At 34.4% G+C, this 144,179-nt stretch overlaps 3 protein-coding genes across 5 annotated transcripts; all 3 read left to right on the forward strand.

The window, feature by feature from the left end:
- The first annotated feature begins 9,651 nt into the window (after positions 1-9,651).
- LOC116340931 (HEAT repeat-containing protein 1 homolog) lies at positions 9,652-16,727 on the forward strand. The gene is made up of 5 exons (XM_031767690.1): positions 9,652-10,940; positions 11,009-13,742; positions 13,808-14,729; positions 14,802-16,137; positions 16,229-16,727. Exons 1-5 carry the CDS (start codon positions 9,772-9,774, stop codon positions 16,419-16,421), a joined length of 6,354 nt encoding a protein of 2,117 aa, XP_031623550.1. The 5' UTR covers positions 9,652-9,771; the 3' UTR covers positions 16,422-16,727.
- Positions 16,728-18,675: 1,948 nt separating this feature from the next.
- On the forward strand, positions 18,676-27,307 carry LOC116341330 (zinc transporter 2). 3 transcript variants are annotated; one of them, XM_031768318.1, is made up of 7 exons: positions 18,676-18,880; positions 24,135-24,262; positions 24,346-24,577; positions 24,697-24,876; positions 25,698-25,974; positions 26,636-26,783; positions 26,920-27,307. In XM_031768318.1, exons 1-7 carry the CDS (start codon positions 18,855-18,857, stop codon positions 27,063-27,065), a joined length of 1,137 nt encoding a protein of 378 aa, XP_031624178.1. In that variant the 5' UTR covers positions 18,676-18,854; the 3' UTR covers positions 27,066-27,307. The 3 variants fall into 3 exon arrangements, with proteins under 3 accessions (XP_031624178.1, XP_031624177.1, XP_031624179.1); XM_031768317.1 differs by lacking the exon at positions 18,676-18,880 and adding an exon at positions 20,053-20,438; XM_031768319.1 differs by lacking the exon at positions 18,676-18,880 and adding an exon at positions 20,493-20,527.
- An 18,666-nt stretch (positions 27,308-45,973) lies between these two features.
- Positions 45,974-113,568, forward strand: LOC116340972 (chaoptin). The gene is made up of 6 exons (XM_031767756.1): positions 45,974-46,137; positions 92,358-92,631; positions 101,256-101,400; positions 107,820-107,930; positions 108,926-112,163; positions 112,324-113,568. The coding sequence occupies exons 2-6, from the start codon at positions 92,391-92,393 to the stop codon at positions 112,522-112,524; spliced, it is 3,936 nt and encodes a 1,311-aa protein (XP_031623616.1). The 5' UTR covers positions 45,974-46,137; positions 92,358-92,390; the 3' UTR covers positions 112,525-113,568.
- Positions 113,569-144,179: the final 30,611 nt, after the last annotated feature.

Raw genomic sequence — 144,179 nt, forward strand, 5'->3', positions numbered from 1 at the left:
ACAAAATATTTATGACAAAATGGTTTGAGGTTGTGCTCGCGCAACGAGAGCTCGTTCTATTGCGAATGCAGTGTGAATGATAACAAATCTAATCTAAATCAGCAGCCAATACAAATTTCGATCGATTGCAATTTGGATTGTGGTCGTATTGCTCGGATGTTTAATGCATATTGAAAGAGTGTACGTATCCGATATTGTTTAGCGTCTGCTAAGCGACTGAATGTGTAAACATCTTTAAAATTCAGTGTATTACTTTATTTATCCCTAATTTGAACTCAATACACGTTCGTTGTTTTCTTGTCGTCGTCGTCATCGTTGACGTCGCGTTCCTTCATGGACCTTCCCATTTCATTCGATTTGCTTGTTTTTTCCGACCATTTTTGTTCATTGTCTTTTATTTGGATTTCGTTTGTCATTCGTTAAGCATACGTAAGCGTAAAAAACAAGCGAAGTTATTTTCAAATGTTAGCCGACACTTTTTTTTTGTTCTCCATTGGTTGTCAACGGTTCATAAATAAATTTTAAATCAATTGCGAATGGCATGATTCTTATTTCGTTATATTTTCCTTTTACCCGAGATGCGACACTTTCTTCTGCATTTGAAACGATCTAGCCTGAATATTGTAAAGAAACATACACTGTCTTTTTACTTCCACCATTCACTCAACCTATTGTGCTTTCGAATATAATGGAGCGGAACGAACAGCGGAAAACTCGAACAAGAAAATAAATATTTCTTTCTCCCTACACAGTGTGACACAGAGTCTATCTTGCTCTGACTCTATCTTATTTACATGACGTTCCAATCGTTGTGAATGTTCGCGTGTGCTCAACCAACTTCCATTTTATTTTTACGATTCAGTGCATGGTTCTACTTTAACATACTCGCATTTTCAACTGTATTTTTTTTTTACTTTCTCCCCCACTACCTCCTTCTCTCTCTTTCAATCGCTTTCTTTTGCCGTAAATAAAAATAGCAAGTATTGTGTTTCGATTGAGTTAAATTTCAATCAATATAATATGGCCCGTATCGTCTCCATTTGAATGTGCATTGTACACCCCCTACAATCATATTGCTTTTGTTCGTTGGTTTGCGATGGCATTGCAGCCGCATTGAAGAGCTCGACTTTCCACAAACACAGCGACACTTAAGATTACCGTTCCATCTTCAGCACCGATTCGAAGCATTATTGGTTGGTTTTCTACTCGAGAATTTTGACATTTCTTCGCTCAAACATACACACACGCAGAGTTGACAACCAACAATAACTACAATGGAGGAAAAAAAAAAGTGAAAAGATGTTGAATCTTCAATGGGAATATTGAAAACGATGCCAAAACAAAGTGTGATTGACAAACGGAAGATGAACAAAATACATTTACGTTAAAGAACGGGAGACAGAGAGAGAGAGAGAGAGAGAGTTTGGAAAATGTAAAATCCAACGAGGAGAGTGAAAAAAAAAACCAGTCGAACGAATTGAAATGAAATTACGTGAACAAGATTCAATTTGTCAACGAAACCAACACACGAATGGAATACTAAATAAGATGATGCGCGCCTCGCCTCCATCAATTCAAGAATATTTTTCGAAGTGGCAGCGTGTACCACGAGACTACCGATGTGCCCAATCGGTGACAATAGATTTCGCTCTTGCTATTGCTTCTTCGTAGTTTTTTTTCTGTTGCTCTCGCTCAACTAACCAAACCAAATCCGTAAAAGCGATTAAAAATGGAAAGAGTCACGTTGTTATTTGAACTCTTCTCGTTTTCAATTAGATTAAAGGTATGTAAATCGTTTCGAGAGAACAAATTATATTACCAGCAACCGAGTGATATATATTTTTCCATTCGAGGGGAATGTCAATTGTGACAAAAGCAACAACAAAATAAAAACACGAACAAAATCTCTTAAAAATGTGTCTTGCGTTTTTCTTTTTGTCGTGTTCAATTTTGAAATTTAATATATTTGAAAGAAGATCGAACAAAAAAAAGTTTGAAATTTCATTTTTACTTCGTGATGAAATGAAGCGAAAAGCTTTGTATGTGTATATATTTCCTGGATACCAATTGATTTATTAACCATATGATATGCGATTCCATTTTCATTTTCTCATATATGCGATGCCCGATGAATTTTTTATGCATTTTTCACTTGACAAAAATGCATTTGGCAATGCGAATAACCAAGTTGAAAGTTCATCGAACAGTACACGGCCTAAAGTGAAGCATAAATTATGGCATTTGATGTAAAGAATTCAATTGTTATCGTGCTTGGATTTCGGAAAATGGACCAGACTCAAAGCGAACACAAACAAAGAAATCGGTGAATTCAGTTCGCTAGGAGTTGATTCGATTGAATTTATGGCTTGAGAGCATGCAACTTCAAAGATGCACGAAATCCAAAAGAATCGGTGATTGGGGAAAAGATTGGCTCGTGTTAAGAGCACATTTACCACTTTTTGGAGCAAATGTAATCGAATTAAAAACAACCTTTTTCTTTTGACTTAATGGTGGTTTGACAAAGGTGGTGATCGGCGATTACATCCTATAATTGAAACATGCGAAATTTACACATTTTTTATTTATTTCCGATTTTCAAATGTGATTTTGTACAAACGGATTTTTCTTTTTTTGACTGATTGATTAGTTGAGTCGGTTGCATGACTGCATGACATTGCGCGGTAAAATACAATTTGATTCATTTGTATAAAATGGCAAACCGTGAAATGAACAACACACTCAGCCAATGATAACAAATGATACAATAATAATCATCATAATCGTTATGCTGAAAGCGCCGGAACAAACGCGATGATTCAATGACAAAGTTAAAGCAGTGTGAATGCAAAATAAAAATAACCCCATTGAAAATTATCACCGCATATAAATTTTCAGCAAAATCCCATTTCCATTTTGGTCTATTTTCAATAACATAATTGTTTTTGTTCGCATTTTCATCGGTTCGGTTCGCGCGCGCGAAATAACACCCCAACACAACATCAAACCAATCTGTGTACGGTTGCTCTTTTGCACCATTGTGTTCTTCGGCAGAGCAATAGCAGCTGAAAAAAGGAGAACGCGCGCGCGTGTGTATGAATGAGCGAATGAGTTTGTAATGTGAATGAGTGATAGGCCTACTTGATTCGATTGTGTGTTGACATACCGAGGCATGAAAATACATTGTTATGTTCTCTGTGGTATTGTACCGTTTTTATTCGACATATCACAGTCAGCGAGCGGAAATTTCAATCGTGTGGAACTACTGTTTGCCTTTGTACGCGCAAGAGAGACAGGGAAATATGAAATAACGACAGTTACATAGAGGGGTCGTACTCTCGTGCACCCAAAATTTGTTTTCGAGATTAGCAAGTGTATTAAATTGGCATATGTTTGTGTACATGAGCTTATCTAGGATGATGATTTTTGGTTTATTTAATTCGAATCGCAAAAACAAATGCAGCAAATCAACATTTAAGCCGTCAACATACAAACACATACAGCAACACAACTGTAAATATTCACGTAGCAAAAATATCAGAAACAAACGAAATGTAAACATTACCAAAAGCGAAAATCGCGTTAATATTTTTGACACAACAATAATTGCAAATTGTTTTCGGGAATATTTCTTTGGGGCAATGCTGTTTTTTTATGCTCAAATCCAGATTTAAATCATTCATGAGGCGCAAATTGGGAGATTGAAATGTTTTTTTTTTCGCAGTTTTTTATTTTATTCTGTTGAAAAATTATTTGGAATTGAAAAAATGCCAGAGAACAGTATGAATGATGTTCGCCCAAAAAAAAATTCTTTAACGTTTTTATGCCGAGAGAAAATTTCGTCGAGATGATACGCACATTTTTGATTTGTTATTTCGTTGAATGATTTGCGAAATGTGTTCCGTTGACACCGTTGCCGTTCATCTGTGTTGATTTGTTTCTGTCATTCAGCATCTATTCGGGAGGAAAGAAGCCCCGCTTTTGTTAATGCGATCCAAAGATGAAAATGTCTGTCAAAATGAAAAAACAAAATTTCTTCATCTATATGGAAAGATCTCAACTAATAACAAGAAGCCCAGAAATCCGTTTTGCTAACTCTATAAAATCCATGGCTAAAAGTTTCTCTCATCTCTCTATATGTTTTGCACTGCACAATGGTCAGGATACGCTATCCGATGGTTATAAATCAAATGTTTCGATTTTGACAGTACGAGTCTATTTTATGCAATGAATTTGGGGGGAAAGACAAATTCACTTGTTTCCGTATGCCTTTTTTTCATCGTTCTCTTTTGCTTATTTCCAATCTCATTTTTTTCCAGTTGTCATCGCCTTTCATTTTGTACATATAAACACTTCGTGTGCGTCAGACTGAAGCACAAAGCGTAAATTGTATGTTAAGAATAGCACCGATTTGCTTTGCTCTGTATTTTTCCGGTGTTGTATACATGTATAACGACAAAACAGTGTGAAAATGGACATCTGTTTTTGCGATACTGTAATCTGTACGACCTCTTATTTATTTGTAAACGTATATTATTCGCAACCATTTATTGTTGCGTTGTATATTTTTTTATGTACAATGGTGTAATTTCTCATTTTCATGTAGATCACACTCACAAACAAAACGCTTTATGGCCAATGGCGTTTTTTCACATCTTTTTGCCAAATCATGAAAGCTAAAAATATACTAATCACTATTCTTTTTTCTCTCTTGTTTCCGAAGAAGTCAATTTTTGGAAGGGTCACATTTTTAGGTCAAACCTATCACATATAGATGGCACGAAAACTTTGAGTTTATTCGAAAATGGGCTGAAATAAGACTTGTGTACATATTTTTATTTGAGACAGTTTTTATTTTTGAAGTTTTGAATCGGAAAAGGGTGTGAAACGACAAAAAATGCTTGCCAAAAATAAAATGGAAGAAAAGAAAAATGCAATCCTTCGGAAGCTTACATTGAAGTTCAATTGAACCAATTTAAAAAGTAACATTTGATTGAAATATTTTTGAAAATCACCAAACGAAAAATTCGGTCAAAATGTATTTGATTAAAAACATTTCTCGTTTACAAAATTAGGATCGTCGATTCAAATCGGTCATAAAAGTTTTGGATGTAAAATCGAAAATGGTAATGTGCACTTATTTTGTCATAAATGCATTGCAATTTGATCATAAATGTAAATGTGGAAGAGCCATCAGAGTTTCACTCTTGACAATCATACCCATATACATGGTACAGTGTAATATTCAATTGCGATACTAAATTTGATGCAATCGAAGAGCAGCCCACAGAAGAAGAGAAAAAAAAAATTATGTCAAAAAATAACATAAAATTGTTTTATTTGCAACTCTAGTTGTGGCTCTGTGCATATAGTCCCAAACTGAAATGGGAATATGCGTACCACACACAACATGACTTATTTATTTATAAAATAATCGAAAATTCGACAATATTTTATTCATCTGAATTCTCAGTTCGGTTGCGGTCGACATGTTCGAGCTGATTGGCTACTGTTGTGCTCAGTGGGTTTTGTAAACGATTATCAGTATTTTCTGTTGATGATGTTTTATGTGCAGTCGCTGTTTTTTTTTTTTGCCAATGTTGTTACAGCTTCTGTTGTTGCCACACTATTTTTATAAACCATTTCCCAATGCCGTCACAAGCCATTTTGACATCGCGTATGTGCTCTGCTCGCCAAATATGAATATTCAAACCGAAAACACTCGATGGCGAACAGAGAAAGAGAGAGAGAGAGGGAGGGATTGAGAGCAAACATAAGAGAAGAGAAAAAGAGTAAAATGCGAGCATATTTTAGCATATCACATATCCCGAACCGAAAAGTGCACATAAATTTTAAATGAGATAAACGGACATTCGTCAATTTCATCAGCAATAAAATATAAATAAAATAGAAATTTCACTTGGTGTCATATCACTCGCAAGCAACAGCAACGGGAATATTACTGTGTTTGCTTTATATTCCATATTTTTTTTTCTGTTTTTGAATAATGTTAAAGTGGCATGCAGATGACGATTAGATAGAAGGTATTTTGATAGCAAAATGTTCAATTCGATTCCCAATGAATCACTAAAAAACACATCACACGTTTCCATTTTGCCATGGCCAAGTAAGTTATTTTTCTTTCATTTTTGATGGCAAGAGCAAAATGAAAGAATTGACGTGTGCGATACTTTTGTCGTCTTTATGCCAAATTGAAATTTATTGTACATTTTCAAAAGCATTTATGATTTGAAGCCGAGCACCAGAGAGGAAGAAAAAAGAAGTCAGCAACCGAAATGCATATGACATGTGCGCATTTATGTTTGTCAGTCGCATTAAGGATGGAGCATCACATAAAATATAGATGGCCGGAGTGAGGGATTGAAAGGGTTGCCCCCCCATACCACGTAATAATACTAGCGAGTGAATTTAGATAATATTTCAATATTTGAAGAATTGACAAAATGGACGATTTTGATATATATAAGATTCACATTCATATTTTTTGCCCCGAATTATCATTTTAATAGGCCATTCCCTATGAGAAATTTCTTTCAATTTGTTGTTAATCTGATATCCACTTTTAAGTGATGAAAATTCAACTTGCCATCTTGAATGAAATATTTGATTGAATACAAAGTTATATGTTCGTAGCAATTAATTAAATTTTGGCGCACAACAATAAATTTATTTGTGAATTCAAATGCTTTATTTGCGTACGCCAATTCCAGAACAGCCATAAATTTTCCATGAAACTTCCATTTCAAAACCAGTTTGAATGAACTACAAAAGTCTGGAACACAAAACGACACCAAAAATGCTAACATTTTTGCTGTTTCTCTCTCTCTCTCTCTCTTTCGCACTTTGTGTGCGTAATTATTTAATAATTTTTGCTAAGCAAATTGAAGGAAAAGTTTTGTTCAACTTGTACAACAGAAGGAAGCCGTATTTAATGGGATAGCTGATATCATGCAGCATAAGCATACATATATACGATTGTAGACACATTTCAAACGCATTTCACACTCAACACAAAACCCAAATACAATTGGGTATCATTTAAAAAGTTTTTAGCGTATTTTATATAGATTTTCCCATGTTTCTTCGCCATGCCTGTTCATTTTCCGTACATTTTACGTTATTGTTGCCACGCTTTCATCTCACTGAATCTAGTGTTTTATGTGTCGAACAATTAGTAACAAAATGAGAATACGACACGAAACCACGCACATTTTCCCGCTCGAAACTTTCAAAAACACCAACAAAACTTGAAAACATTCGTAATATTTTCCAAACAAAATTATTCGCTGTAATTGCGTTGTTATTGTACCAAAGTGCACTCATCAGTGAGCGACGAGTGCTCGTTCGACAAATGCGAATGATAAAGATGTTATGCACAATTTGTAAGCAATGAAAAGCGCATAAATGACAAAACTTCACACAGCTCACCAAAATGGAAACAACAACAAACGGACGAGCGAAAAAGAAATGTTTCCTTTTTTTCTCGTTACTTTCATAAAAGCAAGACAAAAACAGTCGTAAACATTTTTGTTGCTGCTTCTTGAACCAAAACTTCACTCTGTTTCTTTCACCAATTGTACAAAGAAAATTTACATCTTAATCCACATTATGTTGACTTAAGAGGCAAACGATTTTTCATCATTGTTTTGTACGATTGCCGTATTGCCGTTTGTACATGGAGTAATGTGCAAAGTTTTTCCCCCGCTTTGAAATTCCACTTAAATAGGCTAATAAGTGTTAAGTTGATTTTGACTTGAAACAGACAACATAACTTTTGCCACTTTAATTCGCTACAAAAGTTACAAATTCATTACCGAAAGGGACATAAAAAAACCAACGGGAGTTTTAAAAATTGTGTCATTTTTTTGTGAGATGATTTTGTTCCTCAAAATCTCCGCACATCAGATTCACACTGTATCCTTGACTCACATTATGACGATGAAATCAAACTCTTGCCTTTAGTCACCAATAGCAATGCAATAGAACTTCAAGGCAAATGTATTCCGTCAAATTCAATAAAAATCGAAATGATGCTCGCGTTTTTTATGCTTTTAGTTCAGCATTCCTGTTTTGGTTTATGTACTGAATCTCTATAGCATTAAGCGCGGATTTTTTTTTGTTTATCAAATTGCACAGATGTGCTTGTTTCACTGGATTTGATTCCAATCGATACGATACTTGCCGTTGTGCAAGCTGATACGTATACCAAATCTCCTTTAACAATTGTTTTCGAACTTTGCTTTTCCACTAAAAGCATTCACACCATGAGGATTGGCATCTTACCGGATTTTCGCACAAATGCGAATCGGTTATGTTTAGAAATCAAAATTTAGGTTATGCTTATATGAAACACAAAGCTATAGCATTTTATTCTCTATAGAGAATTGAATTCGAAAATATAAGCATCACAATCACTTTAAATCTGATATGGAAATTCACCCATATCCCCATCGATACGAAACGAGCAGAAGAATAGGTGAGAGAAAATGGAAACGCAAAGATCTGGCACAAAATAAAGAATTCACATATTTTCGATGAGGGCAATGATCAAAAGCAATGAACCACGTCAGAAAACCAGAGCAGTTATAGGCATCACGGAGGGTTGGACACTTTTCTTGTAAGTGCTACTCTTTCTGGTATTCAGGTGCGGAACTTGAAAACTGATATGGAATAAGTGCTGGCACTCATTAGTGGTCGCACTACTCCGGTGTCAATAACAGCTCTGCAGAAAAAAATATTAAGAAAAGAGTCGACTAATTAAAATGACGATGCTTGAAGAATATCATATGTTTGGCCCGCAAATACTGGCTACTTACAAGTCCCAGGCACGTCCAGTCCAAATTTTGCACTTTGCAAATCTTCCGAAAAACTCCGTGACTTTTCCCAACGTTGAAGCACACTTTCACGTCAAAAGAATGATAACAACAAACAATTTTAAATGGCATACTATTTTTCTCAAATTTAAGTTATTGCTCGAAGCATCAAACTTTGACTACTCGTCCATATTTTGAAACGAACTGTATTAGAAAAAGCCGGTACCTTTGAAATCGAGTCCAATCGAAAGATTTCTTGACGTCTCTTCTCAAAATATGTGTAAAGGTTTGTTTTCCTAAATCAGATATCAGCGATTTAAAAATTATGAATTTTGAATAAAATCTTTAAAAATAGTTCTTTTTAATGTGTTCCACTATTGCTTTGTTTGCTTTAAAAAAATTGTTTTGGCTTTTGATTCGTTGATATTTAGCTTTTCAATGGAGGACGGTTAATATTCTATAATAAGCTTTCTCTCAATACATAAAATAGCCTACATTCCATACATCTTTATGATATGTTTATTTATTTATCGGCCAAAAACTATCTTTTAAATATTTTCAAGCTTTTCTTTATTCAAATAATTATTCTAAAAATTAAATTAAAATCGATAGTTTTATTATATTTCTTGGTTAAAGAAAAGAAACATTATGAATAAAAACAGATCGGAAGCTTCATTGACCCTAACGCCATCTACCGGAAGTAAAAAAAGCATGCTCAACGTAAACTCTATCGATGTACTAAAACTAGAACAGAGTTTTGATGTGTTGAAATGTCATTCAGTTCTGTCAAGCATTTCTTTCAATACAAAAACACGTGTAATCAATTCAGATGTGTGTTTATTCCGCATGTTGTTTTGCGACAAGAGTTTAAGTTTCTTTAAAAAAAAATTTATTTAGAAAAATTAGTGAAAGTAAAAAGTAAACAAAAATAGTGTGAAATATGTCGACATCTTTAGCGGAACAATTGCGTCGTTTGAAAACGCCTCAAACGACTTTGTTGGTTGATAGCAAAAAACGTGCATCGATTTTGTTCAATCCAAAGGAAGCGGCTGAAAAGGATCGTGAAACTATTTTCGATATTGGTTACAGTGGTTTTGAAGAGTTAATCAAATTGAATCCGGCCTTTTTGCAATTTGAATCGTCACTTTTCGATAAAAATGCACGTGAATTTCAACGAGCCGTAGAAAACAAGGACATAAACCGTCAATTGAAAGAAGTGATTAAGAAATTTCTCATTCATTTATCGCCTTATTTGCTGTTGCAACCTTCACATAAATGCTTGGAATGGTTAATTCGTCGTTTCAACATCAATTTATATGAAAAGAGTGAATTTATGATGTTGATTTTACCATATCATGAAACGACAATTTTTGTGAAATGTCTTCAAACAATGAATGTAAGCGATGTAAATGATTTATGGCATTGGTTGGAGCCGGTGAAGAAAAACGGAGTTCCGTTATCAAAACAAGCACTGTTGAATCGAGTGGGCAGCGATAATTTTCTTATGTCGTTCATTTGCGAATCGATTGTTTATGCGGTGAATGAGCTTGACACACGGTCACACACGCTACAAGTATACTATGCATTCTTCTGCACATCGATCATTGGCGCATTGGATGCTGTTAAAATCAATGAATCACACATTACAAACATTTATGGAGCCATCCGAAAGGGTATCAAATCAACGTCGATCGACTTTTGTGCTGCTTCTCTCATGATTATCGGACAATTGGTGAATAAAGTGAAGCTAAAACGCGAAATATTGGAATCATTCGTTAATATGCTGCTTGAACGAGTATCGCACGCTAAATTGCAACAGGATGTCATCATTTTGCTGGTGCTTATTTATCGCAATCAGAGCGAAACTATTGGAGATATTTCCCAAGAATGTCTCACCAAATTACTAGTGAATACCAAGTGGTTACCACCAGTTTTGGCGAAGATTTACACCGAGAACGTCAATATTTTACCATTTTACTTGCCACTTCTGTCGGCTTGTCTCAAGCACGTTCAGTTAAAATCAGGCAGTTGGAAGAAATGTCGTAAATTCTGCGATGCACTGCTTTCGGAGATTTTCTTTAAACCAGAACATGCTGAAAGTGTCATTCGGTAAAATAAAATGATTTCTTCATTTTTTTTCAAAATTTTTAATTATTTTATTCCTTATTTTTCTCTAGCTGCACGTTGGACTCGTTTATTTTAACTGAAAAAGTTGACGACACCATCATTGAAATCGAATCGGGCAACGAAGATGAGGATATGGAAGGGACTGATAAAGGTATCACCACCTGGTATACCAACACATTAAAGGCACTTGAACGTCGCTATCCAACCACATTCGATGCGATTGTAAAAGAGATCGTTCGATCAGACAACAAATCGATGAGTGAACTGAAAAAGCGTTCACTAAAGAAGGTATTGAGCTTCTTGTTCACCATCGTTTGTGCCGATGACAATGTGAATCTATTCGAAAAGTTATACCATTACAATGCTCAGCAACGTGTTGAAGCCATAAAATACTTGGTGAAAAACTTGAGCAAAATGAGTTTTTCAGACGATAGTAAGAGTTTGCTGAAGGGCAGCATTGCGGAACGTCTTAGCGATGATTCTCCATTGGTTGTAAAAGAAGCGCTTAAATTCAACAATTCGGCTTTGCTTCGGTTCATGAATAAAGCTGAACTCATTAAGAAATACGTAAGCATTTTGGAGCAAACACTAAAAAAGCCAAAAGTATGGGAAGATACCGCATTGGAGGCAGTCAAGCACTTGGGTGACCTATGCTCAAAAAATTTCCCCATTGAGATTTTGGTGGCAATTTTACCGTTGTTATTACAACCATCGGAACTTAGTGTTGGATTTTTGCGTAAGATTTTCATTTCTGATTTGGCAAATCATGTAGAATTGATTAAAGCATGCAAAGATGCAACGGCGGGCACTGGCGATAATAAGGAAGCTATGACATCGGCCATCTTGAGAGTATTTGAGTCGAAAAAAGGTCTACCGCAAATTGGACACATTTTGAATTTCATTAAATCAACCAGTGACGAGGATCTATCGCTGAACAAAGCATTCTATGCTATGCTATTGCTCTTCCATTCATTTAACGTCGAGAAACCGAATCCATTGCATTTGCCGGAAATTTTGAATGTAATCGAACGATTTGAAAAGCAATTTAAAATGGGAAACTCAGACAGTGCCAAATGGCCAAGTTCGGTGGCTAAAGGACGGTATCCTGTAAATATTCATATTGCGTTCATCAAAAAAATCATTGACACACAAGCGAAAATTGTACAAGACCAATTCAAAGGTAAATTTATTGAATTCAGCAAACCAATGACCAATTTATCTTTGTTGCGTCAAATTTTTGAATATTTTATTGCGCAAATGAGTCGCCGTCAGTCGAAATACGCATTGTTTGAGGATGGTTTGAAACATTTTATCGCAAAATTATTTGACGATCCGCAAAAATGCATTGAATATCTGTCAAATTACTATACAATCGATGTATTATATCCGGAACCAAACAATTTGGCACCCAGCACCATTTCGATTGAACATCAAGTGTTCATCATCAACTATGTGAATTCACTCATTCAAACCGAAGATGGCGTTCTTCATGGTGTTCAAGTTCAATTGCAACCATTTGTTCGTATCATAAATGCACTTCGATCACCGAATAGTGAGGTTAGAGAGGCAGCCTACGACACATTTGTCATTCTCAAATCAACCGATCAGCCGAAATTCAAGACTTTGATTTCAAAACTTGTTCGACGTCAAAGTGAAATTTTAATGGATGACAATCAATTGCCGCTGATTTTATTCAAGATTTTCGATAAGAAACCATCAACCGACCTTACCAATAATCTAATGGAATTTATGGAATACATTGCAACGTCTAATGACAATGAATTTTTGGTGGCTCATCTCTTGGAGGCACTTACCCATGTCAATAGCGAAGAAATTCTCAAATCCATTGTCAATATTGCCATGGATATTTTGACAGCTGCCAATGAAGAGATGGAGAAAACGGCAAAGAAAGTTCTCTGCTTGGATCACTTCAAATCGACCATTATTCGAAATATTCTATCACGTTACACTCAACAAACGATTAAACTCATCAAAAAATTGTCATGTCCATGGCAAGTTTTGCTTAAGGCGGCCGAATCGTATGGTGTATTGTTAAAGGGAAAATCAAAAGAGACACCAGTCACACACGTTATTGTAGACGTATTCAATGATGATCTGTTCAACGAATTGTCTGAGGCAAATCAACGTCAATTCATTGCTGCATTAGTTAACAGCGCTACATATGCTGAAAACGCTGGATTGTACACAAATATTAGCAAATTTTTCAAGCAAATTCAATTGAATGGCCGCATTTGTGTGGAAATTCTTGACGAAATGGCCAAAACAGATCAATTTGAACGAATGGAAGTGGATGAAGTGCCGGCAACGACACGACAACGTCGTAGTTCACAGTGTGCCAGTGATGGTGGTGCTTCGGCCGAACTATTGAAAATGAAATCATGGAAAAGAGGCGTTACATGGCTAGAATTTTTACAAAATAAAAAGAATATTAATGATCCACACCGTATGATTCCATCGTTGTTTGCCGTACTACAAAAGTGTCTTCAATTTGAAGATCAATCGAATGTGGAATATGTGAAACAACTATCATTGGCCTGCCTCTATCATCTGTGCGTCATCATTGCTCCAGAGGGTAAAGTTCAAAGCAATTTGATTTCGGAGAAAAACTTCAAAATCGAACCGGTCGTTCAGTGCATTCGAGGCACACAAAATCCACAAACACATCACCATGCACTGCAATTGCTGTCGCATTCAGCAAAAATGTTGCCGGAACAAGTTCTGCATAATATGATGGACATTTTCACCTTCATGGGTTCGTCTGTGGTGAGTTTTATTTTTTTTTTTAAATTGTTATATCTTTTGACTAATTTGATCTTCTCCAATGACAGGTTCGTCATGACGATGTCTACAGTTTCCAAATAATCACGAATATCATTTCATCGATTATTCCAACATTAACACGAGTGAATGAAAATAAATCCGAGGCTGAACGCAATGAGCTTGTAATTCCAGTGTTGAAGGTATTTTCCGATATCATTCTCGACGTGCCCGAGCATCGTCGCCTGCCACTATACAATAAACTCTTGGACACTCTGAATGCTGACAATTATCTCTGGATGTTCTTAACAATTCTGATCGAGAACTACATAACGCATCATCAACCAGAAGTTGAGAAAACAATTCGTCAGCCATCTACATTGGCCGTTGAATTGCCACAACGAATTGAAATTGCATTGGCTTTGGCCAAAGAGTTCGATGCAAGAACCATCATAGTGACAGCAACAAAAATGATTGGCTTCCTACAGAAGATGCCAGTCAATAAGCCAACGAATGAATCGGAAAAAATACCCGCCGAAATATCAGCACTGTTCAATATAAATGCATGGTCAAAGAGACAATTCCGTCATTTCAAATACGAAACGCTTAAAGTCATAAACACACTAACATCGTCCGTTGATTTTGTAAATAAAGTGGCTGTACTGAGTGACGATGAAGCTGCAAGCATAAAGGAACACTATCAAAATGCAATAATCAACGTTTTAACATACATTCCAATCATATCGAAAGCAACCGAAGCTGAAAATTCACATGCAGACTATTGGAAGGCACTGCTTCATAATTGCTTTGACATTTTGGAAAATGTTATCTCGTTGCTATCATCAAATGTGCTATTGGTGGTTGTTCACGGATTGCTGTCGCATAAATTGTCCAGCGTACGACGTCGAGTCATTGAACTATTGATAAACAAGTTACAACACAATCCAGAGATATTCAGCAAGGAAAATGCAAAAGATTTGGTTTCATTGTTGGGTACGTGTTTCGTTACGAAATCTATTTTTATTTAAAAAAAAAAAAGCTAATAAATTCTGTTCTATTTTGCAGAACCACTCACGAAAATCATTGAGTCAATCATCGATGAGAAAAAACTTATGCAAAATGCATCATCCATTGAAAATACGGCCATTCAACAAATGGCACTGATGGCTGTAAAACTACTTAGCAAACAATTGGCTGAAAAGCATCCAAAAGATTTCAAGTATATTGTTGAGACTCTCATCGATATTTTGCGCAAAAGTGAAAAAGTGCCACGTATCTTATTGGCCACCGTTTTGTTGTGTCTATGTGAGATTTGTGCCAATCTTCGTGTGCATTCGATTGCATATTTACCAAGTTTTATGAAAATTTTCTTGGAAATATTGAAGGGATACACGAAACCGGAAAATGTTTGCAATGACGGTAGTGTATTGATTTATTTCGTGACTGGTTTATTAAAAATTGTCGGAACATTGGCCCTATACATGAGCCCATATCTTGTCGAAATGATAGTTCGACTATCACAAATTTGGTGGAATATCGAAACCGAGGCAACCAAAGATCCGAAACGTTCATTTGTTATCGATCGATTGAATGGCATTTGGGAGAAATTGTCAACAACATTGGAATTGCGTATTTTAATTCCAAGCATTGACCAGAGTTACAAGCGTTTGGTGAACGATGAGCAAAGTATTGCGATTGGACCGTTGATGTTGCTTCTAACACAAACATTTGAACAACAAGCAGCTGGAAATATTTCACGTTTCATGCCGGACATAACGTCATTCTTCATTACAGCACTTCAATTCCGTTCCGATCATGCCGACATCGAATTGGCCACTTTGAATAAACTTGAAGATAAAATTGTCAAATCCTTCGGTGCATTGACATTGAAATTGTCTGAAGGAAGCTTCCGACCGTTGTATTATCGCATCTACGATTGGGCCATAAAACAAAATAACAAAGATCTTGACCATACCATCACATACTTCCGATTGTCCATCGAAATTGCTAATTCGCTGAAATCTTTGTTTGTGCTCTTTGCAAATGATTTCATCGACGACATTCCTGAACTGCTGAACAAATCATTGGCTTCGGAATTCACAAAACCAAGCGATGTTCTCGTTGCCAAAACAAGCCTTTTGATCGAAGGTGTTATAGAGACACTTTATCAAGTATTTTTGCATGATAGTCGTGGTTTTATAAATGGAGCTCGTTTTGAAGCAATACTTCAACCGCTGGTCGATCAAATCGAGAACCAATTTGTTCTGGATTCACCGAAATTGATGAACTTGGTTTCATTAGCATTGGCACAACTTGGACAGGCTGTCAACGATGATATTCAATGGAAACAATTGAACTATCAAATCTTGATGAAGACGAGAAATAACGAATCACGCATACGGTACAAAATATTCATACAACTTATTTGTTTTTCATCAAAAGTACTTCAAACTAAGTTGTGTTATTATTCTTTTTTTTTTGTGTTTCTGCAGACTCTTCGCCTTGAAAGTTGGTGTGGCTTTGGCAGCCAAACTTGGAGAAGACTATATGCCACTGCTACCGGAAACCGTGCCATTCATATCTGAGCTATTGGAAGATGAAAATCCGGAGGTGGAAAAACAATGTCAATTGAGTGTACAAGAACTCGAAAAAATTCTTGGCGAACCACTACAAAAATACTTTTAAATCTGATCTTCGTTTTCGAACGAGTTGTTTTTTTATTTCAATTTAATTACATTTTTTATTGTATTTCGTTACATACAATAAAAAAAATCAAATAGTTAGTAAAAAATAAATTTCGTTTAATTTTCACTGTCATTAATCGTTATCGGTCACAAAATGAATAACGAAAAAAAAAAACCAAATGAATCAAAGTAGAATATTCTGAATGATATGAATTGAATTCAACGTCAGTTCATATGTCCACCGGAGACACTCTCTTATCACGAAATCGTGCAGGTAATCACCTTTGTTTGAGAAATATACGACCATAAACTTTCCTAATCAAATACAAACGAGATATATGTATAATGAAATCATAGAGTTGCGTGTATAACGATATCACATAAAATATAGCTCTATCAATGGAACGGAGTTCGTTTCGTTTGTATACGTCATTTTTCAAGTGATTAATGAAAAATCTTTTATTTACATTGCGTTGAGATAACAATTGGTTTTTGCTTCAGTTTCGTCTCAGTTTAATACAGATAAACACAATCAGATTCCGTCGGGTTTTGATAACGTGTTTCCCATCAAGCCATTTAGAAGCAGATGATATATTCCACATGATTCGTCTTTACTATCTTTGATTCTTATTCTTGGAATTATTTTTTTTTTTTTGAATGAAGAACCTTAATAAATCATATTAAAATTGAATTTCTTTGGAAGTACTATAGTTATAACGATGACAAATAGACAAAAAATGTACTCTAATATATATATTAATAATAACTCTGAATTTAATGAAAATATCTGCATAAAATCGTATATAATAACTTCATTGGCAAATCTAAATGAATAAATAAAACTTGAACACATTTTTTTTCTGAAAGAAATCGTTGTCGATGAAGCCATTTTTGAAATTATTCCTAGAAGTTTCGACGTTTTAATATTTATGACGGGAATTTCACAGAATATCATAAAAATTAAAAACAAAAACATTCTCGCTGATATTATCTCATCGAACAAAGTGCAGGTACATGAGGTGGAAATTGATGAAAAAAGTTCACGTGATTGACATTTATATCTTGAATGGATTTCAAGTGAACAGTACTTCAAGATTGGAAAAGTTGTATTTGCTTTGTTAATTGACCCCTGATTCTTGGGGTCAAAATTGTTTTTACAATTGATTATCGAACCACACTGGTTGGATGGAAATCTCAATCGTTGTCATCAAAAAATGTCCATATGTTGGTCGCAATATATTTCGATTGCCTATAGGCATGTAATCATTTTAATTGAATGCATACAGTAATCTCTAATAATTACGTCTGTCGAATGTTTGTGTCATTGTATTCTCACAAATAAAAAGAATATTTTTATGCCTGAAAAAATGATGGTATTTATTCATTCATAATTTTCTGCTAAAAATAAAAATGAGTACAATTTAATCACAACTCAAAAAAACTCATAATTAAATTTATCAAAGTAAAATAAAATTCGAGCAACCGACGAAATGTATATATTTCGAAATATCCAAATAAATCGAGTTCCATTCAACCGATGTTATGTTAATTTAAAATTTATAATGTGAATGTGAAAATGATTTTATGTGATTGAAATAAACAGCGTCATGGGTCTTTAAACTCATTTCGTTTAGTACAATGTTAATAAGTAAAATGGAAATAATTCAGTCGAAATATTAAAGCAGTGATTTGATTAGATGTCATGCACGTGCGACATGAGAGCAAAATTGTAAATTGTGTATCGAAAATAAAATTAGTTCCGTATTATTTTGGGGCGATTGCATGTGTGATGCAACTCAATTCCTGGATTAATTTAAATCCATCACATAGACAACCATTGAATTTGTATTCGGATCAGCGTTACATATACGCAACATTTAAATCAAATCGGAGGATGAGCAATTAAGTTACATTCAAATGACAGATAATAATTATTGTCATATCGTTGCCATATAATTCAATTAACTTTGGATGAAGAGTTACTGTGTGAGCAGCCAGCCACCTACCTCTATATTCATGCACGCAAACATCAACCATTTGAACACAGAACTATTCATATCTATGTATATTTGATGCGTACTATTACAAACAACTCAATTACATTTTATCGTTCATGGCCCATACCATTTAATATCGTTTGTCGTGTTTCTCGCTCTCTCTCACTTGCCGTTTGATCGCAATTGTCAACCTGCCGCTCGTTTGTATTGTATTGTTAAGACTGTATAGAGAAAAATATGCTATTTGTTGGGATGCGTCAATAGCTCCAAACAGAAAAAAAAATCATCTAAAATATGTGTTTACTTCTTTGAATTATCGCATTAGCTATATAGCTGTTGGCCAGTAAACACTGAACCACCAAAGTTTTTTATATCAAATTTTCAAAGTATTCTATGATTAAAGTTGAGTTGAGACACATTGAAAAAAAAATCACAGTATGGGAGTAAACGGGCTCAATGACGGGTTAGTTCCGATTTTAAAATTCAAAATCAATTTTTGAACCAGTGATTTGCAGGGAAAAATATATTGTGATTCAGAATATAGTTTTAAGAATTTATCATAATGCAATCAAGTTAGTTTTACCTGAAAAAAATGGTTCGTATTGAGAATAAAACACATTGAACAAAAAAATGTTATAGATTTGATGAACGCAATCATATGGTGGCTGTTTTGCAAGAGAAACAATACAAACAAAATCGATATAAACTTTGCACTACATTTACATTTTAATGTAGTTTAAGTTCTAATGTTTAAACAGCAGACGTATGAAACCAAATATTCATAACAGAGACGTAACAGGCCGAAAAAAATGTGAACGTGTATTGTTTTTCTCATTCAACTCACAGTTCACTGTTGTGCACCACACTTTGCATGCACGTGTTATATCAAAATAATACGAAAATTGGTGTCAAATAATTAAATTGTCGATAAATAACCATTTTCTTTTCTGCAAAACGGATATTCCATCAAAATATAGCATTATTATATAACAGAAGATTCTGGAACATCTATATCTTAAATCCGGTTGCTATCAAATATCGTGGTGTGTGTATGTGTTTATATTAACAGTTCATCTCAACTAAACCGAACATCAGTGTCAATTTTTTTTTAATTATCCAAAACAGTGTTTTGTTCCTGTTCGTTTTTCAGTGAATTCATGACGAGAAATAAGTAAACAATATTCAAATTTGAACTCATTGCATTCATTTTCGGCGATCAACAACATTTCTTACAGTCAACTTAAGAGGGAAAATATCAACTATTCACTATCAGTTTCTCAAAATATCATTCAAAAATATTACCTATATCAATCTGAGATCACAGGCACCTCACGGTTTTGTTTCGTTTTTCCCAAGTATTTTTCAAATCTCAATCATAAAAATGATGGTTTGCTTGCTACTGGAGAACAATTAAAAACAACATTACTGTTGCAGCACATTAAACGTCATATCACAAAGTCAATGAAAACACAAGCAAACAGAACAATCTGGCTCATTGTATTTGTGATATTTTTCATGAAGACAGTGACACAAAATATATTTTCATTATTATCAGTGTTGAAATGAAGATAAATTTGTCAAAAAAAAAAAATAAACATGTAATGTGTGTCTAATGACAAAGTAAGAAGACATTCATCAATCAGTTTTCTTTGGAAGCATTCGACAAACGTTCTCACTGTAGCGAAAATAATTATGCGATTTAAACATTTTGCATTCGAAAAATTATATATAAAGGATTTGAGTTTATGAACGTTGGTCCAATATTTTTTGTACATATATAGAATTTTTTAACGTGTTTTTGTCATTTTTTTCGTTTTTGTTAAATGGTATCATCGAATTTAAATTAAGTGTCAATCAAGAAAAATTGTCGAAAAAATCGCAGACGGCAAAACTAACGACAGTATTCGATTAATAATTAAAAAGTGTCAATTCGGACTAAAATTTCAGTTTAAGGTTGAAAAAAACATTAAATAAATAAAATCGAGGAAAATGGCATCCGAAAATGTTTCGGCGCCATTGAGGTAAACGATGAGTAGATTTTGTGAAGAAATTATCGCAAGTACAGTTAACTCTTTACTTGCGTTGAATATATGTGGGTCTATCTGTTTATGTGAGTGCTGATACGTCACGCTACGGTTATGATGAAAAATATCACATTTTATCGTTAATATAAGTTTTTTTTATTTCACACGCGGTCTACAGTTACAATTCGGCTGCGAAAGAAAACGTTTAAGAAACATGCTTTTATCTACAGAAAAAAACTGTTTTTTTATTGAAAATCAACCTTTTTGCTTATAAAAATGCAATTGCTACCATTCAATAGTATTTTTTTCCTATTAGAAATAATTTCATGCCATGCGGGCCCATTTGAACGCAGCAAATTCAATTTAAATTGAGTTATCGGCAGATTCTTTACATTGTTGAAAATATTTATGTATGTGAGAGAGAAAAAAGTGTCATGTGAAGTGACCACTTCATCATCGGCCTCGTAATTTAACCGAGCTTCGCTACGTCAAAGTATCCACAAAAAGTGTATTCCATTGAAGTGCTTGCAATAATGTATATCTCCCTCTCTTATTTATTTATTTATTGACATTCATGTGCAATTCTGAATTTTCCCCAATTTTTTTTTCACGTAAAAACAGTAAAATAATGACGATTCAGAGATAAACTGAGATAGCAATTTTATTTTTTGTTGCATGAATTATTATAAAATGCAATTAAATCCATTTGAAACGCAAAATAAACTATCACATTTTTTGTGTGTGGGGCCAAATGAAAAACTACACTTTGTACTTCATATTCAATTTTATCTCTCTTTCAAATTAGCACTCAATAAATTTTTCTTGGAAACTGAAATAATAATAGTTTGTCACTGATAACCGTGTATATTATCACATTGGCGTTGATTTATTTTTGTGCAGATAAATGTGTCGCTAACATTTCTTCTCTGTCGTTGTCAATTTCATTTTTATCAATCGCATCTGCTGTTTGCATTCTTTTTTTTTTTTTTCCCAATATATATTAAATTTAACAAATTTTAATTTAAATGGCAACATTTATTGGGTCATTTCAAGCAACAATTCACAATTGATGTTTGATTGTAGCCCATTTTGTGAAGAGTATTCTCTGGCTGCACAAAAAAAATGTGTATCGGTCAATTGGTTCTGGTTACTAAGTGTGCTGTTGTGCGTGCGTATGTGCAGTTGATGGACATGAAATGGAAATTCAATGTTTACATGTATATTAATTGATTGTATACAAACTGCAGGCATATCGAAACAATATATTTCTTCCGTTTTCAACTGGACACCGATTTTATTTTTATTTTTTCGCTTTGCAACACTTGAATTTCGTAACAACAAAAAATGCCATCAATTTTTTGTGGTGAATGGTAATATTAATTCCCGAACATTTTTTTTTATTTTTTAAAAATTTACACCAAACTTGAGAATGTTTTTATTTTATTACGAATTGAACCGGTATTTTATTTGGATGGTAATTGATTTAAGTGGTTTGCCACAGAAAAAGTAAAACCTCGAATAAAATTTCATTAGTTCAAAAATGAGGCACACCATCATTTCCTAGTAATCATTCAATGACACGCAAGACTCGCTTTCCTATCTCCATCTCTCTCTTTCTCCCTTTCTTGCTCTATACGTAAACCAGAAATAGCATTGTGAACGATGTGTTCCGCATTGCAAGCGAGATATCCAAAGTTTTACAAGATGGTCAGATGGAGTTAAGGCCGATGTTTATCGTATAAACTTGATAATTATTTATTTTAGTAGCGAATTACTTGCTAACTTCCATCAAAGTAAAATCATCTAAAGTTTGTGTGTGTGTGTGAAAATAAAGCAATTATAGTCGGTTTGATAAACGTTGTTTCCATAAAGTCTATTGTTTTCAGTGGATCACAAAATGGTTACGATGGTTTATTGAATATAAACCAATAATTTAATCGGTTCGTCTGATTTAATAGCCTTGCTTCGTTTATAAACCCACTCGAAATTGATTAAATTGCATTTTATTGGATGATGCTGCATCTTTTACACCCCCAAACAGCATAATTGATGTTGCATACATGCAACATTGTAAATAGACGAAATATATTGTATATATAAGGGAATTTAAAGTTTACGGCTGTTGCTTGTTTGACCGAAATTCGACATCGTCTAAGTATGTTGACGTTCATACGATATCGATATATGCAATTTTTGGTTAACTTTTCATTTAAGTTGCCCAACCGGAAATTGGAAAATCCTTCAGTTTTGGTTTCTTTAATTTCCAAATCAACATGCATAATTGCATACACACTTCCATTTGGATCATTGAGTCAGGAAATTAAATTGATTATGTGTGGGTGGAGGGCAACATTAAGATAAGCGATTTACTACCTTAAATTGTTTGCGATTGGCTTACTTTTTTTGATCGTAATATCGTACACAGAAAATGAAGACGTTTCATTCCATTGTTGATATAACTGAAAAGTTTGCAATAAATTGATTCTCAAGTGGATTCACTGAGAAGGAGATTAATTGCAAGTATTGGTACTTTTTGGTTTTATGAAGCCGTACAAATTATTTTACTTGAAGAAAATTACTTTCGGTCGATGGCAAACAATAAAGTCAAATTAACCTTCCTCTTCGTAAAAATGAAATCAATGAAACCAGAACAACACCATTCTGACATTATGACGAATGTTGATGTATTCAAATGTTGAATACCGTATTAGTTCAAATTATCCGGATGAAATGAGTATTCAAGTTGACTCAATGAATCAAACAAATGAAATTGGATTTGCCAAGAAGCTCGATGGATTGAAAACAATTGACTGATTTTCAAGTGGTGTAAACAAACTAAATTTATAAGCGATTTTCATTTGAAATCGACGTATAAAGCTAGCATTTTAGTATAATGGGAGAGAACAATGAGAGAGAGAGAGAGAGAGAGAGAAAGATAAGAGAGAGGAGAAAGAGGATGGAGAGAATTATATAGAGAGAAGAGATCCCTTTATGTGTACTAAGTATGAATGTATGAATTGATTTTTGTCGAAAAACAATCAACTTCCTATTTAATAAATTTCCACTTAAATAATGAATCACACAGTTCTACGCTGCAACATTCGAAACCTTCACATTGTTTTACGAAATACAAAAAAATGTAATGAAAATTCGAGAAAAAAAATGCTTTGCCATGGTTTGTTTCGCCATGACTTTGATGCGCATTTAATATTATTGATACAAAGTATGAGAATGAGAAGGTATTAGTTCTGAAGTGTGCAATTTTGTGTGTTTTATATTTCTCACTTGACCGCAATATATTGGCGTTTGGCTGTGGGCAAAAAAAGAAGCGTACACTCAATGTTGCTATCAAATGGGTTAATGGTGTTTTATTGAATGCTGTACACTTGAACATTTTCATTGTGGTTGGCACGCGCGAAAATGGTTTTTTTTCCCGCCGCCAGTTACACTGTTGTTGCGATGAAATCAATTAAAAATGAGCGATCAACCAGAACGAATCGAAACTGCAATCAAACGAACTTTGATAAATTGCTTTCTATTTTTCTTTGTCTCGATTTTTCCTCCGAGTTAAGAATCGAGAGAAGATTTGCCCATTCCGAAGAAAAATTTTTGTTTCTCAAGTTTTTTTTGTAATCAAACACTTCTCAATTTCTCGCCAATTATTTGCACGTTTTTTCTGTTTTTTATTTACAGATCATATGACAATAAATCGTATGGTACAACAGCATCAAATGATGCACCAACGATTGTGTACTGTTTACACGGTCGTTTATCGAAAAGTTGCTGCAACGAGCAAGTGGTGGAGCTTACCCAGATCGAAAGTAAGTATGCGATTGCGGTGATTTCGTTATGTCATCAAAAATGAAATGGATTTTTAAATTAAAATGACTTACTTGCATTTCAGAGCACTGTCACACCGACAATGGACGCACCGAAGGAATTGATGTGCATGCCCGTCGAAAACTCTTCATCGCCAGTATTTTGTGTGTTTTATTCATGATTTTAGAAATTATTGGTGGCATTTATTCGAATTCACTGGCCATTGCAACGGATGCTGCCCATTTGCTGACCGATTTTGCCAGCTTTATGATATCGTTGTTTGCGCTCTGGTTTGCCGGCAGGCCATCAACACGCAAGTAAAATGAAACTCAAGCATTTATGACGTGCACATATGTGAATTACACGCTTTTTTGCTGCCGCTGTTGTTGTGAGCATGTCCCAATATGCGTATTTTATTTCTCTTCATCGTTTGCAGGATGTCATTTGGCTGGTATCGTGCTGAGGTGCTTGGTGCGATTGTGTCAGTTTTAATGATTTGGGTCATAACAGCCATTCTAGTTTATTGGGCAATTGTGCGTTGTATCACGCGTGAATTTGAAGTTAACGCACCGATTATGTTGATAACGTCAGCGATTGCGATTATAGTGAATATTATGTAAGTTGAGATCTTTAGCTGCAAAACAGCAGCAATAACAGTCAGCTAAAACTGTCGGTGTTATGCATTGAAATATCATCCAAACATGTACATGTGTCAGAATGATGACGTGGGAAGCGAAAACAAATGAATGAAGTTTTCGGGGTGAGAGAAACAAAAAAAGGGTTTATCAGTCGAGTAGCACTTTGTAGTATGTGAAATGGTGGAACGAAGATGTTCAAAAATAGTGGATACTTTGACATTTGCAATTAATTTTAGGCGCAAAAACTTTTGCTCATGTTTTACATTCGATTTATTATACTTACGGAATGTAAGAAACAGTTCTCGAAAAGGGTGAAGAAAAAAAAATGATTGCAATAAGAAAGACAGAGTGAGGAAGAAATGAGAAATCTCAACCGTAATTTTAAAACCAACTACAAGTGACTTATCGCCAACATACACCCACACACCCACACAACCATAGTCGTAAGTCAATGCAGTCCCTTTCTTGTCGGGATAAAATATACAGATTATTAGGCGCAATTTATTAGAACTTCACAAACTACGCAGACACTGTCAAAGATAAACTCACATAAATCGTGAGGTGTTTGTTTCGACTTCGGTCATGATTTCATCGTCGTTTTCTCATGTACGTCCGTTTTTCATTCTTGTGTGTGTATGTGCGATGCATGGAACGAAACCGAAAATGAGCATGTTTCGTCATCTTGGTGAACAAAACTTTGTTGGCCATACTATTTTCCCATTTCCGTATCGAATGAAGTAAAAAAAATTTCAGTGATATTTTCTTCGATTTTCTTCCATTTTCATATATTATCATTTAGCATGGGATGGCAACTACATGGAACCCATGGACATTCGCACGGAGGCATGAGTAGCAGCGACGGCCATTCCAATGGTCATGGTCATTCGGAAAATATAAATGTGCGTGCTGCTTTTATACATGTGCTGGGCGATGTACTACAGAGTATTGGCGTTTTTTGTGCAGCCATTGTCATTTATTTTCAACCTACATGGCAACTCGCCGATCCCATTTGCACATTTATCTTCTCAATAATTGTACTGTGGACCACGATAACCATATTGAAGGACGCGATACTTGTAAGTAGTAGTGAAGTGTTAGCTATCTGACTACGAAAGTGTTTTTCCGCATTTTTGCATTTAATTTCTGTAATTCCATCTTTCTTTTCTGTCTATTTTGTTTTACCGCAAAACAGTGCAATTGCATACACATTCCGCAATGGTAACGTTGGCAGCAAAGGGGCTCGAATTACCTCATTCAGTATAACAATTAGAATTCAGAGTTAATGACTGAATGACCTTATCTCTTCATTTTCTTTGCTGTCGTTTTCTTCCTTTTAGCTTCGCTTTCTGTCTCTTTCTCGTACATTGCCTGTCTTCCCGTTATATACTTATGCGATCCCCATAACACAGAGCACTATTCTTGGTATTTCGCAACAAAAGTTCACAACGGGAAGGAGAGAAAAAGAAAACCAGAATACACAGCAAGAGGATATTAAGAGAAAATAACCAGCAAATTAATTGTTATTACACCTGTTGTTGCTGTTGCCGCTGCTATCGTTGCTGTTGTATTATTGTCCGCCTGTGTTTAATGTTGTGTAGATTTTCTTGTTGTTAGCCTTTGCGACCCGCGCTGCTTCTCATTTTCATTCTTCCCACATACATATACAATCACATTGAACCACTCTGAATGAACGTTTTTCTTCTATTCTATTCATTACGCTTATTTACACATATACAGGTACTGATGGAGGCAACGCCAACATTTTTAGATTACACCGATATTATGGAAATATTTATGCAAGTCGACGGAGTAGTTCGTGTACATAATTTACGATTATGGAGTTTGAGCATCAACAAAAATGCACTATCAGCTCATTTAGCAATCGGTAATTAGATTTTCACCGCATTTTGAGAATTTCAACATCAACGTTGCTTTTTTTTCATTTCGATTAATTTTTTTTTCTTCATTACATGTTCCTAACTTAAAATATTTTCTTATTGCGTTCCATTTACTTAAACAAGATCAAAATGCAGAGCCTGAGGATGTGTTAAAGAGAGCCAATAGTGCAATTCAAAAGAAATACGAATTCTTCGAGACAACGTTACAAATAGAACGATTTCAATCGGAAATGGATGATTGTCAGCAATGTGTCGGACCGTTGAAATAATGTACACACCAGAAGTCGTTTGCTCGTTATTCATATGCCAGGAATGCCATTCATAGACTAAGTCGCACCGTTTTTTTATGAATAATAATACAATATCATGGCTATTTATTCACATAAGAACATTGGTAATTGTTTGCATAGAAAGAAAGAGATTTCCAGCAGTAACCTGTGTTTTTAAGCAAATACAAGCAAAAAATTTATTAAACATTTTGTCCAACATTTTGGACTGTTTTCAAACCGAATCCATTCGTATTTTATTTTCACAACCGTTTCATTCGTGCAAAAAAAATGCAGAGCATGAACAAGTGAATGAGATGGAGTAGATGAAAGGGGAAAAAGGAGAGGACAACAATAATACTCAAGTAAAACCACTTTTCATTTGTTTGCCATTCATTAAAAGTTCATTAATTTTGCATAATTATTTCATACAATGAGTCCGATTAAGATTAAAGGATGAGATAACCGGCAGCACTAGCACAGGCGAGTGCTAACAAAAAGGAGAAGACGCCAAAATGAAGCGTACGAGCAAGAATTAGCAAGCGAGAGAGAGACTTGAAATTGAACATGGACTACAATTTCATGAGCTATTCCTTTGTGTTTTATTTATTATATTCGTTGTAATACATCATTCAACGAACAAATATTATTCATATTCTTTAGGAAATATGAATGGACAAAGTTTTCCAACCAGAGAAACTCAACACCGAATCCGATTACATTCACTTTGCTTTCTTTTGTTTTCCAACGAAAGAAAAAACCATACGCACACACATAAAATATATGTGCGGCAACTAATCCTCAACCATATAGAATTAAGGCCATCAGCCAACAGCCATGTTCACATGTGCGCTTAGTATTAAAACCATTTGGAGTGTTACTCGGTGATATCTGCTTTTCCATGTATTTTCAGTTGGTTTTTTATTTATCTACGAATTTTATTCGTACTTTCAAGATCATCATTTACGATTTCTATTCATTTGTATTCCAGTTATATATAATCTCTAATAGTCAATTAGTCTGAGTAACTCAAAACGCTCATTCGTTCTGTCCACAAAAAGTTTTGGTTATGCACATACATTGAGTCTATTAAAAATTTTCAGTTTTATGAATCGATTATATTCGATGGCGCCAATAAAACTGGGCTGACAGTAATTGGTCACAAATGTAAAGGGTTGAAAATACGCTCATATTTTATTGTGCAGTATCATTGGAGCAATCGATTATAAATCAGCTTTCGATTTACGCAATTTTCGCTTAATCAATGAAGTACGGGTAATCTTTTTGACAAAGTAACTTTGGTTTTTTAATTTAGTTGGAAGAAATGTGGCATAATAGACAGAACTCTTTAGCATTTAAAATACTTTTGATAAAGTGAATTGCTAATTACCAATGACCATCTTCACTTCGATGTGACTTAAATTAAAAGTAAAACTTTCGATCTTAACCTCAGATCTTTCGCATTCAGTGTAATTTATTTATTTCCACATTTTAATTCGTATAAAATGTGAATTATATTTGTTGAATAAAAGAAAATCCGGTGATTCTCTTGGGCCAAAATGGTATTAAAAATGGCGACATCTGCAAAAACTCGTTATTGACTTGAACCTTGATGGTGAATGTATTCAACTGTTGTTCGTACTCGTTAAGAATCTGTAGAAGTGAAAATTGCGGTAAAAAGTCATTATCGAACAAAAGAAGTTTTTGATTCGTGCTCGTGATTGCTTAAAAGTAGTTGGGAATAATACTGTAAACTTGCATCAGATGAAGTAAAATCCATAAGTATATAATTTGAGGCTGTCCGAATGACATAGAGAATCAACATGATAAAAAACGCGCACACACACACGTAAGTGTATGGGAAAAATGTCGAATGAAATGTAGAGAAACGTTAATAATTCTTATCAGACAGACTTTCTTCCCTTTTGGTGGCTTTTAAATTTAGTTCATTTAACTTTTTCTCTTTGCCATTCTCTCGATAAAAGCAAAACGAATCGAAGGCGATACGTGAAAATGTGTAGCAAACTATGAAGGCGAAGCCAAGTCAAGAAAGTAAATGATAACAAAACGAGAGTGTCGCACGAAAATGGCAACACAAGAAGAAAAAACCATCGAAAGAGCGACAAGTTTACACATGTACAGTACAAGAGTGGAGAAACATTACAATTGTACCATTGAGCTAGATAAAAAGTGCTGTTTTCCTGCAACTTTTCCATTTGTACCTGACATGCAGAAGAAGTGAAAAAAAAAAGCCCGAAACTAAACGAACCAAAATGAAAACACACACATATACATACAAAAGCCAGTAACAAGTAGAAAAACAAACCCGAAATAACATTCTGGCATTTTGCATTGAACTGCATCGTATTTACAAATATTTGACTTTTTCTTATAGTTTCCTTTCTTGTTAACGCGTCAGTCGTTCGCATTTATGCCTTTTCTATTATTCAGACGCTATTCGTTTTGCTAAACTTTTTATGGCATTCATAGCTATAAAATGAAAGCATTCACAATATGGAAAATGGTTTTCTTTTCGCAAATGTACATGTATGAATTGTGCGCTCAACCACTCACACTCGCATGCACACATGTCTCTGGCTGATGATGTTTGTGGATGTGCTTGAAAATGCATTCACAATATTATTGATAGGTCCTGATTTTGACTGAAGGAAGTGTTGATAACGGTTTTTGAACGAAGAGTAGCTTGTGAATGTTAAATGCGATGTTCTTGTGTGAACTCTATCGATATACACGATTAATGTCATGTATACATTTAAGCGCTTTAGGGCACCGTCAATTGATTTGCTTTTAGCGGATTGAAAAATGATTTGTGTGTATGCGTGTTTTTTTTTCTATTTTTATGCAAAAGAAAATCGATGGCCATTGTCATTTGGCATTCGATGCAACTAATTTTCAACTGTTTTGATTAAAGTTATGTTCCATTGTTGATGTCACATTGCACGAATAAAAAAGATATCCTGTTTTTCCATTTCGTGTGGCTGCTAACAACAAAAACATGTTTTGTGTGACTCGCTGTCAAACCGAATTAAAAATGCATTTGGTACATTGAATGGAGTCCAGTCGAATTCCACGATTTGCAATTCAATTGGTTTTTCTCTTTAAATCGTCCATAAACGTTTCATTGTTTCCAAGTCTCGCCACAATATTGTCGGTGTATGTGATCCATTCAAATGCATGCACTGATAACACTTCACATGCTTTTTATCGAATTAAAATGTGAAACAAGCTAAAATGTGAAATCAACTATTACTTCGTGCATGCAGTTCTTTCTCTTGTTTTTCACATGCAGACATTGACATTTTTTTGAAAATATCAACGGCAATATATTCATAATATGAGTTTGAATATATTGCAAGCGAGGAAAAATGACAAGTTGGAAAATGTGAATAACAAAGTTATGCGTGAGTGAGAGTTCGTCTCATAGAAGTTTGAGTAAGTAATTTGATTCGTACAAAATATCGTTTTTATGTATTTCCTTTTGTGCGGTTCTTTTACGTTTATTCTTTGAAGAAGATCACAAGAAACTGTTTCTCAGAGCACTAAATGTTAGGAGGAGCGCTCTGAGGAGCTGTTAGAGTAAAAGAAATTAGAAAGTTAAAAAATATTCAAAATTGATAATTATATGGACAAATAAAGATTTAAACGGATAACTACTTACCAGTTCCAAATTTAAGATGCCATGTTATCTAGTTTTCAATGTATATTTTTCTGTGTGTATATTGATCCGATATGGTCCACAAAAATTCCAAAATCGTCGTCGTATGTGTGTTTGTGTGATGCATGAACAAGTGCCATTATTGCCTTACAACAAATGCAGGTAAATCGATTTTGTGCAGTGTTTATGCAATCGAAAAGTTTCTCGTTAGCAGAGAAAACTGTAACAAAATTTATGTTTTCTATCAATTTTCACCTTTCTTTCGTTTTTTGCTTGTTTACCTAAAGAAACTTCCAACGATGTTTATCCTGATCAAAAAGGAACCACATCGAACTTCTTCCATTTGCACGCAAACGAAGCAAGAGTAGTTTCTGCACAAGTGTTTGTGTATTTTTCGTCTTCTTTTTTTCTTTCCATTTTTCAAACGACGATGGTAATCCGATTGAAATTGCAAAAGTTACCGTTTGCAGTTTGCTACTCTCTCTCTCTGTCTCTGTTCCTCTCTCTCTCTCTCTGTGTGTGTGTATTCAAGTTTTTTTTTGCTGCCACCACATATATACGAATAGTTTCACCTACATACGCATCGTATATTATTTCGAATAGGTGAATTTATTTGCAACGGAAGTCTTTCAATGAAAGAGCAATTCTTTTGTGTCTCTGTCAATCAATACAGGGAAAATTCAATGTTTACACGCAATTTCCATTTGGGTCAAAGCTTGTTTATTACTCAAGTAAAATTCCGTCGTTGATTTCGAGTATAATTCAATTTTGTAAGTGTAAACACTTTTATATACATACTGTATAAAATAATAAGTTAAATACATTCAGAAGTTTGGTTAAATTGGTATTTGTAGGCGACACATCTTATGTATTCCTGTTTTTCTTTCATGCAAAATTGGACAAAGTCTTTTGATGTCCAATGCACCAAAAATGTCAAGTTTGTGGTTGTTTGTGCAACAACCACTTGAAATTCACGTTCTAGTTTCTGTTACATTGAAAGTAACCCCATGCGAAATTCTATGTAAAACTTTAAGTATCTTAATAATGGAGCGTCTTAATTAAAATTTATTTACAAATTGACTTTAAATCAGTCAAAGACAAATTGAGATGCGATTCGTCCCTTTCAAACTAACCAAGTTGAATTACTTCATTTTCCAGCAAGTTTTGATTCTTTATAATGATAATAGTACGCGCGACAGAAGAAAAAAGAGAGAGAAAGAGCGGATATTATATGATTTTATTTCCAAGAAAGTTTTCACCCTCTTCACCTCTCGGCAGCGTGTATTATTCAAAAGATGCTAAAGATTTATATGTGTACGCCGAATAAAAGCAGTTGCAATTTTAAACAGTTAAAATGGAGAAAGATTCTTATTTTTGTTTGTGGCAAGTTGAAAATTGGTCTCTTAAGGGACTTAACAACACTTTTGGCAGCCAGCACCCAATGTGTGTATTTTGTAAATATACAAAAATGCCATGAGCAGGTAAACTCTTTCACGTTCGATATATATTTACTGGCTCAATTTATGTTGACTGGCCCAAAAGTGAACATCTGCATGACGGTTGAACTCAAAATTGTTGCCTTTTGTTTTTATTCATGCTTTGGGTATATATATGTGTGTGTGTGTCTCTAATGACAAATTTCGATGCTTACCCTTTTGTTACTTTGTAAACGTACGTTGACATTTTATGTTTGTTTTGGCATTAGAGAGTCGTGCAGTGAGTCGTGTGCTTTTTGCTTCGCTACAGCTTCGCGCGTCACATCCATGTAAAATCGGTCGTAAATAGTAGAAAATAAGTTCGTTTTACCCGATCATTATTTAATGTCACATCATTTTTAGTTATCAGCGAAGACAGGTTTATGCATGGTGCTTGGCACACAGAGACACACACACACTTGCTTTGTGAAATGCTGGGTTCGTCGGTGCTGCTGTTGGAAAATAAAATAAAAATCAGGTCAGAGATTAAGATTTAGTGTTGGCATACAGTGTTTTCACCTTGATAAGCATGTATATTTTGTGTTCACCCTCGTGTGTGTTATAAATGATAAACGAACAGCAAACTTGAGACTTGCAAACTATTCGTGTCTTCAGCGATAGCCTAGGGGACGGAAACCATTAGCTAGTTTTTTATATTTCAAGTAAAAACTAGGAAAATTAGAAAAAAACTAGCAAAAACTAGAAAAATTAGCAAAAATTAGCAAAAATTAGCAAAAATTATTTGATCCGCCATTTTAATATTCTGCCATGATTTGGTGACTAAATCAATTTTACAAGTCGCCTATTGAAAGAAACAAGTACTTTATGCACGATTTTGTGTTAAAAAAGAATAATTAAATTATTTTCCTCTTTTATAAGTGTATAATTATTCAAAACACATAAAAATATGTCTGAACAACAAAACGTCAAAATACTTCATTGTGTCAGTACAATCATTTGATTGTTATTTGACAGAACAAAAAACTAGAAAACTAGCAATTTCATAAAGGAATATTAGCATTATTAGATTATTCAAGCAATAAACTAGTAAATTAGCTAAAAACTAGTAAATTAGCTATAAACTAGAAAAACTAGCATTGGTTTCTCTCCCCTAGGCGATAGCAATAGAGAACGGTGCATCGATGTTTGCCTGCAATCATGCTTTTATTTGTGAAAGAAGCACATTTTTCCATCTCAAATTTATTCTTTTGCACATTTCATCAAACCATAATTCGGCTATATAATGATCGTATCGAATTTAAGATGCATCGAATTTCTTTTTCGCCACCGAATCATTGAAGCAAATTATAAAATTATACTTTATGAATGCAGACAGCCATTTCAATTGATTATTACCGTAGTTTTCTTGTTAACTAAGTCAAACTCTTCCGTCGGTGAAAGAAAATATCAACTGTAACCTACTGCACAAACATGAAACCAAATTGGAAAAAGGAAAACCAAATCAACAATTGCGCTGCAAAGCGAACATTTTGACGAGCGAAACGAAGCGCTCACGCCAAAACCCAAGCGAATTGCATTGTTGACATTTTATGGGTATGTGTATCGTTATTCGTACTTTCATTCATTTTGTAGCCGTTAGCGTTACTTTTACTTCTTGTTGCAACCAAAAGATGAGAATACGTGTTTGTTATTCTTCAATTCTTTTGTTACATTTTTCAAATATTTGGCTTACCATTTTTCAATTGATTGAAAGAACGCGAGGGAGAGAGGGGTGGATGAAGTGAGAAGGAAAGTGAGGGTGATGGAGCGATGTATTCCGCTTAACAAGAAAATGCGCTTCATTGAATGCAAACCATGTATCCAAATAAATACGACGAAGCCAACAAAACACAGTCGAAGAGAAAAAGAAACAGCGAGCGCATTTGATGCAGTTTTCGCGAATCGATGTTGTGCAATTCAATTTAGTATGAAAATAAAAGCAAAGAGAGGCACTACAGACGGAAATTCGAATAACGAATCAGAGAACAAACGAGTCGCGTTCACGAATAAGAAGCAGATGTGTGGTACACATAGAGCCAAACGCAAATCGTAACAGTAACCAAGAAGCTCGACATGTATCGTCAAAACAAGAATACAAGCGAATGAACAATGAGAACAACTATGCGAAAACTTGTTAAACAATTTTCAAAGCAAAAGACGCTGATTCAATTTAATTTCCAATAGTTTCATTTTCTGTTTCGCTGAATCGAATTTTGAATCTGAAACAAGATATTTCGCGATGCGCTCAATAAAAAATCTCTTCAACCAGATGTATAAACAAAAGTGCGCGTAATACGCACACAAGCACAAGCCACTCAATTGCGCACAACCATCGCGTGAAATGTGATAAATTTAATTTTGAAAGGCAATTCCAATTATTTCAGACGAATACGCTCTTAAGCGGTTACGTGATTTTTGATGAATTCACAATTTGTACGATATATACGCTCATTTTTTGTTTGTACGAACACATTGATTTTGGGCGAACTGAAAAAAGGCAACAACCATTTCAACAATCTGAACATTCTTTTGCGAAGCATATTGTATTGCTCACGTTGTGTGCATCGCATACAATTACTAGGGTTTTTGCTGTGTTGTTAAAACCGGAAGCAGCCAAAACCAGATGGAATTTTTACTAGAATAATAATATGTACTAGCTCAAAAATTTCGGATCTTATTTTTTCTTTCTCTTCTGTTTTTGTGCACGAGAAAAAAAGCAATAAAATAAATGATTTACTTTAACAATTTGTGGTTGATAGCAAAGAAGGTCGAAACCGTTGACGGATTTGTTTATTACAGAAATTGCTGCAGGAAAATATGTGAGCGCATCTCTTTGGTTTTATTACAAAATGAGACAAAGTGAATGCGCCGCATCTTCTAGAAATAATAGCTACTTGATATCTTTGGCTTACTTTTCATTTCATTCACATTAATCCATCACTTAGCTGCTTTTTTCGGATGTTTCGTTTGTGTTATCTCGCATGTTGTACACACAATAAAACAGTGAGCTCAACAAAAGTGAAAGAAACATATTTCATTTTTGAAAAGTTGAATTTTTCCATGAAAAGAATGAATGAGATGAGAGACGAAAAAAACTTGTCTGTTTCGTTTACCTTATTATCGTTGAAAACATGCATGTAAGTGATTTAATCCATGCAAGCTGTTTGCAAAATATTTGAAAATTTTAAAGTCATCAACATGCAAGTACACACACACAATATGTATTTAAAAAGCTTTTTTACTACAATCCATGTATAAATTAGATGAAAAGATTTGCAAGAGCAAAACTCCAATTAACGAGTAGAAAAGGGAATCGTGAGATTTGCAATTGGCTTGAGAATTCTGCTCATATAGATACAGACTCACTCAATCCAAAATGTATATGCAAAACATTGTCCGAAATAAAAGAGAACAAACACACCTTATAAATGTAAATAGTTTCAATTTTTAAGTAAACTTGCACACCATTCTTTCGCACGAACACAATCTCCGTATATACAGCGACTGGAAGACGGTGCCGTCCATTTTCGTCAACACTCAAAACACCATGTACCCCGTTCACCATAGCGTGTGTGTGTGTATATGCGAAAAATACCTGACACGGTTCACATGAGAAAACTTGAATGAGATTTATCACCTGCCATTTCGTATAAGTGGATCAATTTATTCGTGCGCATTGGGATCTTATGCTTTTCTTCCATTTTATTGCAAAACAAACTGCTGCGTCGCCTACAGATTACCCAGAATCAGCTAAAGCAGACACCTGCAATTTATGAACATGTTTTTCAGAATCCAGTCCCACCACATCACTCTGCAAACGCCAGATGATTCGTGCTTTTCCATTGCATTCGTGAAACGCGCTCAACAAAAGCAATAGAATTTGTTTCTTTGAGGTAAATTAACTTTGGTTTTTGTGAGAGCCACCACATACAGACCAACTCGCGTACACAACGTTTCTTTGAACACAATCAAGCACATCCATTTTCATGCGGTCCATGCACTACACGAACATAACGCAAGCGAAACCAGTGCAAATAAATCATTTTCATTCATGATAAAATGTTCACCATCATTTGACCATATTCTATTACATGACTGAAATCATTGTTCATTTCTTTTGTCATATTTCATCACATGAATATCATGATGAAATGTTATCACATCATATATATGTAAAATAGCACAAGCAAATTGAACATCGGTGAATTAAGACAAGCCAGAGTCGACATTTTGTTCATTCTGAGATGTGAACACGTCATTAAAATCGGAATATTAACATATTAAAATTAATATTTCAGCTCAAAATTGACGTGAGAAATTCAAATAAAATGAGTCATCATCGTTGAGTGCATACGCGTACATATATGCGCTTTTTCGCACACATACTCATTTCAAAGATAATGAATTCATTAATCTTTCACGGTTAATCTAAATATAGTGACATAAACTATATGAGCAGCTGAAAGCTAGTTAGTTGAATCGAAATTACTTTTGATGTCATTAAATTAAATTTTAAACATACATTCTCATACAAATATTGATTTCCACTCACTAAAATACGAATACTGAAATAAATGTTGTTTTCTTCATTTTAGTTTTGAATATTTTATACTATTGACGACATAGTACACACGTCATTTATAACTATGTTTACTATAATAAATATGTTCGTACGTCATTGAAAAAAGCGGGAGCGGCCAAGAAATTTGAAAATAAAAATTCATTCATATTGAGAACAATTGTTTACTACTATATTTACAATTGAGATCAAAAATTCATTAATTTTTGTTATCAAACATCGATAAACCTACTTATTTTCCAATTCGTTGACTCCCATATAATGGTAAACGCATGTATTTTTCGTAGAAAAACAGATTTAAAATTGACGTCTATTTCTAATCGATATGAAGTATGTATTCCGTTTCTTGGAAAGTTTTCTCAACAGCGCATTTTCCATACCAAAATCAAAAAAAAAACAACGCATTTATAAATATTTTAATATTCTCATTCTATTTTTGTCCGAAAAAGAAAAAAAATGATTGCAATTAACAGATTTCATAACCAGTTCCATAACCAACGGCTGTTAACATTATTTGTAACGTTCGCTATGGAAAAGTGCTTCTTGATATGCTTAAAATTGGAATTGCCATCAGTTTTATTATTTTCAAGCATTCATCTTTGTTATGAATAGAGTCAAATAAGGTCATTTTCTGTGAATATTTGAATTATTAATTTCCATTGATCTAAAGTTGCTTTGGATGGTTGAGTATTATTGAAGAAATAACTCTGTGGGACGTCTCCGGGCACTGGTGTAGAGTTGTTTTTTGCTTCGTCTTCGACTTTGCAAAAGAATAGCAAGCGCAAAATCTCCAGTTTTCCTTTATCTCTTATTTCATTCCACATTCTGAAAATTAAAATAAATTAGCAAAATCAACAAAAAAAATTACACACAATTTTCTTACTTTTCAGATGAATAATCATCAAATGGACAGTTTAGAAATTTCAATATCTTTAAAAACTCGGAAATATAGTAATTTACGAATGATTTAAGATTATTTGATAATTTATCGAGTTGAGCACAAGGAAATATCAAAAATATTAAATCACACGCAAAATCACGGTAGAAATATTATTATTTATTTTTTATGGCCTATTTTCATATTGGCTGTCATGTTCAAAATTATGTCCAGTAGTTTAGACGAGTTTACATATATTTTTCAATTAAGTCAAAGTGATTTTTCTTCAGCTCACACTACTACAATGGATTGAAAAGATTTGATTTATTTGTGTAAAACGACACGCTTATGAAAAGCAAGCATGTGTATGCAAATAATGATATGTAAGGAAATTTCAATGAACATTGTGGATATCTTTTATACAAAATGTATAACAACCTCGTGTTACAGACCAACAACCATGCTTAAAGAGCTCTGCTTCGGGTTCTTTGGCCTCGAAAACATCTTAAAATGTTGACCCATTGCAATACTTTTCGTCTACACATAAGGTATGTGCGAAAAATGACAAAAACATTTCTAAATATACTCAATAGATATATTACAAAAAAAAAATTCAAGGGAGGCCCATCAGCCCATAAAAAATCCTAGCAAATCGAAAGAATTTTTCTCTCAGCAATATGGGATTGCAGCTTGAACGATTTAAGGGGGGGTATGCTGGCTCACACCTCCCCCTATGCTCATGCAAGTATCGGAAATAACGCGGGAGTTTTCTTCAGTTATTTGTATTTTCCACCTAATGTGTTTATTCTCTATTTCTATTTAACTATTTCAACGATTAACTTGAAATCAAAAATCTATTAAATAATAAATTTCCGGAACAAAAACAAAAAAAAAATACCTGTAGAGACTTAGAGGCATATAAGTTCAAGTTTGTTTGAGTTTTGCATTGAATACATTAAACATAGCTAAAATATTCCAATTAATTCCTTTAGAAAGTTTGCACATCATTTCCATTCATTGTTATATGAAACAAGCTTGAAAAGATGTACACATCTAATTTGAAGATGCACGTGGATTATGAATGGTAGACAGTTTAAAAGTAAAGGTAAATAAGTAAGAATACGAAGAAATTAATTAAATGTAAAACACTTTGCCTTAAATTATTATGTGTTATGATATGAATTATGGTATGAAGAAGTGTTTTAATTTAATCAGAGTTTAAACTTATCAGAATATGTGTGTTCAAGGCAAACAGAATTAATCTATTATAGATATTTAAAAAGTTCCGTCGATATAAAATTTTAAACACATACAAAAAAGAGAGAAAAATGAGTGGCCGAACTTATTGAACTGTCAAAAGCATGTAACATTCAGTTCACTTCGCCTTTTCTTTGGATGTTAAGCAAAATGACAAAAGAAACTATGAAAATATGAAGCTCAATGTACGTTCTCGGCATATAAAAATATCTCTGGATTTCAGCAAAACTATACAATTCTTCACATCGAAGGGAATAATTGTCGCATCCTTTGGATGCTGTGGTGCAAATGTAAAATGTTGCAGTCAAAATCGTTTTGCCGTAGCCACTCGATGTAGTATGAAAATAAAACTTGGCCGAGGATGAGAAACAAAGCGAAATAACGAGATATTGATTTTCCATTAAAAAAAAGGAAGAAAATAAGTTCCAAAATTGTTGGCACACAAAAAGAAATGTTCGTCTCTTTGTTTATTGCTAAAATGCATGCAAAGACACATTTTTACATCAAGATGATTCCGTCGATTGATGATTATGTCCAACAATGGAGACAAATTGACATAAAATTCAGCACGTAAATATGGGATACAAAACAAAATAGAAAACGTACCGAAAAAAACAACAAAATTGGAACATTACAGAAATTTGTTGAGTCTTCTTCGGCATAAACCAAAATCGTTTCAAATAAAAGCCAAATGTAAATAAAAACCCAATTGAAACGTACTTTGAAAATGGTCAAACGAGACAAAACAAGACAAAAAAAATAAAAAGTAACAAAACAAAAATTGGAAAATGTATTTGGCAATAAAAACGCATGTACACCACGTCTGGAATGCGAAAGAAGAGGAAGATAAAAACAGCGAACCGAAGCAAAATCAAAATCTAAAATCTCAATGAACAATAAAAGTAGGAAAGCAATTCAACAGTCGATATTTTATGTTCGCTGATTCCATGACATTTCATCATTATCATTGCACAACAGCATCAGTATAGCAGTAACAACGGGCCAAATGATAACAATGGCGAAATGATAAAAAAAAATCGAGAAAATCTTTGGTTCGATTTAAAAGAACAGCAAAAAACGAATGTTGTAAGAAAAAGCGAACAATCGACAAATCGGGTGACAGTTAAAGATGAATGAAGAGAATACATTAAAGGTATGCAAAGTCAAAATTTGGTTGAGTGGAAATAATAAAAAAACAACAACAACAGAAGAAACGGCAGCAACAAAAACCGTACGAATGAAAAATATTATGCTAATGAGGAATGGAGTGGAACGGAGAGCAGGGGAATCATGTTACCATGCATACATGAGCGCACTGCCAGTCATCACAGCACTGGCTGGAGCATCCACAAAATCTATCTCTCTCTCTCTCGATGGTATATGTAGCAACTTTACGCTACATTTCTCATGAATACATAAATAAAATTTATCAATCGATAAAAAGTCGAGAAAGAGAGGGCGAGAGGGAGGGAAAGTTGGTCGATTACGTAAGAAAACATTCTCAGAGTGCACCTGTCACCCAATGATATGAATAAACACAACGTCGGAAAATGCCGAACACAATCGAACGAACCAACAGCTCTCTGATTTCGAGTAAGAAGAAATACCATTGAAAGTCTATCGCAGTTCATAATGGTGCCAATCTCCAGATCGAGAGCAATTCGACAAGCTGCATTGCGAAAGAATAGCTAAAAAATGAACGTTTACTGTTTGGATTTCGTCTACATATTTACAATCACACATACACACATATAACGATGGAGTATGTTTCTTTGCCGTATAATAATAATAATAATAATAAAACGAAATACTCACTGACCTATACCATTAAAGCAAGTCAAGCTCGAAAACATTTTATTTTAAGAGCAATATGAGTATTTTTGCTTTTCGTTGCATAAACGTGGAAGTTTCTCGCAAACTTTATCAAACGTTAAAAGATTTCGCACGAATTTCTTTCAATTTTTCGCTTCATATTTCTTCTCTTTTACTATTTAGTTTGTTTTTTTTTTTGCTCTTGATCCCAGTGCACCCTGCCAAGTTTTTAGATGAAATACGCTGTCGTCGTGAAAAAGCATCGAACATGCATGTGCCGAAAAATGGATAAAGATTCGATCAAAACGACGACTTATAAGCATCACAAACTATGCATTCGGTTGCAAAGGACATACATAAACTGATTCTATTTTTTTAGCAGCTACTGCAGTAAAAAATGTCATTGTTTTGGACGAATTATAAAATCGGATGATAACAGTACACAACTATAAATACAGAGTGATGTGTGGAGGTCGTATTATTTTCTATTTCTCGTGCTCTCTCACTTTTTATCAACTGCCCTCCGTTTCTCAGCAAATGCACTTATTTTGCTTTGAAATGTTGCAATTTTGTTGCGCAACTGGGTTAAACTTACTTTTTGTTTGTTGCCATTTGCTCTCTCTCTCTCTCTGTTGCTGTTTGTTACTTTTGGCAATGTGACGACCAAAGTTCCAAGTATTGCACGGTACGTATAATAAATCCGGTGACCACGTAGATGAATTTCATGCACCAATTCAAATGACTCACAGTGAGAAGGAGAGAAAGGGTGATTGTGAAGCGACTCTAATAAACAAAATTATTACGAAAGAGTCGTTCTTATTTGTTATTCAAATATTAAATTTCTATATGAAATGTAAATAACAAACGAAAAAAAATGGTTGCTTAAATAAACGTAAATAAGCATACTCCTCCGACTATAATCATATGAAAAACGAGGCGACACCGAATCTAGGCAACTGAAAATTGTCGAATGATTCATATATATATACTGACGGAAATTGAGCAAAGAGTGAGAGTGAGGATGGTAAAATTGCAGAAAAAGTTTTTTATACACTGGAATTATGAGCGAATTACTTATACTGAAAAAGACTAAAAATTCTATGTCGCAGCTTCCCTCTAGCTATTTTTAGATAGAACCAAAAACGGAAGAGCCAAAAACACAACAACCGCCAATAATTTTCTAACTGGACTTTTATTGATAAATCCTTATTTTCGTTATCTTTTGCCATGTTACAAAACTTCTAACGTTTGTGAATTGTTTGAACCTTTTTCTCGGCAAAGTTGAAAGTACGCGGTAATGTTTTGGCATTTTCTTTTCACATTGTTTGCATCGAACGAAAATAGACGAAAATAAACCGCAAAGGCATTTCTCTTTGCTAAACTCACTTCGACAAAACGAAACAAATTTTCTTATTAACATATTTTTCACATTTGATTTGGTGAGGGAATGCCATGCGTATATCATTTAGGTTGAGCCTAAATTCATATTAATATTCTTTTTATGGTAAACCCTGTTTTTTTGCTCTTTTTTTTCATTGCACGAAACGAACATGTTCGTTGATTAATTTGACTTTTCAAGATGTTTCGTAATAAGTTATTATTGTTGAAAGAAATTAGCACTTTCTGATTGAACACTTTCTCAAATAGTTTTAACTTTTCTTTTTGCAATTTGGCGTTGAAAAGTTTCAATTAAAACGAAAGAGAAAAAATAAATGAAACAAAAAACCCTTTCAACGCGTTTCTGTTAATTCCATTTAAACGTATATTCAATTACTATGTATTACACACTTCATGCCAACAGTATATTATCGCTAGATTGAATCAACAGATTCGATGGAAAGAGAGTACGCGGGTATGCAAGTGAGAGAGGCCAAGTAGCAATTTACCGCCGTTCAAGTAGCGCATAATGTTTTGAGTATAGTATGATTCATTAATCCACTCTCGAAAGGAAAGCAAGACATGCGATTTATATACAGCAACAGCAAGACCAATATATAAATACAATCGCTTGCTACTCCACTGATCCGACTAATTCAATCCACACAACATACACACACATATGTGTGTATATGGCGCATACATGTCAATTTTTATAGCATATTTTTTTAATTGTAGCGAAATTTACCATGCTGTGTCAATGTCAGTCATATGAAAATGAACCGCAACCTATACGGGATTATAGACCATTAAGTCGTCGTATAATGTAACCGCCTGAAATAAAAAAAAAAATAGCAAAACAACCGTTACGGAAAATAAAAATCGTTGCAGTGGTAACGTAACCCTCGTAATGACATGTATGTGTCTACAATGGAGACTGAGTGGAATGAGATGGAGATGGAGGGGGAGAAGAAGGATGAGGTGCCAGTGAAGAGTGAACGACAAAACTTCACATGCACATACAGTACACAAAACTATCACAAAGAGAAAAAAAAAATTGAGAGAACAAAGAGCCGCTGCGACAAAGAACATTTTTGTAAGTAGAGCAAAGCGTCATCGTCGTCATTGTGTCAACATTTACTATTTGAACAAGCTCAATGCGAATATTCATTTATTCAAACAACCCAAACACATGCACTCCTTATGTTTAATATAAATGGGTACAATCTTTTTTCGGTAGTTATTGTGCCTTCGCGATGTTTTTTTCTTTATTTATGTTATGTCCTTTTTTATCCCCAATATACCGTCTACAAACCAAAGTTTCTTTGGTACATCATTATGAATAACTCTTATATTTTAACAAACTGCCAATGAAAAATCGTCAACGCGCTCGACGCTAAATGGTTCGCAGTCAAAGGAATAACGAAAACAACAACAAAGACGGTGACGACATTTCGCCCCAACTTTCTTGTTTATTATAAGCCTGCAACGTATTCATATTTCACACAGCATCCAAATTGCGAGTCGTGTGCCAAAACCTACCCCTCTGCTCGTTTAATTTAACCATCGATTGCCTAGTTTGTTTTTTGTGACACACTGACAATGACTACACTCCATATTATTACTGTTTCGGTTCCTTTTTTTACTTACTCTTTCTCTCTTTCATTCGCTCGCTCTCTTTCTCTTTTCTCCCCTTTTCTCCCTCTCTCTTACTCTTTCTTTCCATTCTTTGTTTATGTTTTGCGTGCACATATTTCGGCATGGATGAATGCGAGACCGTGCCGTTGATTCACATGATAGACTAGACACACGGAATGGTCGCGCGTAACACAAACAATGCACACTCGTAAATGGGTTTGAACGAAAGCTTTTTACCATGGCACGTGGATGGAAATGAATCAACACAATTCCAATGCGCCGACTCAACACCCATTCAAATTTCAACAAATAACTTTGGACATTTCTCCTCCGCGAGATGAAAAGCTTTATCAATAATATTACTGTTAGTGAAGGATGAACATCTTGACGTGATTTCATTCGTAAGTCAGTCACTTTGCCGGTGTCATTCGAATCAGTTCGGTTTTCAAGTAATGTCCGTCTGATGACGTTGAAAACAAATGACGAGATATATTCATATTCTTCGCAAATCACATATTTGTTGATGTTTATTACTAGAGGCTTCCTTGGTAGTTCAAAAGCTATTGTGAATTCTTTAAAGAAAAACAAAATAAAAATGAAATATTAAACAGTGCAGTATTTTGTTCAGTAGTTTTGCTGAGTTGTGGGTTTTTTTTTCTTCGGAAGTTGTCTTCAACTTTTTTTTCTCGGTCAGGTGTATTTTGGCTTACGTAAGATATTTTTTGTGGTGTACGCTCATTTTTCATATCACATTTTTTTTATTTGGGCAACGAGTCGTGGAACGAACTGAAATTTAAGGTGAATTTTCATCGCATGATGATACGTATAAACCGTTACAATGCTCTCTGAGCCTTGATTGGATATAAATTTATAAATGTCAGTGTGCAAATGAATAATGATTTTAGTGTGATGGAAGTATGGCAATAAAAACACAGACAAACACACAGAAAAACATCGATCACAATTAGTTTATCGCTGAGAATTTTTGCTTGGCAAAACCACCTTATGTGAACGTCGTGCAAAAATTAAGTGACGGAAGATAAATTTCTTTTCTTCTTGTTTTATTTTTCTTGACGGCATATGGTGGATACGACGAGAAAGCCACCAATATATATATAATCACAAAATCTTACAAAAGAAAAGAACAGTAACTGTGTCACGTTAACGAACACCACCATAGAGTGATATTGAAAATTTACCTAAAGCAAAAATTTTTTGGCGAAAGGCAGCGCAAAAGGACGAAGAAGAAGAAAAAAGAAATATATTTGATAGACGCACACGTTATTGATCACGTAGTCAAACAACGAATGAAAAAGTACAAATGCGACAGTAAAATCTTACTTATTGACGAATAATGAACACTGTTCAAAAGAATGGACGACGAACTGAACCATGAACATGAACACAGTGAGACGAACGACCGAAAAAGAGAAAGAAAGAATTATTATTAAGAAATTGCAAAGGAGAAGTAAACGTGCGATCAGATTTGAGCTAGAGGAACAGAACAGAGAGAGAAAAAGAAAGAATGGAAATGAGAGAGTTTGACGTGTAAAAATGTCTAAAGTACTTGTGCAGTGCCCATGTTATATGAATCGTTCCGATACTCTTGGTCTTGCCATATCAAAAAGCAATAATAAATTACTGTCGAGATTGTTTTTGAAAAATCCGAAAATCGACTATTGCGAAAATCCATATACACTTGTTTACCGGATGCATGAAGTGAAGATTTGAATGAAGTTTTTTTCTTTCTTCTCGAATATATGTGAGTGTGTGGTGCATTGAAACAAAAGTCAAAAGAGACAAAGAAAAATAACATTCTGCAGTAAGAACTGAATTTTCGTAAGACATACTCAATTCGTTCCCGTTTTACCAGCACCAAGAAACATTGAGGTTGATGGTTCTTAAAGTTCAGTGCGCTACAAGTTGCAAGATAAAAAAAAGAGCGAAGAGAGTGTGATACCGAGAACGTAAAGAGAGAAGAAAAAAAACGTTAATCGTGAAAATTGTTGTTGATGCAATGCAATCGTAAAAACACTTGAGACAAATCCCAATTGAAACGCTTTTGCATCAATGTGAAGCACTTGGGTTTTTAAACGACGACAACGACGAGGTCAACAAGACAAAGCGCCAACTATAAAGGGAAGCGAAATTGAGAGAGAAACTAGCGTGTGTTTTTTTTATTTTCTTTTTATAAAAATGCCATCTATATTGAGTCGAGCGTTTAGCAGAAGGACCGAATAATAAAGGCGCATTCGTTCAACAATCGGACTAGTTTTTTGCGTGTACTCTGTATGTTGTATGTGTCTGGATGCGAGAGTTGGGCGAATATTCTCCATCTCGATTCTCTGCATTCATTAGCACCGTCTATATTTAACGAGAAAAAGGTAAGCCATTAACCTATTTCTAATTTAGGTGAAAATTTACTTTAAAAAATGACATTTATATTCGCTCGTTCTCTGACGCCCAGCACTCGGGCATATCGATTTTTGTTCTCTCGTTTTCGAAGGCAAAAAATATTTTCGTCGTTTAATTAAGTGGATTTTCGGCATTGTGCATTTGAATAATTCAGGCAAACAAATGTCCTTTGATAAAACCGATAAAAAAACATCGGAATTATGTATTTTTATAATGCCGCATCAAAAGTGCTCGATGAACGTTATTTGTGGTGTGGATTAAAAAAAGAGCTTAACCCATTTGACTGCACTTGATTGAAATCCCACATAAAAGCCGACCATTTCAATTAAAAGCGGCTCTTTCAATTTTTTATTCCCAAATAGACATGGCATATGAGAGGAAATCGATGAATTCTTGATAACCTTTCAAATGGACTAATTGTTTAAGTTGATTCAATGTGAATGTAGCAACTATTGTGCCAATGACTATATCCGTGCACATATCCATGCACATTTCACTATATCTCTTTATGTCCGTCACTCCTTCACGTCCACACACACACTATCGTGATTTTCGTTCGCTTCCATAGTTTATCGAATGATGAAACAATGTGAAAATGACTCACATATTATACATAAGCAAAAAGCCATTGAATTTTAAATTGGATGAAATGGAATGGATTTATTTTAACCTCTGCACTCTTGACTCATTGGCGCTCGAATACATTGCGATGTCATCATCATCACGGTGTATACATTGTGTATTACCGGCAGGGAAATGAATTGAAAAATTAAAGAGCACACGGCCAAATAAACAACAACGTGGGCAGCAGCGATGGCAGCAACAGTGGGCAAATTCTGTGCATGAGTTTTTGCTTCTCTTTTCATGCTAAATTGCTGCATTGTAATAATTTACAGCATTATTACACCTTGACAATTCGAATAACGCAGCAGGAGGAATTTTTGTATTGTACAACGGAACAGCAAAAATATGAACCAACATTTTTTTTTTAAATTGCTAAATAATTTGATAATAAACTTTCAAAAAAACTGGAGCATTTTTTCAAACAAAAATGCGCAAAATTTCATTAATTAGATTTTTTTTCTGCTCGCGATCCCGTAAATAGTGACCAATTTAGCAGAGAGCGGCTAGCAACCGAGAGAAAGAGAGACACAGAGAGCGTGAGAAATGCTTGCAATAAATCCTTAAAATGTTGTTTATATAATTTTACAATGTGTAGCAATGGTTCTGTTTTTTATGTTTTTTTATGGTGTTGCAATGGTTCTGTTCCATGTTCAAAGTCAGAGGCAAATGGCACGAAAATGGCTCTTCGGAGAAGCATTTAGACATCCTAAATCATGATCTGTTTTGCATCTGAAGCAATTTGAAAACAACCAAGAGACAAGGATAAAATGGTTCTTTTAACCCAAAACTAGCGGGCAAACTACTCACATTTATGACCATGGCAAGTGGTTTATTGCGACTCCTTAATTTAATTTAATATTTATAATTTGTTAACTTTTAAAGGTTTTCATGCCATTTATTACATAAGAACAAAAGAGGAACGCACACACACTTTATCGCGCATATGTATGGCATAATACAATTGAACGCTTGAGAATAATAATGAAACTTAATTTTTGTTCAAACTGAAGTGTCCCTTCGAAATATTTCCAATAAAAGTGTCCCAAGTTTATATGGCAAACTATATACAAACTTGGGACACTTTTATTGGAAATATTCCGAAGTGACACTTCAGTTTGAACAAAAATTAAGTTTCATTATTATTCTCAACCATTCAATTGTATTTATATTTCTCATTTCTCTGTATCTCTCGAAAGGCATTTATGAATAATAAACGAAAACTTCGCATCCGTTTGGCCAACCAAATTTATTGTTATGAGCATACAAATACAATATACATGTGGAAGACAATAAATATTTTCCACGAGTTGAACTGAAGCGATGCTCACCCCGTTCTCCACAATTGCGCTCAAGCTGAGGATTTTGACTTCGATATAAAACAAAATACAAAATACATTTGCTTGCATTTGGTTTTTACAGCTTTTTTTTGTTGTTGTTGGAAAAGAGCGTACCAGAGTATCGAGGTGTATGGGCGAGCGTTGCGTATTAATGCTTCGATTGTCGGTGGATTATATCGAACTCAATTTCGCGTAAACGATTTTTGAATTATTTTTGTTCAAAATGAACTTCAGTACTTTCGCATTCGCATTCAGTGCTTGAATCAAAATAAAAGTGTAATGAACGCACAACAGCGGAAAAAAGTGTGGCGTATAAATAAATTCGACCGCACAAGTACTTCGGGTAGTTGAATGAAGCATGGATTATTATTTTTTTTTCGCCAACGCCATTGTTGAATGGAAAAATATGTGGCATGCAATTAAGCGATTACAGCACTCAATGTCGATATACTCACCCAGTATTCATAATAACAATAGCCAATCCGTATACAATCTAACCAAAGCACCCCACAATGATTACATACATACACATTTTGCACACACATATACGCCAAAACAACAAGTGAATATCATCATAAAAATAAATGTTCGTTGCCAAACCGAAAACGTTATTCCCGATGGCGGCATTGGTTGTACCTTGTTGTACCCATCGTTTTCATTTTCATATTACTACTTTTCTTGTTTTCATTTTCGGTTTAAATGCTATTAAATCGGTAAGAGCATATTGGGTCGGAGAGAATGAAAATATCGCGTGCGTATCTGAATACACACATATCAAACAACAAGAATATTACGAAATTTGCTAAAAAGACTGAAAACACACCGCAATCTATGCATACACACACCAATATATACACAAAATATGTGGTGATGAACTGGTTGCATATGGGTTATAGTTATTGCTTGCCATTCAAAATATAACTTATACACAATGTACCGAATGCTTTGTGAATTAAACTACATTGGCGTAAATTCGATGCGAAATGCGATTAAAGTATTAATTCGATCAGAGCTTATGGGTGAGCATGTGGGACACAAAATGGCAAAGACTTTATACAGTTCGGTGGAAAAGTCGTCGTCGGCGTTGTCGTCGATGGTGGCGACGGCTCATGAATATTGTTATTTTCCTACTTTATCCTCTATAAAAAATTAACCGTAATCGAACCAAACATTCAATTGATCCATTCGAGGAGTCGAACGGTGTTTCTTTTTTTTCTTCTCCGTCCAACCCATTAATTTGATATGTTTTTTCATCATCTATTATGAGTTACGATTTCGTTCATTCGGGAGATGGGCATTTATTTTTAGATTTAAAGTTTTTAAAATGGAAAATTCGTTTCGGTTTATATAACATTCATTTTTTTCGAGCATGGATTATTTGATCATTTATTCATCGAAATTGTAAATCGAAAAAAAAAATAAATGAAATAAAACGCAAATGGGGTTTACACACTTAAAAGTAGTGTGATGTGTGCAGGGGGCATAACTTGCATACATTTTCAACAAATTCATGTTAAACGTATGCACGATGTAACCGACATTTACTTTGCAAAGCGGATATAAGAAAATAAACTTTTTCGTTCTTTTCTTCTTGCATCATCATCATCAACATCAACATTCGTTTCATTTTATCTGTCTGTTCATGGTAAATTGTAATGGCATGCTGTGTACAAATCAAGGTGAATTCCGTGAAAAAAGGAAGAGAAACCAAAAATGTCGAAAGAAGAAAGTTATTATTACTTCCTAGTGCGGCTGACATCAATTTAATCATTCGATTTTATATGTATTTTCATCCAGATGTGAATGAAATGGAATGCCCCTGGATGGCAAATGGTTTGCAACCAATGGAAACCTCAAATTTAAATTTACGATTGATGCTTGACAGAAAAAACGTAAGAAACGTAACTGTGAAACGGAAATGAATGGGAAATCAGTAAAAGGCGGCACCGTGTCTTCATTTCAAATGTTAAAAAGAGGCAAACGAAAGTTTACTGAAAAAGAAGAAGAAGAAGCACACGATACGCGAACACATTGCCGCATACGGTAGGTATTAACATTGAAATGGCATTTGAAGAGAAAGCGAAATATGGTATATTTTTCGTGAAAGAGAGAGGGAATAGTCAAAAGTTACATTTTACATTTCGACAGGATTTTCGCATTTGTGCAAGTGTGTCTGGTTCCGGATATTTTCTTCGTATTTGCACATCAACTCAATTTTATAAATGCCAATTTCACATTTTCCACGTCCCCGGTCTCGGTCGTCCGATCTTCTTGATATTCTCTAGTTTAAATCTGTTTGATTTAGACACACACACACTTACTTTGCATAGCATCGTCGCCATTGTACGCCTTGGCACATTTCGGCAAACAAAATTTCCGCTTTTACGTTTCGCCATTCGTTTTATAAATGTCGTGAAAATTTGTACATAGCAAAAAAACATGCGAATTCAAATGATGTTTTCTGCTTCCCGTGGTTTTTCCGGTGAATTACAAATCGAACCAACCATTCATCTCTTCATGCACCCCCACGCTATATTTCAAACGAGCCAAAAAAACGTTTTTTTTTTTTGTTCGGTCTCTTCAATTTCTTCTTCGTTCGATGGCTTTGCATATAAATGTCAAACAACCAGACATTCCATTCTGTTTTGAGATGAGCTAAAGCCTAACACCAATCGACAAAATGTCACCATAAATTTTAAAATCGTTTGCCATTTAAAGTGCAGACTCGATATCTAATTTTGAAATGATGACTTCATTTTACCTGGGATTTAAGCATGAATGTCATTTCGACCTTTTTATAGCGTGATGTTGCCATCACATGAATTATATTCTCCGACGAAATACGACGATGTATAAACGTTGACATTTTCTCCGTATATTCGGATGCTTGCGCGTCTACAATCACAATCGATTTGCTTGACATCATCACGACCATGATCCCATACGATAATTCGGAAAAATAATCATATTTCTTTCGTTTTTCATTCGACGAGGCAGTTTTGAACAATCAAAAATCAACATAAATATTCATTGACATCAAACGATAATAAAAAGCAATTGAAGATGACATATCAACGTATTAACATTTACAGGCATACATTTTTCAGTTTCTCATCAGAATAAAAGACAAATAAGCGTTGAGATTTTGGTGAGAAAAAAGAAGTCATTCGATGCATACAAAATAATAAAGCATCATAATTTACAAAATCACGCGTATGTTTAGCCTTTCAAGCATGTAGTTCCGCACGTGCGAACTTTTAATAATAGGCTTATATTTGCGGAAATGCGCGAGCAAACAAATAACAAATTTTATGTCTCATATAACGGATCAGTTATGTTTAACCAGCGAATTTATGTATTTTGCGTTTTTTTGCTCACTTTCACTCTCTATCTCTCTTTTCGTTGCATTTTGATTCGATCTGACGGTGGCGTTTTATGACTAAATACATGAAAAGCTCAAATATTCATATGCTACATAAAAGCACAAATATTATTATGAATATGTGTAAGCTTGTGTTGTTTTACGTCGTTACACTGTTGATTTTTGTTATATTGTTGATATTATATGGGTTTTTTTTTCGTTGTCGTCGTTGTCGGCTTTTTCCCAATTGTCATTTTCCGTCTCTTTCAACTGTTTTTTTCCCTTTTCGGCGGCATCATGGTTTCAACAACCGAAAAAAAGACGATGAAAACATGTGATAAAATTGGTGAACGATGAAATATATCAAACGAACACAAGGCGACCGACCAAAATGACAAGCGGTGAAATAACGACAACGAAAATTGAGGTAAATTCCGGATACACCGAAAGGAAAATGAAAGAAAGAGTAGGAAAAAAAACTTGGTGACGAAGGAAAACAAGCATAAAACATGAAAGGTGTAATGTCGTAATAAAAATAATATTCGTGAAGCCTATAGGCGATAACAAATAAATATATCGTTTTCGTTATTCTCTTGAGATTTATGCATTATCCCATTTTGAATAAACAAACGTCGTACATACGGCTCGGTCTGTCTCGAACCGAATGTCATGCGTGTGTGTGTGCATAACGGTGGCAGCAGCGTTAATACACACTCTCCAAATGTGTGAGAATAAAACATAAATCGAATTCACACATAAAATGAGCGTGTGTGTATATTTCGAAGTCATATATTCACTCGTTGTTTTGAGTATGGGGTTGATTGAAGACACGGAAATGGCATCGCTTTTTTTTGGAATGAGTGACACGAAAAATATGCTCAGTCACAAACAAAGGATGAAAGAAAGATAAAGAAATGAAAAGATGCTATTGGAATCGATGTGAATCGGTAAAGATATGAAATCTTAGAAGCTCTGACTGCTTTTGAAGAAAGCATTTGAGATGAGAGATTTTGAACGAAAATCACATAAAAAACAGATTTAGAATATGTTGTTACTTCAGCACAAACACACACAATTCTTTTTATTTCGACACAACGTGATTCTTTATGGGATTTATATTCGTTTCTTTTTTCCGATTTTTTTTTTTTGTTCTCTTTTTCAAACAACAAAACTCTGTTAAAGGAAGAAAAATTAATGTTATTTTATTTTCTTTATTTTATTTTCCATTCGACACCCGGCCGCATCAAGTGCCTCCTAAATCAAGCACATTGTAGTTGGAAGTTTTCACTCTTCAAGTTGAAAAAAAAAGATCCCAAATAAATCGTTTGGCTCTTGATGTCACACTTCGAGTATGAGATTTAGTTTGAATGTGATTCACAGTAACAGATAATAATAATAAAAAGATTTTCTATTCTATTTTATTTTTCACGTATTTTATGCATTGAACGCTGTTTTGTACACATTCGGCAGCCATTTGTAAGCCTTTGACCTCCATTTCCGTCACTCACAATTGATATTTGTTTTTGAATTTTCGATACTTCAACGGAAGCATAGCGTTTTACACTAATATTTCGATGACGCAGATTATATGGAATTTCATTCCTTCTTGGGTAAACATTTAACTATTTTTAAATAAATAACCTTTGAAAAAGTGTCTTACATTAAAAAACACTTTCATCTTCGACGTATTAAAAGTTGGTAGTCAATGGGGAAAAATGTAGTCTATCAACGATGTATCATCAAATCATTGTCGATAACAACTGGGTCATCTTTTATGCTGGCAACCCCGGTTGGTTAAATATGAAAATGCAAAGTTTTAATACGGTTATGTTGGAAGAATATGAGTGAGGGATTACATTAGTAAAGCATTCGCTTCTGAAAAAGGTCGAATTTATAATATTGTTAATGGAACAAAGAGGAAAAAAAATCACTTGCAAGAAGGATATAGACATACAGAAAGAACGGGATAAAGACACATTGAGAAAAAAGAGATAAAACAAGAGAAACAGGGAAGTGGAGAGCGGTGCGGAGGTTCACGTGGTTTCAACCACGTATTTGCTTCCAGCGTGAATAAACTGTCAGTTATTTTCGTTCGAAGTTAACTTTCATTTTTAATGGAATAGTAAGACGTTGTTCAAATGTTAAACGATCAAAGGCCACCATCACCACCATCGCCAAGTCAATATTTATTCCATAAAAACCGTGAGAATTTTTATATTCGTATAAAATATGAACAGCTTCTGGTGTTCATTTCACAAAGATATTTTACCATTTCAACGATAAAAATACACATTTTTTCGCATCGAATAAATAAGTGCCCATCTTTGGATGGGAGTGTGCGCATGTATATGTGTATAAATTTTCTTCGATTTAAAAACTTTTTTCCACTATAATGCACAATAGTTTCACTTATAACAAAATATCTGAAATTGTTTTCTCAATTTCATTTTTACGTCTATGTGTTGTTCTATGGCGCAAAGCCGAGAAAAAAAAACACAAAATATTGAAACAAAAAGAAGTAACTACAACAATAATAAAAAAAGAGTATAAGCAAAAGCCATGACTGTTTACCATCAGCAGTCGCTGCACTTGGCATGAGTGTGCAAACTCGAAGTACAACCATAAAAAATGCTTAAACGATGGGGATTCACAACAAAATCAATATCCATAGAAACAATATAAATTGCAGTCGAAACAATAACGATGAACGAGCAGAACGTAGCATTGAGAGATAACGATATTGGAAACAGGAAACACAAGCGCATACACAAACTCACTCCAGCACACACACAGAGATACAAACATACATTTAGAGTATTGCTGGCAAAGATGTGCATTGAAAAATGTGTAAGATCCATCGAATTCAATAAATCCATCCCGAACCTTATGTGTATTGCAGATTCTGAACTGAGCCATGATATTTACCACACGTTTGCCAATGTGATGTACAACATTGATGCTCAACAAAAAATAAAATAGAAAATACAACCGCACACTGTATCGCATGATTTTACTGGATTCCATGGTTTTTGAGGATCAATCAACGTTGATGCCTTTTGCCAATCGAATAAGTATTGCAACGGTGGTCTATGTGATCATCGGTCATTCGTTAGCCAGTGATAGAGAAGCGAACGATATCCACTTGATTGAAATAAATATGAACCATTTAATGGAAAGCCCTATCACACGTTGCTAACCAACCACTTCGATTGTGAATTCGAACGTGTACAAAGAGCAGAGCAGCCAACGACTCAATGGCAATTTAGCAATAAGCACACAATCTCCAAGTGATGGAAAAAAGATTGTCAAGCTTTAATTTATATTTTATTTTTTTGCTGATGTTGGTTTTCTGCTGCAGCTTCATCGTCGTGAACTCTTTCCATTCAATTTACTCGGTCATGCTCTCTAATTGATCTACCTTGAGCCATGTGTATCAATCATTAGCAAAGCATCAACGATTATAAAAAAAATCCTAGTATACTCTGTCAAAGTCGGTTGCATTTTGGTTTGCGAAAACGTTGTCAATTCGAAATTGTAGTCGACGTGCACGCTTACCTGCAATGTCTGCCAGTTTGTTTCAAAAATGTTAAAAGATGCTCTTTCACTACCAATCTATTTCGGTGTCGACGATAGAGAAAACACTAACTTTATGTGGCATTTCAAAACTGGTAAATGGTAAATGAAACATGATAAATCGGAAATACGCTTCGTAAAATGAATTATATCGGTCGAAAGCGGAAAATAGTATACGTTACTTGCTCATGGATAATTTTTTTTGTTTTGCTTACAAAAAACAGAAGATAAATTGGTTATAAATAAAAAAGATGGAATTTTTCGTGGAGCATCAATAAGTTTCGTATACTTTTATGAATTTTGCAAAGCAATCAAAAAATATTTTGAATTCAAGAAGAGCATATTTTTAAAAAGATGAACCGTAAAACTTGTAAGATTGTTTCTCGTAGATACTGAAACGATTCTCGTCATACTTTTACATCATTCAAAATTTGCTTGAAATAAGACAAATAGAATTCGGTAAAATATTATTTTTCGCAATAAATGTATCTACATTTGCCATCCATCGGTTGTTATGTTTGAAATTTATCGGAATAAGTACGAGTCATTCCTTTTATGAATGTGTCAATGTATATAAGGTGCTCTATAAACTAACACTCAGACTGATTCAACCTTTTAACATTATAAACTTTATATCGTGGGTCAATGACAGTTTTCAAATCGATTCCCGCTATTGCTGGTGCAAACTTGATATAGACCCAATATGCCGACATAATTCACATAATATTTCGGACGCTTACGATATTCCACATAGATTCGATTCAATTCCATTCTGAATTACGAATTCGAAAAAGTTTTGCAATGATTCTTCGAAATGTGATTTTTTTATTGATCAAAATTTACCTGTTGTTTTACAGTTCGTATCTCGGTGTAGTTCTCTCACGGGTCAATGAAGTGTTGTTGAAATCGATGCCTTTTTGTATGTACAGCGCTTACCGTTGCTCCGGTTTGGAGTCTCCGAGATTTTGGTTAAATCAATGTAATCAGTAACGGTGTAGAGTTTGTATTGAATGATGAGCTTTACATTTTCTGTAGTCATAGTTGATCCATTTGCAAATGCGTATCGAAACTTACGAGATTTGATGATGCACTTTATATGCACCATAAATCAACTAAATATACCCGACAAATTTAGTGCCATTTGTTGTGTCAATATATGCTGATAGAAATGGAACCAACATAAGTCCCGTATTGTTATGTAATACAACGTAACAAACTGGTTGAGATTAAATAACAGCTAGAATGCCGATGTACGAACATCAAGTACATAGTTTATTGTTACAAATACGTGCGATCAATGTAATTTTGTCCAGCAGAGTTTTTTTTAATGTTATATTTCAAATGGAGTTTTGGGGTCCGATTTATATATATATACCTAACGCACAATGGGGTGCTTTGAATCCATCCAGCTGACACAATTACTTCTTTTTCAGTGGGCGAAAGCTTTGATTTTATGTTTTCCTTTGTACGTAAAATCCACTCCATGGGTTTCATTGTTTGCATTCAAAAGAATTGGATTCAAAACGGGCTTGTTTGAAGTAATGTATACATAAATTTCAATGCTTTCTTCATGCTATCCATGCTATCAAACACTACATCAAACATGTTTTTTTCCCTCTGCATTACTTCAATGTCCATTAAAACTGGTCGATTGTTTGAAATACTAAACGTTGTTTCTGCCCGCATACAAAACAGGAATTTATTCAAGGCAACTAAAGCATCAATTAATGCTTCATTAAATAGCGATAAAGTACGAGATGTAACAAGATGTAACCTTTATCAACCCACTTGAAATGTGATATGGCCCATTGTCATATTTATGCTACTGAAGATACATTTTGATTACTTTCTGACTTTTTGTAATATGTCCAAACACTTTTCTAAACTAGGATCGTCCTACAATTGATATCATATATTCAATGTGCCATGTTCATTTATTGACAATGATGCCTTCCATATACCATCATTTATGACCATTTACAAGCTGATGATGGGCTTAAGTTAGAAGCTAGGTGTGTCCATTTGAGCTTTTAAGGTTGCGAACATTCCAGTTATTCAGAAAACTGAGCATTTTTTATTAAAACAGAAAATACTTTATGAAAAAATGAATTGAAAAATATAAGATGAGAAGCGCACGGTTTTCGATAAAAATGAAGAAACATTTTTGGCATTTTTTTGCTGCTGCACATTTTTCCGAGGATATTTATACGTTAACAAATAAAAGCATTTTTTTTTCTTCACATCAAATTCAATTGATGGATCACAGCGGCCTTAAGTAGTAAAACTTTTCAATGCTTTCATTTCATTTTATAGTGGCAGCTGCCAGCAAGTGGTAGTAACCACAATAAAATCTCATTCACTCAAAACTGGCACAAAATCGTAGTTTATAGTTTTTGAAGTTCAATTCAACGTTTTATTATTTTCATTTTTTTTATTTTCATATAAATTGAATGACAAAACTCGCTGTTGGTACCATTCCTTGTAAAATCTAGTGACCACATTTCCGGCGATAAATGCTTACAGTTCATATAGTATTTTTGGGATCAACAAGCAAAAAAAAAGTTGCATCACTGTGCCAACAACTATTGTTCGGTGCATGGTGATGCTGGCGGTGATGCTTGAACATTTGTTGCAATCCACGTCATTCTACAACAAAGTACCCGCAGTATTTTATGAAAATTTTATAACTTCGTTTGAAAATGTTATAATCCAGCCTAATAAGAGTTGCTCATGCCATGTTATGCTATTTACCTGTGTTGTGCCACCTACAAAATGGCACCAGCACCTAAACTAAACCACTTCAAACAGTTAGTAAATAATGTTTGTTAACTAGTAAAACAAGTGAAAATCAAATAAAATAACAATGTAACACAACTAGATTATTGGGTCGATGTTTGTAAAGATTTGTTGTAACAAATGTCAATGTGCATGAAAACTATCAAATATTGTACGTGAATGTAATGTTCAAATGGATGCTTAAATTTAGCAGATGCATTTGCTGTACTGATTAATCCTGACAGTACAAAGTAAAAGGTAAACATTTAAATCAGAATTTGGAGAGAGGGAGAGAACATGTGTGTATTCCTTTTCGCATATATGGATTTGAAGGTATTTTAAGAGATTTGTCCAAAATTTCGATTGAGGTTAAGATTAAATGATTCGAAAACAACACACGTGTATAAGTTAAATATCGAAATTCGAACATCTAACTATATGGCCACAAGCAAAATTAACCGGAAAACCTTGACTTATATCTTTAAGAACCAGTTTGCGGTTCGTTTTAAGTAAAATTCCGATGAAAATAACTGCTACAAAGAGGTAAATGTGTTTGTTCGTTTTCCTATGTCAACTGTAGTATTTGGGAAGATTTGCTACATTCGTTTGGACATAAAATGCCATTTTAGATCTAGATTTTTAAATACATACGCGATGTGATGGAGCTAACGAGTCGAAATTCTATTTGGATCAGCAGCATTTTACTTTGAAAAAACACTTACGTTCAATCGTAAAAATGTTATTTTCATAGTTCATTTAAACATATATCCTACATAAGATTTTTTTTTTCGATCCCTTCAAGCCGCCCAAAAACAATATGCACTTTATACATACGGCCTGTGTGTGTGTACATGTGCATGTGTTTGGTGCCGTGTGAGAAGCACACGGATTGGCAGGCAAACAAAACCGAAAACACTTAAGTATATATAAAGACCAACGGACTGCTGCGCTCAACCTGAAACATATTAAAAACGAAAAATATTTCATTTTAGCCCAAACTATAAATCTTGAATGGACATCATTAATTCACCGGGGAGATCTTCTTTTCTTATACACAATTTATATAAAAGATTGTGAGTCGGGGTAAGAAGAGAGAGTTCCTTATTTCGGACGTTGCAAAATATATATTTTCCTTCGGCTTTCTTGCATTTACTTTCATTTTCTTGTTTATTTTTACTGTTATTTTTTTTTTCACTTTTCATCTCCTCCCAGCTTTCTCTCTCCCTCTTTCACTCTTTTTTTGCTCTGATTCGCCTTGATCGTCATTGTCTTTCGTGTGCGTTGATTCCTTCGGCTGTTTGTATCTCATTTGATGCTGTAATGCAATGGCAATGCCGAACGATGCTTCTTTATTGGTTGACTGGTTATAAACAGTAACACGAAACATTTTATTTCTTTTATTTAATGGTTTTCATTTTGTTTTGTTTTATTTGTTTTCTCTTTCTCTGTGTATTTTTTTCTCTCTCACACTCTCTTTTTCTTCGCTTGCATTTGAGTATGTGTTTTTTCCTTTTGATTTTCTTTATGGCTTCCACTTGGCAAATACTTTTGAGATCTTTGGATGTTTTCTTATGAAAGCTGTATACAATACTCCACGATCTATGTGTGCATGACATACGAATTTGAGTGCGCGTTCGGTTACAAAGTTGATACAATTTTGGTTTCAAATGAGTTTCGCTATGAGTTTTATTCAATTTCAATCGGTGATTATTGCTGAATTTTACGCTTTTTATTGCAACACTGGTTTCAAGAGCCATGGCAACAATGGTGAGGTTTCTCTTTAATGTATGGTATTGAATTCACAAGATGAAGGGTAATTATTAAAACGGTTTCTTTATAGCAAAAGTATTTATATTGCGTCTGCAGAATACAAAACAAATTGAAATGTATCGTACCACTGAGTAAAACAGTGTAAAGGAACAGAAAAATGTTTTAAACTATTTTGATTGAATACGATACCAAAAATTATATTTGATCAAGCACATGCCAAATGATATGAACAGCTAGTTATTTTGTCTAGAATGCGCACCCGCTGATTAATAGCCTGAGAAAATGACGTATAACATGCACGGAATACAAGAGTTAGAAACATAATTGGCAGCCTATGTATCGCCGACAGGCTGATTGTGTTTTTCTCAAAGAAAGTTTTAACGACACCTTTGGCAATTGTAATAATAATATATGGCGCACATTTCATCAGCCAGGCCTGACAAAACAATAGTAGTACTTTTTGTGTTAGCACATGCATCATATCATATATATATATATATCGAAACATTACTTTGAGTTTGAAGCATATGGTTGAATGTTGAAACTTAAAACTGACATTCTTTCACTTGATACGATTTCAATTTCGCGTTTTTCTCTTTCTCTCACTCTTTCTTTCGTCTCGGTCTTTCTCTCTATTTATTTGCCATGTTTTGTTTGTCGTGAACTTATTCGCTACTATTATTACCGACGAATGAACGAACGAGGGCGAAGAAGCAGAAGAATAAGACACGAAGTGCACACAATGCTTAATAATAAAAAATTGCTTCGGGTGGAGAGTACGGCAGCAAGAAAAGGGTGTGGTAGGGGAAGAGAGTGTGTGTGAGAGAGAAAATTTCAATTACCTGTTCTTCTTAACTATTTTCAGTGTTCTAGTTATCCTATTGTTGGAGTCGTTGTTAGCACTCAACACTATAGCAGTTTTCGCTATTTTCCAACGAAAACTTTGATACACAATAGTGTTTTTGTGTAGCTTCTCTCAATGCTTTGTTTTCTATTTATCTTTGGATAATTCGTTTTCATTGCATCATTCCATCATTGAGGCGTATGCGCTGTGAGCGTTGTGCGCGCGTGCGGAACAAACGCATAACTATTTACAACAAAAGGAAAACTATCGAGTGAAAAATGTCGAGTTTTTAGTGAACGATTTTTTTTTCTATCTTTCTCGTCCCCTACCCCCATCGCTATTTCTCTCGCTCTCATTCTTTCGTTCGTTTCATTTGGTGTGTTATATAATAAAAGACGAAATAAAATGTGATCTTAATGCTTTTGCTTGAGTGAAATTTAAAAGACGAAATGCGTTCGCCAAACAACAGAGATGAGAGAGAGAGAGAGAGAGAGAGAGAGAGAGAGAGAGAGTGAAGCGCAAGCAGGGATAAAATGGAACGAATGAGAAAATGATGAGTGGCATCGCTGAGAGCCAAAGGATAACAACGCCAAAACATACAAAATCCTTTTCATTGTTGCATTTAACAACTTATTCATCCCAAACTCTTCTGCGCTTGCATTCTTCAACAACATTGTGAAAATCGTTCAATTTACAAAAAAATAAAGCAGACACTTTGACACAGACATCGCAACTGATGTTGTGATAAAGTTTTAAACGAAGCAAAATGCGTCGCATGAAAATAAAACACATAGTCAGCCAAATATACACTTCACAACAGCAGAAACAGGAGAATTAGTGGTGGTATCAGTGGTGGTGGTGGTAGTAGGGCACCAAAGTTTCGTGTTTCTTATTGTCCAACAAACAATCAGGTTTCATCGGTACTTTGTACCGAAGAAAAGCGAATAGTCAAGAGATTTCAGCAATTAAATTTCATAAACAAAAACATTTCCAGCAATTTGTACACGAATGTAAACACGATAAAGTGCTTTCCTCATTCAAAATGAGGGAAATAATAAAAATTAATGAAAATTGTCGAAGGACGACAGCATACAACTGAACCCACCCCCACCCCGTCTCCACTCTTTCTATTGACACGAGGCGCTTTGATCGTGGTTGTCGTCAACGGGGTGCACAGATGTAAAACTTGTGTGTGTATTTTACCTTGAATATGCGTAACAAGGACAATGTTAATTAGTTTAGAGCGGGACCAAGGGATGGAAACATTGTAGTAGAATGAGCAAGAAAATTGAGCCAAAAGTTTGCGTTTGCTGTCCATAACGGATATAAACCCAAGCACGTGAGATTAAAGCCAAAAATGCTCAAGTGTATAATAAATTCACTTTGCTCAAATGGAAATTTATTTTTACATATACGATAAAGTGCTTTCGGTATAACCGCAACCATACGCTACGTTTACTGATTACAAACTTAACTATTCACAGTCGGCCAACTGCTGAAAAATTAGTCTGTTCTGATGTGCTGTTTGCTGTTGTGTGTTGCTTATGTATGTGTGGCCGAATTCAAATCGAACACTGGGAGGCATTTAACATTTTGGGCGCTCGCGCTTTTCTCTGCATATACAATTTATTCAAAAGCATATAAAAGTGAAAAGCTCCTGACCAAAACACTGTATAGACTTCGAAGCTAATGAGTTGACCGCACATAACCAAATACACATACGCTTATATACATATGCACCATTCTAACTATTGAGCGAGAAATAGAGAGATGAAGAAAACAAGCACTAAACGAAATTCACCGTAATCGTTTGGCTTTTCGTGCAATTTCTTCTGGTCAAAGTTTGATATTTTATATTCGTGTAACGTAACGGCCAATTCGCAAATGAAGCACTTCATCAGTAGTCGAGTCGCACCTTCAATTCGATTTTCCAAAATGTTTGGACCGGGATTTTTATACATCAGCCGACATTATTACATTGATCACATCGAACATTGCAGTTTTGTAACATTCAAACCGACCAAACAACGGTGAAATGAAGCAGATAAGAAGAGTCTATGTGCAACGAAGCTATATACTTGTCAAATACACGCCATCATCGCAGGCAAGGAAAAAAAACTTTCAAATTGGATAAACAGACAGGTTTAAGTGGAAAATATGCTTTGGACGGCATCGCAACGAAACGAACATCAAACTGTTGGATGATGCAATTAATGTTCCACTCAAAATGAAATGAACCAATGAACACAACATCGAAACCAATCGAATACACATTAAATAATTTATGCGTATCTGGTGAGTTCATTGCTTAAATGTTTCGGCTTCACTTTTCCATTCCCACCGGTATCTGGGTTATGAGCGTATATACTACGATGGTATATGGCATTGTCTATATTTAAAACCGAAATTAATTGGCTGAATTATCATTTTAATCCATCGAAATGCCAGAATCAACTTCTACTTTTTTAGCACATTGACTACTGCTGCTTTAACTGTCACTGAAACCAAAACTACATAATTGCATCGAGCATGAAATGTGCAAAAAAATGAAATCTTGATAGGACGTTAAAATATCATCCATATTAACTTCGGTTTATCTTTTTTATGAACAATGAAATGCGATCAATGCACGTGAAATGGCTGAGAATGACGTCAAAATTGCACATTGTCTACCATCTTAATTTTTCAAAATGATCGGAAAACACTATCCAACACTGAACCGGACTATTGGCTTAGGTCATTCTGACATTTTTCAAATGAGATATGGACGCAATATTCATTGCTCATTCTTACCTGAAATATGTATTTCCTACAACATACACCAGAAGAAGAAAAAACCCACCGCCACAATTTCATTCCAATTTTATACACAGACACACACGCATACAACGCTACATATTGTACAAAGTTTTGCACTTAACTGTGTACCATCACTTTTAACCCTCTTGCCAGCAGTCGATATGCCATCATGAATTTATTGAACATTTTGCGTTTTCGGTAATTAATCACATAAAATCAGAACAATATAATACATTTTGAAACAAAGGCGCCTTCGCATTTCTCTCTCTCTCTCCCTCTCTCACTCACCTCTCTACACAATGAACTAGAATACTCCGGAAAATGCCAATTCGAGAATGGTGCCGATTTACAATTCAAAGTCAGACAACGTAATATACTAAGTTTTGAACGCGTTGAGTGCAATATAAATTCGTAGCAACAAATTTAACCCCACACTGATGAATGGAAGTAGGGAGATGAAATGGGTGAGGTATAACAGTGAAAATATGAAGTAAAATGAAAGAGAAAGCGAACGATAGAAGTGAATTGGAAACACGTACCGCACATATGTATTCATTGGTGCGGCCAAAATCATCTATCGATTTAAAATTCAGCAAATGCTCTAAATTACGTTTCTTGAGAATCGTGTGTTCCGGTGATTGCACTACACACCATCAGACACAGCCGAAAGGATACATGTATATGCGAAAAATAACGAAAAACGAGGCTAAAGAAAGAGAATAAGATAGAAAAGATATTCGAAACGATACTGGCGTCGCGCAAAAAAAAGAGAATCAAAACTAATAGCATTGCTGGCTTAAATCTAAACTTTTCAACTGCTATGGCTTAAAGCCATTCATCGACACGGCGTCTATAAATTTCATTTGCCAGTTTAGCGAACGCAGCAGCGCACCTCTCTCACTTCAATTCGCTCTTCCTCGTGTATATTTATCGACAGCAATACATCGCAACAAGCATGTGAATTGTGTCGGTGTGTCTGCATACCAAGAGAACTAGATATTCCAGCCAAGAGTGAGTAAAACACAATAAACCAAACAAGCGATGAACACGAAGAAAAACAAGACAATTGCAAAAGCAAAGTATATTTTACGGCGAATAAATACTCGTGCGAAAGTCAACGCAAGCAAACACCGGGAGAAGAATGAGACGAGAGTGGCAGACACTGTGTGAAAGAGAAAGCTTACTTTCACGGTAATATAGCAAGGAAATCCTTTATTTCGTAGCACTTTCCGCTCTTGCGCCCACCTCATGTCTCACCAGCTAAAACGATATTCTTATTAAACTGCTGCCACGTTAATACAAAGGTTTAGTTTCGTTTTTCTACTTGAATACGGCATGTATGGATGAATTTATCTCAATCTCATTTTATAACAGGACGAGCACAGCAAAGTATGTTAAAAGAATTAAGTGCGGAATGCCAAAGTGGAATAGCGAAAAAAGCGGATAAAATTTAATGGAAACGAGTTGAAACATAGCATAAGAAGAAGTGGAAAAAAAAAGAACCGATCACCTGAAAAACTAATTATTCGGATAAATCTTTGTTAGCTGCACTGATTCCCATCGATTCAATGTATTTTATAAATATTGCGAATACACTTTGACTCCAATCGGCATTCATTGCTTCCTTCTTCTTTTTTTTTTCATTTACTAACAACAGCCGCCAACTTGCACCGTTATTTAAAATCTTTTCACATTCTCTTTCGATCCGATTCCTTTCAGCCTCTTAATGCTTCCGATTGCAAACCATTTTCGATATATCTATCGCATTTCGGTGAGCTACGCGCATTTGTTCCATTCAAAATGAGTAAATTTATGGATCGACTATTGAACCAATTGACGTACAGGAAATCTGTATCCTTCGTTGAAAATTTATGATCGGCATGTGCTTTTAAAAAAAAAATCGTCGACAGTAGACGGGGTGTAACAGTGTGCAAAACAAGCCAATTGTCCTTTAATGACTTAGTCTCAACATTATTCACTCCACATACACACAATCCACATCCACTGAGACTGAGGTGTTGAGTATGCTTACAGCAATTCATTATATCTAAACCAAAACGGACGCCCGTTCGATCGTTCCCTCCTTCCTTGTCTCACGAATTCAATGAATCTTAAATAATTAATTAATTTCGATGAACACTTAATAAATAGCCAAATGCGTTCGTCATTTATGTTTAATATAATACACAGTGAACGGTTCTTTCTTTCGTCTGTTTCAACTGTTGTTAGGTCGTCACGAAAATAAAAAAAAAACTTCGCTGGTAAATCGTTTATATTTTGAAAGTACCCGAACAACAAATTTATATGCGTTAAAAATGTTCAACGCTTTTAATTAATTCGTCGTACCATCGAATTCCATACACACAATGCTGGCTGAGTGAGAGAGTATATTTTATACCCAAATTTATTATTCATCATTTCAATAAAGTAAGTAGGTTTCTGACTCTTTTTTCGCTTTGCACAACAGTGAATGCACTCACTTGACACCCACACTCGCAAACACTCACTCTTCAATCAAATACATAATGTACAAGAAGTGATAGATGTTTTGACTCCTGTCGATTATTTCAATGTAATACACTTCAGCTGGAAGCGGAGCGAATTCGAGGGGGGATTTTAATTTTTCCATTCAGCAGTGTTTGTTTAAGTGAAATTACGAACGAGGCACCCGCATAGCTTTTTGGAGCTAGGGCATCACATTTTATTATTAAATTTACAATCGTTGACTATGTATGCCAACGTAAACAACAATAATAAGCAACCAATGAAATATTTTACAAACACATTTTTGTTTTAATATGTTATGCTTCCGTTTCGCTGCTATGGTTGCTGGTAGCGCGGTTGCTGGTGTTGTTGCCTTGATGGTCTTTTTGTTCCTCATGATTTTTTTCTCTAGACCCCAAATCTCTTGTTGATTTCATTTTTGAGTGTGATTTGGCTGGTGTTTGCCTTTTTGCTGCTGCGAAACCCGAACTGAATCCATATATCCTCGCATACACACAGTCTATAAATCAATAAATTGAAAGAAGAAAAATTGCGCCATTTCTTCCGTTTTTTTCTCGCTGTTTTTCACCCCGTTTGCCGGAACAAAAAATGGGTTTAGTCACTGTTCATAAAAAAAAGGCAATCTCAAATATCGGAAATAAGAAAGTACATTGCACAGCTCATATAAGAGGAGCGGTTTTTTCAATTACCAACCGATGGTATTCGTTCTTTTTGCCACTTTGTTCGAAAAGCTTTTCGCTTGTTGTGATATGAGTGCGGATCTCTTTCTGAAGTATTGAAAAATCTAGAGCGCGGGTAAATTTCAACGATGCGAAAGAATGAAAAAAAAATTTAAGCTTTTTATTCTCTGCTTTGCAACTTCAAACGCCATTCAATTCTAATTAGACTAAAAAGGATTGTGATTCTCGTTGTTTTTTTTTTACTTTCATACAAGCCATTCAATTTCACTTAATTTCAGTTCTAAGTTTTCGCAAATGGCTTTTGTATGCAACTAACTAATAAAATCAGTGTTAAAAGGGGAAAAACCAATGTGCGCACCATTAAAAAGAAAGGAATTACTTGGAAAATCTAATCGCAAATAATTAATGTTAAATATAAAGAAAAAACTATGCATAATAAAAGCAAAGTGATTACATTATAAAACGGTGGCTATTGAAACGTGCATAGCAATATTATACCACACAGCAATTTAGTATATTTAAATGTTGTGTTTGTTAATACATAATAAAAATGTTCATTGATGTAACCAAAGCCACTTTATAGCTTAAGGACAATTGTTCATATAGTCCGAAATGAATATTTAAATGCGGTCGGCTCGAGCATCCAAATTTGAGTGAAAAAAAAATACTTTGGAAATATCAAATAACAAAATTTAACTATGTTTAATGGAAAACATGGGTCGCTAGTTCATGAACTTCATACAAAAAATGGTTTTAATCAAACCACGGTATACGGTTTAATGATGTCGAATGCATGTTGTTCGGTGTGTTTAATCATGTATGAAGTGAAAAGTTCACCGTTATTCGAAAACATCTAAAAACTTCTATTATAAAATTATACAAAAACCATTTTTGGTGTTTTGGACATCGTTACGGTGGTATTGTTGCTAAACGTACCTTTTTCAAATTGGGTTTTACAGTTGATTGTTTATTAAAATGATTGCTTCAGAACATTTTATTTGTCGTAATAGTACGTGAACCAAGAGATTTGTTGTTTTTTTATTAATAAAATGAAAATAATGAATTTTTTGATAACTTATTCTTCTTGCCATTGTTTACTTTTCTGCACCTTCTTTTTGTACGTGAATAAATAAAAAAACCGTCGAATTAAAGATAAACCAAAAACAAAGAAAGGGCTTGTACGAGAAAAAGTGAAAAGTGGATGCAGAGAGAGAGTGGGAGAGAAGGACCCCAGCACTTCCATCAACAATCCGTGTCGATTTGGTCACACTGAAAATCCGGCTTCATTATAAACTTGTTTCCATTTATAAAAATAGCCTGACCCTATCATCATCACCGCCCATTGTGTGCGCTTTCGTCTTTTGTGCAGGTGTGTGTGCGTCGTTATGTTATTGTTTTTTCCCTGAAAAGATGATGTGAATAATTGATGGTATCGAATCGAATTACCTAACCGTAATTTAAAGCCATTGTGTGTACTTTCGATTGAAAAGCAATCTTCAGTGTATACATTACGACGATAACGAAAAGAAGGGATAATTGTACAATTAATTTAGTTTCTCTGTCTTTTTCATCTTTTGTTTTATGGCATCTCCATTTCTCTTCCGATTTTTTTCTATGCGAAAAAAATCTCATCATTCGCCATTCAATGTTCGCCGTAACAAATTACGTCGGAAGAGGGTGTTCCACAAAAATCGTATTCAGTTTCATCGTGTACAAATGATATCATGGAATTAATTTCCTTTGATTTAAAATAATAATCTTGAAAAATGGAAGCGTTATGTTTTTGTGCATGTACTTTTTTTTACTCCTCATCTTATCGTCTTTTCGACTTAAAATCCTCTTCACAGCTTTACCGTTACATATCGCCCTTGCAGCCTTTTGTTTTTGGCGGTTTCTATTACGAGACCATTTTTCCACAACAAAACGGTGTTCAGCTTGCTTGTGGAAAACCAGTTTTGAAGTGCAGCTTTTAAACGGAAAAAGGATATCGAAACATCAAACGATTTCTGTTGAACCAGACAGTATAAGTAAATACAAAATGAAAACCACAGCTAAATGCGTTCGTACCGAACCGAATGAAGCAGACATTTTATGAATGTCACACATTTTTTTGGATTTTCATTTGCTCATCCATTTTACCTGGATTTCTCGTTTTCTTTTTAAATTAATAGAGGTTTTGTAATCTTATTAAGGTCAAAAAAAGGCTTAACCATTGGGCCAGCGTTATCATCATCAGCAGCACAACCATCAAAAGTAAAAATGGCAAAATTTTGTTTGAAAGATTTTTGCTTCCGTTCTAGCTAAGTAGCAACTTGATAATAACGGTTCCATTCCGTGCTTTTACTTTTTAAAATTGATGTTTTTGTACTCGCACACAAACACTCATCTTTTATATCACAGCAAATGTGGGATACATTTTGAATTATTTGTGTGACAGCATGATGTCTTAGATAGTATAAAATACGATTATTACTGGTAAATTAATGATTTTTCCAAGAAGTAAATGTCCAATTTCACTCTGATAGCAGATATAAAAAACCATGACAGATGAGAAAATTCCTTGAAGAAAGCATTTTTGTGGAATTTATCATGTTGCATTCACGATGGATAATATGGAGAATTTACTGTAAAACCACTACACATTGATAAATGCTATTTGCCCAAAAGCTATTTCAACTTTGATTTTATCTAGTTAAAAAGAAAAACGCAATTTTTCATCAGCAGAAATCTCATTTCCAATTATAGATTTTAATTAATTTATTGGTAATTATATTCGAATAGCAATGAATGCAACGATTGCGGGTATTTCACTCACATTATGTGACTGACAATCATTGTAAAATATCTCATTCCGTAAAACTTTTAATCTTTTACCATTATTTAATTTATTAAAGAATGAAAAATATATGGATTTTTTTTAAATAATGACGAATTCAGGTATAAATTCAAATCGAATAATAGTCGAATGAATAAAATTCTATTTTTACTGAAGTATCTATTTTGTAAATTACATCCATTCTGTCGTCTACTTTTAAAGTCAAGCCACTGACAATGTAAATATTGAACATGTGTCGTTGGTAAGTGAAAAGGCTCTAAAGCTTCAATTATTTGATTTGTTGGAAAGTTTTCAATCGAGTTGAAAAAGTTTTGTTCGTATTTCTGTAAATTAATAGGCATAAATCCAATTGACACAAATTGGGTTTAACTGACTTTTGGCCACAACCGACGCAAAGAAGCAATAAAATTTAAGCGCATGGGAAACATTCAAAAAGTCGAAATAGATAAAAATATATGTGCGAAAAAAAAGATTATATATGTTGTATGTTTTTATATGCGAACAATTTTCGAAAACATCCAACAACAGCAAACAGCAAACATTCAATATACCTACTTTCGAGTATGGCTCAATAAGGTTTTTTATTTTATTTTCGGTGTGATTTTGAGAGTGATGGCATAGAGGAAAGAGCGCAAAAGATTGTAGTTTCTAAATCCCGGTTGACAGTAAAGCTTTTGTCGAAAGTGTGTTATCTCTCTCAGTGTGGTTCTTTGTGTATCGCATAAAATTAATGTGAATGTATGTATTTTGCTATCTGACGGTTCTTTCAACACTATAATTCACACGCCCTTGCATGTAAAGCTGCCACTACGTCGATTGTCCTGAACGTCACCGTACAGGTTCTATTTTTCTCTCTATCTTTCGATGTGTATTCAATGTTTTTTGAAATTTTCTACTGTGTGTATGTGTGTGTGTATACATTTTGCCGCAACGGTAGCCAAAAATATAACGAAAACAAACCGACAAAAAAAAACTTTTTCTCATTGATAAAAGTTTCAAGCGATTTCCCTTCATGCATTATCCAAATTACATTTTGTTAAAGTTTTGCATTCGCTTTGCTATTTCAATTTCATTTGTGTATCATTCCAATCTTTCTTTCGGTTTCGTTGCCTTTGCCGCCTTCACATTTCCCCTTCCCTTCGTAGGGCCAAAGTTGTAATGGAGAGTGGGAGGGAAGAGACTGTAAAACTCACTCTCTGCTGGTATCTGCATGTGTCAAGCGTTTTTCTGATGTTTTTTACATCCCAGTCGTTCGCATATGTCTATGAGTTATTTTAAATTATTTATTTTATTTTGTCGTTTTTCTTTTATACGCTTGTCACCATTGAGAATGGCATTCACCGCAATACAAACTGTTGAAAAAGCACCAACAACGACAACAACAAAAAAAAAACCCAACCAGTTTGAACAAACACAATATATTTTACTGTTTCGGTAGTTGTTGTTGTTGATGTTGAAAAATTGTAATCTTTTTCCCATTGCCATCATTTTGCATTTGGCTGACGGTTGATTTGCGGTTGTTATACCCGCAAATCCTGAAAAATACAAATTGCTTCCATCAAATCAAAATACTTTTCGGGTGCTCTGTGTACAATTTCTGAAACTACCGGGAATCAGTGACAGCAACAGTAGCAGCAAAACTAGCAAAACGAGAAAGCCCTATGACAAATAGTGAGAAAATAGAAAGAGCCAGAGAACATTTCACATATAGAGAAACATACAATTCTAAATGAAACGATATCCGGTAAAATAGTCAGCAAATGTATGAGGAAAAAAAAGAGAGACAGAGTTTTCAAGAGGAAAACTTTTTGCTTACTAACAATTTTCTCTCGTTTTCGATTCAGTTAGAGTTACAAAGAGTCTTACACGCACATTCAACCAAAGCGAGAGAGCGAGAGAGACCGGGAAAAATAGAGACAGAACGGCAACAAACAGTCAGCCGGTTACGAAATAGAATTTTCGCAAACATTACGACATGTGAAAATTCAGCAAAAATTTCCATATTTAATTTAAAATTTGTACTAGTTTTCGTTTGATTATTTCAAAGCGTTGCTCGTTGTCGGTCTCTCTATCTCTTTTGTTTTTTTCTTTACTATGCACCCATCCTGCTATGAGTGTGTGACTTTCGTGTTCTAAATTCCCGAATGAAAAATGGCAACGACAGAAATCAAATCATTTCTACATACACCAAAGTAGACAGAGAGATATGAAGAGGGAGAGAAGGAGATTGAGAGAGAATAAAAAACGGAAGGATGAAGAGAACAAGAGAAACGGGAACATGTTAAACTAACAAAAAGCGAAATTGTCAACATTGTTTAAAGTGTAAAACTGGGTGCGCACAACATTTGATGATATTCCAATATGACTGTCGAATTGGAATATTGTAATGCATATATACGAATGGCTTGGGAGGTGTGTTACAGCAACCATGCACTCTTTCTCTCCCTCTTTTTCTGTATATCTATGTATCTTGCATTGTAAACGAACGGAAATCCGGGCGTAATCTTATCAATTGAACCGTTGAATGTATATTCTGCTATCATCACATTTATTTCGCGAATGCATATCGTCGAATGCACATAGCCAAGAAACAATGGCACACAGACTCGTTTCCGATATTTTCCCATTCTGCTTGTAAAATATATTTCATTTAACATCTAATTTAATTGATACTCAGCTAATTTAACGCGCAATGCATTTTATCAGACGATTGAAAAATGTGAGCATTTTATCTTGTTATTCATGCGATGGTGGCAGAAGGTTTTGCCAATCGATTTCCATTGCAAATGATATGCACAATACAAAGAAAAAGAAGAGCAAGCGAAAAAAAAAAACGACTGAATGGGTATGCAAGCGAAGAGAGACAGTAAAAAATAGAGCACCAAACGAAAAGTTGATGACACTCAAAATTGAGAATGGCTTATAACTTTTCCTATTATCTTTGCCACATTTCGATGTTCAAGAATTGTGCAGAGAGTGTTCGATTTATAAAAATACTCTGCACAGTGCCATATAAAACTAACGCGAAGATTGTGTGCGTTTCGAACGAAGTAACATAATGTTTCCAAAACAAATAACTATTTTCATTTCGATGCATTCAAAATGTGCAAAATTCTCGTAAAATGGTTTTTTTTGCTGTTGCCGCCACTGCTGCTGCGAATTCATTGGGGGAATCGACGTTGGGATTTTTATTTAAATTCGAAATTGACACAATTGACTATGAGCGGCAACTATGTGTGCATTTGGCTACACCACCAGCCACCTCGATTCATCTTTTCGCAAAAATGAACGAGAGGAAAGGCACTTTAAATTGACTCAACATTTCTATGCTGGCGGAATATTAGTCTAAAACTATAGTTTTGATACATGCGTTTGAAAATTTAACCTGACACACACGCTAGCACTGAAATGGAAAAAAAGAAGCTGGAACGAATACAAGAACAAATGGGGAATGGTATTTGAAACAATATCAAAATGGATTCAATCCAATCAACTAGCGCTCCTGAGAAATACAACAATGATGACGATAGCAACGACGGCAACAACAACCATACCATGAGCATAACGTATGAATTACCGAAGCCATCATTCCGACTGTCATACATAAATAACAATTTTCAGGTGCAGAACATGTCTTACGTGCAAAGTTATTGTTATATCTGCACATTGAACAAACTCTAAAATTATCTCACCCAGCATGAGATCCGTGCTCAATAAGCTTTATGTTTTCAATTTCCATTTCAAATATTACATGAATTTCGGCGAAAACGAATCAAACGCTTACGACATAATGCCGAAAACAATGTTTCGCGTTGCTGCCGATGTTGCTGTTCAAATCTCACATCGAAAAAGGAGATTTCGAGCGAAACAATTGAATATTCGAATCGACTGAATTCCATTTGATCAATGTTAAACGCATGACAGCATGTATCACGTGTACCATGTTGTTGTTGTTTTTTTTCTATCTTCTTGCATTTCTCTTTCTCTTCGTCGTCTTGTATAAGTTTTGTGTGATGAAAGTGTGCGGGATGCGTTTGACGATTTACCATTATCGCTGATACAGTTGTCAATATAATTTTGCCAGAACCACATATTCGAAATCATATTCACTGTCAGAATTTCCAAGTATTCATTTCTCTTCTTTTTTTCTTGGTTGGTTCGGGTCGACAGCATCGTCGTCTTTGCCATTGTCGTTGTCATTGTTCGATTTGCATGAGTTGTATAATCATCGTCACATTTTGTTGGCGTCAATTTTTTTCTCTCTCTCTCTTTCAACCAAAATGATATGAATATTAGGGGCTTGAAAATTCGTTGCATGCATGTTACAAAATGAATATTGGTGAATGTGTGACATTTTCTTGTCTGTGCATCGATCTGTGCCACTGCCATCACACACAAGAAATGACGAATGAAAAATTCTCTTGAGGCAATAAACAGTCATACCCGAGCGATGGGAAAAACCAACGTACAGAGTTACGATGAGAACTGACACAATCACATAGCATGAATGAGATATGAGAAATGGATCACTTGATGCGAAAATTCGCATAACATAAATGCGATGAACAAAAAAACATTTTTATTCCGAGATAAATGAGAGAGAAAAAGAGCGAAAAAGACGAATAATGAATCAAGAGCTCCATGTATCAGATTTCATGATAATGTCAAACATGAAGCAAAGAAATGGTAGCACAAAAAATGTCAATATGGCCCACATTTGTATCGCTTCAAGAAGCCAGATGAAAGAATATGTAAAATTTTATATACATGTGAGTGATCTAATATGAATACATAGGACTTATCGTCAAAACAAAAGCATAGTAAATCGCAGAGACATTCATATCATCCAATGCATAATAATAATAGTAATAATAAGGAGTAAGACTACCGTTGAATTTTTCATTTCCCCCTCAACCAGCTACACCTTCATCATGTACTGGCGTGAAAATGAATGAATGGGATGAAATTGTGCGCGCTTTGCTTGCTTTTTTTCTGCGTCATTATTTTCAATTTTATTGGAAAATTGACAGCTTACTATAAATACACCGCATGAGGCTGAATAAGAAGCGAACGACTTTTTCTCCATTTCTTTTCTTTTTGATATGAATATGCCATTCGAAAGAAATATATATCAATGGTCGTAAATCATTGAATTTTCTTTGCCAAAGAGTGTTTTCTACAAAGTGAAAAATCACTTTTTATTATTTTATCACTTCAGACGAATGAAAGCAGAAAGAAATTTTTTTTTACTGAAAGCGAATCGATGAAAAATGAAACGGAGTGAGAACAGAGCCAGACACTAAATGAAAATAAAAGATGAAAATAAAAGATGAAAAAAAAAAATATCGTGAAGGGGAACAAAACAGAAGGAGAATCCATGGAGTGAAGTGGTGAGTGCTTATTGAATACTGGAGTTTTTACGTCCACAGTATTGAATAGCATGGGAAAACTCAAACGAGTCAATTTTCTTCGGCATGTTGAATGGGCCACTTTTTCTGTTGTTGTTTTTTGTTGGATTCTGTTACACAGTGAGAGCTTCGAAAAGGTGGAGCATATGTTTTAGAGAATTTATGATACTTTGGCTCTCTCTTTGCACTAAATTGGCCACTTTTCACATACGATTCATTCACTTATTACTTCCACATTGTCAACCGGTTAAAATATGGTCGTTTTTTTTATCATTTCTCATAATTTAATAGTCTGAATCGATTCTTGTTCGATGAAAATATTCAATCAGACACGCACCAAAACACGAAAATAAAACCTATTGATTGTTTTATCAAATTTGTTGTCGTTAGTATATTTTCGATTGAAAATCTGAAATTGACTACGTCTGATTGTTGCCCATGGTTTGGTAATCTTCCATGCCTTTTGTCAAATTGTAGCTATTCATATTCAATAATTGGCACCTTCTCATGGATATTTATATCAAATTATGCGGCACGCTTTGAACTTTTTGTTGTCTACCCTCTAATCAAATAGTTAAGAAAGTTGCCCATTCAAGCAGACACATCGAATAGGATCCCACCCGCACTATGTCTTACAGGTAGATGATGGATTTCATTAGCCATTCAAGAAAACGAAAAGGAATTCAATGGAAAAAGGTTCCAATTCTAAGGAGAGTTTGTGTGCATGAGAGGGGGAAGAGAAGGCAAGCGAGTTAAAGAAGGCAAAATGATTCAAAGGAACATGTTCATGTTTGTCCAATAAATATTGTCGGCTGATTTTCGACATCGACGCTTTACTTTTTTTCGCTGAGAGACAGAACGAGGAGTTTGGTGTGTGTAAAACGGTAGAAAAGCCAAATTCACATGAATAGCATGAAATTTTAATGGTCTCAATGGAATTCAAAGCATAACATGGATACCAAACACAGTGCAATACTGAATTCGGCCACGAATAACCAAAAAACTTTACCTAACACACTGTATTTGTGTGGATGCCGTTCTTTTAAGCAAAAGGATTTGTTGAAATTCTTCCATATTTTTTTCTGTGTTGAATTTTTTTTATATGTACAGTGTACACAATACAAACCATCGCCATGTACAGAAGCATAATAGAATACATTATCCACAGCAACACCGACGTATACATACCGTGTACGGTTAACCAAACTAGTTAAAGTATCATTCTGTAAAGAAACGCATACATAAAATATTCTCTAAAGAATGAACATAATCATAATGATGAAGAAGCCATGGGAACAAAAATACAGTCGAAAACACCATTCGAAGTGAAAAGAAATGCACTTGAGTTTATTTCACTCGTCATTTCAAAGTTTCGGTATCGGTGGCATTTCAAGAATTTTTTGGTGTTGTTCAATATGTCAAACACACACACATACACTACCTAGATTACATTATCATATGAACGACGAATAAATGCGAATGTTGTTGAAAATGGTTTGATGCTGTCGGAAATGGCGGCAACGACATTGAACGATACTGTGACAATGAAAATGCTGGGGCGACAACGTCTTTCTCTCATTGTATCGACAAAAAAACAACGCACATGCACATATTCCGCAGTTTTACATTCCTTACACATTCAAATGTGCTAAGTGCACGCAAAGATAAAGTACTTTTTAAGTAGACAAACATCAAGAGCGAATAAGAAAGAGTGAAAGAGAGAGAGAGAGGAGTGAGAGTGGAGAAAAATATTGGAGAACAGAGCATCACAAGTGCAAAATAACAATGGCATTCTCGTTTTCGTTCGAGTTCCCATTTCCCATTTTTAGCCATTCGCATTATGCATTTAAATTCAATGTATGAATATGATAAAATCTACCCCAATTTTCATAACAGTACACATAATAAAATTATTGTTATTATGATATGAACAGCATAATGTGTTTGTTATTATTGCTTTTGCTCGCGTTTTCAGCATACCCGAAGCGCTGTTTGACGCGCTTACACGGACTTTTGCTTACACCATTGTCATTTGGTGTTGGCTTTTATCTTATTGTATGTATTATACTAGCATTTTGTCTGCCATAGACAATACACTTGTTGTCGATTTGCTGTTTGCCATTTCTTGAATTGGACAGGTACAACAATGGTCTTGCCATATTTTCTTTGAATTTTCTTCGGAATTTTGGCTCACTAAACGGAACTAATTTCAAAATTATTCTTTATGCCATTATTTTTTTTGTTGTTTTCATGAAAATTAGTCATGAGTCGTTACCGATTATATGTAAATTCTGTTCAATATTACAATTAGGTGATTTAGTCATATTCATGCCTTCGTCATTTATTATAATGAGCATTTCGTATATTGGACACGCTTTAAGCATGTTAAAATACGCTAATCTTCAGAGCTTCAACGATTCAGTCACGAATGCCACGAAATCCATATAGAAAATGAAATGTATCTAAATGCTCATTTTCATTGATATTGTGTGGTTTGGGGGGAGAGGTAAATTGCCATGTGACACTCAAAATGTTTTAGCTGTGTTTGTTGTGAGTGTGTTATGTTTAATACACACTTAAATTTCAGCTCATATGCACATCCATAAAAGTTGATATCATTTATATGTGACATCATTTGAAATAAACGGTCATACAGCACTTTACATCACATGAAATTGTTCCAACCGCTTCAGACAGATTGACTGAAGCTTTTAGTGCGTTGAATACGATTGAAAATGTTAATGGGCGTATGGTACAAACGCAACGAATGGGTCGGTGTCTACCAGTTTGTGTATTAATTTTACGCTTGTACAATTGTTCGGGATAAGTTTTGAGTGGTTGTAAACGCACATCAGAACACTCTGATACACACACTCTCACTAGTTCCCTCTCTTTTGACCGGGTCGTCTCTGTCTCATTCAACTGCTCATTAAGATAATAATCATTCATCTATGATTTTGGAGCATTTTGTCTGTGTGATTGATTGATAATATTTGATTAGGGTCGTTTATTTTCTTTTTTAATGCAATTAATTACGCACGACATAATATGTATATCGAATATATTTGGCGTGGCGGCTCAGCTACTTAAATTCGATTAATGAATATATTTGTCGTCAACTCTCGTCAACGTCAAATCATTTTGCTCATTTATGGTGCGGCGCATATTTTCCGCTCATGCAACAAATACTGAAACTGAACAGCTAACAACTTATTAGACATACGAACATTAAGAATGAGAACATAACTGGGCTAAAACTAAAAACTTTATGTGTCCCAACCATTTATACACATCACAAGCATATTTTCGCATCGTAAAATGCACGGATAAATATTAATGAATTTCTTGGTGTGTATACTTTTTATGTCACAACGTGCATGCTTTATCTGCATGTTTAACAACTTATTAGTTTATTTAAATATACTAAAAGAGAAAAGGTACGGCAAAGTATAAGCTTTTTCACCAAATTTAATGTCTCTCTCTCTATCTCCATCTCTGTTATTCTCTCTTGCTTCGTTTTTTCTCGTTTAACCGCGATACAAAAATGGTTATTTAATGAATTTGTATGTGATACGCGCGCGAGCGCACACGTACACCATACACATAAACTAATGGCAAGAAAAATTCTTGGAAAATTTGGATTACACCACACACACACAAACACACATTATAAACAGTATTGTGTCGCAAACAGAGTCAAAACATCACGCGACTTGACGCCATAAATCTGTGAAATCGATTCGGTTTCATTTTTAGCCTTAACTTGGTTTTAGTAATAAGCTTACTAGAGAAGAGTAAAAAAAAGTTATGTAAAATTCACAAAAAAAGATGCACAACAAATGCTTCTTGCAACATACATATATATTCGACTGAATTTTACGGCTTTATCGCTGACAATGCAAATAAGTTAATGCATAACTTTATGATAGCAATTGTGTTGAAATTTTGTATTACATTGGAGAATGCTTGATCCTCTATTCAAATGTATGCCAACAAACCATAAATTATTCAAGTCGTGATATAATCGTTAAGCAAAACATATAAACTATCGAAAGAGAACGGAAGATAGAGCAAGAAATAGGAAGGGAGGAGAGAAAAGGTTAAAAATGCACGAATATAATAACTCGATTCCAGGCAGCAAAATGTATATATGTGTGTGTACTCGTTTATAAAAATTCAACCAACTAAAAATGGATGGCATCTAATGCAGTTGTTTGGTATCATCAACCAAATGTGATATTATGTGATGATGTTGAACATTTCAACAATGGCATAAAACACGAACCAAATGTATTATAAATCGGATCTCGAAACATCACAGATTACCAACTGCAGGGAATTATTTATTTGCATTTTTTGTTTTGCTTTCTATCCGTCGGTTATATCCCAACGACCAAAACGACAAAGATGATGAGCCAAAACTACGCCTTATAATTTTTGCGACGAAGCTATTTTGGTTCATATCCGATTTGTGTAGTTCCGTTTTTCTGAATCTGAGTCGAAATCCCTCTTTTTTGCCTGCTCTATTCCTCTGTTTTCCTCCTCATTTTCGGATAGCAGCTTATTCTTATTAGCAAAAATAAAGAGAAAAAAAGCGTTCTATATTTCTTTTTTCCCTTTCATTTTGGTTGCTACAATACTAGTTGTCCTAAGTGTCCTCTAAAAATTTTATTGCATTTTTTCCCCATTCGTTGTGTTCGACTGGGCGGCTGGCAGTGGCAAGGTTTTATCGCTTAAATAGCTTCAAGTGTCCCGTTTTTCTGCCTTGTTTTGCATTCAATGAGGAATGCAAAACGGACCGGATTCGAAGGGCGTAAATTCACAGCAGCAATTTCCGTTTCGACAGCGTCGATTCCGTCCAAACGACAAAAATTCAATTTAGCCAACAAAAAAAAATAGAGAATGACACGAATAGAGAGAATGTAAGTGAGCGCCAAAGAATGATACAGAAACAAAAAAATAAATAAAGCTGAAAAATATTTTTAGAAGTTATGTATAGAAAGCTATGCAGATCCGGTGTGGATTATTAATTTTTGCAGCCAATTTCGGTTGGATCTTTTAAAGCTTGTTTTTTTCTTCATATGTTTCGATTCATGGAATGGAATTCGTCAAATCATATTGCAAACAGTTTGTGTAAATTTGTGAAAGAATGTCCAAAATATTTGCATACATGCGAATTCATAAGGCCATGAATTCCCCGCGGCACAAACAACTCAACTTGAATTAGCATTAACGTGAAAGCAATGTATTTTTCTCGATGGAAAAAACCAATTGGCAGCCCTTTTTCTTTTGCTGGCGAGTGAAATTCAAAAGTATTTCTGGAGGAATTTAAAGCGGTAGTAAACTCATGATGCATTCCAGCATCGCATAGTTGATGTGAGTTATTTTTTGTTCGTTTTGAAAATGGGTTTTCCACATCGGGGTATTACAACTTTAATGTGTTTGATGGAAAAAATGGTAGATCCGTACAAAGTGTTCGAGAGCATATTGATTATGTGTCTCTATTGTTTGTTTTTTTTTTGTGAAAGGTGTATGGTGTGATCACAATAGTTTGTCGAAATATTTCTCAAAATTGGGACACACACAAAATGCGGAAAAAAGAGTATACTCTTGTTGGGTTTAAATAGTTTTAATCAGACTTAATAAGACTTAAGTTTACCAGAAATTGAAAGATTCACATCAAACTTTACAGGATATTACAAAACTATTGTAAAACTTAAAACTTTGAAAATCACAGCATTTAAAACCCCTCGAATAAACAAGCATATCAGGGCCAAAACACTCACTAATCCAATCACACGTTATTTGTCATTTTGAAAAGTTTCCGTTTATCAGAATAATACATTAGTTTCCATTGGGATGGAAAGTGTCACCGTGTATATACGTGTAATGAATGTTTTATTAAACAAAAATCCCTGGGTCAATTGGTTGATGGCAATACGCTTTGTTTACGATAGAAATCCAAAAACCAAAAGGTGTTTAATGATTTGTATATATTTGTTTCTTGATTATTTATTTAACAGTATCGATAAGGTGGGTCGATGTTCGTTTTTAGCCACCAAAAATACAAAATGTAATTTATTATGAAATTACATGTTCACTTTTGATATGTCATCCATTGGAAACCGTATGGACAAACAACAAAAAGCTGTTTTCCCAAATAAATTAGATAGGCGATGGGCAAAGGCTAATATTATGGTATAATAAATAAACTAACCGTAACCGAATATCATCCGTATAGTAACGTAAACGCGATGACCTGTATTTTTCAAAGTGCTATATTTGGTGTTTTTGTTGGGACACAACATACGGAAAATGCCCGTCTTAAATCCACTTAGCCTTTAACCAGAGGCATACGCTCACTTGCACCAAAAAAAATAGTGGTGCGAATTGCACGATATGAGTTAGTAGTTGAGAATGAAGTCATTGTTAAAATTGGGCAACCCATAACGGAGAGTGGGAAAGAGGAAAAAACGTATAATTAGGTGATAAACGGCGATCAGTGTACCATTGTGATAAATACTCATTTGGCCAAAAAATGGCTTTCAGTCTTTAACCATGAGTCCATGCGGTAAATTATTGCAACACAAAATCCTCTGCTCGGTTGCTAAACCAGATTAATTGGATTTATTTATTTCGATGGAGAGGGTGTAAAGCCAACTTTTACATATAAAAAGGTTGAAAGTGATTCAAATAAATATTTCGATTATATTTTTCATAAAATCACACCGAAAAAGGGATCACAAATGTAAAATAACATAACAAAAATACCAATGGACGTACATTTTTGTGATTTCTAATTTTATTTCGGCTCACACTTGTTTCACGGTGAATTATTTTCAACGAACCGTATAATGGAAGTGGTTCTACACATGATTTTCTCTTTGCATTTCACTAAATTCGACTTTGGCCCCCAAAGTCAATCGATTATTATTATTTGGACGAAGTGAAGTGGTGATAAAACCAATGTTAACGTTTATTGCTTACGGAGCATTTATTTGCCTTGTTGTCTACCATACAATATTGATACTCCCGGGATAAAGTACGCTTTTTGTTGTTCTTGTTGTTATTGTTAACGCAAATGGTTCTACGCTCTGCCATATGTTAGTTTCATGCCCGAACTTGCTATCGACCGATATATATATATAACTAATATCATTTTTTCCTGTTTGGTTTTCTTCTGAACAAACGGTTTGGTGGTTGCGATAACATCATGTCATATGCTACCAAACGCCATCGATTTTGGCTATCTTGTTCATTGTCTGCGGCGATTTTAGAACGTTAATCAGCATTGACAATGGCTTACAAACCTCATTACAGTCGATAATTGCTCAAAGCCAACCATTGAAAGGAAAAAGACACAGAAAGATAGAGAGAATGCCAAAGAAAACCATTTGTATTTCGCCGGTGATGTTGGCGAGAAAAAAAGATATCCAAATGGGAATTGGATAAAGCGCCAGATCATTGTAACGCAAAGCATATGGTCGTTTGTTATCAGTTCAGTGGAATAATCGATTGGTTGGCGCTGCTCTGAGCGTATGGTGATTTTTTTTTCTTCATAGAAACTAAACGTCGATGATTACTTAACACTGTTTCTTCTTTATCGCTTGGAAACGGTCATTTACAGCTCTGTACATTCTAAATCGCTTCACGAGCTACAATAAAAATCGTCATTAAACCTACTCAAATGGATACTTGATTACAATCATTTTCCAATATAAATATTTTTTCCGTCGTAGTTTCTCTTCTATTTCTGTTCTTGAATTCTCGAGCATATCACAGACTATTGAAGTGCGTTTTAAACGTTGGCGTTAAATATAGCTTAATACATTGTGCTCGATTCACAGTATACTGGACACCATCAAATTGAGATTGTTTCGAAATTATAAATCCCTTGCATTGGCCACTGCGTTCGTTTAAAAATTTTGAAGTTAATTCAAGACTTGAACTTCAAACCAATCGGCCGTAATCCAATCAATGAGTGATTCGTCGACTTTTCGAAATGATAAAACATGCAAGCAAAACGCTGCAAATCCCAAAAGCATCTGCGAAACCATCGAATTTTATAGAGCAGAAAAAGCATTGCAAACATAATAATAGATACGAGTGAATGAGCAGGAGCAAGGAAATGTTCAAATGACGTGCAACAAAGTGGGCGCTGTATAAATCCAGTAAAGAGAGACTAAACGAGCATGTTGAAAATAAACCGCAAACGAATGATTAAGGGCCAACGTGTTTTTTTTTATTTTGTTTTCGTCCATCTTTCATTTTATTGTGTGTTCTTAAGGCATACAGAATATAAAAATAAGATGATGGAGTCTATGCTCAAGGATACTGAAAAATGGCCGGAGAAAAGAGCAAAATAAAAATACTTATGGAAAAATACTTGGTGTGTGTCGCGTGTGAACATATTTAAATTCATGACAGACCGAACAAACTAGGTCATAATCAGTAAGATATTTTATATGGCCTATGTGAACAGAATGTCAATTCATTTTTCCTATTGCTTGAATTCGTGTTTTCTTTACATTTGAAATGAGGAACAAAAAAAAAAGCGTTCAATTTATAATGCACATTGAGTATGAGCTGAGGCAGCATCACTGAATCGAATATGTCATGCAATCTATTCATTTTATACATCAGATGCTTTTCAAAAGAGAACAAAAAAGCACACACACACCAAAACTCATTTCGTGATTTTTCTCGATTGAGTCGCAGAATTTCAATTCTTTGCTCACTTTTTTATCCTCACTGTGTGTTTGCTATATTCTTCTTTCGTTCGGACTCGTCTTTCGTTCGAACACAAATGAAACGAATATCGTACGATTCACTCATCATTTTACCATTTTGGTAAATGTACAAACGAATCGCCTCAAATTATAGTCATTTTGCTGACACCGTTGCTCATAGTCATAGATAGATAGTTACTAACGCGCCAGTTTTTATGGGTTGGTCATTTAGCAGCACTACAGCATGAAAAAAACCGAGTACGAGAAAAAAGCGCAGACGAATTTAAAACAATTTCAATGGTAAGGATTAAAAATGTTTGCGAGAGAAAAAAAAAACGTGAGTGAATGAAGCAGACAAAAGGACATGAGCTCAACAACAAACTGTGTGAACCCGCAAATAAAGTTAGGCGGCCAACACTATGTGTAGTTCATGGAAATGTGGATTGGTTTCGCAGTAAATGAGAAAAAGGTGGCAAAAAAAGCAACCAATGGTAAAATTTCGCCTGAATTGCTGAGGCGCGGAAGCAAGTTTGTAACTATGAGAAATATTCGGAATTTCAGCTTTTTCTTCTCACTCTCTCTCTATTCACTGAATTGCATTTGTCTTTTGATTGTTTACTTCAATTTCCGGGTAGAATGCCTTGCATGTGCCACGATTTTACAAATCCATTTGAACGATCGCTTTTCATAAAACTTTTTTTTCGTTTCTATCATATCGTGCACAGATTAAATGGGGTTAGATTTAAGTAATGAAAGTTTTCCTCCCATATGACTATATCAAGCGCAAAAAATAAATATATATATTTTTTTTTGTCTCGGAAAATGAATGAAATACAGATCGGTTGTGTTGTGTTTGAAAACTTTTAATTTAAGTTGAAAATTCGAAGAACAATGAACTTTTAAAGCACACGAAAGAGCATGATAAGCACCAACCAAAATATACCAGAGAGAACTATGCTGACTGAATAAGAAGATATAGTGTAAAAATCAACTGAATGCGAAAATGTATTTTTTTGTTCGTTCATATATGTATGCAACCGTCGAATTTAAACCACAATAAAAACGCCGCATTGCATTCACAGTATGGTTTTGAGCGGTCGGGGTTGAAAAAGTGAACAAAGTAAATGTGTTTTTGGGATAGAATGGATGTAGTACAAAGCGATGGTTACAATTACATTTAGCCTCACACTCAAAGTGAACGTAAAGTGATAATGTCTGACAATGACGGTGCTGGTTTTCTCTCGCCCGACATATACACACATAGACACAGTGATGATGATGTGACGGTGATGATGAACAATTGTGAAATAACCGCACTTGCTAGTTTATCGTCAGTTGTTTTTTTATTCATTTTACTTTTGGAAAAACAACGATTTATAAAAAACGAAGCGTAATGGTGAAATCTGACATGATCGAAATTACGATATGCACAACACCGAATGCGGTACATACGCGCTATCACAAATTTCCACTGTTCGGTAGGTCTTTTCCGCCTTTGCTTTGACCACATATCCATGTGTAAATGTGAGCAGTTGCCGAAATGGACCTCGTTCAGGTCAACACAGCTCATCTCTTATGTAGTGCACAAAAATAACGCACCAAATAAATTACAACCATCCCAACACAAACAACAACAAGAAAAAAAAAAACAAAAAGAACGAACTAGCGGCGAATTATGTTTGCTCATCATTTTTCATACAGGAAAACCGAATAAAAATGATAATAACAAAAAACTAGATGAAATTCGAGATGGAACGACACACAGAGCCACACGAGAGACAAAAAACAATTGAATTTTTAGAAATTGTGGTTTTTGGCTGAACTAACTGCGGGGCAGTGTCGAGGCGAAAATTGAAATAAAATTGAACCTGGCAATGGCTTTGTTGGCTCCATTTTCCTGTCCATTCTGCACTCAATGCGATCACAGCATCCATTTGCAATGCGTGTTTTTATATTTCGACTCATTCTTTGTGTCTCTTTCATTCTTCGCATTTCTCTCTCTCTCTCTCTCCCGTCGCTGTCATTTACTTTCCGGTGGTACTTTGTGTTGGTTGTGAATGCGAATGCTCTCTCTGTCTGTGCATGTATATGCGGTCATATTTTTGCCGATAAGACAGGAAGTGAAAAAGGACAGTAAGTGGCAAATTGTACGATACAGCATAATATTTTTGTGACAGGATGGCATTTATTAGAAATGTGGCAGGCACTTTTGTGATGTATATTAATTTACATTTTGTCATAATGGTCGTTTGCAATGTGCGCTCTGCTGTTGCGTTTAGCGTGTTTTATGCGTTCAGAACATTTCCTGTCGTCGTTTTCATATCTCTTCATCTGATTGTCGGTTGACTTTTTTCTCTCTATGCTCTCTCTCTCTCTCTCTCTCTATGCTCTCTCTCTACAATTCACCATTTGTGAAAAAGTACTGTATTTTTTCCTTTCGGTTGTTTTTTTTTGTATTCTCGTTCTTCGGAAACGAGAGAAGAGATACATCGTATCATGTTAATTTATATGCTTTTTGGTAAAATAGCAACCGTAATACATCTGGTTCCAAATATTTCATCAAATGACGGCAATTAAAAGGAAAAAAAGAAGATGATGTAACAAGAGAAAAAAATAGAATCGACGTAATACACACAACGAAATTAAATAGGCAAATAAAAGTGAATTTTCAATACGAATCGAATGTTTGCAACAATTTTCGATTATATTCACTCGTTCAGTGTGTGAGCTGTGAGTATATATGAAATTTCGTTATAAAACAGCAGCAAGAATGTGTACGCTTCACTTGTTTCTGAACACATTTTTATTTATATCTCCTGAATCAATAGGCTGTCATGGATATGCTCGATGTTGGTGGTGGTGTTGTTGTTGGTGGCGGTGCTTCTGTTTCTCATCGGTATTTATGCGTGCTTGAGGCACAATGCGAGATCAATAAATAAAATCCTTCCTCCGGTGTGGAATATATGTGTGCGATGTATAAAGCTGCATTTAAAAAAAGAGAAACCCAAAAGCTTATGGGATTTCAATCGTGCGCATTTCATTAAAATTTATTGAACTGATGTATATGTGTGTTTATTTGTATATATGAGCGAACCATGCGAATCCAGTACAAAAAAAAGTACCAAAGGAAGCAGCAGCGTGTATTTCTATCGTCAAAAGCGATAGCTTTTTATTCCGGTGGCTTGAAAAACATGAAACAAAAAAAAAATACCTGAAAGAAAAATAAATTTCAACTAGACAACAATGAAGACAATTTTCAAAAATAAATAAACTGGAGCAAACAATATAAATTATTAAGCGACTGTGGTGGCAATCAAGTCAAGCCATTCCGAATACTTTCAACATCATACGCACCCTACATCTACACATACATCAGTTGAGCTATTATGAGTATGGAACGTAAACAATTTTAATAATCACAAAACACGCCGCAGTTATTATCGCTTGATCGTTTTCAATTTAATATATTCGTAGTTCGAAATGACCTTGAAACCACAAAAATAACTTAATAAATCGAAAGTTAGTACACTCTGTTTATCCAGACTGATTTCATACAAAACACGTATGGAAAATATGGCAGCCGCGTCAAAGTCAACAACAAATGAATGTGTAATTATTCGATGTGTATGTGTTTGTGGTGCATTGCTTTCCATTTGTTATAATAAATTAGGCGAAAAGCCAGTCAGACTCTATAAACACCACAACCGAAAACGCATTTATACTCATTGGATCAATTAGGCCATTTGCCGCAGCAATGAGCTCAGGCCTGCTGGTTTCTGTCGCCCCGACGAGAATCCTGACACATGATTCATATTAATATACATATCTTTTTGGTTAATAATAATCGAAAATTCAGCATGTGTTCAAACAAAGCACAACAATAATATTAAATCAAAACCCATTCAATGGGTTTTGTTCAATGAGCATTTGCGTCGAATACGAGTACGAGATCGCACGTCTAATTACATTTAATTAGGCAAAATGTTAATGGAACATTCAGCATGGGGATGATGTAATTAGCCCCGAGATTCAAACTCGATAAATTGCCGTTCATAATTAAAGCGAGTCTAGTATTTTGAGTAATATGCATTTAATTATGTCTCATATTCACGAAGCGCATACAAACAAACACACACACACACACTCAATAGAGAAAAAAACTCCGAATCGAAAAACTTTCACTTAAATTACGAATGTTTTGCGTTATATATGCGCGCAGGCCATCGCTCCTACACAATTAATTTGATTATTCGCTTTCACTCTTTGTGCGCGACGCATTCACAATTCTCATTAGTCAAAAATCGTTGCAATTTCATTTTCGTCGGAACTTTTATTCTTATTTATTATTTAGTTATAATCATTATAATTCTGATGGACTGAATATTCCACTACCATCGTCACCGCACATCGATGTGCACACACAAATACAGATTTGCCAACACATTTCATCCAGTCAGTACATTGTACTTAATATAAATATTAAAGTGCTGTTGTTCATATGAATGAATGGTACGAACGAGCATTTCCAAGAATTTTGATTGCGTCGAATGCCCAATGTGTACGCGTATTGCACTCGAAGAATTTCGTTCATTTGTTTTGACTTTGCATAAATTGTTTTTAGTCAGATGCTTTTTTCCCATTCTCTTTATGTTGCCTCTTTCACTTTCGTATATTGTGTTTGGCGCGTGGAGTACCTTAGTTTGCCACCTCATGCATGAATAAAGGTATTCATGTGATTCCTTGTTTTCACATACTTTTTTCTCGTTTTTACTTTGTTTTTTGTTTATTCCGTTTATTGAAAGTGTTTTGTACGTGTTTTTTGTTATGTTGTTGGTTGTTGTTCTTTTTTTAGTTGTTGTATTTCACCAGTGCGCATTTCATATTGCAAGTAAACATATTTCATTCGTAATGGAATTTTGTTTTTGTTGCACGACAGAGCATCGGAATAAAATACTTGGAATAGCCAGAGTGAGAAAAGTCGATGGAGAGAAAACAGGGACAATGGAAATGTTTGGCAGCAGGAATAACAACAACAAAAAAACTAAATTGCTCACACAAATGCTATGTGGTGCCGTATGTTGTGTTTGCACAATTTGCCATTTGCCATAATTAACTCTAGTCGCCCGTTTTTTCCCTTCGTCCTCATTTTTTCACCATTTTCCGTTGCTGCTTTTCATTGTTCTTGGGCGCGCTTGACTCATTCTTCATTCGGTCAATTGTTTCTTGTACTCTCTGGCGCTCATTTCATTTCATTTTCTGTACAGGAACCGAAGTTGTTCAGTGTTTTTTTCTTCACTCTCGTGAAACTCATCTTATTTGCCACAGTTTTTTCCTGTATAGCTTTGCTGCTTTAGGTGTTGTATATATTTCACATTCATTTTCTCTTGATGCGTCTTTTTTTCACCTGAAGTTCTTTATATTTAGTGGTGCAACAATTACCGTTTTCAATTCTTTACCGTGTGAGCATTTCTTGCTGTTAAAAAACATTCCCACAAAATCTATTCATTTAGTTTACCCACTCAGTGCTTTGGACGCTACTCTCTCTCTATTTTCTCAAAAAAGCTCTAATCTTTTTTCACGCTTACATTTTGAACAATATGTATAATATGCGACACAGAGCGAGAGAGAGAGAGAAATCGGCGAACCTAAAATGTTGTGCACGTTCCCACGTAATACGAATAACAGTTGGTTTTTGTCACGGAAATTATTATCCGCAGAAATATGAAAAATCTCACCTGTTCTATGCAAGCAGTCCTTATGGTATGTGCGCTTCATATGTTGGTTTGTTCCAATTTTGACACAGATTTGCATTTTGTATAATATTCGTACTGTATATGACCGTTTTTCAATTTTCCACACCATCTTCGTTGTCGTCATCGTGGTCGTGGTCGATGCTGCAACAAAATTCCATTTCGTTATGATTTGTTATTTCGCGGCGCAAATGTTTTCTCTTTCTCTCTTTCTCTTTGTCGCTCACTGTTTATGTTCATTGCATACGAGCGAAAGAGACCATAAAAAATGGCTAAAACTAAATTATCTCTCATATCTACCAAACCAAATACGCTTTTGAAATGAATTTCTCCAGCTTAACTGCTTTGGACGTTTAAAAGTGTTGCGATGCAAAGCGAGAAACCGACCAAGAGCCAACGCGAGGTAGAAGACAAGAGAGAAGAGTGGGAAACAAAAAAAATTAATATGAGGAATAGAGAGCGTGATGAGAGGGGAAAAAAGGCGCAAATGAACGGGCCCAAGCGAGTAAAAAAGAAGGAAAATATAAAAATGTTATGCTCATAAAACGGAAATAGCAATGATACACCTTTCGGTGGCCAAGCACTAAATCTTGGAGCGTACATAAAAAACCATTTCAAACATTTAGCCACCACTATGAGCCAGTAAATTGTTTCAATTGCTACAAATATTTTCGCATAAAATCTTTATTTACCAGCATTTTTTTTTTTGCCAACGGAACGAACAAACATAGACCGATTGTATGTGTGTACGTTCGTTCGCACGATGTTGATGATGATACAAACAACAAATATAAAACCTAAATTAAAATAGTTTAGTCGGTTTACAAAAAAAGAAGAATTGCACGTACGTATGCCTCGGCCTAAATAACACAATTTAGTTACAAGAGATATTGAAACCGTTTGGTTTCTGCGTTGCATACGCGTATTCTCAACAAAATGCCGAACGAAAAACTAACCATAAATTTAATTTTCCGTTATGGTTCGTGCTGTCACCTCTTGGTTGCTCATGAGCACACACTGCACACATACCAATCCTCTATTGAAAGCCATCGTTGTTCATTCACTTGGCAGCAAGAGAGAATTGCTCTTTATACACAATGTATTTTTTTTTCGCTTCAAAAAAAAGTTCATCGTTTTCCACTGCATTTACATTTTTGTTTCCACTTTTGCCATTCGAAATTCACATTTTTTATTATTGTTGTTGGCTACATTTTCAATATATACACTACACTCAATAGACAGAATGACTCTTTCTTTCGGTTGCATTGAAACGTGACGGTGAGCGTCATACCTTTTACGAACAACTTTATTTCCTAGCGCCGTTTCTCTATCCATTTCTCTCGCTCGCTATTCTCGGTCGGTGTGTGTGTGTGTTTCGTTGCAAAAATAAAGTAAACGAATAGTGATGCATTGTTTCATATTCAAATATAGACATTTATTTTGCTTTTCCACCTTTTTTATGTCAGCTTGACTGGCAAATATATATTGCCACCCCCCAAACACACACAAAACCCAAGCAAAATTGCGATTCCTTTTTTTGCCGCACATAAAAATAGAATGGATTAAAATCGCTAGAATTTTTCCTTTGTTCACACAAACGAAACAAAAAACAATTAAATTTTTCATCAAGAGATAACGGAAATTGGAATCCCGCATCAAATAAGGACTTATTTAACCGTTAATACCAGAATGCATATTTTTTAAATCACCATATGAATGAGTGTTCTGCCCTTGCGGCACATTTTTTGATTAATTTCATGCATTTTCAATCGTTTGTAGAGGAATTCTTTCCTTGACACGATTACGAAATACAATTTTGTCTCATTTATTTTTGATTGTTAATCAAAATGGCATTTTTAACCTGAAACTGCACTTAACGTTGAAGAACTATTCGGTTTCATTCACTCGATTTTTTTTCTCTTTTCACCATAATAAACTATGTGTCATCTATATTCAAATTTGACAGTTGATCTACTTATTCGAAAGGTTTCACTCTCTCCTGCTCTCACTCACTCCATGTATTGCTCTCGTTCACTCTCTTCAAATACATATATGCAAGAATTTAAATTGGCTCAAACCACCGCAATACAAACACGAAATTCAACAATCTGAATCTGCTTTGCACCGAGCAATAAGAGTAAAGATGGAGAAAAAACGAGTCAGCTTCAACGAAGTTCAGTTTGAGTGTTTGCATTTTGCTGAAAAATTGAAAAACTTTATTGAAAAATTTAAGAATGGAAAATTACGAAACATGTACACACGATTTTTCCTTCATGTTGATTTTAAAATTCCCATCACAAGTGCAAAAATGTTGATAAAAAAAAGAAACAGCAGCAGCATTTTCATTAAATTTAAAGCTCGAATGTTGGATATACACAAACACACATACGTCTACCATATGAACTTTTGAAGGTACTTGTCAGTTATCGTGATATGCACGAGCAAATAAATTTATGAATAATTAAGACTTTGTTCCAAAAATTCCGATGTGAAAAGCACGCGAGGACATAAGATGAGAGCCGATTTGGGAATTCGTCAAACGTTTCATATCCACGTGCTTTTTTCGCTGCCAAACATATATAGAACAACATTTTAATAAGATTAAGTAGTTTACCATAGTCAGCGACACAAATTCTCTGGAACAAAAGTGGAATTATTCAATATGGGTCGTTTGGACTTCAGTTTTATACATGAAACGAGACAATAAATGCATGCTTTATCCCTGTTTTCAATGGCTCAGAAAAACTTTTACTTTCGAAAAGTCATTTGAAAATATCAAGCTAGTAATCAAGCTAATTTGATTGTTACTTGATCAAAAATCCTTGATAAAATAGCATTTTACATGTGTTGTATGTTGATTGCTCTATTTGCAACTGTGTAATGCATTATTCTATGATGTTCGTGACGCCGCAAATAAATCTGGAAAACGAAAAATCGAAATGATTCAGAGAATGAGTTAAAAAAAAACCGATTACCATATATAACAATGAAAAATCATGTTTTTATATTACTTTGTTATTAAAAAAACATAGTTTATGGTATATATGATTTTATTTGCCCAGCCAATTATGTAGTACTTTTTTTTCATGTCACTTATGGAAATCATTTAATTCGATAAACAAATAAACAAATCACTAAATTGATTAATGAGTTCTTTTATTTTATTTTTCTTCATTTCGTTTTATGGTCTCATTTCAGTGAATCAACCCGTAACGTAGGACGTTGGTCATAATGATGTTGTACAGAAATTGGACTCGTGGCAAATGTGTGATTGTTGTACTTTTGATATGGTGTCGATTAATTGGTCAAAATATTATCGGTGTCAATTGTAATTTTAATCATTTTCATAATATTTTGATGCGAAACACATTTCCTTGTGCCATTAATTCGCTTTGCATGTGTACAAATGCCGGCAATGGAACGCACTCCTACCGAATAAGCTGCCATGATGTTTGGTTTTACAAATTTACCGGTAAGTTAATATCGAATCAATTCTTATTTAATAGTATTTTGTTAAATTTTCTAATGCCATTTTGATATTCGATTTTCGAATATAGCAACCACAATGTTAAAATGGTCGAAATTATTTTCGTAATAAAAACAAAATAAATGAATTTTTCACGCTGATTAAACGCATCACTATAAATACAAATTAAATTTCCGCAGTTATTTTCCCATAGAGAAATGTGGTTAAATTATTTTAACCAAAAATTTGAATTTTGTTTATTGAACGTTTGATTAATGCTCGGTGAACCGCAAACAGTTTTCGATGCCAGTAAAATTCCAACGCTCAAATCTCGTTCAGGTGTGAATTTTTGCGTTATTTAAGTTCAAAAATGATGTGTCTGTTGCCAGGAGCTGAAACATCATGTGTGTGTGTGTTGTATGTGCATGTGAACATTTTCCGACGATACACGCAATTATTTTTGGATCTCGTTAAACGCGTGTGTGCGTGCTCAGAGAAGAGTGTCACGGCGCGTTGCCATTAAGATCTTTTGGGAGCAAGCATGCATGTTATATTTACAACTGTAGCCAATGCCCTTAATTACTCTTTGCTTTCATAAATTCAGTCTTAATTTGTGAGCGTGTGTCTTTCCGTTGAATGTATAGATGTTTTCGTATCCACCGCATGAACTCATCTCATTCGCGAATTCATTTGCCGTTGTGACTTGAATGTTAGTTATGTTTCATAATTATAATTTAGTTACCTTATATATACTTGATGTGGTTGCAGCGATAGAAATAAGCATATATTCATATGAAGCGTCAAAAATATAATGGAACATTTCCGTTTTTTTCTTCGTCATCTTTATCGTTTATGTGCCGGATAACAAAACACAAAATACAACAAGAAAAGTTAGACATGAGTTGAAAGATACACAGCCACACCACATATACACACATATCTGATCGACACTTTCACATTCCCATTGGCACCAAATAAAATAGCAAAGAAACTCAAACAAAAAGCATTCATTAGCATATGGTATAGGTTGACGCTAATTAAGCCGCAATACAAAAAAGTTTTCGGTTTATTCACAAATAGACGTGCCTCAGTGAACAGACCAACTTTAAGATGCAAAGGAGACGACGACCAAAGATTGGTGAGAAAAATGCATGAAGAAAATGTGAGAAAGATCGTGAAAGTTTGCATCGTGTGTATACTTTCAAATAGCCGGAGTAAAATTTTGGCGAAAAGCACATTCGGGTTGCGTCAAGTGTGTGAGAGAGAAAGAGTGAGGAGAAGGAAGAAGATAACAGCTGAACAACCGATTTATGGAATTATGATGGGATTACAAGCAAGTACGCTAAAACAGATTTTTGGGATATTTCATTTTGAAAATTTTTAATGGCGCCACTTAAAGTATTCCCCAACATTTGTAATTTGCTGAAAGCGTAATTTCCTCGGTTTGTGCACACACCAGTAGACTCAAGCAATGGCTGATGATTCGTTCACGTTAAGTGAAATTTATCAACATGATGTTACATAAAAATGCAAGAAGTTGACAACTCATTTAATTTTATTTACGACCACAACCGAAAAGAGAGAACGTCAAAAAGACTGAGATAAATACCGCTTGGCCCATGCAATATGGTTTAGGCACCACAATTTGGATATATGCATATATGTTTGTGCGTGTCTGCGGTAACAAGTGGTTAACTTTAAATAATAATTCAAGAAACCGTTAAACGCTCATGTTTTCCTATTTCGTACCCAAAACACTTTTCATTTTGGTCATTCGGTGAAAAGGATTATTTTTTATCAGTTCAACGCACAAAGTTTTATCGTTGCATACGCAATTTGGATTTTAATTTATAGAATGTCTCGAACAACCTTTACATCGGTTAAACATATTTCATCTCTTCATTTCTCTACCTCGTTATGTTTTTTCATGGAAAATTACGATTTACAAAGGCGAATCCACTCTAATCGGTTAAACAGCGTATATCAGCTTAGAGTGCTTCGGATGTGATGAGCATCATAACTCTGGTGAGTTATAAGTGTCATTAAATCTATAAGAAATATGCAAATGAGGCAAACGGGTTGTTGCATCCAAATGCGAAACTATAACTTTTTGGTAGTATAAACATGCAATGTATGTGTACACATATGCGACTGATATGTGGTGCTTCATCGTTGTCTTCGTCTTCGACGTTGTCGTTCTCATGATTTCCTAAATAAAATATTCCATTGAATATCATAGCAAGCTATAATTATAAGTCAAAGTCATGTATTCTGGCAATAATAATAAGTAAAATGCAGCAGAAGCAGCAGCACTACCATCACAACCACCCGTACAACGTTTCGACGCACCAATACAAACACACAAACTGTGTTCCGGTGACGAGCGCAAAAAAGATTGTTTTTATCGTGCAATTTAATTTTATAACGATTTTAGCAACTGAAATGAATATTAATATGAGAACCAAAGTGGATGGTAACGTTGTTGATTCAGCCAAATGAACACTACTTGTGCATACACATCCACACACACACACACACCCACACCCAGTGGGGGTGGCAGGGAAGTAGGTGAATTACAAAAGCAATGCGAACGCCGTTTTCATTCCAAAATCATCGTTTATTTTCCATGCAAACCGAGTGGCATGGTGGTTGTTTTCACCATAAGAGAACAAAAGAAGTTTTGCGAACAAAGAATTTTATGTCGTCGTCAAGTTAAAGTTTATTTACTATTCGACGAGTGAAAAACGGCAAAATATGTTCTGCTCATTAAATGCGCTACGACATTTTCATATACCGTATAAGCGCATTACAATTAGTCAGGAGCTTCATGCTTCTCTGCCACTTGAATCAACGACTCGACTTTGTTGGTGATAGTGGATGAGTGTGTATCTGTACGAGAGAAAGAGACAGAAGTGCCTTGATAGACGAAGCGTTCAGTGTGCACCGAGTGGTGCTTCATTTTCATATATGACATGGTGGTAATGCATGGGCCAAATACGATCATTTCATTTTTTGTGTGTCTGTCTACCCCACCCCCCATTTCTATCTTCCTTTCTGTTCTCTTTCTGCATTCCGACAATTTCCTTTTGTCACAAACCAATTTTCAAGACGAAACCACTCAATTTTGATGTCTCAACTCTTTTCGTCGCTAGTTAACTATCACAATAATGTGTGATGCAGTGTTAAAAACCAGTCTATGAAACGAAATAAGAGAGAATGAAATTTGTATGTTTCACCGAATGCATTGCGAAATATACGATGTACGTTATAAATGTCGAAAAGGCAGTGTCGAATCAAATGTGATGGGTGATGGCAATTGAACTGAATATATACTGAATGATAAACCTATTGTGTGCTTATGTTCGTTTGCCGTTTCCTTTGGGATGCGAATTATATGTGTTATTTTTGGTGATAAAATTTCGGAAAATATTTTGCAAGGAAAATGAAAATGCGAACATTTTGTGGCATATGACTTGAATCGAAATCTATCGACAGAAAACACACACACATAAACACATTCATATTCGTTAAATAAAAATGATTTTCATGTTTATTCGAGAGAGCCGAATGCCATGATATTCCACATTTAATGGTGTTTATTTTATAGATATGATTGGGCTCTTTTATTTATGGCCGCTTTTTTTCTGCTACCCATTTGCAATTTTATTCGTATTCAATATAATATAGTGGAATATGATTGAACGGCAATGTGCAATGCAAGGCAGTGGAATCGAAATCTATCAACAACGACTAATACGTTGTTTATGATGCGTGTGCGTGTGAACAAATGATTTGTATTTCCAATGGCATAAAATAAACGAATGATGAAGGAAAAAAAATCATTAAATCGTAAAGTTGTGCATGGTATCGGGGTCTACCGTATTTTCTTCCTTTTTTTGTTCTCTTCAACACTCGACCATCAAATATCAAGAATGAAAAGCGTGTAACGGTCTCGGCAGCTTTTAAAAGAAATGTCGAAAATAACACGGTAAAATTGTTATGCTTCCGGTGAATAAAAAGCGACATTGAAAGTGTTCGGTGCGTCTTGAGGTAGGCTTAAAAAATGGTAGGCTGGTGGTTCTTGTTGGCCGGATGTACAGAGTTAACATATGACTTTATGATTCGGTATACGTATATAAGAGTTTTAAATGATTTTGCAAAGGGACAGACATGAATCATATTTCCTTACGCTCTCCCCATCCGCCAAACATCCATTAACTTATAGAGACAGAATGTTTAACGGTGCGGTCCGAACGACAAAATCAAAAGTCCATATTATAAATGTAAATAAAAAACCGAATAGCACAAATAACCATAAAATGGGTAATAATTACAACCAAGATTATACTTTCACCAGGCCATATCAAATAGAAGGTAAAAAGAGACCGGATTCGATGAACTTAAGTAAAATATTTATGGGCTTTTCCAGTGACGCACATTTTTCATTCTGGCCACCCTTCCGTATACTATCTTAAAGTTGAGACATAAATCTCGGCTCATATTTTTGTATGTGTGTATGGGTGGTGTGTGTAAACCATAAATTTTTTTAAAGAATCAAGTTTAGCGAATTAAATCGGATTCGTCGCAGCAAAAATTCAATTTGGTTGCATTTTAATACGCTCATTAAAACCTATATTTAATACAATGAGGTTTGCATTGAATTCGGCTGTTGGGCTGAATTGTTATTCATGTGCAAATGTAATTTGCGGCATTGGCACGACGCAAGGTTAAATTAACCAACAACAAGAACCGTTCAACTTCTATTGGGGCGCTTGTTTGTCCGGCATCGTAAATATTTTCCTCTCCTCCCTTCCTGTGCTAAGTACGTGACGTATGGGTACCAAAGCAAGTTCACATTTTACCATTTATCGAAAACATGGCCATTTTTCACATCAAATTTATATTAATTTTCGATCCAATGGACGCACATGGAAACCGAGCGCACATTTCTCACAGCAAAATAATTAAAATTAAACCAATTTTAGTTATAGTTTGGTCGAAAGCAATGTATAGTATATTTATTATTATTTTAAAATTAGGTTATGTCATAAACATAATTCGCATACGGAGGACGCTGCAATGTCGATAAGCGTCTCATTATTTTTAGAGGCGACTCGCCTTTTTTCTCACTGCAGGCTTTCAATTTTGTTCTATTATAAAAGCTATGCAATTATCTATATGAATAAATGAAAATGATGGTTTCGCTTGAATTTCAAACTGATTTACATGAGCACGTAGCAAACGAAAAAAAAATGAAAACTGAAAAAAAAACGTCTGGCATTCTATTTGTTACAAACTTACATTTTACAAAACCATATATCTCTCCGATCGATGTGGGTTGTGTGAGCGAGAGAGTTTGCATATTGAAAATCGTTAGCTGAATTATGGCAGAATATACACGCACACACTTATACGCGCGTGCATCGTTTCAATATGTTCGATTCTGTATCTATTAAATTCGCATTGAGATTAACGATGGCGCGCACTGCCAACAGCATCCCGATGTTATAATTTTCAAATGAACATGTTCGTTCTTGCATGCTTTTCCCACAAATCTATGTTTCCGGTGATATGTTTGTGGCGCGCATCGCATAGATTCTCTCATTGAACACGTTGATTTATTGATTTCGGTGCGAAAGACACTGGCATTGGCTAAATGGTCAACGAATATTTGAATTTCAAAATGCCACACACACACCAAGTTTCATATTTTTTTCTCCCATTCCCTCACGCTTCAAATGACATAAGCCTGAATGAGCCCAAACTAGAGGCAAAAAAGATTGTCCAATGCAAAACTTTTTTATCATTGGAAATGCATGCACATCGTCAAAAAAAAAATGTATTTTACTAATCTCGTTTCTAACTTTTTCGTTTTATTTTGGTCGTTCGTTCGCTGTTTTTTAGTTCACTCTCTCTCTCTCTCGCCACAAACTTAATGCAGAAGCGGTAAATTTGGCAAACTTTACAACCGCTCGCACGCCGAATGAATTTCGTTTTATATTCCGTGCGTATTTGGTGAACTCAAAAAACTTTGCAATGGGTATTAATTCGCAATTTTCAAGCGGCTGCTGCATACACGACAAACGAAATTCCAAAAACGTTTGTCGCCAACTAACGACAATACAATGAACCTGTTAACCTGCATTGGGCCGCGAACGACAAATTCATGTGACGTTAAAATTGTTGGAAATTGGAATGAAACAAATTGTATATTCCGGCATACAAGCAATAAAAACACAAATACAATGACGAAACGGAAAAAAACAGTCGGATGGCACATTTATTACAGACAGCCTGTCATAGATTCGATTCGCTTTTATACAGTTCCCATATGCACAGACATTTGATGTATAGAAAAAAAGCACACATGGCATTCAATTTCAATTGAACTGAATTCAAGGAAAATGCACAGATAATGAATGTAGGGAGGGAGCTGTGAGGACGGAAAAAGGAGGAAATTGAATAAAAAAGAGTAAATTCACGCGCGCATTCATACACACAAAGCACATTCACAAAATTTGGTTATTATTTATTGCCACGCCAATGCCATTTCACATTAAAACTAATATTTCTCTTGACTAATTTCTACCGTTGAATATTAATAGCATTCAAAAATCGTAATTTATATCATACAACGAAATACAATGCAAAACATGATATAGCTTTTTCGACATCATTGTGTGTCGAAATCGAATTGGCTGATATGCTGTGTGCGCGCTGCGCTACGTGCTCGCATTTTACGCAAACTGTTTCTCCATTCACTTTATTTCTATTCACTAAAATAGTATTTACGTGAGTCAAAGTAATAATATAGAAAATTGAAAATTCGCCTTTCAAAAACAATTTTCGGTTGGAATTTTATACATGGCTTCGGTTTTACATGAATTTTATTATTTTGGATATTGCTGGTAGCGATAGGCAACTTTTTTTTTGCTCAGTTTGAACTCCTGTGACGCAATTTCCACAAAATATTAAATTATAATTTGTCTGCTCCCGTTTAAACCATTTATGTTTACCCTTAACTTTTTTCCCCTTCGAGCACAGATGACAACGCCGGTTTTATTAAACACCAAATAGTTGTTCATAATTTGTAAATATAAAATATATAATTACAACATTTTTTGTTGCACATGCCATTTTCATTCTTGTTTGAAATGCTTTGTGATTTTTCACGATGCCATCGGGCAAAAACCGAATCAATAAAAAATGGTTTAATTATTGTGTTGGCATTAACAGTGATTAACTTCGTTCACATTTTCAGTTCCATCAGCTTTGGCGTATCATTCTTGTTTTTTTAAAGCAAAAGTAATGATCAACTTAATCACGTAATAATGAGCTTTATTTAATTTGTTAAACTTTGCGAGTGTATGAACCAATCAGAAAATATATTGATAATTTCCAACGGCTTTTTTTCATTTAATGTTTCATGTAAATTTACCTATAAATAGATTGGGCCAAATCAAATACATAGATGACCAATGGCATTATATAAAATTAAAATACCTGAAATGATACCAACTTAACCATATTAAATCGTTAAATTGTTTTTGTTTTCGAACATATATCCATAACGATATGGAGTATGTTTGGAATGTTCTATTTTTCCGTAGAAAAAAGTTTGATTTTGAAGCAATTATTTTGAATTTGGCCAGCACATATGAAAAATGGCCGGAAATGTCATTCATTGGAAAATTTGTGTACATTTTGCAAATTATTAGCGTAGTCGATGTGGAATGCATTGTAAACATTGAAACTTATAACAGCCAACAAATTCAATTTCAATTTAAATTTTAGCGGTTATTTTCGTAAGCTCTGACATTCCAAAACGAAATTTCGTTAATAATCTATCAATCAAATTGTGACACATTTTATGGGTATGAATTTCAAATCTTCATTAATATTGAACGATATAAATTCTGAAAATTATTATTTGCTGTCTGCCATCATCATATTTTATCTTCGTTTTACTATGGCACACACTTTTAGACTCCGTAATCAAATAAATATATACCTTTCATAATATGAAATTCATATTTACTTGAAAATTGACGAGAAAATCAACTTTCAATCATAATTATTTGATGTACCAAATGGATACAAGTATCATTCTTTTATGCCATTGAACCATAAAGGGGGATGTGAGCCAGGATAGTCCCCGCTTAAATCGTCCGAGCTATCCCCTGGCGGCAGTTGAGTATTTCTTTCGATAATTTTCTCAGATATGTAAGGAGGAGTGCTCTGAGGAATCGAATGAGCACTGAAAAGCAAAATATCAAGAGATAAAAAATAATTGAAAAATGATCTAAACTCAAAGTATTATTAACTTTAATTATTTTTAACTTTTAATATTTTGCTCCTCACTTTGGAGGTGCTCTGTTTCTCAGTTATTCTCAACCTCCTTCTTCTCACATATATTGCTCTAAGAAACAGTGATTTGCTAGCCGCAAGAAAGCTCTCTTCAATTTTCTGTAAGAAATTTATTGTAAAATGATTATTCTAATTGTCATGTAATTTCAATTGCTATTGATCTTTATTTTAAAAAACGTAATTTCAATGATATGTAATTATTATAATAATTATTATTGACTTAATTTTTTTATTATTTGAATTTTTCATTTTTCTATTTTCAGAAATACTTCAAAATTCCATAAAATATGTAGAAATGTCACGAAATAATTTGCAATGTATCGATGACGAGACATTCCAAGGGCTTCATTTGGATTCGTTGAAGCTAATCGATAACAATATACAGTATTTCACGGATAAATGTTTCAAGTAAGTATGCTTTTTTGATATTTTCCCCATTTTATTTGAAAAATTTCAAACCGTCAAATTGAAAATCATTTGAATAATTTATTGTCTGAAATTGATTGAAAATTTTTCTAATATGAATCTCTGAATCGATCTCGTTTTATAACTTCGCTGGACACAATAAGTCGTTGAATACATATGGCGTTGTGCTCTCATAAAAACTTCGGTCTTCATCAATTTCCATAAAAAGCGTTAAACATACTAATAAATTATTTCGATTGAAAGTTCGTTTTGTTGTTTATCTTTTGGTTTGAGTCAAGCGGAAGAAAAAGAAGCGACATAAGCACGCACGAAAAAGTTCTTTTTGTTTCTGTTTATTCAATTTGATTGAATGACGAAAGAGAGGAAGGGCAACAGTTGTGCAGGAGTGAGAAAAAGTGAATAAAAGGCATCGATTCGAATGCTTCACATCACACCGGTTGGACGGCGAAATCGTTAGCTAGTGTTATCGTTTTATGTTATTAATTGTGTTTTTACCATAAATAACGTTTCCGATTTACCGATGAAAGGCACACAACGAGCACACGATTCGAAATCGAGTTTATTTGGACAGGCGTCGGGGCATACTTTGCTAAATAACTAAACAATACAAATAACACCCGAAGTAAAAATAAAAACCATTTGGCCATTGGAGTTTTTGTGCGTGTATTTTGCAACATTTTGTTGAGTAAACAATCACACACATTACAAAATGTGTGCACCCTCCGGAAAATTGTTCATCTTTAAGCTCCGAAGACAGAAACAGAGATAGAATGAAATGAACTTTCTTGTTACTTGTTCGTTCATTTTTATTGTGTCATTATGGTTGGTGCGGTTGGTACTGGTTTTTTTCTGTCGATTATCACAGTCAACATCAATGTATTATTTATTTAATTTTCACTTGGATGTTGATTTAACCTTGCAATCGTGTTTGCCATTGTTTTTGTGCGCTGAACGACGTTCATTTTAATGCTGTTAGCATTTGTTGTTGTTAAACATAAAACAGAATATCTATACATAATGTTGCCGTTATTTTTTACTCATTATTTCCACCGTTTGTTTATGGTGATGAAATGTTCTCGGTACTGTTCACCAGCTCTTCATTCAATTTTCAATTGAAGTTACACTTGATTCATTTTGCTGATGGGTTGATTTTGTTTAACATTTTTTTTGTTCCCTTTTGCTCTGATCATACTTTCATGCCATCGAACTGCTCATATCGATTGGAATGTGGTGCAAAAAATATGATAAAATAAAAAAAAACATTACGGAAAAAATATCCTTGTCATTCTTCCTTTGTTTCGAGTAATTTTGTTTTTTATTCATTTGCAAATATTGCGTATCGTGTTTCCTGCGCTACTCTCTTTCCCTCTGCGCTCGTTTTGCCTATGACGGAAGTACAAGTAATAGACACAAAAAATGCGAAAAAATTATGTTCACTCAGAATTCTATTGATTTTGTGTCATGAATACAAATATGTACATTAAATAAACTTGTTGTTAACGTCAACATTGACAATAAATGATTAAAATGCCTATGAAATTCTGATAAAAATAGAAACAAATACGTCAAAATTGACAACGGAAGAGAGTAAGAGATGGTAAAAAAATCATAGAAATTGAAATAAAAAACAGCTCGGTGACGAAACATGTTTTTTCGGTCATGGGTTGCTGATGTGAATATTGGGGTTCTTTCGGGAAGGAAAAAATTTTCGAACCAAATGAATTGAAAACCAAAATACCATTTCGACCGAATAATGTCATATTCTCTTTGAACCCCCAGGTCTTTTAATACCCACTGCATTTGAACAAGTACTTTGCTAATTGCCGAGATTATTTCATTGTTGTACGCAGAAAAGCAAACATTTTTAATATATTTTTTTTTTTTGCATAGAAGAGTGCACTGATGGGTTATATTTTATTTATTGAATAATTTTTTTCAAATTATATTCTCTTCGTCATTCTGGTTTTGTGTGTCAGTCGAGTGATTTTCACTTGATTTATAATCGGTGTCGATCATCGACATATACGCATCACATTTTTTTTCATCTTCTCTGCTTTTCGAGTATTATTATTTTTTCTGCTGTTCGTTGCGTATTTTGTTTGACATGGCAAGTCAATGAGACGAAATCAAACAATAAATTGATTGAAACAATTTTTTTTTTCGGGCGAACAAACATCGAACGACAAAAAAAACAGACCGGATTTACCCGGGAATTTTCATATTTGTTGAAGAGTCGAGCCGTCGTCTATTTTACCATAAATTATAAATTGGATCGCGTACGAATTTTCAGTTTGAAAATAAATGAAGCAGAATAATTCTAGGTGATTTCAATATTTGACGTACCCGCATTTTAACAGTAAATATTCGTATTCTTTTTGCACTCGTGCAAACGACAAATTTTTTTTCCCGTTCGTTTCTTTTCCATTCAATTAATACCAATTTATATGTTAAGGCTTTGTTGTAATAATTCCGCTGTTCATAATCAATCAATTCAGGCAGAGACGCAAATGTCAGTCAGCACCAAGAGATACTCCAACACAGTTATTTATTGAATTGTATTGAAATATTGAACAGTAAGCTAACTCTCACACCCATCGTTCAGCTTAAATGAAAGAGAAAAAGAAATAAATTTTCCTCGTGAATACGTTTTCATTTATGATTGGAATGGTATGTCGCATAAATTCAATTTATTGGTATATAGGCGATTCGAAGACATAGCTATGTCCAATCTAGATTACCCTAGTTCTAATAAACAAATCACTAAGTAATTATAACCATTTCTATACACACAATTATTGAACGAGTATGATTTTGCTTTGTTTGCTTGTCAAATCAATATAATCATAATTGCATATGTCGTTGCGTAGAGATGAGTTATCTTTCACACATGCCATTTGTCTGCAGGCAGCTTTTGCTGCTATTAACATTTGGTGACTGTCAAAGAAAATAACGGAGATCGAAAGCGAAACCGAAAAGATAGAGAATGTGAAGAAAAATATATTTTTATATAAATCATCATCGAAAATTGCTTTGGATTTTTGACGCATGTGCTTGATTTCGTTTCAAGATGTTAAAATATTTGATATTTTCATTCGAGTAAACGTTATAAATCATCTTACGTTTGGGTCTTATCAACGTTAATTTTCACCATTTCTTCACCGTTTGCGAACGAGATCGAGAGAATGCAGCTTGCGATATGTCGCACAACAACAAAAAAAATATGTAGCGAGAAAATGAGAAATATGAAGAAATTGTTAATATTTTACGCATTCAATCCGTCATTGGGATAGAGAATCGATATGAAAGCTTCGAATCCATAACACATGTCTATGTATTTTACGTTTCTCGATTGTTTTGCTTGAAGGAAATATGGAAATTCCATAATTTTATTGAATTTTCAATATTAAATTCCATTCATCGGTGTACACGTCTCATATACACGCCCATGGGCGAAATGCTATCGATCGCACCAGCTTATGCACGGCATGTCATCAATTCACTTAACAGTTATGGACCTGTCTCTCGAAGTTTCCCACAAAAAAATCTAATACCATACTTTCATCACGATATGGAGCGAACACAGAAAATATAAACGATGATGACAACGAGAAAAAGCAAAACAAATATCAATATTAATCCCGTCAAGTAAGAGCACCAAATGACCGGTTAATTCCTAGATTTGACATAAAGTACGTACAAAAGGTCAAAATGGTTTTAATGCTACTCTTTTCGGTTCATTCAGTTGATTTTCTTTGCTCTTCACCAAAAATCTTAATCAACTTTCAAGCTTTCCGTCAAACATTGTCCATTCAGAACAAGTGCTATACGATGGTCTCGTAGTGATTTCGTATTTATGCGGTTGCAGTTGAACTTTCTATATACGCATTTCCCAGTTTAGGCATATCAACACTTGACTAAGCATAAGAATCAAAAAGTATCGACTAGAAAAAAAACCCTTCGAACAGACCAACAACACACATTCGGTTAAGGGGCCAATCAAAATAAAAACGAATGAAACGCAAATAAAATAAAGAAAATACGATGTAATCAAACTGCCGAAAAAAGGTCAAATTATTATGTGAAAATGTTCATCGAACGATGTACACAAGAAAAAAGAAGAAGAAGATAGAGTGAAAACATTCGCATTGCTACATAAAAACCCTCTTTCCCGCTTCCATTTCGTATGCTAACTTAATTTCAATGTTAACAAAATGTTGATGAAGATGAGTCGCAATATAGTCGAACGCACCATTTCATTGCGTACTTGCAAATTGAATGGAAAAAAAGAGAATGTGAGAGATAGAGAATCTGAAAAGAAAACAACAACAAAAACAACTGAACATGAAATAGAAAAGGCTAAACCAATCTGATTAAATGAAAATTGAATCAGCATAATACCCAGCAGTTGGTTGATGGTTGCGTTGGTTCCGAGGCAAAAGCACAAAGTTGTTGAAAATCAATAAAAACTTCTATTTAAAGCAACATTTCAATGGATAACAATTCAAACTATTACTTTGCCGTTTATCGTACGGACAACGACATCGAAAAGCCTCGATGATCGAATCACAATGAATGCGTGGTTTGGAAAATGTTGTTTTCGTAAATACATAATTAAACGGATTGACAACAATTACGCTGAATCATTATTCAAGTGAAATATATTATTATTTTTTCCTTAACTTTTTCAATCTTTTAATCTTAGGTATCGGCGGTTAGTTGATGATTTTTTTAAACGTTTTACTATATTTTCATTTTCTTTAGCCTGATTAATATGCGAACACATATTCGAAACGCAATGACTGTGTAATTCATTTCAAAATGAAAATACCAACGGAAATTGTTTCTCTCTGTTGTCGATTAATGGGATTTATTTTGTGATTCAACATGCATATAAATATACCTTAATTAGCTTGCTTCCTTCTCTCTCTCTCTCTCCATCTTCAGTTTGAATTCACGTGGGTGTATGTTGTGTTTTTTTCCATCACTTTCGGTTAGCCTTCATTGAGCCCACGAAATAAATAGAATACGAAGCATTCGCCTTGAATTTGAAATGATTAATTTAGTAACATCATGTGTGTGTGTGTGTGATGTGCGTAGAGAGTGTCATCCCCATACAGATTGTTATGCTTCACTGCCGCCATACCACGAAGGTATCTAAAGCGTTTTGTATTTGTGAAAACACCGAATTATGTGATACATTGAGGGGGCTCGCCAAGACGCTCGGCAGGTAAACGTGACAAATCGAATGGAATATTCAAATGTTTTCGAATCTACTGGGGCCAACAGACTTAATTGGGTTTATTTTTCGTTTATTTTTTCGAATACCTTCTCTGCATTCTGATATACGCGGATAAAGAGACAACGATTTGTACAGGGTGTGTAATGAATCGATGTAGCGTAAGAAGAGCAAAAGACATTTCACAAGCAAAAACTATGACTTTTATTCAAGCGCATTTAACATGTTCGCTTAATGAGTTTTCATTTTGCCCTTTCGTTAAAATATATTACCGAGAAAGATGTTTAATCTTATTTGAATGTATGTGTAAAACGCGCTGGATCATCTTAACATCGTTCGTCCACTATTTCACATCATCCCATTAACCTTTGATACAACACATAGTGTTCTTCTCTTCCATTCTGACGCGCTCTTCCTCTTCCTCTCTCTCTCTCTCCCTCTCTCCACCACTATCTATCTGTCAGTCTGTTAATTTTATCCAAACACAGATAAAAATATTCTACATAACAATGACATTATTGTTTTTAACATTGAATCGGGATATGATGTTCATATACGAGCTTTTGAAATCCCATTAACCTTATGCCATGTTCATGTGACGCCTTTATGGATGCCATGAATTTCGATCCGGCAAGATGTTTTCGAATTGACGATGTCCGCTTCCGACAAAATTCGTTGTCGTTTTCATGCAGACTTTTCGTCATTCGATGTATACCGAGCGGCGATATGCTCAGGCATCAAAACAAAATGTCGCTTTAAATGTCAGCATTCGTTTGCTTATCCAATTAGAAAAGATTTCTTTTTCACTTTTGGTCCCTATGCCAAAGCCGCTTCTCACTTTCACTGTGTATCATGCAGCGTTAAAAGCAAATGATATCAAGTCGTTTCGTTGACATTTTATTTAAAATATCTACCAAAAATATCGGCCATTTTACACACAATTTACTCGTAATAAACAAACTTGCTGATAAAATCATTTTTGGATTTTGTTGTCAATCTGTATTTCTCAACAAACTGTGAAAGTTAAATTGAATGGAATTCTTAATCCTCTTAAGAGACCGAATTATATATTAAGAGAAAGAAAAAAGTTTCTATTGAACTTTGTTTATCGATTTTCTATTTTCGATGTTAGTAATAATCTTTATTTTTTTCATTTTACTTTCAGTTCGATGACATATTCGTTACGTTTACTGGATATATCGGGAAATCAGTTCGGAGAATTGCCATTAGAATCAATTAGAAATATTCATACACTTAGCCGATTAGAAGCACACAGGTAACATTGTTAAAACTAAAGCATGTGATTATTATTTCAAAGAAAGCGAATTGTAACAAAATGGAAACATGTCCATTCAGTTAAATGGTGTGTGGGTCATGGATGTGACTCTTGATTAAAAGAGACGCCTTTATTGTTAATGATTTTGGCAAAGATAACACAGATAGATACAATTGAATGTAATTGGTTCGAAGATATAAGTGAATTGAAGCTTGAATAAATGACAGGTGTTACATTGAAATAATATACTTGACCCGTTCAAATCCCATGAAATAAATTCGATACACGTGAATAAGTTGAACTAAATAATGGGCAAAATCAATTCAATCGAAATGGATAATCATAGTCAAACAATGGTAAGCCGGTTGAAATAATTGTATTGATAGCGTTGTTTCCCACACAATGTCTATTCGGTTCATTACCGCAAAAGGAAAATGTGAAAAATAATTACTTATTATCAATCACGTGAATCCATCAAAGTAATTTAACAAGTACAGGGTGTATTATGAAAACTTTTATCCCAATGGTGATTACGAAATGTTCGAGCGCTGAATGGATGATTGATAGAAATAATTTCATGTGTCACCAAAAAAATGTGCCAAAAATGACAAAAAGTTCTGCGAGCAAATTCATTTGGGAAATAAAAACTTGGTTCATGTTTACACCTTATATGATTGATTATGCGTCGTAAATATACATCGTAATAGAATGTTTCCACATGAGACGCGCGTCGCGGTTGAATACATTAATTTGATAATTCAAATGATGTGACACAAACACATTCACATATATCATTTGAACGAATAAAATCATCATTTGAATCGATTCGTATATACGAATAGAACAGATATTACACATACATAATAGCATTAATCAATAAATAATCAAAGAGAACTCATGCCTAACCACAACATTCTTTATTTCTTGTTTTTTTTCGCTTTTTATTTTCTTTTCTATGGCTGTCTATTCCGGTTATGGCCGCACATGAATTATAGGAACAACATACAGAGTTTAGATGGTGATTGGGGCTATTTGGTTGACTCATTACGTTCGCTACATGTGTCAGGAAATTCAATAACGGAAATGAATTTCGCTGATGATGAAGACGATTATATGGACGAAGACCTACTGCCGCGCATTTCACAACAGCAACAGCAGCAGCAACAGCAACAACATCAACGTTACCATCATAAACCGACGTACAATGGTTACAATTCGATTAGTAGCAGCAGCTATCGTAGTGCGTTTTCAAAACTTCGTAAACTGACGTGGTTGGATGTGAGCGACAATCGCATATCACACATTGCTCCAAACTATTTACCTCGAATCATAATCACATTAAATTTAAGCGATAATTTATTCACTGAAGTACCTGTAAATATGCTCCAGCATTTACATCAATTACGATCGCTTTTTATGCGAAACAATTTGCTCAAAACGTTATCCAGTTTAGAAGACTATGGCACGCCGATGCTGTTGGAACGCATCGATTTTAGCTACAATGCGATCGAAGAGTTTACGCATTTGTTCAATGTTAATTCAACCATTAAAATCATTATACTCGAAAAAAATTGGATACGCCGTTTGCAACCGAATGCATTTCGAAATTTATCAACGAGCCGATTAGCATTGGCTTACAATCGCATCCATCACATTCACAGCGATGCATTTAATGGACTCGAAGAATCGTTGGAACACCTTGATTTGGAGCATAACTTATTAACGATTTTTCCAAAAGCCATAATGTCATTGAAACAATTAAATTATTTATACTTGCCATCAAATGGTATCAGCACATTGAATGCATTACCCAGCACCGTACGGGCATTATCATTAGCAGCGAATAATTTTACCACAATGCCATTGCATGCATTGAAAATGTGCACCGATCTAATGTACTTGAACATGGGATATAATAAAATCGTTGAAATATCCGAAAATATGTTCATGGATTGGGGTAACAAATTGGAAACATTGTTTTTGCGCAACAATAAAATCACGAGCTTAAATTATGGTTCATTTAACGGCTTAGATGCCATTAAAGAAATGAGCCTCAGCTTCAACGACATTCATTATCTGCATCCATTAGTATTTGAAAATATATCGAAAACGCTTACCATATTTGAGCTATCGTTTGGTTTATATCGTGACGATTTTCCAACCGAACAATTTAAATTTCTAACCGAATTGATGTGGCTGTCGTTGGATAATAATAATTTGAAAAAAATTTCCGACGAATCGTTGATTACGCTAACGGAATTGGTGCACATTAATCTATCGTTTAATCGGATCGCCATGTTTCCGCCGACCATTTTCATTGCGGAAATACACAAGAAACTCAAAGAAGTCGATTTATCATACAATTCATTGACCAAAATCTATACAAATACATTTGACAGTCTCGTTAATTTACACACGGTACGGCTCGCTTCCAACCGGATACAATCGCTAGATATGCACAGTTTTCACAATCTACCGGCATTGACCTATGTGGATCTAACACATAATTTATTACGTAACATTAGCGAAAATGTGTTCACATTTTTACCAAGATTACTGCAACTGGATTTGATGTACAATCATTTGGAGCAGTTAACATTTAAAATATTTAAGCATGCATCGAATGAAACAATGCCCTTGCGTTTGAACATCAGCCATAATCGTTTAACGATTCTTGACGGCGAAATCAATTCATTTTTGTACATTTATTCAATTGATGCCACATCCAATTATCTTAACGATTCGCAGAGTTTTCGATATTTGGGTTATAGCTTGAAGGAGCTCATATTGCGACGGAATAGTTTCAACATTTTAAATAATCATGCATTCAATGAATTGTATAATCTTGACTGGTTGGATTTATCGTATAATAATTTAACGGTGTTACGAAGGAGATGCTTTCAGGGATTGACCAGTTTGCAAAAGCTTGAACTTAACAACAATCACATAAATCAACTTCAATCCGATCAATTTGCCGATTTGCGAAATTTAAGAATTTTAAATTTGGCACACAATCGTTTGCGTTCATTGCCACGTGAAATTTTTGTGCACACACGCATCGAATATTTGGATCTATCGAACAATCAACTGACACTGTGGCCCGCCAATTCATTGTCCGACATTGGATTCACGTTACGCAATGTGCACATGGCATTCAATGAAATCGAATATTTGGAACCAAATATGTTCATCAACACACAGTACGTGTATACGTTAGATTTATCAAGGAATAAACTGGTCGTGATTCCGGACAACACTTTTAGCTATCTTAGCAATTTAACGAATTTAGATTTGAGCAATAATCCATTAGTTACCGCCAATTTGGAGCAGATCTTCCATCACACACCAATGTTACGTGTGCTTAATTTACGGTCGATGGGCTTGTATCACATGCCATCGATGACCACAACACATCATTTAACGGAGCTAGACGTAAGCATGAATAATTTGCAGGAAACTAGCCCTTTGAATCGATTAAAGCATTTACGTGTGCTGAAAATAGCCCAGAATAAAGTGTCAAATATCAGTGCGTTTGCCGAACGAATGCCGTCGTCGATACGTGTGCTCGATTTATCACGGAATCCAATCAAACGGATTTCATTGCTAGATTTCACGCGAATACGTCGTCTTGAAGAATTGTATATGAAAGGTTGTACGATACGAAATCCAATGCCATTTGGACAATTCACAAATCTCAAAGTGTTTCATTTCGATGCTCAGCCATCATTTGGCGATATTGTTTCAAATATGCGCGGTTTGCATGAGCTACGCATCGAAGTGAATGGTGAACTGTTGGACGGTACGATTTTATCGAAGCTTGTGAATCATACGAAAATTAATTCGGTCGAAATTACGGGAAAACGTCTAATGCAAATATCACCGAATGCTTTTACCGGACTTGCGCACACTTATAATTTGAAATTGAAAATACATAATACACAAATCAACGATTTTCCACCGACAATTTTCTATGCATTGCGTTCGATTCCACATTTGTCGATCGATCTGTCAAATAACAATGTGGCCAATTTGGCACCGGACAGTTTCTATCCGAATGCAAGCAGTTGGGACGCAGTCGGAACAAGAAGCATCATTGGAGGTCTAGATATTTATGGTAATCCATTACAATGTGATTGCGGCCTAGTTTGGCTGGGACATTGGCTACGACGGTGGCTTCGTGAAGTATCACACATTCACAATCTCAACGATGACGAATACAAAGAAATGGTCGAGGTAAGCACTATGAATAACTTTAATAGTAGCCATATATATACATAATATCATTTATAACATTTCGGAAATTAGGCTGTCAGTTCATAATGTCCGGATAGAATGCCATAATAAATCATTATTTATTTGATTTCCGTATGTCTTTTTTCCCGTCTTATTGTAGCGAGCGCGACGAAACACATGCATCGACCCACAAACCGGAAAAGTGGTCCCATTTTTGGAAGTATTTCCCGAGGATCTTTTATGCCATGCAAGTGCGCTCAGCAGTTCTGCCGTCAATAAATGTATCCTCATGCCAACATTTGTGAGAATTTTTATATTTTTATCGATAATTTTGACATTTAATTATTCCATGTTCATCTGAATTTGCCATTTGAGTGCATCAAATAATTTAGACAGATTCAAATGTTTAGTTTCCATACATATAGTTTAATCTATAAACTATATATATATATACGTATATGTAATGACAGAGAAAAAAGAGCCAATTCCATCAATATCGAATAAATATATTTATCTGAATATGATCAATGTCGGCATAAGTAGGAAGATTCTAATTTTGTTATGAAATTGAAGTATTTATATTTAATAAATTTAATGAAAGGGAACGAATTAATTGTAAATTGACGGAATAATGATAAATGTACTTGTAACTTAATCACATACACACGCACGCCATTTTCCATTGTTATAAAATTGAATTAAATTTAAATTAAAATCAGATACTGTTTCTCAAAGTAATATATGTGTGCGGAGCAAAATTTGAATCGTTTCCTCTGTTAAAAATGGTCAGATGTATAGCGATTAATGATTAAATGAAACTAGCTGGTTATTTATGTGGCACAGAATTTGTGTAAATGTGTATGACAATGTATTGTATATAAAATAGTGCAATTTTCCATTTAGATACATCTATTTAATGTGACCATATCAAGATATTGAAATTTACTTTGGTTACGAAGAAAGGAGACCGAGATTGTTATTAAATTTTATTGATTTTACCTGTTCGTTCAACTGACAAATTATTCGGCGTCGTCTTGGAAGCCATCCGTTCCATCAAGTTACAATAAGGTTGTGTAGAGTTCAATTCTGAGTGAATGTTATTGGCACACATTTCACTTGTGTATGTGACGGTTTTCAATCTCATGAGACCATTGAGTGTATACACTTGGTTGCCGAGCTTTGCTTGCTCGAAATGATAATATTCAGAAGCCGTGCAAGAGATTCCTCTTTCTCTATTAAGTGTTAGTTCAGCTCGTGTAATTGCATTTTCGATGCATGCATTGAAAATTTTCAATAGTGTTCGACACCACAATACACAGTCATGTTCTCGTAAGGATTCACTTGGAATTTTCATTCATTTCCATCGCCATACATAATATACTCCATATCTAATTCACTTTTATTATACGAGGGTTGCTCCATAATTTTTTTTAAAAACATATATAACACAGTTGTTTTTTGTCGAAAATGGTTTTATTGTTTTTCAAAATATTCCCCGAGATGATCGATACACTTTTGCATTCGATGAAACCATTTGTCATAGCATTCGTGCCACTCCGAAACTGATATCTCCAAAACGTGTGTTTTGAACGCTTCAACTGCTTCTTCTGGTGTCGAAAATCGTTGACCACGTAGTTTTTTCTTCACGCTTGGGAACAAAAAAAAGTCATTGGGTGCCAGGTCAGGACTGTACGGTGGATGACCCATCAGTTCGATGTTTTGACCGGTCAAAAATCGAGTAGTTTGAAAAGATGTGTGAGAGCTCGCATTATCGTGATGAAGAATTATTTTGCGACGGTGGTTGTTTTTTCTTATTTCACCAAACACTTCGGGCAAACAAATGGTGGTATACCAATCAGAATTGACGGTCTTACGATCCTCTAGTGGAACGGTTGCCACATGACCACTTCTCCCGAAAAAACAGGCGACCATTCGCTTCGAAGTGCTTCTTGCTCGAACAACTTTCGTTGGGTTATCTTCATTTTGGAAGACCCATACAGTCGACTGCTGTTTCGTTTCGGGCTCATAGGCATATATCCACGATTCGTCACCAGTGACGATTTTATTAACGTCTTTTGAAGCACCACGATTGAATTTCTTGAGCATTTCTTTACACCAACTCCAACGAGCCATTTTTTGTTCATCGGTCAATTTATGTGGGATCCAACGAGAGCAAATCTTTTTTACGGCTAAATGTTCATGCAAAATTGTATGTATGCTGTGGGATGAAATGCCCAAAGATGCCTCAATCTCACGGTAGGTCACATGACGATCTTCCATAATCAGTTTTCTGACAGCATCGATGTTTTGTGGCACAACAGCCGATTTTGGACGACCTGTATGAAACTCGTCTTTGAGCGAACTACGACCGCAACGGAATTCTCGGTACCAGTTATAAATTGTCTGAAGGGTTGGTGCTTCATTGCCAAAGGCCAAATGAAGTCGATCGAAACACTGTTGTTGAGATAATTTACTTCGAAAATCGTAGTAAATCATTTTACGAAAATCTTCACGTGTAAAATTCATTTTTTTGTTGAGTCGCAGTTTACCAGTCACTGTAAACAATACAAATAGCGTTCGTACGACAAAAGGTTCAGGGCACGAATACATACCAAAACATCAAACTTTACGAATATGACAATGGTTTACATCGGGCAACACTATAAGTACCATTTTAAAAAAAATTATGGAGCAACCTACGTAAAATGGACCATATTCAATTTCGATCCAAACAATATGCAATATCTTTAATAAGCCATATATGCAGAGTGTGTGTGTGTGTGTGTGTGTGTGTGTTCACCTCGGCCATAATGAGAAAGATTCACCCGGTTTTTGTGTTGGTTGGCTGGATAATATTGGTGTGTGACCTCCATTTCATGGTTGATGAATCGAGTCTTACTCATTCTCTTTGGGTGTCTTTTTCATTCTATGCTCTGTATGTGTCATGTTTGTATGCACAACACTTTATCTTTTCCCAAAAAGTTTTTGATATCCATTAATTTGTCTCGACACACTTAAATGAACACACACACACAGATTGCATTGACAGTTTTACCATAGTATCTTATTTCACTTGAAATATTCGATGCACACACACAACACGCGCATCGCATCGATACAAATCGCACACGTAAAATGAAACTGCGCGCTTTTTTAACTCTATCTCCAATGCTCAGCCCAAATCTACCGACACATTGGATAAGATTGTACATTTACGTTGCAACATGGTGGATGATAAAACGTTCTTGATTTTACGAAAAACCGAGATTGATAATAACGAACGCAACAAGCACATTTGACATGATGTATTTTCGATGAAAAACAAAGCGCAAAAAAGACACCGCGATGTGGTGTGAGTGCAGTTTTTAGTCGACCTCCCGTGTGGCATATGCTATTAAAACATGTGGTTTTTCTTTTACCGAATTCGTCGGGCAATTTCACTCCTTCTGTTATTCATTTTTCGCATCAAATGGAGAGGCTAATACTCACGTTTTGGGTGCCCTACGTTTTTTTTTTCACACCAAAACATTCGATGCCATTATTCGGTGTTCTATTGCGTTCGACGTGCTTCATTGAATGCACAAACATTTCACTATCTTACAACTCCCATAGCGCAATTCACCTCCCGCTATTACTTTTATAGTAACCGTCTCGCATTTTAGTTTAGTTCACCTTTTCTCACCGAACCTCATCGCGCTCTGACTGACATATTCCTATCAGTGTGGTACAAACATTGTATGCATGTATGTTTGGGTGGATGGGTGCATAAAAAGTTACTTGGAACAAACATGATCGCGTGGTAAATTTTCGCACTGACTATAAATTGAATGGAATTTTCGTGTGCATGACACACACTTCATTAAAATAAACATTCCACATGGTGATATGGAATGAGCAAGAAACAGAGAGTCTCTCCTGCTCTTGAAGGTGAAAGAGAAATGGAGAAAGAAAAAAATGAAAAATCCTTGATTTGATATCTCTTGCACTCGCAAACTTATAACTATCGTTGTGTGCAAATATTAAGGAAATTATCGGACTGAATTTTTTTTTCGAACAATGTATGTCTTCGAAGAAACAGATAGGGGAGGTGAGACGAGGAAAAGAAAATGAGAACGAAAATCGGAATGATGGCGAATGAAAAGCGCAAACAAAAGATGTCTGAAGCATGCAATATTAATAATGATATACGGTGTTCTCGTGATTGCGTCGAATATTTACGTACTTCGTACTGCTTTGCACTGAACACAAGCGACTGCGAATGAGAGAAAGAGAAAGAGAACATCAAATGAGCTCATGAATTCACCAAAGATAGAGCATAACATCGAAATAAAACACGAAAATTTCGCCAACAACAAAATACCAGGTGCCATTGCTGTTATTTCTCTCCTTCCCACCATTGCGCCAATGCACTGTACAAACATACTTTTTACCTGTACATTTTTCACGACACTCGGCACGCAATCATTTATTATTTGCTAATAATAATAATTTGCCATTCGCAGACACATATATGTGAATTGTGAAAGTTGCCTATAACCCATGACGCGTTCGTAACTATAAAAATGATTCATACATACATTTAATCCAATTGCAAATCGTTTAAAATTCATCTCATTTTATGCTCGAAATTTGTATATTTGATGAAAATTCGGTTCGAGAGCACGGCCTCAATCTTAATCAAGCGCAAACGTGTTGTAATATCAGAAAAAGTATTTTTATGTCACCAATCTGGGCAAAACACATAAACATTTATAAATTTGTATTCTCAATGTGTGTACTCACTCGCACCGACACATTTTCATTTCCATTTGAAATGCAACAAGCCTAATGATATTTAATAAAATAAAAGTTGAGGTAAATTAAATAAATCCACGGCTTTCATATGTGTCATATTCGTGAATTCAAATTTTATGGGCTTTTGCATTTCATGTTCTCTGATTATTATTTTTTTTTCGAAAATTCTCTGTAAAATGCTCAGCGAAAAAAGACCTTCACCATTAAATCAAAAATAATAATGCAGCCTCTGACAACTGCAAAATATTAAATCATTTCTGTCAGTCGAAATGAATGGTGCAACGCTTTTTTTCTCTTCTCTCGGTCGGTTGAAAGTGCACGCGTGTTATACATGCAATCGAAATCAAAACCAAAAAGGGAGTGAGAAAAAATGGGGAAAAAAAGCAACAACAACAAAATCATCATGAAAATAATATTTTAATAATTTTCGCAAAATAAACGAAAATGTGATTGTTTAAATTGAATGACAACAACAAAAAAAGTACTGTGGGAGAAGGGGAAGAGAGACATGAAACGAAAAGAATGTCGACCAATTTCATATGCTCATCAGTCGCATAGCCTTGGCCATTAACAACGAGAGAAACAGCGTGTTTGACAGACCAAACATGCATAACAAGCAAAATTGAATCGTGACAAATGATTTAATATGGTCAGAATAAAGCTCAAACCGAAAATAGAATGCGAGTCAAAGCGAAAGCGAGAGGATGACAAACAGAGAGAGAGAGGGGAGGGAGTATGGAATCTGCAGCGAACCTAACAACAACAACATCACCGAGAAATCATTTTACCAGCGGTGTGATAATCACGTTTGTCCTGATTCAGCACAAAAATGGGCCAATGGTAAAAAAAATAAGACCTGCTAGTTAACTGTACATTTGTACAAACAGCAAAAATCATTTTGTGGCTATTTTTCATTATGAAAAAGTTTCAGCAGCTGTGGTCGTGCAAAAAGGCGTTTTTATCATAAGATCGAACCGACATCCATCCCGTCCGGCACCCATGCTCACAAATATGGTCCACACACCCACACATTCGGTACAAATACATAATAACAAATGACTCGACAAACGACTTGAAATTATGTGGCGCAAAGTACGAGATATGCCAAGGATGATGTGTAAAAATCATTTTTCGGGGGCGAAGAAGTCTCTCGACATTTACTCTTTTCGCAGCGCGGCGGCCACATATTATTTTTGCTTTCTTTCATTCTCTCTCGTTCATTCAGTACCACTTTGACATATCGCAATTAAAAGTTTAACGACATACAATCCAGTTAATTGTTTCAAATAAATTTCGAAATGTGAATGAAAAAACGAAAAGAAAAAAATCCACCACCACCAAACGAACGAAAACGGAAACAAATGCGAGAATTTTTCCACCGGCAATAAACCATGAATACCAAGCATATTTGTAACAATGAACGATGCCGAAAACGAGCCAACGAAAGCGATAAAACCGACGAAACTTAGATTCGTATCGTTGTTTTTTATTTTTAACGCTTTTCACTTATTCCCGTCGAACCCTTTGAAATGCATACATACGTATAAATATATGAATTGTCGACGCTATCGTTCCATATCGCGCTCACACAAAAACACACATCGAGACAACGAGTGAGAATAACGCGTGAACTCTTTTTTATGGTGGTAAAATATTTTCAGCGCACCAAAAATTATCAAGACAAATGCAAAAGCATGTGTAAGCCGTATAGCAAATGTCATAAAAAAACACAGAACACAACGAAGCACAACCAAATAGGGAAAAGAAAATGCAAACATCATGCGGTGCAAGTGGCAAGTAAGCTTGCTGACGCAAAAAAAAGATTTTTTTCTAACTTGTTCTTGTAAACTCGTCATAGCTAGCCGAAGTTCCGAAACACTTGCGTTTACATTTAACTTTTTATAGCCCTAATAATAGCAATGAGACAGACGAACCATGCTTGGCGAAAACTCCTAAAAATCATTCGATACACCGTTGCACGGTACTTTTTTTTCTTTCGGTTGTCTCAATAAATTTCAAATCATAAAAATTAAAATCGTTAAGTTTTCATACCGGAAAGAATAACGCAATTGAACTTTATCTCGACACTTGCCTTTTCCTCTGTGCATTTGTCTATGTGCGAGTACGCGTGGGTGTACAGAACATCATGAACACTGAACAAAATCATGGTTCGCATAGGGTAATTGAGTCGTAAAAAAAAATGTTCTGTAAAAGCGCAGGGAGAAACAAAAAACTTTTGACTCCGAGCAAATTCCGTTGACGATTGTTTTAGCACGTCTTCATCCTTCACTCATAAACACACACACACACAACCACCAAAAAATGCCAACACTTGTTGTACAAAGTAAATGGATTGCATTTCGCATGTTCAGCCATTTTTAATGCATGTTTTTCGCATGCATCAAAATTCTACATAATTTTCATTCCACAAAATACTTCCGGAATATTTAAATGGAAAAACACATGCCATTTCCCATGAGTTTCCATTAGCAAAACGAATATTCAAACTTATACTGACACTGGACAAAATTGTGCGGCCTTTTTAAAAATGTTCATTGAAACAACAAACTGACGATGTCTTTATAATATTTTTAACCGAGTAAAAATCGATCCAATTGCTTTTTTTTCACCCATAACAATTAAGTGCATATTTGCATGTTTTCTTTAATAATTGCCGCGTTTGAACAAACATTTCGTACGAAAAACCGGAAAAAATGAGAAAAAAGTGAATAATTGAAAAAAATAGACCGGCTCATAAAAGGTGGTTAAGGCATTTTATCAATTATCGCATGCATTGCGAACCAATCATTAAACATTTTAGCACGAATTTGAACGACGCTTTTTTTGTTTTAAATATTCAAAATAATGATGGGTATAAATTGATTTAATTTAACTTTATTTGACATGGTAGCGGCTTCTTGAAACCGGAACCGTTTCATTTCTAAAACGTTGCAATTAGTGTAAATGGAATTGAATGTTGGACGAATGCGAACAAATATGGATTTTAAGGTTAAGAAATTTCATGTTTTTATGCCGAGACTTACAAGATGTAAATAGTACATTGAATTATAGTATAAATCTAGTCAAATATATTGGACATCTCACACTCACTAAACCCATACACATCACAATGTAAGAGAAATTTAAAGTAATATTAACATATCCTTTAAAATGGAATACAATTAGATTAAGCTATGCCAAATTCTGTAGATTTAAAGATAGCTGTCTTTCAATTTAATTTTGTATAAAAAAAAAAGAAATATATGATAAAAAAAGACACATGACTCAATTGATTCTTGCTGTACCAAAAATATCAATTCAATTAAAAGAAAACACACACACACTATAAGTATCACTTTTATGAGAGAGTGAAACAGTCGATTATTCGGGCATTTAATTAAACACATAATTGTTAGTTTGGAAATAAAAACTGAAAACCAAAAATATTGGAGACATACTTGAGAATTATACTAAATGTCATCTTTATATGTAATACAATACCATATCAAATTGAATGTGTTCTCTCCAATCAATACATATACAATGAGTTCATCTCCAATAACAAATTGTATAAATCACTATACCAAGCTTGAAGCGAAAAGTAAAAAACCAAAACCAAAGCGGAAAGAAAAATTGTTACTATGCAATAGAATGTACGTAATTTATCGAAATATTCAAGTGATATATACAAAAAGAGATTGTATTGAATATCTTTCGCTAAAATTATTTCACGAGGATTTGCATTCATCGTTTTCTATATAAAGAAAAATTCTTGACCTAATTTAATACGAAATTATTTTTAGTTTTATTTCTTGATCCAAGTGAGGGCAATCGAATTCAAAACAATCTCGGTTAATGTAAATAAATATTCCATGCAAATTGATTTTATTAAGCCAAAAAAAAACAAACTAAAAAAAAACCACATTCAATATTTTTGTTTTGAAATGAGATTTAAAAAAGAAATAAAGCACTTATATTGAAGACGTCAAAAATGGTGGAGAAAAAACGAAGAAAATATTGTGATATTTTTAGACATATCAAATTAGTTAATCGACCATTTCAATTGCGCATTGGATGAAACATTTTATTACTTGATTGACACACATTCTCTTCATTCAGCACTTTGAACGTTGCATTTCACATTGAAACGTTTTCTTTCGAAATCGAAAAAGCATTTAAAGCAACATAATTTATTTAGCGTTAAAATCGCACACCGAATCGCTTTGGATGGATGCACTTCAATCAAATTTCATAGATTTTAACATATGCATTTTTCATTTAAGCTGAATGCACGCTGCGTTCAAAGAAATTGAAACAGTCACTCAAACGATCCAGTGTGCGCGATTTGTAAAAGATACATTTCACCTTGATGGAATTCCATTGAAACTTCAAAATACTCTTTCTCTTACTCACACACATACACGCCAACTCAATCTTGAACGTTGAATTGAGAGCCTGCCGACATTCTAATTCGTTTCAATTTGAAGAGTACCAAACATAGTATTTGTGATGTGATTTGGTTATATTCATTCATTCACATGCAAGACTTCTTACACCATGCGATTAATTTCGTCTTCTCTGCTGTTCAAGTGTTTGCGTCATTAAAATTGTTTACTGTGTGTAATTCAGCACAATTAAAAAAGAGCACAATAGCGTGCGCGAGAGAAAAAAATGCAAAATAAAAACATACCACTCTGTCATTTTGTTCTTTAATTTCAGTGAATGTGATCCGAAGCGATACTGCTCTAAATGCTAGTTTTATTTTGTATTTCGTAATTTAATGGACCTAGCATAAAATTAATAGAAGAAGAATATTAAGAGAGAAAAGTTATAAATATGCATTTATGTAGTGAAAAATTCCATTGTAAATATTACGAATTCTTTGATAAACGGACTTGATACGGAGATTGCGTGTAAGAGTTGCAGTTGTGCTGAAGATACGAAGAGAACAGGAGTAGGAGGGTGGGAGAGAGCAGAGAGAGAGAGAGAGAAATTGAAGCATAAAATGGTCGAAACGTCGAAAGTTACTATTACATGGGAAAATGTGAAGCAGCTAGCAATTTTATTAGAGTATATGCATATACATACTTAAATACACACACATATATATACATACATAAATATAAATGTATAGTTTCCAATGGAAATTTCATCGCCGTGACAAAGTCGCTTTTGACGTTATCGTTAAATTTTAAAAGCGACCATAAATTTCATTCGGACTGCTTGCGTAGAGTTGCATTGTATTGAATTTAAATGGTGGGTTCACATTTCACGTAGATAGCAACAACAACAATATCACGTTGAGCGAATACTTGCAACCAACTCGCTCAACTCGTTCTCTCGATTAAGTTTTCCATTGTGAATGAAATCGAGATTCGAATTGAATAATATAGTATATAGTACACATCAATAAATTTACAATATGCTACTAATCGATTAAAGAGAGAGAGAGAGAAAGAGAGAGAGAGGGAGGGAGAGAGAGCGAATTCAATTGGAAACTGATAAAAAGTGAGCGGAGGAAGAGCAAATGAAAATGCACATTGGAAAAAGAACTGTTTGTAAGCTACACATCAATTCATAAAGTATACAAAGTAAATATATAACTTATTCATTGATGACAACATGCATCAACAACCAAACATTTAAAGATAAAATACTAAGCAAATGCCCAAACGAACGATATACATTCGGTCTAAGTAAAATCAGATAGAAAATGAAATATGACACTGAACGAATGCAAAGACTCCCAAAGAGAAGAGAATTAAACAAAGAAATTCAAAAGAAATTAAATTAAAATCAATTAATGGAATGAACGTAAACCAATTACACAAATGTTATGTAAATAAAATCGTAGTAAAATAATAATAAAGAGAAACTGAGTAAAAAAAAGTGAAAACCTTTTGAAAAATCAAATTGATTTATTGAATGTATATTTGTGTTATAGCGTGTACATTACAGACATCCCAATGACGACAGGCGCACACCGCACACACATCAATCGACAAAAAGGTAAGTAAAGTAGCAATGGTGATGATGTGGTTTTTTTGTCGTCAGTTTCTTTTTTCGATTTCATTTCCCTTGAACCGTTTTTATTTGTTTGTTTGGTATAAATACACGGCTGAGATATTGTTATGGCAGTAATTCAAAACATATCGATTGATCGATATCGAAGAGCTTTTAAACAAATCACCTTTTTCCATATCAATGAGCAAATGTAAATGTTTTCTCATACACCGCACCTGAAACGAAATGCATGTTATCGATATCGCAATGAAATGTGAATAGCGAGATGGTAAACTTTAGATACATTTGAGCCGAATGTTATCTTGAGCTGTCTCAAAAAGTCGATACATTTGCCAAGGTAAGTAAGCTGGATTCGATTTCTGTAATTTAAGCTCATTTGTATGATTCCGGATTTTCGATGCGAAATTTTCGTATTGTAATTAAAATGTGTACGAAACCGTGTCAATAGCTCATTTTTTCGGTACAGCGTATTTCATTTCTATATCGAAATCATCCAATTAAATGTTTTGTGCTGTTAAACTTCAAGTAAAAGTCATTTAATAAATAATTTCACGCTTGCATTGTTTCCAAAGAAAAACGATTCATTATTATACATTGCTATTATATTTCTCGCTATTCGCCTCCGATTTAACAATCATGATTGCAATCGTACCGTACTTATGATGGCTTATTTTTTCAGATGAGTAAATCAACATTGAAACATCCACCGAATCAAATTTTAAAACTTATTTCCAATTGAACTTTATTCCCGAAGCGCATCACATTTAAAATATGAGCGCGACTTTGACGTCATTTCAATTTCGATAAATGAGAAATACTCACGAAAATAAATGTTTATGAACCAAATATTTTTCCGTTCGTATTTAAAATGTGGAACAAAAGAGAAACCGAATTCGAGACGAAAAAAAGCTCTTGCAATCATTTGACTGGATTATAGAGCATAGTGAGGCAGAAGAAAGGAAGAAGCAGCTGCAAAATAAGACAAAAAAAAATGAAACGAAAGACAAATACGATATTTTTTTCTTCTTCATAGAAATCGTTTGCAAACACACAAAGCCAATCACAAAGCGGAAGTGGTATTGCCACACCAAATGCACATTGTCAGAAACTGGGTGCAATGTTCATGTTCTTCGATAAATTACCAAACTATTACTACTTTTTCAATTTTTTTTTTTTTTTTTTTTTATATTGCTGCTTTATTGCACCATTTTCATTTTATCCGTTTGCAAAAAGACATACAAAACGCAAGCGTGCTCTCCTTTCGTATGAACGACGATTCTATTTTTGCAAACAATAAGCGGAGATGGAAATAATGTGAATATAGAAAAAAAATGCTCTGTTCTGAATTATTATATTGATTAAATGTCCAAATCGTTTCCTTTGCTTGACCCTTTTCACCCAACCACCCTCAGTTTCGAACATTTTTGAAACTGAAAGTTTATTGAAGCGTGATGAAAATCGAAAAGAAATGGTTTTTGTTTGAAAATAAAAAATAAATGAAGAGAGAATGAAAAAGAGCGAACGATAGAGAGAGAGAATGCGAGAAGCGTCGCATTCACACACTCTTTCACAAATCGAAAACGAACTCTCCTTATCCCGCTGAAACTTTTTTTCCTGTATGATGTGTCGCATTTTCTCGTTATTTTGTCGCTCGTTTGCTCTCTGTTTTCGATTGAAAAGACGCATTCGACTGCATTGAGTATTCAAAACATTGGAAAATGTTTAATTAAAAAGTTTCTGCGACTTTGAGTACGAATTTAACACTTGACAAAATAAAATTTGCTTCAATTTGCCCCTTTAAGCAGAAGCAGAGAGAGAGAGAGAGAGAGAGAGAGAGAGAGAGAGAGAGCAAAAAACACAATCGTTTTTGCATATGTCTGTATTCTGAACAAACACACCGAAATTTATGAAAAAAAAAACAACAACCATAAACGATACTTGTTATTATGAAGAAAAAAAGGGGACGAAAAATTCATCGAACTTTCGATCTTTTGAGAAAATTCAATTTGTAATTTAATCAATGTTCGACACATTAATTACCAGTTCCTTTATTGAATTGAAAATGAGCACAATTTTATTCAAAGAAGATTGGGGACAACAAAAGGCATATACAATGTACCAAATGTGTGTGTGTGAGTGTGTGTGTTATTCGTGAAACAAAGTAAATATTTTATTAAATTTAATGCGGCCGTTGTCAAACTGAATTTGAATACGGTATTCATTGTCTCAAATATAATAGAGTTCGAATAAATACATTGTATACAGATTAAGCTAATCGCATAAATTTTATCCTAAACTAAGACGATGCCAGTCTTTCTCACCCAACGGGAAAAAAAATCCTGTCTCCGTAAAGAAATTTATCAGAAAACTGTCAAAGTATTAAAATTTAAAGACGTTGTTAATCCTCCGATGATTTCACAAATATTCGCGCTATGCGATTTCCAATTATAACTTTCATAATAATGAATCGCAACATTCCGAAAGTTGAAAGTTGAGAGTTGTATCTATGGTGTGAGTATTTCGAGCATTCAAAGTGAACGATAAAATCAATACCGTTGAGTGTGTAGGCATTCGCATTAATTAGTAATTACCTGTCAGAATGTTTGCAGGTGTATGGGTGTGCGGTAGAGCAAAACATCAAAATCACCATTTCAAATATGGCGTCGATGCATTTCAGCAAAAAGACGCCGTACAATACAAAAAGCATCAAAGAGAGAATTCGATGATGGTATAAAATTGCATTGCCAATGCATATTCATTAATTTTGTATTGATAACATCAATGTCAGTGGAAAAATGTGAATATTTGATTATGACGAGCCAATCCGCTTGCAAATGTTCCCACAAAGAACGAATTTCAATCATCATTTCTGTTGATCACTCAACACAGCGTGCACACATTTCTCGAATGGATTGGATTCAACAAAACCAACGGATTTTATGCCGAAAATGTTGTTTGTTGCAACGACAAAGTGCATTCGTTAAATTGACAAACAAACTGATGATATCACTTAAGAACAAAGCGATGCCTTTGCTGCTGGATATTTATTGTGAATGCTCGATTTTACCGAAAGTTGAATAAATCCAAAATCAAAATGCTGAAATATTCTGACAACAGTTTCGATTTTCGCCTGCATGCACTAGTTATGATGTGTTTGATGCTTCTGTTAGTGTAATTAATAACCACTTTCATCCAATGAAAATTGATGATTTCGATGATAAATTTCAACAACAAAATGCATCAGAGAGATTTATAGAAATGATACAAAATCAATATTAACATTTTTGATCGGTGTGAAATTTCAATACATTCTTATTCGTCAGTTTTGTTTCAATTGCTAAATGGAAAATGTTATTTCATTCCTTATTTTACAATTGTCAAGACATTCATTTCAACAAATGATGACAATTTCAAAAACAGAATATCGTGTTTTGGAATATCATGTATGGAATGTGTTCGCAACACCAAATTAAATTTATGTCTTTTAGGGAATATCGTGATGGACATTTAATTAAAATATCGTGGATAGACATCCATCGGAAATACATAGACTGTGTAAAATCAAAATAATAATGTTTAATAGTCTAAAATAGGTGTTATTATATATGTGCAATGCACATTGTGCATTATTATACATTATGAAAGAAATGCGGAAAATAAATAAAAATATGTCTGAAAAATATAAGAAATTATCAGGAAATTAGATTTCAACAAAATAAAATATTAAAATGTTTAACTATAACCGGGTAGGAATATCAAAAGCAAGCACTCAAAAAAACTTACTCCTAGCGCCACCAACCTATAAGTTGTGTATTGTGAGAGCCAACTTCAGACAGATTGTATATATGTGACAACTATTTTTTGACATTTGTAAAACCGGCAATTAGGTGTTTGTGTTTCAACTATAAACATTAAACATGCGAAAAGTAATTTTGCTTCTTTTTATTAATCATCATTTTACTGTGACTTTTTTTCTTAATTTTTACATTTTTATTTTTTTGATTCATTATTGGTTGTTTTTTGTGCTTTAATTTCATTTTTTCTCTGAAATTTAGAAGTGTGGAATGTGCGAAAAATCGTTCATTCGTTTACAAACTTTGCGGGAACACGTCGAAAATGTTCACCAGCCAATGAAGAAAAAATTCAAATGCCCGAATTGCGACATATTTTGCTCGCACATAATCAGAAGTTGCCGAATCAGCTTTTGCCGAATCAGCTGTTGCTGAATCAGCTGTTGCTGAATCAGCTGTTGCCGAACCATGATTTATTATCTGTGAACGTGTGAATAGATCAATCAACAATTTTTTCAAAATACTTACATTTGAAGAAAATGTGCCTTTAAATTGTGCGGTCTCGAGCAAAATATGTCGCAATTCGGGCATTTGAATTTTTTCTTCATTGGCTGGTGAACATTTTCGACGTGTTCCCGCAAAGTTTGTAAACGAATGAACGATTTTTCGCACATTCCACACTTCTAAATTTCAGGGAAAAAATGAAAGTAAAGCACAAAGAACAACCAATAATGAATCAAAAATATAAAAATGTAAAAATTAAGAAAAAAAGTCACAGTAAAATGATGATTAATAAAAAAAAGCAAAATTACTTTTCGCATGTTTAATGTTTATAGTTGAAACACAAACACCTAATTACCGGTTTTACAAATGTCAAAAAATAGTTGTCACATATATACAATCTGTCTGAAGTTGGCTCTCACAATACACAACTTTATTGAGTGAATGCTTTTGATATTTCGACTTGTTAAAACGATGCATTCACGTTTTTTATTGCCGATTAATATTTTTTTATGAATAAAACATTTTTTTAAAAGATTGGCAATCATAATATTCATTAAATTAACCACTAGAAACATATTTGTGGATTCATTTCGTTTTGATATTAGAATAGTAATCGATACGAAAGTAGATGGCAGTAGGATGTAAAAATCTTTTTGCAAAAGTGACATTTCAGTACAAAATACGTTTTGATATTCCTACCCGCTATAACTTTGATTTATTCCAAATATACTCGTAAAAATTTTCGCGATCTTTTTTGTCTGCACATTTCTTTAAAAGATTTACAAAATTACGAGGCTTGAGGAATAAGAGTAATAAATATTTGACTTCTTCTAGCGAATTGACTTCTTTTAAAAACTTCGGTGCTATTATATTTCGCGTCCTATCCACGTTGCTTATCTTGACCGTACAATTATCTTTAATTGTTAATACACGGTTACTATTAACAGCTCTATATATGAAGTTGATTCCTTCATTATTTTTCTCAGCTTTTAACTCAAACCTCACACAATTTGTGGAACGGGCATAGTGAAAGTTAACCACATCTTCCGCTAATTTTTTACTGTTCTCGCAAATATAATTGAATATTTCCTAGAAATGGATGAGCAAATAAGTTATTATTCTTGATGCTGCAATTCATAACATAATTTAAATTCGTTATATTTACGTCTTTAGTCTTAAATTTAGAATGATGAGAGTAGTATGGCCAATACGCATTCTGTTCCCTTGATGCTACTTCACATAATGTATCATATGTACCTCGATCGTTGATGCTATAAAATTGTCTTTTTAAGAGCGCTTGGAACTGATCATGTGTGGTATGATAGACTGTGGACAACAAATATTCGACCTCCTCTTCTGATTTGACAGGATGACTTCTAGTATCGTTTACCTCGACCGAACAATCTTCGTATATACGCACAATGCGTTCTTCTCTTCTACTTCGTTGATCATTCCAAATAGACCATTTGAAGGTCATTGCATTATTAACATCGTAATAAAAGGTTATTCTCAAAATCTCTGCTATCTTTTTAGTTGGTAATTCTTGCAGGTGCTCCAATAAATGGCCTATTTTAGTGGAAAGTTGGACGAATAAATTCTAAGCATGAGACGAAAGAAATTTTAAAGAAATATTATAACTGTGATTGTATAAAAATTATATTGAGTAAATAGTTGTTCGATTTCTCTCTTCCGAAAGTAAACGGCTATGCACATCAAGTATTTGAGATCTTCTGTTGAATAGACTTTTGCACAGATGTCCTTGCTGATAATATCTTTAATTATAGACTCTTCTATTTCTCGAGTTTCTATATTGTCCATTATTTCCAATATCTCATAACCAAAATATTGAATTTGGACCGAACAATCGGAGTCGAACTCCATTCTCTCTACCATCAAGATTCGACGGAAGTCTAATGTTGGTTAATTTTTGTTTCATTGAAAAACCAATTCTGTCTTTCTCTTGATTATGACATCGAATTTCATCCGTTCCCAATCCATATTTTTGATATTCTCTTTGAATTTCTTTCATAAAATCATTTGCATTTTTCTGAAGATTATCATATAAAATCTAAAGTCATGAAACATTGAAACAAATAAGTTATTATTGCATACAGTTAAAGAATCCAAAGAATCACGTAATAATAAAAAAATGATTTTTTAACATCTATTTTCTTTCAAACTCACGGTACATCGATCACCACTTGGTTTATATCTCTGTTCATCTCTTTGTTTATTTCTCTGTTCATCTCTTTGTTTATTTCTTTGTTCATCTCTTCGTTTTTTTTCGTCTTCATATCTTTGTTTTCTTCTGTCATCATCTGATGGTTGAGGTTTATATTGATCTCGGCGTGATGGTCCCGCCTGACCGTATTCATGTATTTTTCTGTTGCAATAATCAAGCTTCTGAAATGCAAGTGTTGCTCCTGGGTCTTTGTTTCAATCGGGATGAGTTTCCAAGGCTTTTTTTCTATATGCCCGTAAGATGTCATTTGGAATTGGGACCGACACCCAGCATTTTGTAACAGTCTATAAGACCTATGTCGATTTTGTGAGACATTTCACGAATTCTTAAATAAATTGCAATAAATCAAAATCAAAATCACTCTTTTTATTATAAGTTTTTCTTGAAATTCAATGATTTTTCAACTTTTGAATAAAATTCTAATTAATACGGATGATAATTTTGCGCTTTACTGCTTTCAATCTTTTTCTTTTGACTAAACTTTGAACAATGTCTACTATTTGTTCAGTTTCTTAGAAAAACTTTATTTAATCATGCAGTGTCTACTTCTCTAAATCATACAACAATAAGTTTGTAAAGGAAATTTTACAGATTTTGAACGGATGGATGGAATAGATGACTGAATGAACCATTTCATCAGCATGGTCCATGGATGATGAATGGATGAATAGGAAAATAGAAAATTGCTTTAATAGAAATGTTGTGCTTAATGTTTATTTCACATAACTCCATGGAAGTTTCTCGGTGGTCGTATGAAAAATGAGTATAGCTCACATACAACCTACTACTATTATTTGTTTGATCTGAACAGCGTTGCTGAACACTAATGGCGTTGGCTATGTTTTGACAGTCAAGCAGAAATTGGTAAATGTAATATTTGCTGTGGTAAATTTAATCCATGTATCTGGTTGTTTTGAGAATTCTGACAAAATGGTATAATTCGTACTGGTGATTGGTAAAAATAATATTATGTTTACAGATTTACCTTCACATTTACCAAAAAAATGCTGTGCTACCTTTTTTCACTACAATAAAAAAACATCATCACAAAATATATGTTGTACAACCTTCATGCTGCATCATGAGGTGACAGAGTTTGATTTCTAAAATATACATTCTATCTAAAACTTTATCCATTTTACTCTTTATTGTATGAAGTTGTGAAAATGGCATCGATTGACGATCAAAATGTGTTAATCGAAATTCCGATTGAATTTCATTCGTCGCAGTTGGCATCTGCATAGGAAATGCATTTCTGTGGTCAATATCTGAATTTCAAAATCTTCAAATCCTCCATGAGTTTGTCATTTGAATGAATTGTCGACAATAAATGGATGAAGTAAGTAACTTAGATGCAATGCATAGTATTTTTGCACCTGTGTACGCTATCATTTGATAAATCGATTCGAATCCGGGTAGTTTATTTTTCAAAATGACACAAAAAATCAGAAAACCCGAGTCCATTTTTAAGTGTGTGTGTTTTCAATGTTTTTCCCACGATTTATGGTCATAAATGCACGAAATTCAAGCATTTCAAGCACTAAATTTAACCTGACATTATTGGCTTTGTTTTTATTTTATTAGACTTTGAACATCTCTAATTGACATTCACAACATTTATAAATTCTAGATAAAGAGTAAAGTGTGGTATTTTTTCGAATTCGATTGTTTTCAATTTGCAAAGTACTGTAAACTCGTTGTACTTATATAAAAATGCCATATCAATTGAACTTTGATAAATTTTTGAATTGAATATCAATCAGAGAAAAATGGCCATTGAAAATATGGTATCATTTCTTTCTTTATCGCATTCATGTCAAAGCTCGATGGAAATATTTATGACTGAATGTAAGTGAATATGCACACGTATACATCAAACATAAAGATGTGAACGGGTTTATGATGGTCGGGTCTCTTTCTTTATGCGAGTGTGTGTGTGCGCGCACATTTTGAAAATTCACGTATAAATAATTCAGTGGGCATTTATCGATATATAATAAAATTAAAAGTGACTTGCGACCGTTGCATTGAATATTCTTCGCTGAATGGCAAAGTCATTTTCTGTACGTTCGCTCGTTTGTTTCATTTGTTTAGAAGTCGCGGTATTGTGTGCCCATATAACTTGAGTCCGATCGATATTGAATAAATTTTCCACAATGCAACTGTGCTTATTTTATCGTTGTCGTCATTGCAACAATTTTTTCGTTCATCTTTCTCTTCTGCTCTCTTGCTACCTCACATCATCGAACAATGTCGAATAAATTGAACGATGGCAAAAATGTTTTACTATTCCGTTTATTGCCCTAGATCTTTCTTTTTATAGAATTTCATTTGAATTTCACATGCAGACTGTTCACGTCTGCACCTGGATGCTGATGCTGGATATTATTTTTTTTACCTTATTCAATTATTCATTTCAGTTGTCTTCTGTGAAACGTATCGCGCATAGATTTTTTGTTTTCATAATTCTTTTGATTGATTTTTATTTTGTGCTAATTGGCTACAGTTTCTGTTGGAACCGTTTTCGATTTTACCACTTTGTGAATTTGCTTATGCGCTCATTGTCTATGACGCATATAATTTCCATAATTTGAATATCATAAACAGTCTGGTATTTCTGACAGTCTGAAATAATTGATAAACAACAGTTTTCCATCTATTTTCAACCATGATTTATAACAGAATATTTTACAATCGTAAATAGCTACAAGACTTTTCATCTTGATTGCACTCATTTAATTGAAGCACTTTATTGTTTGATTTATCTAATGCCAGAGATATACATACCATTTTGAAGCACATTTAAAACGCTGGTGAACAGCGAACAGCGAACATCATTGAAATAAGAAAAAGACACAAGTTGCGTTAAGTTTTCAACTAGATTATTGCAAGATGAAGAAAACTCTAACGGCCACGCCAACAGCAGATTGAACAACAAAACATAAGATGCAAAACATTTTCATGAATCTCAATCTCAAACATAAATACGTACACTATTGCAAAAAGAGTAATTTCTGTGCAATGCAAATAAAAATAAAGAGGCTTACGTACGCAAGCTGACTTTTCCGCATGGAACCGAAATTTTGGGAATAAACTGAAATCATGGTCTTTGTATGGTTGCAGTAACTTAAATTACCGTGAAAACTTGTGAATATTATTTTCACACCAAGTTTAAAGAAATTTCAATCCAAAAAATAGCCTGTTCAAAGTTTCAGATCATTACGGTACCACAAAGGCAAGTCTTTCATACAAAAATGAAACTTTTTGTGGATTTTTGTATGAAAAGTGTGTGAAAAATTGATTGCATCTTAAAACTAACATCAGATTCGGGTTTCCCCCCCACTACACATTCATTCAGCGTTCAAATTGAAAGAATATCATTTTAAGGCATTTTTCCCATAAGTGCCTCTTCAGAGTCTAAGTTTTACACCGATCAATCAATGTCGTTGAAAATTTGACCAGATTTATTCCTCGTAGTGCCCAATCATCCCGTGAAGTCACATTTTGAATTTCATGTCTGAGCACGAAACCATCGTGTCACCAAAATGGTTGAGAAATGATCAAAAATGTATGGATGTGGGATTGTGGGTACTCCATTCGGACCAAAAAAAATTACACCGGTCAACAGATATTGCTCAAAAACTAATCAGCACGTCTCCTAGTAGTCCCAAATCATCCTGCAAAGTCAGAATTTGAATTGAGTTTTTGGAAGAGGATTTATCGTGTTAACAAATTTTGGCAACACGCCACAGGGCACAGGACACAGGACACAGGACACATCACACACAGCGACGCACATTAATATGCCCCAAAATCATCTCCAATCGTGTTTTCTACATTAAATATGCATAGAAAACAAGTTTTGGGATGACTTTAATTTTTTGGCCTAATACAATACCTTCCCTACACTAGGTGTGCGGAAAAGTAATAGAGCCATTTTTATTTTGTTGAACTTTCAACATTGTTCATAATTCGATGATACCATGTAATTGGTACGAAAATATTTATAGTTTCATGTTTCAATTATGATTTTTCCAACTGACAATATACAATAAAAATTGTTTTATATTACACCTTATTGATTTCACAAATTCGTTATTTTCAAAATGTTTATCACTAATAAACTACATTTATTTGGTCAAAACACGCGTTTTAAATAAATAAAACAATGAAAATGAGTACCTTCGTAAATAAATGTAGTTTATTAGTGATAAACATTTTGAAAATAATGAATTTGTGAAATCAATAAGGTGTAATATAAAACAATTTTAATTGTTATCGGATTTCACGTCGCTCATAAAAACAATTTTATTAATATACAATATGTGCGCCATAAATTTATCAATATTCAGAACAATTTGACAAATATGTGCTTCAAAACTTGCAAGTTGATAAATTTAAAAAACAAAAAAAAAAAAAAAAAAACACCACTGTTCAAAATGCAATTTTCTTGTACCGAATAAATTAGATGAAATTAGCTATTTTATTGCTTGAACGATGTTACACTCAACTGATATTACATATTTTCTGCTGTATATTACTTTTCCGCACATCTAGTGTTAGAAAAGTTTTGTGTTTGGAAAAAAAAATAAAGTTACACCAAAACATGTTATCACGTAGGAAACACGATTTTGGGGCATCTTAATGCAATTCGATGTGTGATGTGTCCTGCGGCGTGTCGGCAACATTCTTATTTTTTTGTATGATAGCTCATTCTATAGAAAAGATAAAGAGGCTTACGTACTCAAGCCAATTTTTCCGCATAGAAACCAAAATTTTGGGAGTAAACTAAAACTACGGTCATTAAACTTCTATCAAGCAAACAGTGGTGTTTTTCCGTCATTCAAAAAAGCGAGATAATTTCAGTAATTCAAAATACATTTTTAATTCGAAATACAAAAGAAAAATAATATTTTTTTTAACATGCTACTATTATAGAAATCGCAGGCATTGAAATTAATGTCTACTTATTTACAATAGATCGGAAGCAGACATTTGAATTTTGTAACTCATAAAACACAGTTCACTTTTATCTATAGAAAAAAATGTTTAATCGAAAGCTCAAAAAAGAAGAAGGAAAACGAATTTCATAGAAAGAAGCAACGAAAAATTGGCTCAAAATGTGAAATTGGCCGTAATATTTTTGTTGATATGTTCGTTGACATTGGTTTTGGCAATAATTGAGGACTCGAGTGGAAATGTTTATGGCGCTGATGAAGATAAAATTCCATATATCGCATTAGTCAAGGTCCAGAATCCGCACACCTGTGTATTCGAGCCACTTTGTGCTGGTGCCATCATCTCCGAAACTGAAATATTAACGGCATTTATATTTTTATATAATATTGGTGGTATAATTTTATATAAACTACTTATCTATAGAATATTTCACATATATTTACCTAACTGCAAAAATAAATGGAATTTATTTGAAAACGATATTTTGAGCTTACTTTGTTTTCTTCGAATGAAATGTATTTTTTTTATTCTTCTTGTTTTGAGTTTTCGAATTGATTGTAGGCAGATTGTTACATGTCTGAGAATTAAAATGCAATTTATGTAACGATGTTAACTTAATTTTCAAATAAATAGTTTTTAAGAGTGATTTCTCAGAATTGTTCCACAATTTATGCAAGTAACGCGTACTTTATGAATTTTGTTTATTTGTATTCTCATAGTTCTCTTTTCTGTTGTACAATACATATCTGTATGCTTATTCAAAGAAATGTCATCAAAGTCGACGCATCTACTTTTTCTGATCTTTTTTTATATTGAAGACTATACTATCTCTATCTCGTTTCCACCATTTCGAATAAAATAATGTACTTGCACAACTAAAATGTAATCGTATTTTATTGAATAAACAGAAAAACTTCATGCTGCGAACATTTCAATCGGCATCCAAGTCAATGTCTCTGACACACGCACTCTTCCGCTAACAATGAATTCCGATTTGTTGAAATAATTGTTGAATCAGATTAATTTAAGTTTTTATGGGAAAAAATAAATAAAGTTTACATTTCAAAATTATGTAATTGTGTGGAATCCTTTTAATTTTATTATTATCATACCACTCTATTACTCAATTCCTTTGCTCAATGTGATTGCATATCTCACAAACCGAAGATCAATTTCTTTGGTTTTAGAGAGCAGAAAATGGTCTTCATTAATTCACTGTAATATTATTGCTTTCGTTCGAGAGCATGCACCATTGTTGTATTTCGCACATTGTTAGCTTGAGGTTTAAATGGAATTGCAAGATTTCATCGGCAATATTTCATTGAATTCTCAGCACACATTTTGGCCAAAGCCATTACCTAGATTGCTGAAAAGCCTCAAACACATAGATTGTATGCAATGTGTTCGAATTGTTTTGAAGCAATCCATTATTAAGCGAAAACATTCAACAACCACCACAATATCTTATGTGTACTATTTTGCATCCCATTTGATAGTAAAATACTATGCAAAATATTAACCATTGTTAACACCATCGCCGCATTTCCTCTATGTGTTTACTTGGAAAAGCTTTCTCATGAAATACATTGACGCCATCTACATCAGTAAATGTTTTACATGGAAAGATTATCTTCCGTTATCTTCGGTAATTCTAAGTATCTGCACTTTCACAATGTTGTGTGAAGCACTATCGAATTAACAATCAGGGCTGTAATTTTCACTCTGTCAGTTTGCGCAAACAGTAGTACACTCACATTCCATGTGCGAAGCACACTTGCACAAAAGTTTGACATCTCAAAGGATGGTTTACAATTTTTGCACAACGGTCAAAAATGTCAAACTTGTGGCTAAGTGTGAGTGCACATTGAAAATACAAGCATCGTATGCGTCGCACATGGAATGTGAGTGTACACACTACTATGTACGCACACTGACAGAGTGAAAATTACAGCCCTGTTCACAATGTCATGGCGCTACAAATTGTTTTCAAAACTGCAACATTGTCAGAAAGAAAAAAACCGAATAGAAAAAAAAACAAAAGTCAAATCAACAGTTACATGCCATTAAGATTATGAACCTGGTTTACACAATCGCTGTCTTCATTTAAAAGCGAAATGCAGTCGTTTCAATTTCAATTTTCAGATAGTAATTATTGTTATTGCTCTTCTTCATTTATAAAGTCCTAATACATACCGCTGATGTCCTTCTGCTACGTTGAGCATGTCTCTCCAATCTAAAAAGGTCAAATGGCACCGGTGCATTTACGCTTTTCTGTTTTTTCTTCTTGTTTCAGTGGAATTTGTATAAGAATCAAATAGAAGGACGTGAAAAGAAACGTATATAACGTTTAAAGTGATATACACTTCAATGGGAACCGTTCATCGTGTTAAAAAAAAACTCAGTTGCCATATTTTATAAAAAATTGAACTGTTATATATGTTATAATTTTAGAATTTCTTCGAGCACTGATTCAACGAATAGGAATTAATACTAATTTTGTACTATCTAAAATTACCATTCGACCCTGCATTTCGACCACAGCACCCTTTGTGGACATTTTTTACCACAAATGAAATAATTTCGAAGGACAATCAGAGCAAAAGACGCGTTTTTCGTTTTAGTTAGTCAATCAATTAAAAAAATGTAGGTCCGTCCGTCCGTCTTTTTCTACTTTCAAATGAATCGGACGGTTACTAAATTCAATTTTTTTTATCTATGTCATCATTTCTTCTTTTTGTCTCTTGTATTGTACATTTTAATCAAAAGTAAGAAGTTGGCTTGCACCTAATTACAGACCGAACCAGCGCATCTAGCTATTATTTTTTTCTATAAAAGATCTGATTGGCATTTGAAAACATATATTTTTCAGCAGGAAGCTTTTTCTTCATTACGAGACAAATAAAAGGTCAAAATAGATTCATAGAAATAAATTTTGTATCAATTTATGTATCTTTTGTGCGACGATAACAAAAGCGACATTTTGAAAATGTCCTATTATTCGCTGAATATTATGTATTGACATTGTTTATCCATTACATTGTTATGATTTTCTAATGAGTTCATAAAAACGAATGTTTAACACAGAGCATATATTAAGCATAGATTTATATCCTGGATATTTTGTCAGTATCCGATATTCATTGGAGCCAGACTTTGAAACAGAGTAAAAACAATAGAAGTTATTGTTATAGTGATTGTAGTAATGTAAATGGTTTTATACTTAGACCTATAACAATCACTTCTATTGTTTTCACTCCATTATAATGTCTGGCTGCGATAAATATCGGATACTCACAAAATATCCCGGATATATATCTATGCTCAGTATATGCTCTGGTTTAACATCATTTATCTTTGAAAATAACAGCATTGTTCTATCTGAAAGCGATGTCATTTTGAATGACAAAAAAAATTGTTTGTTGATGTGTGTCCATTCCTTTTATATGCGCTATGATTGAAACCACAATCGACAATCGTATCGTTGACTGTTTGACTACAAAAAAAAATACATAAAAGAGATCGAACGAATGCACGCCACAATAAAATTCAATTCGCATTGTCATTGTCACTAACCATTATTGCAATGTTACAATTTGCAAATATATTTCATTTAACATAATGTGGTATTGTATGCCCTGAACGGTACAAAAGCGGAATCAAAGTGGGAGAGAAAGAGTATGCCGATGGTGAGGTTTTCATATGATTTTCAGATTTGGATCGTTGCCCAAATTGATGGTAAAGTTCATATGTAAATTACACGAAAATGTCTCGAATTTTGAAAATTGGTATGCATTTGAATGCATAATATGTGTGCATCTAACCAAAATGTTGTATAACAATCCATAAAAATAATGGCAACAATAGTGACCATAATGATAGCTAAACTCTTGACACAAACTTAGCACAGTCGAATGCGATTCCGAATTTTGTGAAAGTGCCATGCAATCAACATCAGTGCCGAGCATTTAATATGTTATTAAAAGCCATGTTGGCTTTGCAATTTTAACGTGATATCGTCTTGACCTCATCGCATGCAGTCTATCAAATGGCAACTTGATGGTACATGCACTTGAATCTCTATCTAGCTGTCGTTCACCCACTCAACTCGACTTTTCTTGTTTCCCATAATAATAAGATAGGAGGTATGCCCCCTACCTTTACATGTGTGCTAGATGTACTCCAATGATAATAAGTCAAATGTTTTGTTTCCGTTTGGAATATTTTATCGTGGTCATTTTCAATAAATTTCTAATCCCAAAATCGACATCAACATTTCGTCGGTGTCGATGACCATTGGCCGTCGGTAAGAAACGAAAGCATTTTGTGATAAAGAATGCAAATGAGTCCATTTTCCATCCGGAAAGACCAAAATCGTCAATCCATTGTGTTTATGCAATTCTTGTGAAAATATCATTTATAAATGCCAATATCATGATTCTGCAGAATCTACCGAATGGCTACATCTAAATAAATTTCCACCATTGTCGATACTAATCAGTTTGTCCATTTCAATGGGATTTGTTTTGAGCTGGCAGGCAGATTTAAAAGACTTGAAATTCGGTTGTATGTCAGTATTGTGCAATCATCTCATCTTCAATCTCAGTGCAAATAATCAACAAATATGATAAAATCGAGACTACAACAAATCCATTCATTCATTCCGAATCGATAATTTTATCGAATTTAAATGGAATACACTTTTCAAACTGAACCGGATATTATGTATAGATTTAAATGTTCAAAAGCAGCGATCGATTAATGCAGCGTACGATGTTCATTAGGTAGCCAAAACTAATGCATTCATTTTAATTAAAAATTCCGCAAAAATCCATCAATTTTTCATGCTTTTCTTTTGCGGTTTGCATGCATTTAGATTAATTTGTGTGATTCAATTTCTGTCCCATCTCTCACACCCCGCGTCTCTCTGTCATCGCAATGTGGATTTGCCCAAATGAAATTGTTTGTCACATTTGTTGGCAATGAAAAGCATTTATACATTCAATCGAAACTGTAAAATGAATGAAATATTTTAGTTTGCAGTACATATCAGTGTATGCATCATTTAATATGAGCCAGCACGAAAATGCAATTCATTCACACGTTCATGAGAATGCTCGCGTGCGTTCAAATGTTCAAAATCACAACAACAACCACACACGATATTCACTTTTAAAATCCCTCTTCCACACGCAGATTTCGCGTATTTACACACAAATAAAACACACATATTCAAACATTCACTGTGTAAAATGCATGAAAATATTCCAATTTACATGGAATTCATCTTAAAAATTTGTTTTTCACTCATCTCAATCCCTGTTACTGATGTTGTCACATATCAACTTCTATTTTCACATCATGTGCCAAACATTGAATGAAACGTTTATTTTCATTTTTTCCACTCTTCCACTCTCTTTCTCACTGGCTCCCGCTCATCCTGTGCTGTACAAAATATGTTTCAAAATGCCGGCAGACATAGCATTCCAAAGCTTAGTTGATGTTCCGCAGCTTGATGTTAAGGTGTTTTCCATATGTTATTTCTTCTTTTTGTGCTGTGTCTGCTTTTGTCATTTTGCGACAACATATTTCAGATTTGCTACTTTATTATCACGCATAGATTTGATTTCGTGCGGAGTTTTTTTTTGTCGAAAATTGGAAATTTTCTATCAGTGCCACAAAAATTTGTCCAAAATGGAATATTTCGAATAGCTGTTGCCAATATATTAAATCAATTTATTTATGTAATACACATACATCTTGTGCTTTCGTATCTATGTTAAACGATATTTCGGTTGCATTTCACTTTATAAATTACACACGATGAGCCTTGACACATGTTTTAATGAGGAGTCTGATTCTGTGTGAACAGTGATTGGATTCGGTGGAAACAAGAAATTCAGTTTGTCTGTGTGGTGTTTATGAAACGAGAAAAATGTGTCACCATGATATTTGGCGCCCGAATATGCTTTGGAATGTGATGATGATTTGCGAAAAGACGGTTTTGGAATGTTATAAACAAGCTGCTGGAATACACAATGGTATGTTTCGGTGTGAGAACGAATTTCATAAAATCCTTTCACATTTCTGCACTGGAATGTGCGTTTTCATTGAAATCTGAGTGCCGGTGGCACTTTTTACACTTCTATTCGAAACAAAACCGAATCATTTTGAATACAGATTAAAACGCACTCGGAAAAACATATATATCCGATAGAGCGAAGCATAAAGAACAACGAACGAGAGATTCGAATGGAGAACGAACCCAAACCACATTATGACATACTCAAAACAATGTTTCGAAACTCGATTTCAAAATGAAATTGCCATTAATGCTCGACAACATTGCAATGGGCTTTTAGTTTTATAAAGTTACGCTTTAAACAATATTATTTGTGTCGAGATGCAAAACAAAATGAATGAATGAATGAACGAGCGAGACAGAAGTGTGCAGGCTCTGTGCATTGAGAGGACAATTAATTCTAATCAGTGTTGTTTCAGTGCAGCAACCGCATTTCCCGTTTGTTTCCAAATATTTATACAAAGATTTTGGGGCATATTATTGCAATGCACTTGATGTATTCATGTTCGTATTGTAATCTTGTTTGAATCGGATTGAAGTGGGGCAAGTGTGTGTGTGTGTGTGTGCGAATGAATGCAAAGAGAAAGCGAGAGAGAGAGAAAGGCCAAATGACATTTATACGCTCACTTTCAATTCGGGCGTTTTTAACATTTAGCTACTTGGCATATGTGTAGTTCAGAAGACATGTTGACATTTTGCTTTACGGAAGCAACATTTTACATACATTTTGAATCTGCTCCACATTCAGTTAATATTCTAATTCGATCAAAAGCTACAAATTACACAACATCAATTGCACTTATTCAATTTGATGTAATTCCCCTTGAACAAATATCCCCGTTTGCCAAAGAAGCGATATTCGAAAGCAACAAGAGAAAGAGGGATTGAAGTGAGAGAGTGAGGGGTGGAGAGGATTGAAAGAGAAATGATTGTGTGTGCATATGGGTGCAAAAGAGAACCACATAGATATTAGTAAGCAAATGAATATAGTATACAGTGCCTTGCCCTCAACATTTACATTGAAGATATTAGTCTACAGGGCAAACATGTAAAAGAGACACGCTACACCGAAATATACTTTCGATTGCAAGTAAATACAATCAAAGAAGTAGAAGTATAACTGGTAATTCAACATGAAAAATTCGAAGCGATACATGTTTGCAGTAGCAGATATGGCAGCAGCACGAGCAGCGCCAATATATTGGCAGCAAGTTCAAGCACCCAACATCACGCAAACCACGATGATAGAAAGAAAATGTCCTATATTTTATATGTTGGTGCATGAGATTATTGTATGTGTGTGTGTGTTCGTGGATTGCATGCACATTCCAAAATGGAATATCCATAATCTCGGCCAAAACTTGAGAATGTTGAAAGCATAAATTTCGATTTAGACATATTGTTATTCAACTTATGTTACGCTTGAGATTATGTTGCGTTTTGATTAGTAGTTATTGTAGTTTAGCCGAATGTTAGATTCGCATAAGTAGTAATATACAGTTGAATGGTACTGGTAACTGGTTTTGAGGCTCAAGGCTATTGTCAAATCGATCGACTGGCAGCATGCTGTTTGAGAATGAAAATGGAGGGATGTGAGAGCGACAAACATGTTTTACCAATTGAAACACCATTTATACATGTATAATATAATGTTTCAAGTGAATGGTGAATAAGAATGTAATCCTTATCAAGTTATGATGTATATGCGAATAATAATAAATTTACGAGTCAGATTCAGTGGAAAAGTTTCCTCTTTCGAAATGTATGCGACGACAAAATTGATATGGTCGGTTGGCCGAATGCATAGACAGAGAAGAGCAAGAGAGAGAGAGAGTGTGTGTGTAAGAGAAACATTGAAAAGGTGTTCAATTCGATTGTGAAATGGTAATTTTGGATTGACCGACAAAACGAACAATGGTTTCATCTAATAAATAAATGGTACGGATTTGATTATTATCTTTGCTGTTTTCAGAGCCAATTACTTATTCAGCCCACAGGGAATCTAGTAATCAAATATTAACGAACTTTATAAGTTTTTGTATGCCATAAATACGAAAGCAGACCAATCTAATGCCAACCTCTCTGTATCCCAAAATATGCACCAATTCAAAATTCAATACTTGCTCTCTTTCTCTATCGCTTTATTATACATTTCGTGTGTTTTTTTTTTGTATTTGAAAAGAAAATATTATTCGCTTGGATTTCGAAATTTAATTCAATGTGAAATGGGGATAGACTATTCGAACACGCTCAATTGTATGCAATTTCAAAATATGTATAATCTGTTTGGCAAACCCAAATTCTTTGGCCAGATATATTTAATGTAGTTCGGTTAAGGCGTCGACCAATGCCATTTTCAATGCTTTTTGCATAATTCACGCAGCCAATTTGAACGTCAGACAGAAAATCCTCTATTCGCCTTCTTTTTTTATGCACATAAATTTTTTTTTAGGTGGTTTGCTCAATTTGCATTTATCTCACTTAAGCTCTTGTGTGACTGTAAAACATTGTTTTTCAATGGGATTTTTCTTGCCAGTTCAAACGCATCAATTGCAATAAATTGACACTTTTACACCGTTACGAAATTACGTTGGAAAATGTGATTTTTAAGAGGAACATCAACTCGTTTTCTCTCTCCCCCACTCGCTGAACTTAAGTCAAAAATTGTTCCAGTTATGTGTGTTTGTGTATATGTGAATGTGTTATGACCATTTTTTGTTGTTGTTTGTTTTGTGTGTATGTGTGCACACTGTGTGTACTACAAGCCCATGGTAATATTAGAGTCGCGAACAAAAATATGAGATCGTTAAAATTTTCATGTAACGGGATTTGTAAAGCTTTTTAAGTAGGTGGTAACAATGTGGGATAATCGTTGTAAGCCAACATGATACATTGCATATATCAAGGGTTACTATTTTGATGGAGTCATCAAAAAAGATTTTTATGTATTTCAACTGCATATTTTATGAGGAAGAGAGATTGTTGTTGTTGTTATTATTGCAGCACTCTGGTATGTCAACGTCAAAACCGGAAAAAGTTTTCATCATGCAATTTACGAAAAACTCAACCAGCATTTTTGCTTTTTCAGTTTCGCATTTCTCTACCTATCTCTCTCCTTTTCTCTCTGTCTCTGTCACACTTCGGTCACCAATCTCGATGAAAATATTTCCCAACTTTATTTGTGTACGATATGAACTGTACACTCTGAATGCCACCGCATTTACAAAAATCGCTCTATTTCTCTCGCTTTCCTTGAATCTCTGTCCATCTCGCTTCTTCTCACCGGAGAATCTACGTTCATATTCAAACATTGTCTGTGCATTGTACTAAATCTAAAAAAGGCGCTCCCGCATAAAAAAATAGCAACAAAAAATAGTTTTTCATTTAATTTTGGTACGATTTCAGTGAGTTTGTTTGGGATATTAAAAAAATCGGCCAAACTGATTCCTATGTAGAAAATATCCTGTGGTTCTCATATTATGCACACAATTATCCAACCAGCAATTTTATGTGCGCCATTATGAAATTTTAATAGTAAGCATAAACAACGAATGGAATGTGCATACGATTTATGAAGCTCGAGAGAAAAGTGTGTGAGAGAAAGGGATAGAACGGGTAAAAAG

This window comes from Contarinia nasturtii, unplaced genomic scaffold (assembly GCF_009176525.2).
Source record: "Contarinia nasturtii isolate CC-2019 unplaced genomic scaffold, AAFC_CNas_1.1 Cnas_scaffold_695, whole genome shotgun sequence".
Lineage (NCBI taxonomy): Eukaryota > Metazoa > Arthropoda > Insecta > Diptera > Cecidomyiidae > Contarinia > Contarinia nasturtii.

Excerpts from the sequence above, each read along its gene's own strand:
- LOC116340931 (XM_031767690.1), top strand. The coding sequence starts at position 9,772 with ATGTCGACATCTTTAGCGGAACAATTGCGTCGTTTGAAAACGCCTCAA. Across the intron at positions 13,743-13,807 it reads CCTTCATGGGTTCGTCTGTG|GTTCGTCATGACGATGTCTA; the intron begins GTGAGTTTTATT and ends CTCCAATGACAG. Across the intron at positions 16,138-16,228 it reads AATAACGAATCACGCATACG|ACTCTTCGCCTTGAAAGTTG; the intron begins GTACAAAATATT and ends GTGTTTCTGCAG.
- LOC116341330 (XM_031768317.1), top strand. The coding sequence starts at position 20,407 with ATGGCATCCGAAAATGTTTCGGCGCCATTGAG. Across the intron at positions 24,877-25,697 it reads GCGATTATAGTGAATATTAT|CATGGGATGGCAACTACATG; the intron begins GTAAGTTGAGAT and ends ATTATCATTTAG. Across the intron at positions 25,975-26,635 it reads TATTGAAGGACGCGATACTT|GTACTGATGGAGGCAACGCC; the intron begins GTAAGTAGTAGT and ends ACACATATACAG.
- LOC116340972 (XM_031767756.1), top strand. The coding sequence starts at position 92,391 with ATGATGTTGTACAGAAATTGGACTCGTGGCAAATGTGTGATTGTTGTA. Across the intron at positions 101,401-107,819 it reads TTCACGGATAAATGTTTCAA|TTCGATGACATATTCGTTAC; the intron begins GTAAGTATGCTT and ends TTTTACTTTCAG. Across the intron at positions 112,164-112,323 it reads AATACAAAGAAATGGTCGAG|CGAGCGCGACGAAACACATG; the intron begins GTAAGCACTATG and ends GTCTTATTGTAG.